General features: G+C 47.0%; 2 protein-coding genes and 1 long non-coding RNA gene across 3 annotated transcripts; all 3 read left to right on the forward strand.

Moving 5' to 3' along the window:
• Nucleotides 1-7,487: 7,487 nt before the first annotated feature.
• Nucleotides 7,488-60,196, forward strand: LOC144484611 (NACHT, LRR and PYD domains-containing protein 3-like). The gene is made up of 9 exons (XM_078203085.1): nucleotides 7,488-7,580; nucleotides 17,742-17,837; nucleotides 20,998-21,164; nucleotides 33,772-33,943; nucleotides 34,047-34,112; nucleotides 38,361-40,098; nucleotides 45,758-45,844; nucleotides 53,521-53,691; nucleotides 60,022-60,196. Exons 2-9 carry the CDS (start codon nucleotides 17,774-17,776, stop codon nucleotides 60,194-60,196), a joined length of 2,640 nt encoding a protein of 879 aa, XP_078059211.1. The 5' UTR covers nucleotides 7,488-7,580; nucleotides 17,742-17,773.
• Nucleotides 60,197-66,083: 5,887 nt separating this feature from the next.
• Nucleotides 66,084-70,948, forward strand: LOC144484617 (uncharacterized). Its single transcript, XR_013496097.1, has 2 exons — nucleotides 66,084-66,251; nucleotides 68,367-70,948. It is a non-coding gene; the product is annotated as an uncharacterized LOC144484617 (long non-coding RNA).
• An 8,309-nt stretch (nucleotides 70,949-79,257) lies between these two features.
• LOC144484612 (scavenger receptor cysteine-rich domain-containing protein DMBT1-like) lies at nucleotides 79,258-121,655 on the forward strand. The gene is made up of 12 exons (XM_078203086.1): nucleotides 79,258-79,366; nucleotides 107,669-107,731; nucleotides 108,507-108,821; nucleotides 109,224-109,475; nucleotides 113,107-113,421; nucleotides 116,230-116,544; nucleotides 118,134-118,448; nucleotides 119,535-119,852; nucleotides 119,938-119,994; nucleotides 120,092-120,403; nucleotides 120,544-120,582; nucleotides 120,773-121,655. Exons 1-12 carry the CDS (start codon nucleotides 79,258-79,260, stop codon nucleotides 120,922-120,924), a joined length of 2,562 nt encoding a protein of 853 aa, XP_078059212.1. The 3' UTR covers nucleotides 120,925-121,655.
• Nucleotides 121,656-144,179: the final 22,524 nt, after the last annotated feature.

The raw sequence follows: 144,179 nt of genomic DNA on the forward strand, positions 1-144,179 counted from the left end.
ATGAGACAGTGTGTAACCCGGGGAGGATGGAGTCAGTGAGACCAGACAGTGTGTAACCCGGGGAGGATGGAGTCAGTGAGATCAGACAGTGTGTAACCCGGGGAGGATGGAGTCAGTGAGATGAGACAGTGTGTAACCCGGGGAGGATGGAGTCAGTGTGATCAGGCAGTGTGTAACCCGGGGAGGATGGAGTCAGTGAGATGAGACAGTGTGTAACCCGGGGAGGATGGAGTCAGTGAGATCAGACAGTGTGTACCCGGGGAGGATGGAGTCAGTGAGATCAGACAGTGTGTAACCCGGGGAGGATGGAGTCAGTGAGATCAGACAGTGTGTAACCCGGGGAGGATGGAGTCAGTGAGATCAGACAGTGTGTAACCCGGGGAGGATGGAGTCAGTGAGATCAGACAGTGTGTAACCCGGGGAGGATGGAGTCAGTGAGATGAGACAGTGTGTAACCCGGGGAGGATGGAGTCAGTGAGATCAGACAGTGTGTAACCTGGGGAGGATGGAGTCAGTGAGATCAGACAGTGTGTAACCCGGGGAGGATGGAGTCAGTGAGATCAGACAGTGTGTAACCCGGGGAGGATGGAGTCAGTGAGATGAGACAGTGTGTAACCCGGGGAGGATGGAGTCAGTGAGATCAGACAGTGTGTAACCTGGGGAGGATGGAGTCAGTGAGATCAGATAGTTTGTGAACTTCGTTAATATGTCGAATGGTGATACTGTAATTGAAACATTTCCAACACTCCTGCTTCTCCTTCAGCATCTTTTGATGTCGGGTATGTGGCTAAATTGTCATTTTGATTCACACTGGCTCTATTTGACTCTCTTTCTCTTTTGGCATAATCAGATCTCCGGGGGATCGCTGGATTAATTGTGAAAATCCACAGTTGCAATTCAGCAGGGATTGTGGCCTGAAGAACTATAAGAGGTGAACCAGCACAGTATTATGAGAGCGCCAGCCAGAGAGAACCCTTCACATTCAAACAGCTGCCATATATTTTCTGGAGAGGAAGGTAAGAGGAAGTTCCATTTACTCTGGTCCTGTAGCAAGTACAAAAAGATGATAAGGTGAGGTTGGAAATGCTGAGTGAGATGTGGAGTGTGTGAGCACCAAGCACAATTATCCAGTGTAAGGCTGTGTGATGTACCATGAAGTTGGAGCAGTTTGTGTCTCGTGAAACACCGTGCCTGAATTTCACAAGCCCCCGACAGTGTCACGTTTTGGTCCGTAAAACACGCAATATTGGAATTGCAGTTTCATTATTAAACAGAACTGGTTGACTGTTCTGGCTTAATCTTCCTCTGAACTGAACTGAGGGTGTGTGATGGTGGTTTTGTTATTTCCGTTTTCAGTTATTTTTGCTGAGCGATTTCCTGTGTTGCCAGGATAACGATCTGACTGATCTCAGTACCAGAGACAGAGGTGTGGACACCAACCGGTGGAGAGAAAGCAGCTGGGTGGGGGGCCAGGCGAGGGGATCAGTCCATGTGAGGCAGATTCTGGAGATAGACAGAGGCGATGAGATATGTTAATCAGAAAGGAGAGAAAGACCAGGGCGAACCGACACTGAGACAGACGGGGGTCAGGGAGAAGAGGAAAAACAGTGAGCTGGAGAGAGACACACTAATACAGATGCAGGGAAGATAGAAATTGAGAGGCGAAGTGAGGAAACAGCAACGATAAAAAACAGGGAGCCAGTGGTGGGCAATTTGTGTATATCAGAGAGGGCATTAGTAGAGTAGTGAGAGATGACCCTTAGTTCTTGAAGACCAAAGTGTAAAATCAGTTGGGTGGCCCTGAGTAACAGCCAGGGACAGAAACCATTGGTGTGAATTGTTTGTGCGCCCAATTTCCTTCCAACAAGCGCACAGGTGAACTCATCCTATTGGCAAACCAAATACATTAAATCAGATAAACTGAGGGACAAAATAAAAGCAGTGGCGCCTTAAAAAGTCAGGAACTGCTCAAAGCAAAATAAAGCAATGTGTGAAGGAAACTTAAAATATCAAATCAGCACGTGATTCAAGGGATCGATAATGGACGCCAGCCCCTGCCGGGCCTCAATGGTGCTTGTGGACTCAGCATGCTCCCTCTCCAGGGACACCCTACCACGTATGTAGCTGCAGTCGAGGGGAAGACAGTCGTGTGGGACGATCATTTTGGTTGCCATCTGCCTGGGCCTAATTATGGCCAATCTAGCCAGGCCCAGGAGCAGGTTCACAGGGAGGTCCTCTGCCTTCCTCACCCCTACCCCTCCGTACCAGGTGCCCGTAGATCAGGAGCGTAGGACTGAAGTGCAAACAGATCATCAATGAAAGTTATTTGGGGGAACCAAAAGGGAGTGCAGCCGAAGACATTGAATGTAGACGTGGCCCACGGACTCCACAAGATCCCAAGAAGGGCAGGTTTCTTGTGAGCCAGTGAATCGGTACAATTTACAGTTGCGTGGTATCGCTGCGTGCACTAGCTTCCACCCCAGGTCCCCAATGTATTGGAAGAGGATCCCTTCAGAGGGGGACCTCCAGTGGGAACCTCCGCCGCCAGACAGCAACAAGGCGAACCAAGGCGTGTCTGGGTGATGGGTGAGGATACAGTAGTGGAAGGTGTGCAGCAGCAGCCCAGACAGGAAACCCTTTGTGCTGAGGCAAAAGGCATGGAGGGCATTTCTGCAAGGCAGCTCAAACTATGGGGTGCCTGATCCAGGAAGTGAGGTCTGGGTTTCGGGTCAATGTGAAGTTCCGCCCGAGCAGGTACGTTTAGACGGGATCTCATCACGCAGTTGTGTCTCCTCGAGACCACGTATGACATTGTGTCCGAGCACGACCCTTCTAAGGTCATAGATTCCATTGGCCATGAGCTGAAAGTCCTCCACCACATACTCAGCAAGCTCGTGGGGTGTCATCCAGTCCACTCCACCACCAGAACGTCCCTGACCCTGTCACACAGCAGTTACAGCCTTCCTCTCTGCCAGCCAACTGAAATGGTATTGGTGGAGGAGCAGATTCCACAGCAGCGGCTTCCGAACGACAGCTGCTACTCCAGACAGGGGAGAGATGTACCTTGAGGTGACCATGACCCAGACTTTCAGAAGGAGGGAGAGGAATTTCACACCTGGCGGAAGAAGTACATCGCCAGGGCACACCATTGAGGAGGGGATTCAACGAGGAGGTATCCCTGCAGGGTCTGAAGGTGGAAGGTCACCAGTGCCTGATCGCCCTCCCTCAGCAGGAGACTCTGAACCACAGCAGTGACCCAGTGCGGTCTTTTCTCTCAGAAGAACTCTACGAGTGTTCTCTGGATGTTTATGACAAAGGTGGGAAGGGGTCTAAGTGACCAGCCACTACCACAGCATGGAGGCAATCAGCTGGTTTATGATGAGAACTCGCGCCCTGTAAGATAGCACTCAGAGCAGTCCTGTCCAGCTATTCAGACGAGCGGAGACCTTGGCCTCCAGCTCTTGCTAATTCGCCAAAATGTTATTCAAATATGTGAAGCCGTGTTCCATCTTTGGATGTGACTTATCAGGTGTTAATATCAAGTGGGATCGTAATGCTGTGATCATGTTGAATTCCAGAACACTTCTGAATGGCCCACTTCTGTTTAAAGTTGATTTATTCGTGTCACAAGTAGGCTTACATTAACACTGCAATGAAGTTACTGTGAAAATCCCTGAGTTGCCACGCTCCAGTGCCTGTGCGGCTACACTGAGGGAGAATTTAGCATGGCCAATGCACTGAACCATCATGTCTTTCGGACCAGGGTAGGAAACTGGAGCATCCCGAGTAAACCCACACAGACATGGGAGAAAGTGTGGACCCCTCACGGACAGTCACCCAAGCCAGGAATCGAACCCGGGTCCCTGGCGCAGTGAGGCAGTAGTGCTAACCACTGTGCCACCCGATTTGCTCCCTCCCTGAGCCATTTGATTTATTATTGTGACGTGTATTAGTATACAGTGAGAAGTATTATTTCTTGCGTGCTGTACTGACAAAGCATACCATACACAGAGAAGGAAAGTAGAGAGTTGGGTGTTATAGTCAGAGTTCGGGTGCAGAGAAAAATCAACTTAATACAATGTAGGTTCATTCAAAAGTCTGGAGAGTTTAAAAGAGTTCGAATAGAGTTTTCGAACCATAGAATGAGAGTGAGAGGTAGAATTAGAGTGTAGGCTGCGCACAGCTCGCAAGGAGTCTGTGGCACCATCTTGGATTAATTTTCATTTGCTCTTTCTCCTCCCTACCTGAAGCATTTGCTCTCTCTCTCTCTCTCTCTCTCTCCTCCCTCCCTGAACCATTTTGTTCTCCCTCACTTCCCTGAACCAGTTGCTCTCTGTTGTTGAACCATTTGCGCTCTCTCTCTGTCTGTCCCTCTACTATTCCATCTCTTCTCCTTTCTCTAAAATAGCTATGACTGTCACACTACATTCTGAACTCTCTCGTTTCCTTCTCTATGAATGGTATGCTTTGTCTGTACCTTGTGCAAGAAACAATACTTTTCACTGTATGCTCATACATGCGACAGTAATACATCAAACTTACTGGGTTTCGTTCTATCAATCAGTGACCATAATGAGGCTGAGCTCTCTATTGGCCAGGGACAGCTGATTGACATCTAGCTCCATGGATACGAGGAGGGGGGCAGCGTAATTCCTCCCTTGGGCTTCTTGCATATGCAGGGACAGTCATGACCGGCAATGCGCATGTGCAGAATCAAACTGGAAACAGGGCGCGGGACCACTCAACACACATGCATCAGCATGCCGTCTGAGCGTGAGGAAATGGTGACCGAATAACGGTGAGAAAGTGTTTGAAAAGAAACAGCCTCAGCACTGAAAATCTGGGTGATTCCAGTATATACTCAGTATTGATGGTCTGAATACAGACCATCAACACTGAGAATATCTGGGAGATTCTAGTCTGAATAAACAGCATTATAACACTGAGAATATCTGGGAGATTCCAGTCTGAATACACACAGCATCAACACTGAGTATATCTGGGTGATTCTAGTCTGAAAACAGATCATCAATCATAGAAATCCTACAGTGCAGAAACAGACCATTCGGCCCATCAAGTCTGCACCGACCACAATCCCACCCAGGCCCTACTCCCACATCCCTACACATTTACCCGCTAATCCCTCTAACCTACGCATCTCAGGACACTAAGGATCAATTTTATCATGGCCAATCAACCTAACCCGCACATCTTTGGACTGTGGGAGGAAACTGGAGCACCCGGAGGAAACCCACGCAGACACGAAGAGAATGTGCAAATTCCGTACAGACAGCGACCCAAGCCGGGAATTGAACCCAGGTCCCTGGAGCTGTGGAGCAGCAGTGCTAACCACTGTGCTACCATGTCGCCCCATCCTGAGTATATGTCTCTCCACTTCCCTGAATTCTCATTCTATCTCTTCCTCTCTCTCCCTCTATATCTCCCTCCTCCTTCCCTGAACCAGTTGCGCCCTCCCTCTCTCTCCTCTTTTTCTCCCTCTCCCTCCTCCTTGAACCACTTGCTCTCTCTCTCTCTCTCTCTCTCTCCTCCCTCCCTGAACAATTTGCTCTCCCGCCTCCCTCGATTTGATGTGTCCCTCGGGTCAATTATGAGGTCTCCGTATCTCGATTTGCAGGTGTACGTTGATAATATATTTCAGACAAGTAGATAAAGTTCCGCTAACCAGGTATGGAAAGCCACCGGAATGATCCGGTTATGAGGCAGGGAGTGGAACTTGTCCAGAGAGGGAGGATGAGTAGAAAGCACCCGGAGTTACGGTGATAAGTGTGTGGAAGCTGGGAGTTGGCGGTGTTGCTGGATGTTTATTCTGGGCTATGAGAGCCTCATTCCCCCATCATTAAGAGGAAAGGTGCTGGAACGGGAGCACCAAGAGCACCCGGGGGTGCTGCCAATGGAAGAAACAACAAGAAGCTGTTTGTGGTGCTGCCCAAATGGAAGAGAAAGTGGGATGGTGCGAATGCTGCGCTTGGGGACGGAAGGTGCCGCCCTTGCTGCCTCTTGCTGGCTGGGATTGTCCCCAGTGGCAGTGAATCCACAGCGAGTCGCTGCTTCATCACAATCTGCCCGACTCCACCCACACTGGCTGTCAATCATTCTGCTGGAGCGGCTTCCTATTGGCTGTGTTCATCTGATGGACAGCAGAATGCACCAATGGAGAATGAGGGTGCAGTGATGGATTGTGCAATGAATCAATAAGGCTTTTGAAAAGGTACCACATGGTAGGTTGTTGCACAACCTACATCATGGGACCCAGGGTGAGGTAGTTAAATGGATACAAAATTGGCTTGATGACAGAAGCCAGTGGATGGTTGTTTTTCAAACTGGAGGCCTGTGACCAGCGGTGTCCTCTGGGATCAGTACTGGGTCCACTGTTGTTTGTCATTTATATTAATGATTTGGATGAGAATATAGGAGGCATGGTTGGTAAGTTTGCAGGTGACACCAAGATTGGTCGCATAGTGGACAGTGAAGAAGATTATCTCGGATTGCAACGGGATCTTGATCAATTGGGCCAATGGGCTGACGAATGGCAGATGGAGTTTAATTTGGACAAATGCAAGGTGATGCATTTTGGTAGAGTGATCCAGGGCAGGACTTACTCAGTAAATGGTAGGATGTTGGGGAGAGTTACAGAACAAAGAGATCTCGGGTACGGGTTCATGGCTCCTTGAAAGTGGGGTCACAGGTGGACAGAGTGGTGAAGAAAGCATTCGGCATGCTTGGTTTCATTGGTCAGAACATTGAATACAGGAGTTGGGACGTCTTGTTGAAGTTGTACAGGACATTGGTAAGGCCCCACTTGGAATACTGTGTACAGTTCCGGTCACCCTATTATAGAAAGGATATTATTAAACTAGAAAGAGTACAGAAAAGATTTATTAGGATGCTACCGGGACTTGATGGATTGAGTTCTGAGGAGGAGTTGGATAGACTGGGACTTGTTTCCTTTGGAGCGTAGGAGGCTGAGGGGTGACCTTATAGAGGTCTACAAAATAAAAAGGGGCACAGATCAGCTGGATTGTTCATGTCTTTTCCCAAAGGTCGGGGAGTCTAAACCTTAGAGGGCAGAGGTTGAAGGTGAGAGGGGCAATTATTTCACACAGAGGGTGGTGAGTGTCTGGAACGAGCTGTCAGAGGGAGTAGTAGAGGCGGGTACAATTTTGTCTTTTAAAAAGCATTTAGTTAGATGGGTATCGAGGGATATGGGCCAAATGTGGGCAATTGGGACGAGTTTAGGGGTTTAAAAACAGGGGCAGCCTGGGCAAGTTGGGCTGAAGGGCCTGTTTCCATGCTGTATGTAAATCTGAGTGATTACGCAATGAGGTGCCGCCCACTCAGTGACGTGGCTGGAAGCGGCCGTTAAACGGTTTCCGCGCGCGGCTGGAGGGGGCGTTCTGACGTCACTGCCGACGCACAGCACGTGACCTGGATCTGGCCAATCGGCGAGCGGAAAAACAGCCGCCGCCGCCGTCTCGAGTGCGGACTTCAGGCGCCGTGCCGTTTCTCACTGCGTGTGCGGGGCTTTCCCAGTGGCGTTCATACCGAATTTTTGAATAACGGTAAGGAATTAAATAAGAGAAAAAGTCTCCACTTCAACGGCGCCGACTCTCGCTGACTGGGATTGTCCCCAGTGGCAGCGAGTCGCTGCTTCATCACAAGCTGATGTGGAGATGCCGGCGTTGGACTGGGGTAAACACAGTAAGAAGTTTAACAACACCAGGTTAAAGTCCAACAGGTTTATTTGGTAGCAAAGGCCACACAAGCTTTCGAAGCTCTAAGCCCCTTCTTCAGGTGAGTGGGAATTTAGTTCACAAACAGAGCATATAAAGACACGGACTTAATTTACATGAACAATGGTTGGAACGCGAATACTTACAACTAATCAAGTCTTTAAGAAACAAAACAATGGGAGTGGAGAGAGCATCAAGACAGGCTAAAAAGATGTGTATTGTCTCCAGACAAGACAGCCAGTGAAACTCTGCAGGTCCACGCAACTGTGGGAGTTACAAATAGTGTGACATGAACCCAATATCCCGGTTGAGGCCAAGTTCCGCACACATGAGGAAGGCCTCAACCGGGATATTGGGTTCATGTCACACTATTTGTAACTCCCACAGTTGCGTGGACCTGCAGAGTTTCACTGGCTGTCTTGTCTGGAGACAATACACATCTTTTTAGCCTGTCTTGATGCTCTCTCCACTCCCATTGTTTTGTTTCTTAAAGACTTGATTAGTTGTAAGTATTCACATTCCAACCATTGTTCATGTAAATTGAGTCTGTGTCTTTATAAGCTCTGTTTGTGAACAGAATTCCCACTCACCTGAAGAAGGGGCTAAGAGCTCCGAAAGCTTGTGTGGCTTTTGCTACCAAATAAACCTGTTGGACTTTAACCTGGTGTTGTTAAACTTCTTACTGTCATCACAAGCTGCCCGAGTGCGCCCACACTGGCTGCCAATCATTCTGATAGAGCGGGTTCCTATTGGCTGTGTCCATTTGACGGACAGCAGAATGCACCAATGGAGAATGAGGGTGCAGTGAGGTCCCGCCCACTCAGTGAGAGCGGCTCGCGGTCACGTGGGAACGGCCGTTAACGGTTTCTGCTGGAGAGGGGGGGTCTGAAGTCACTGCCCGCTCACAGCACGTGACCGGGAGCTGACCAATCGGCGAGCCGTTTGTCGCTGCGTATCCGGGTATTTCCGGGGCCGGGTTTGTGAATCACGGTGAGGAATTAACGGCCCAGAAAAAGTTTCAACTTCAACAACATTCAGCTTGAAGATTAAAATGTCGGTTTCCTGTGTAAATACAGCCTGTCTTTGTATCATATTAACAGAGCGGGGACGGTCAGTTACATTGTGGGCGGCGCGGTGGCTCAGTGGTTGGTGCTGCAGTCTCCCAGCGCCAGGGAGCCGGCTTCAATTCCCGGCCTTGGCTCACTGTGTGGAGTCTGCACATTCTCCCCGTGTCTGCGGCCCTTTCCTCACACTCTCCAAACATCAGCAGCACAGGGGCACTGGCCAGGCTCAGTTGCTGCTCAGTGTCAGGGGGATTAGCAGGGTAAACACGGGGATAGGGTCTGGGTGGGATTGTGGGCGGTACAGACTGGATGGACCAAATGGCCTCCTCCTGCACTGCATAGAAAGATCAGTTATTACAATCTAGGCCGTGTCTGTGTAAACACCATCTAAATGGTATGAGTAAACACAGCAATGGATCTCTCTTAGTTAATTCAGTCTGGGCCCTGTGTGAACATTTGTGGAACATGAAACTAAATTGCTTTTACAGCCGCACAAGCAACAAATGCAAGGAAACTGAGAGCTTGATTGAATACGAGGATATGTGCACATTCACAGTGCAACACGTGTTTTGTCACAGTAGCCCCAAACTCTATCTCTAAAGAGAGAGAAGAACTGGTACCCACAATGTTTGTGCCTCATGAAAATCCCCTCTCCGCCCTTTTGCCCTTCTGGGCTTCTACTGAGCAACTTTCACCTCTCTGACTTTGCCTGCAGTCCGGACACACATGGCATGTCTTGTTGCCGTCTGCCAGGTATTGTCCCCAGTGGATGGCCATTCATGAGTGAGTCCTCCCCCTTATCATCAGGACTTAGGGTGGAGGGGTTTCCCTGCAGCAACACCATACAGTCACAGGTTGAATTGGTTCACAGACTAAAAATACGTCTGTGAATTTGCAGCCTTGTGGAGTCCATAGACCACATATATGTAAGTTGTCAAAGGCTGCACTTCATTTTTAGTTTCTTGAGAAATGTGTAACTTTCTTTTTTGGTGGGACTTCAGCCCCAAGCGTCGATCTTTGGGCACCCGTCATGGAGGGGGACGGGAATGGAGGAGAAGCTCCTCATGTGCCTGCTCCTGGACTTGGCCAAGCTGGCCATTAATAGGTCCAGGCAACGGGAAGTTGAGTGGGTCGTCTGTCCCAACTCTTTTCCCATCTACTGCAGCTATGTTCACTGCCAGGTGAAAGGGAGCATGTGATCTCTGCTGGCAACATAGAGGCTTTCCTTACCTGGAGGGCACTGAGGGCTGGAGTGTGTTTTTAACCCCTTTCATTATAGTTTGCTTTATTGTTTAAGTTTCCTTCGAGATTCTGTTCATTTTTAGGATGCTGCATTTTAATTCATCCCTCAATTTGTTGATTTGGTTTATTTGGTTAAGATACGAATTGCAAGATGCAGAATTTCACTGGCATCTCAATCTCTGGACTTTTCCCTCGGATGCCAACAGTCCACAGTCCGTCACCTTGCAGAAATGTCCCCCCTCATTTTAGCAAAGAGCAGAGGGCTTTCCTTGTCAGCAGCTGCTGCACCCCTGGGAGGGGGGAGGGATGGAGGGAGAAGGGACAGGGTTGTGGCGGGGAGGGGGGGAGGCAGAGATGGATGGGGAGGGGGGGGGGAGGCAGAGATGGATTGAGAGGGGGGGGAGGCAGAGATGGATTGAGAGGGGGGGGGAGGCAGAGATGGATTGAGAGGTGGAGGGGAACCAATTGCAGGTTGCAGTGGTTAGAACAAACTTTGTACAAATTTATGGTTTCTGAAATTTGTAATTATTTTGACAAATTGAGTAGTGGCTGTTCGGTGAATTGACACCCTGATAGATTCTGTTCACTAACAAATGAACAATAATCTCATTGAACGAAAGTGCAAACACACGGTAGTGTTCACTTACTCCTGTTCCTGTAAGTTTGTAAATACCTGCTGTGGTTCCTTGATGTGGTGAGGCTCCTCAATTAACTCCTGCTGATGTTGGAACAGAGTCTGATCAATGAAAAGTAATGTTGTCCCACACATGGGTCAGAGCAGTGGAGAATAGGAAAAGTGAATGGGGAAGATTGAAGAGATAGGGAGGGAGTCAGTCACAAGGTGTTTGGCAGGAAGGGAAGATCTCTCTCTCTGAAGCGTTTTCTCTGTTTTTCATTCTTTCTCCCTCTCTCTCCCTGAACCATAGAATCCCTACAGTGCAGAAGGAGGCCATTCGGCCCATTGAGTCTGCACCGACCACAATCCCACCCAGGCCCTACCCCCACATATTTACCCACTAATCCCACTAACCTACGCATCTCAGGACTCTAAGGGGCAATTTTTAACCTGGCCAATCAACCTAACCCGCACATCTTTGGACTGTGGGAGGAAACCGGAGCACCCGGAGGAAACCCACACAGACACGAGGAGAATGTGCAAACTCCACACAGACAGTGACCTGAGCCGGGAATCGAACCCGGGACCCTGGAGCGGTGAAGCAGCAGTGCTAACCACTGTGCTACCGTGCAAGACTCGGTGAAACCTAATTAGTAATGTTGTGGGGGATGAATTGTTTGAAAGTATCCTGAGCCATTTTCTAGAATATTATATTGAAGAACCAACTAGGGAATCGAAAAACAGTAGACTAAATGTGTTAATGAATGATCTTGTAAAGGAGTCTTTCGGAAAGTGTTATCATAACAATGAACAAAGAAAAGTACAGAACGGGACAGGGCCCTTCGGCTCTCCAAACCTGTGCTGATCCTGATGCCCGAACGAAACAAAAAAAAACCTCCAGCCCTTACTCGATCTGCCTGCTTCCACCACCTCCCTCAGGTCGTGCATTCCAGGCACCCACCACTCTCTGCGTGAAACAGTTTGCCTGCACATCTCACTTAAACTTTCCCCCCCTCACCTTGAACCTGTGTCCTCTTGTAATTGACACATCCACCGTCTATGCCCCTCATAATTTTGTAGACCTCTATCTGGTCTCTGCTCAGCCTCCATTTTTCCAGTGTAAACAATCCTAGTTCATTCAATCTCCTCATAATCAACACCCTCGTGCTGGTGAACTTTCTTTGCACTCTCTCAAAACTCCAGGTCCTGCTGGGAGTGTGGTGACCAGAACTGCACACAATACTCCAAATGCGGCCTAACCAAGGTTTTATATAGCTGCAACATGATTTCCCAGCTCTTCTACTCTGTGCCCTGGATGATGAAGACAAGCATGTTATTTGCTTTCTTAATCACCGTGGCCACCGTGTGTTGCCACTTTGTGAGAACTGTGGACCTGCACGCCCAGGTCCCGAGATATGTTAATGTTCCCAAGGGTTCTGCCATTCACAGTATAATTCATGATAGAATTTTACATTTAAGTTTGAAAGTGATTAAGTTGCATTAGAAACTAGGGCATTAAATTAAAACAAAAACTGAAGGTGTGAGGATCAAATTGGCTGTGGTGGACTGGAAAACTACGTTTAATGTTTGTCAGACAATGGCTAACATTTATAGAATTAATACATAGTTTACAATAGCAATACAATCTGAAACCCAGAAAGGAATGTGTTCCAATAATGACTAATGGAAACAAAGCAAGGATTGTGTCGGATCAAAGGAAGCAGCATATAAAGTTGATGTGGATTTATGGGTGTTGGAGTAGGTTGAGAATCCAAACAGGAATGTCTGTCATCCACTCCAAAAGCAGAGTTCACTGGCAGTCCTTGCCACAGCAGCATTTTCTTCCTGTGGTCGGCACATTGGTAAAGGAAGACTACATGTGTCTGTGTCTGCGTTTGCATTGTCCTTCCCTGCCAGCCTTGATCACGATGTTATACTGGTTTGGTGACAGTGTGAGAGCCCAGTGCTGTATTCTCACTGAGGCCTTGGGGGGAATGCGCTTGGATTCACTGAAAAGACTCATCAATGGCTTATGGTCTGTGCATATGGTGAATGAAAGACCATAAAGATACTGATGAAAATGTTTCACAGCGAAATCGATGGCTACACCTTCCTTGTCTGACTGAGAATAAATCCACGTCAACTTTATATGCTGCTTCCTTTGATCCGACACAATCCTTGCTTTGTTTCCATTAGTCATTATTGGACCTTGTCACAGATTATCCAATGTTCCCAGAACGGTTTGAAAACAGAAACTCCAGGCCTCCAGGTAATCATGTGTACGCATAGTATCATCATTTTTAATAACAGGGATATTTGATGCTCCCCAACTGAATGGACTCATCGAGTGGCTGCAAAGGCTTGGAATCAAACTCTTCCCTCACTTTACCTTTCATGGTGTAGGGCACTGTCCTGTACTTGAAAAAGCGAGGAGGATAGCCTGTGGATCAACAAACAACTTCATTATAGAGCCACGCAATGTGCCCAGTTCATCAGAATATTTCTGAATGGCATCCTCTGTCACCTTTGTGTGCTTTATTTCATCCCAGTTCGACAGAACTTCACTGAGCCAGCCATGCCCTATAGATAAGGCTCCTTCCCTTTTACCACACGGACATGTGTTCTTCTTTTCTGTTGTGTGCAATGTCCATTTCTAACACCGGAAGCAATGGTATGGACTCTCCGGTGTACATCTGCAGTTTGATCCCTGTCTGAGTAAGGGCTGGCGCCTTGTCAGAGTCCCAAGTTGTCTTGTTGGTCTTTTCACTGATCACAGATGCAGAGGCTCCCGTGTCCATCACTATCTTGGTTTGTTTTCCACAGACCTCTGTTATTGCATAGATAGGTTTCACATGCCCCTCACTCACATTAAACATGTTGTCAGAGTGCTCCTAGAGCAAAGAAAAGTACAACACAGGAACAGGCCCTTCGGCCCTCCAAGCCTGTGCCGATCATGATGCACTAACTGAACTAAAAAGCCCTTCTGCCCTTACTCAGTCTATATCCCTCTATTCCTTCCCTATTCATGTACCCATCCAGATGTCCTTAAATGTTGCGAATGCGCCTGCATCAACCACCACCTCTGGCAGCATGTTCCAGGCACCAACCATTCTCTGCGTGAAAAACTTCCCCTGCACATCTGTCTCAAACTTGCCCCCCCTCTCACCTTGAACCCTTTTATTGACACTTGCACCCTGGGGAAACGCTTATGAATTTGCATCATGTCTCTGCATCTCATAAGTTTCTAAACCTCTATCAGGTCTCCACTCAGCCACTGGCTGTCCAGTGAAAACAATCCTCGTTTATTCAACCTCTCACCACAGCCAACACCCTTGAGACCAGGCAACATCCTGGTGAACTTTATTTGTGCTCTGCAAAGCTTCCACATTCTTCTGGTAGTGTGGCGACCAGAACTGCATGCAATACTCCAAATGCGGCCGAACCAAGGTTTTATATAGCTGCAACATGATTTGCCAACGCTTGTACTCAATGCCCCAGCCATATGCCTTCTCAATAACTAAGGCCACCTATGTTGCCACTTTTAGGGAACTGTGGACCTGCACGCCCAGATCCCTCTGTGTCTTAATGTTCCATTAAGCAAATTTCATTTGCCATTTCTGTGCCCAAGACTCTAATCTATCTATATCCTGTTGTAAACTCAGCACTATTACCCTCTCCACCAATCTTCGTGTCACCCAAAAACTTACTAATCAGACTACTCACGTTTTCCTCCGAACACAATAGGTCCCAGCACTGATCCCTGCAGAACACTACTAGCATTCTGAAAAAAGTACCCTTTCCCTGCTGCTCTCTGGGGCGAATTGTCCCATTCCGCCCACCAGGGGAATCGGAAAGTCGAGGGGCGGACCATGGAAAGGTCCGTTGACCTCTGGTTGGATTTTACGGTTTTGTGACAAGCGCAGCCGTAACATTTTGCCCTCTGTCTTCTATCACCAAGCCAGTTCTGTTTCCATCCAGCCAGCCCACCCGATTCCTTGTGATTTCAGTTGTTGTACCAGTCTGCCATGTGGGATCTTGTCAAACGCCTTACTACAGTCCATATAAACTACATCCACAGCCCTTCCCTCATCAATTATCTTTGTCACTTCTTCAAAAACCTCAATCAAGTTGGTGAGACTTGACTTCCCCCTACAAAACCATGCTGCCTGACACAAGCTAGTCAATTTCTTCCAAATGTGCACAAATCCTCACCACAAGCTTCTCCACCACAGACGTTAGGCTCACCAACCCTTGATTTCCTGGATTATGCCTGCTTTCTTTCTGAAACAAGGGATCAACAATGGCTATTCTCCAGTCCTCTGGAACCTCGCCTGTGGTTAAAGAGGATGGGAAGAAATCCTTTTACTCCCCTGTTTCTTTCCTCCCACAGTAAACTGGGGTCGATCCCATCTGGCCCCGGGGACTTGTCTACGTGAAGGTAATTTAGGATACCTACCACTTCCTTATTCGATATATTGACATTCCCTAGAGTGTTCACACACCTATTCTTGGCCTCAACATCCTTCACGCCCATCTCCTTGATGAATACGGATACAAAATATTCATTAAGGATCTCGCCGCCTTCCTGTGACTCCACGCATAACTTCCCTCTATTGCCCATGAGTGGGCCTATTCTTTCTCGGGCTACCCTCTTACTCCGAATACATGCATAAAAGACTTGGGATCCTCCTTCTCCCTGTTTGCTAAAAATGTTTTATGGCCCCTTTTAGCCCTCTGAATTTGGTGTTTAAGTTCCTTCCTATTTTCTCCACATTCCTCGGGGGCTTTGTCAGTTTTTTAGTTGCCTAGACCTATTGTATGTTTTCTTTTTGACTAAGCTTACAATTTTCCTTGTCATCCATGGTTCCTGAATTCTGGCATTCCCATCCTTCATTTTTCCGGGTCAGGCATGCTCCGCATTTCAATCAATTGGCCTTTGAAAGCTTCCCACATGCCAGACGTGGATTTGCCCTCAAAGAGCCGCTCCCAGTCCGCATTCCCCTGTTCCTGTCTAAGTTGGATGTATTTGGCCCTCGTCCAATAGAACCGTGGGCCACTCTTGTCCTTATCCATTACTACCCGAAGTCTTATGGAATTATATGGAATCCTTTGCTCCTGTATCTGCTCTGAGCTCTCCAGGTGATGTGTAGCTGACTGATGCTTTTTCAAATTTGAATTCCCTTGTTCCGCCTTCGACTTGCTCTTAACATCTTTGCAGTTCTTCGTTAAACGCCCCTTTTTTGTTGCAGTGGTGACAAACAGCATCAAAACATTTGCAATGATCCACATAGTGTGTCCCTCAACACCTGGCACATTGCATTGCTTTCACCTTTCTTCTTGCTGCCTCTTTCTTTACTTGATGCAGTGCCCCCTCCTGCTCACCACCATTGGCCTTCTGGATATCTTTTGCATTGCAGCCATTTCGAGGCACTGAGAAATTTCTGGGGTCCTCTTGAAAGTCAGTGTGGCTTCACCCAATAACTGATGCTGGCTCGGTGTGGGCGAGGCCGGGTCATTGGTGTTGATGAGGAATAAATCCGGATCTGTTCAGATGACCAGATGTGTATTACAGAGCCTCGCTAGAATTATATTGTAAATTTAGTGTTAAATTGAAGAGACCCATCAGGGAGAATGAATTTGTGCTTTGGGATTTTTTTTCACAAAATCAGACACTCTGGAAATCTGAGTTGTTCTGAGATTAAGAGTGAAACGGGTAACTGCATTTTACATTGCTGGTTTTAAACCTTGGTTGTAAATTATTGCTGTTGATTAACTTCCAATTCTAATTTGAAGAAATTAAATGACTGAATCACTTTTCCATTTCCATATTGGAGAAAGGAGAGGACAATAGCTGAGTTTGATTAGGGATACAGGTATAGGGACACAGACACTGACACATCCACACGAGTGGAGAATATGGAGCCACGTGCATTTGTATAGCACCTTTAACGTAGCAAAACATCCCAAGACACTCAACAAGAGAACAATTCAGTGGGAAAACAAATACATAAAACATTCGAAGGGGTTGCTGGGCAGGTGACTAATTTTAGTCAGATTGTTAATCTTTTTAAGGTGAATCTGAGAAGGGGGAAAAGTAAAGCAGCTGAGAGGCTTCGGGAGGGAATTCCGGAGCTCAGGACTTGGCCTGGATTGTGGACAAATTATCCTCAAGATATACAACTTGTCAGATTGGGCAAGGTAGAGATGTCGCTGGCTTCTGGGGCTGCTGTAGGCTGCATGAATAGAAAGAGAGGGGCCATGGAGAGATTGAGAAGCTAGTTTGAGCATTTTAAAATTGAGGTGTTGTCAGGCTGTGAGACAGTGAGAGTTGGTGAACACGGGTGAATGAACTGAGACGTGGTGTGAGTTAGTCAGGATTCAGGAAGCAGAGTTTCAGAGCAGTGAGAATGTAGAGCTGGATATCAGCAGCTTGCATGTTGAACCTGTTGCCAGGTTACCGAGGGGCAGCATGTTGATGAGGAATAGAAGAGGGCCAATGATAGAGATAATGATGTGGGAGTGGCAAGAGAAAGCAATGTCACTGATTCTCTGGATGTAAAGTAATAGATAAGAATTGAACCAGGGGCCTTTGATGCATTTCCACTCAGCTGCACGACAAGAGGCAAGAGTTGGAGAAGGATGACATGGTCAAGCATGTTAAAGGTTGCAGACGGGTGAATGAAGATACTTCACTGACTTTTGTCAGAGTCGGACAGGATAGTAATTGTGATTTTAACAGCAGCGGCAGGGTGCAAACTTAACTGTATGGAGCTCCTGCAAAAATGGTGCCGGATTTGGGAGGTAACAACATGTTCAATGACTTTGGAGAGGAAAGTGGAAACTGGAAATGGGGCAGAGGATTGCATGGATAAAGGATGAAGGATGGATTTTTCAAGGGACCTGATGAGGGTGACTGGTATATTATGAAACAGCTGTCACTATATCGTGGTAACATGTGTGATTGTAATATTATGAAATATATTTTACATATCAGTGGAGATCTCTACGCTCTGTTTCTGATTTTAATATTTACATCTGATCCTGACATTAATATTATCCTCATTACAGAGTCTCAGAATCAGGGACCGTCTGTCAGTATCATGGCTGAAGGTTCAAACAGGGGAGAATGTTCAACATCTTCAAAAAGAATGGGAATGGACGCAGGTAGGATCACAAAACAATACAAATATAATTTCTGTCGTATCTGCCGCTCACACAGGAAGTGGGAACGGGACAGAGACGGAGTCGAAAGTTGGAGTGGGTGACCATCTAGAGCAGGTTTAACCAAGGCTCGGCCCGGGAGCCGGCTGTGACTTGTGAAGCTCCTCTCCGCAGCCCTAGAGGCAGTTTTCAAATTGTCAAACAGCTGGGTTCCAGTTCACTATTCTGCTTGGAGCTGCTCCTCTAATCAGAGGTTGTTTCTCTCTCCCATTGCTGCTGATTGACTGACCAGCGAGTGTGAATAGGAGAAACAATCCATGATTGGTGACGCAGTGAACAGCGTGCTGAAGGCTGCTGTGAAAAAGAAGCAAAGGTATCTCTGGGTGGGGCAAACTGCAGTGAGGCTGGAGCCCAGTGGGAGGGAACAGGCGTGGCAGGGCCAGGGTGGATGAAGTCTTGGCAGGTGAGTAGGGTAAAATCCAATTGGGGCCAAAGACAGAATGTTTGTCATTTTCGTAAGACCATGGAGATAACAGTGACTAAAGGGGCATGTGAATGAATGAGGGTGTGTGGGAAAGGGTGTGTGGGAGAAAGAGTGATCCTGTGTCTGTGTGGGGTGGTGGCTCCCACACACTCCATATCACTGGCGAAGGCACCGCCTCAGAGGGTGGGAGAGTGCGCGCCATGATTTCTGTGTCTATAAGTGAGTTTCATGAATGGAAAAGGGAGAAAATCTGTGGTGAGGGGCGGTATCGTCTGTGTCTCAGTGGAGGATAAGGGGTGGGGTATGCTCTGTGTCACAGTGGGGGTCGGGGTAGCTCTGTCTCTCAGGGAAGTGGTGGTTCTCTGTCTCAGTGGAGGGGGGCGGGGGGGAGGAGGTCACACTGTCTCAGTGGGGTGGGGTTCCGTGAGGTATTTTTCTTTCTTTTGTCATTTTTTTTTACATTGGGATGCCAATATTTTGAGAGTTGGTTCTCTAGGAGCCACCTCCTGTTTTTCTTTGCTAATTGTCAAAAACTCTGACATGAAAATCCGGCAGTGCAGCTAATGGTCTATATCCCACTTTCCAACCGAATTAGCAGTTAGACAAATAAAATCAGGACCTTCCACCCGTCACCTCTCCAAAATTCGGCCTCTTGGGTGATTTAAAAAATGCATATATGGTCCTCGAGGTGTAAAGATGAACAAGCCTGATCTCGAGTGAGATCACATTTACAGGTGGAGGGAGCCCTGACGTACTCAAACTGTCCAATCGACAAGTGGAAGTGGGCATTGTAAGGTTGACAAAGGGCGACTCAAGCAGAGTGTTCCTGAGCAACAGTTGACAAGTGGGCCATGGAAATAGCAGAGTGATGGTGGTCGGGGATTCTATTGTCAGGGTAACCGACAGATTTTTCTACAGCCCTCCAAATCACAAATGGTAAGTTAGCTCCCTCGTATCAGAGGAAAGAATATCCCGGAACTGGTGGCATCATCTTTGAGAAGGAGGAAAGACCAGAAAAGATCAATGTTTTGAAGTAGTGACACAGATGGAAAGATGTTCATAGAGGGGCTGTTAAAACTGAAGCACTGGAGTGAAAAACAAAGCATGAGTGAGTGATATCTGGATTGTTCTGTGCTGGGTCAGGTCAGGAGGGAAATAAGAGGCTGCTCAATGTGAAACAGCAAGGCTGGAACAGGAGTGGGGTTTCTCATCCTCGGCTTCAGAAGAAAGGGCCCTAACGTCTGTACCATGAACCCATCAAGGATAATGGAAAGATAAGTGGAAAAGTGAGAACAAGCAATTCATACGATCATATGAAATAGAAGCAGAAATAGGTCATTCGGCCCCTTCTGCCTCTGCTATTCAATAGGATCATCACTGATCTATTTGTGTTTTGAAATCAACGTTCCCATCTATCCCCAACAAACTTTGATTTGCTTACCTAACAAGAATCAATCTCCCTCCATCTTAAAATATTCAGTGACCATGCCTCCGATGGCTTCAGAGACAGAGCGTTCCAGAGGGGCACAGCCCTCTGAAAGAAAAACATAATCTCATAATCTCTGACCTAAAAAGACAACTGAGTTTTAAAATAGTGTCCCCTAGTTCTGTACTTACCCACAAGTGGGAACATCCTTTCCATGTCCTCGTTGTCAATACCAGATTTTATAGGCTTCAATCAAGTCACTGCTCACTTTTCTAGACTCTGGGGGAAACAAGCCCAGTCTGTCTAGTGTTTCCTCATAAGACAACCCGCTTCTTCATGGATATCAAACCAGTTAACTTCCTCTCAATAGCGTCTAATGCACTAATATCTTTATTAAATAATGAGCTCATTAACTGGGCACAATAGTCATTAAGTTATAGAGGTATACAGCATGGAAACAGGCCCTTCGGCCCAACTTGTCCATGCCGCCATTTGTTTTTTACCAGTAAGCTAGTCCCAATTGCCTGCGTTTGGGCCATAGCTTCTAGATTTGCTACTTGCTTGATGACTATGACTCCATGAACACTCAAAGCTCTATACGATCCAGGACAAGATAGCCCAATTGAATAGAGGCCCATCCAGCACCTCACTCCCTTAGCCACCAATGCACAGATATGGCAATATGCATCACTTACAGGATGCACAGCAGGAACTCACCAAGGCTCCTTCAATATTTCCAAATCCATGACCTCTGCCACCCTTGAAGGACAGGGGCAGCAGATATATGGGAAAACCACTTTGTGTAAGTTCCCCTCCAATCCACAACCCATCCTTGCTTGAAACTATACTTCCATCCCTTCACTGTCACTGGATAGCAGCCCTGGCATTACCTTCCTAGCAGTACTGAGTGTACAAGCACCAGGTACAGTGCAGCGGTTCAAGACAGTGCCTCATCAGCTTTCCAATGGCAATTAAGGACAGAAAACAAATTCAAGCCTTACCAGCAACCCCCATATCAAGTGAACAATTAAAAAAAAATGTTGATTTTATTTTTTAACAATGGATGTTCATAGATTTGGGGTAAGTTTGTTACAGGGGTAAGGTCAAATAAGCTTTCACTGAATGTTTCTGTGTTCCCAGAAGGTGTTTGATAATACGGTTCACGGGGCTGCCGTTGCTTCTTGTAAAGTGAAGTGTAACAACATGGGTAGAAACTCATTGACGTGTTTATTTTTCTCTATTTGTGTTCACAGATCCAAACTCCACAATCCCTCAGTTCCTGACAAACTGTGATGATTATCAATTGTTCCAATTGACAAAATTCTACCGGGACAGACTAGTGCAGGCGATGGAAGGAGGAGTGGATGGAGTCAGCTTAACATTAACATACGAGAGGATTTTCACTGGACAAGAACATGGGGTAAGTGGGAGGGACGTAGAACGCATTATTTTAATCAGTGCAGAAATTTCACAATCTATTAACAAATGATAAAAGAGCAGGTTCTGTTTAGAAAATCTTCCAGCACACAAGGAATCACACACTGCACTGATAATGGAGTTATTGACCAATAATATTCCTGTCTTTAGTCGACAGACTCAGGTATGAGGAGAGGGAAGCCTCAGGTTGGGAATTCTGGGATGTGTCTATCCTTTTGGATACTTCACAGCTAGCTGCACTCGCCATGCACGGGGACAGCAGCTTGGCTGCACTCACCACGCACGGGGACAACAGCATATTGGTATTTGCTGGATATGCAAACGTGAGATCTGGTCTCAAAATCCAGGAATCCTATAGAGCACATGTGTAAACCAGATGTTAAAGGACCCCTTGCGAGATCGGAGCTTTAAAACACCATGAAACATCCTTTGTCTCATTGTGGCACTTTGTACCTTAAATAATATCCGATTTTCGTCAAAACCAATTTATTTTGCGAAGTCGCTTTATAGAGTCAGATGTTTACAGCATGGCACCAGACCCTTCTGCCCAACTTGTCCATGCCACCCATTTATTAACCTCTAAGCTAGTCCCAGTTGCCCGCGTTTGGCCCATATCCGTCCATACCCACCTTACCCATGTAATGTCGAAACGCTTTTTGAAAAACAAAATTGTACCCGCCTCTTTTGTACGAGGGAGGTCATGCCTCACAAATTTGGTTGAGTTTTTTGAGGTGGTGACAAAAACGATTGACGAGGGAAGGGCCATGGATGTCGTCTATATGGATTTTAGTAAAGCGTTTGACAAGGTCCCTCGTGGCAGGCTGGTGCAAAAGGTTAAATCTCACGGGATAAAAGGTGAGCTAGCTGGATGGGTGGAGAACTGGCTTAGCCATAGAAGACAGAGGGTAGCAGTGGAGGGGTCTTTTTCCGGTTGGAGGTCTGTGACGAGTGGTGTTCATGACGTGGAGATGCCAGCGTTGGACTGGGGTAAACACAGTAAGAAGTTTAACAACGCCAGGTTAAAGTCCAACAGGTTTATTTGGTAGCAAAAGCCACACTTTTATAAGTGTGGCTTCTGCTACCAAATAAACCTGTTGGACTTTAACCTGGTGTTGTTAAAATTCTTACTAGTGGTGTTCTGCAGGTTTCTGTACTGGGACCTCTGCTGTTTGTGATATATATATAAATGATTTGGAGGAAGATGTAGCTGGTGTGATCAGTAAGTTTGCGGACGACACAAAGATTGCTGGAGTTGCGGATAGTGATGAACATTGTCAGAGAATACAGCAGGATATAGGCTGGAACTTTGGGCGGAGAAATGGCAGATGGAATTTAATCCAGATAAATGTGAAGTGATGCATTTCAGTAGATCTAATGCAAGGGGGAGCTGTACAATAAATGGCAGAACCATCAGGAGTATAGAGACACAGAGGGACCTGGGTGTCCAAGTCCACAGATCCTTAAAGGTGGCAGCACAGGTGGAGAGGATGGTGAAGAAGGCATATGGCATGCTTGCCTTTATTGGATGGGGCATAGAATATAAAAGTTGGCATATGATGTTGCAGCTGTATAGAACATTGGTTAGGCCACATTTGGAATACTGCGTCCAGTTCTGGTCGCCACACTACCAGAAGGACGTGGAGGCTTTGGAGAGAGTACAGAGAAGGTTTACCAGGATGTTGCCTGGTATGGAGGGTCTTAGCTATGTGGCGAGATTGGGTAAACTGGTGTTGTTCTCCCTGGAAAGACGGAGGGTGAGGGGCGACCTAATAGAGGTGTATAGAATTATGAAGGGCATAGATAGGGTGAACAGTGGGAAGCTTTTTCCCAGGTCGGAGGTGACGAACACAAGGGGTCACGGGTCCAAGGTGAGGGGGGCAAGGTTCAACACAGATGTCAGGAGGACGTATTTTACACAGAGGGTGGTGGGGGTCTGGAATGCACTGCCAAGCAAGGTGATTGAGGCAGACACGTTGGGATCGTTTAAGACTTATCGAGATAACCACATGAACAGACTGGGAATAGAGGGATACAAAAGAATAGTCTAGTTGGGCACATGAGCGGCACTGGCTTGGAGTGCCGAAGGGCCTGTTCCTGTGCTGTATTGTTCTTTGTCATTTGTTCTACTACTACCTCTGGCAGCTTGTTCCAGACACACTCTACCCTCTGTGTGAAAAAATACCCCTCTTGATCCGTTTGCATCTCTCTCCTCTCACCTTAAACCTATGCCCTCTAAGTTTAGGCTCCCCGACCTTTAGGGAAAGGTATTGACTATCTAGCTGATTTATTATTTTATAGTCCTCTATATGATCACCCCTAAACTTCCTACGCTCCAGAAAAAAAAAGTCTCTGTCTATCCAGACTCTCCTCATAACTCAAACCATCAAGTCCTGGTAGCATCCTATAAATCCTTTCTGCACTCTTTCTAGTTTAACAATATCCTTTCTATAACGGTGACCAGAACTATACACCGTATTCCAGGTGTGGCCTTGCCAACTTCTGATACAACTGCAACAAGACACCCCAACTCTTGTATTCAATGTTCTGACCAATGAAATCAAGCATGCCGAATGCCACCTTAACCACACTGTCCACCTGTGACTCCACTTTCAAGGAGCTAAGAACCTGTACCCCTAAATCGCTTTGTCCTATAACTCTCCCCAACACCCCACCATTAACTGAGTAAGTCCTGCCCTGGTTCGATCTACCAAACTGCATCACCTCGTATTTATCTCAATTAAATTTCATCTGCCATTCGTCAGCCCACTGGCCCAATTGACCAAGATCCTGTTGCAATCGTAGATGATCTTCTTCACTGTCCACTGTGCCAACAATCTTGGTGTCATCTGCAAACTTACTAACCATGCCTACTAAATTTTCATCCAAATCATTAATTTAAATAATAGCAGACCCAGCACTGATCCCTGAGGCACACCGCTGGTCACGGGCCTCCAGTTTGAAAAAAAACCTTCTACAACCACCCTCTCTGACTTCTGTCATTAAGCCAATTTTGTATCCATTCGGCTACCTTATTCTGGATCCTGTGAAATTTGACTTCATGCAACAACCTACCATGTGATACCTTGTCAAAGGTCTTGCTAAAGTCCATGCAGAAAACATCAACTGCACTGCCCTCATCTCCCTGCTTGCTACCTCTTCAAAAAAATTCAATTAAATTTGTGAAAAATGATTTTCCACTCTCAAATCCGTGGTGACTGTCCCTAATCAGTCCTTGCGTCTCTAAATGCCTGTAGATCCTGCTTCTCAAAACATCTTCTACCAACAGATGTGACGTTCACCAGCCTGTAGCTCCCAGGCTTTTCCCTGCAGCCCTTTTTAAAAAACGGCACAACATTTGCCCCCCTCCAATCTTCAGGCTGTGACTTTAGCTGAGGAAACCTGCTGTCCTCACTCAAGCTGGCCTGTATGTGCATCCAGACATACAGAAACGTGGTTGACCATTCACTGCCCTCTGAAATGGTCTGGAAAAAGAGGCAAAACAGTCTAATTTCTCCCAATCAAGAATGTCTTGGCAGCACAATTACCGACTCAACTTTCCAGTCTTGAAACACTGATCGTGGCTGATTCACTTGTTCATGACAGTTTTGGTAAGACTCAGCGCACAGCCTGTGTTGGAGATGAAGTACCTTCTTTAAACCGAGGAGTGGGTGTGGTGTGCGATGCTATGCCCTCGTCAAATGTGATACATTTATCAGGTGGAGCATTGCTTATCATCACAATCTATTCGATAATAGTGTGGCACATCCATCACTCCACCATTATAATCAAACCAGAGGCTTAGCCCTCGTTCAATGAGTTGTGTAGACGAGTGTTATGATGGCCATAAAGGACATGGGAGATGGTCATTAGATCTCCCGTCGGCTTTTTGAAGTAGAAACATCCTGATTGAGCGGAGGCTTTAACTGGATAACGTTTGCTGGTCCTGGGAGACAGACTTGCTTCCTGTCAGACGTGATTGCGGCTCTTCCTTTTGATTTTCAATAAACGGTTTCGGGGGATGCGAAAGTGGATTGGAGGCTTCCTGCATTGACGATGAGGAGTGAATAAAAAAATATTTTTTCCTCTCTGCGGCCGACCGCTTCTTCTGAAGTAGCTTCTTCAATAATGAAAAGCAAATATGTTTCTTCTTGGGAAACCTGAACCTTATGATAGCAGTGTACAGAGTGCATGCATTACTACTTTCATGTTAGCAACATTGAAGATCAAAAACAAATGTAATATTGTTGACAGCATGCGAGGCCCTGACATTCAGTATGATTTTAAAAGTTTGACCTTGCCGCATGTCCCTGACTTAAACTTTTGATGAGCTAGTAGATAAAAAGAACAAAGAACAATACAGCACAGGAACAGGCCCTTCGGCCCTCCAAGCCCGCGCCGCTCCCTTGTCCAAACTAGACCATTCTTTTGTATCCCTCCATTCCCACTCCGTTCATGTGGCTATCTAGATAAGTCTTAAATGTTCCCAGTGTGTCCGCCTCCACCACCTTGCCTGGCAGCGCATTCCAGGCCCCCACCACCCTCCTGTGTAAAATACGTCCTTCTGATATCCGTGTTAACCTCTCCCCGCCTCACCTTGAACCTATGACCCCTCGTGAATGTCACCACCGACCTGGGAAAAAGCTTCCCACCGTTCACCCTATCTATGCCTTTCATAATTTTATACACCTCTATTAGGTCACCCCTCATCCTCTGTCTTTCCAGGGAGAACAACCCCAGTTGACCCAATCTCTCTTCATAACTAAGCCCTTCCATACCAGGCAACATCCTGGTAAACCTCCTCTGTACTCTCTCTAAAGCCTCCACGTCCTTCTGGTAGTGTGGTGACCAGAACTGGGCGCAGTATCCCAAATGCGGCCGAACCAACGTTCTATACAACTGCAGCATCAGACCCCAACTTTTATACTCTGTGCCCCGTCCTATAAAGGCAAGCATGCCATATGCCTTCTTCCCTACCTTCTCCACCTGTGCCGTCACCTTCAAGGATCTGTGGACTTGCACACCCAGGTCCCTCTGCGTATCTACACCCTTTATGGTTCGGCCATTTATCGTAGAGCTCCCCCCTACGTTAGTTCTACCAAAATGCATCACTTTGCATTCATCTGGATTGAACTCCATCTGCCATTTCTTTGCCCAAATTTCCAGCCTATCTATATCCTTCTGTAGCCTGTGCCAATGTTCCTCACTATCTGCAAGTCCAGCCATTTTCGTGTCGTCCGCAAACTTACTGACCACCCCAGTTACACCTTCTTCCAGATCATTTATATAAATCACAAACAGCAGAGGTCTAGAGGAAAAAGTACTGTGACCCGAGTCCCTCTGTTATACTCCAGTGACACCGCTTCAACGTGGCCGAGAAACCTGTCGGGAACCTGTCACCCAATTCTTGTCTGGATTACGAAAATTAGCAGAACATTTGTGAATTCATGCTGCCTCTGGATGAATTGTGATATAGATTGATATGCGGCATCAATAACTTAACTCATCAAAAGAAGCTGTTGGCATAACTCAGTCTGGATGTACAACAAATAATTCCAATAATCTTATGTCAGAATAAAGCAGAAGAGGTGCTCAGGAGCTACAAGGGGCATCAGGCAGCAAAGTCATCCAACTGGGGAGAGTGTCATTGTGTGAACAGTCTTCAATAGAGAGTGCTTGTGTAAACCAGGTATTAAAGGACCCCTTGGGGGATCGGAGCTTTAAAACACCATGAAACAGTCAACGAAAGGCAATGATGACCTCAGAGTGTTAGGGAACATAGGCCAGAGAGTTGCGGATGCCAGACAAATTATTACAAGTACTGCCAAAGGGCACAGCCAAGGTGAAATTTTTGGAATAGGCGAAACTTGTGCTGCAGTGAAGACACCGTGGCCAATGCCTGACCGTACCATGCTGCTATTCCCTCTTCCAGAGTCAGGGATATACAACGGGATCACATCAACATAACAACGGTTGCTCTCATAGTTGCAGATTTATTGGTAAATGTCTAACCCTGAGCTGGTCTGCGTTATAGGAGAACAGACACACAAACACCTCGAACCTGGCATCCAATTCCGAAGTTTGGAAGACACAAAGGCCAGGCTCGCCACATGCACATTGGAATTTTTACAAATAGAAAACATCACATTCAACTCGCCCCCACACACACGGATCAAATTTCATGGGGAGGGATTGGCTCCAGAAATTCCGGCTGATGTGGTTGGAGATCTTGAGGCTAGGCGTTGGGTGACTGTACAAAGTCCAGTCGATGCCCTGGAAGTTTCCAAGAAGGCCTTGAAAAAATAAAAGGGGCCAAGGCCAAGATCTACATTGACCCCGATGCTAGGTCAAGACCAGTTCCATACACCATGTTGGAGAAGGTGGAAACTGAACTAGGGTTTCTTAAAAATTTAGATAGAATAAGGCCTGCACAATTCGCAGAATGGGGAGTGTCTGCAGTTTTTTAAGCCCAGCAAATCAGTTAGTTTATAATCCCTTTGACAAACAGTCAGCCGGTTTTCCAAACTCGATAGGCACACCTGCTCAGAATCAAAGACCTCAATGCTAACTCAATAGGTGGCCAGGTGTTCTCCAACTTGGACATGGGCCACGTCAATCTTCAGCTTGTATTGGATGAGACCTAAAAATATGCGATGAAAAATGCGAACAAGGGACAATACAAGTAAACTCGCTTGCCCTTCAGTCTCATCAGCGTGTCATTTTCCAATGAATCATGGAGAACATTCTTCAAGGGCAACCCAAGTAGCAGTGTAGATAGATGACGTCTTGGTCATGGGGGCTTCGGAACAGGAACACTTGGCATACTTTAAAAACGGTCTTGCTGAAATTTTCAAAAACGGGAATGTGTTTGATGAGGGAGAAATGCATCTTCCAAGCAGCTGAAGTAACCTACTTGGGCTACCAGGTAGCTGGCAACGGGTTAGATCCAGTAGAGGATAAGGTAAAAACAATCAAGGAGGCATCAGCTCCAAGGAACTCCACAGGGTTGAAATCTTTTCTGGGATTAGTTACTAATTATGGAAAAATTATCCTGAATTTGCCTTCCATGCACGCCCGACTATGAAAATACAGAGATGGTCCTGGGAGGTCCACAGGCAGAGGCTTTCACCCAAAGTCAAACGTTAGCTATTGTAATCTAACTCATTGGCCCATTTTGATGCCAACAAATAACTTGTGCTGACATGCAACGTTCTCTTGTACAGGGTTAGGCCAGTTTACAGAAAGATGGGACGGAGAAGCCCACCGTGCGTGCATCCAGGACCTTTCTGGATGTAGAGTGAAGGTATTCTCAGATTGAGGAAGAAGGGTTGGCGGTGTATTTGGTGTGGAAAAGTTCCATCAGTATGTCTACGGTAGACGTTTCCCAATCGTTACCAACCACAAATTCTTATTGGGACGTTTCAACCAGGACAAGGCATCCCGTTATTGTCTCCATCCAGATACAGCGTTGGGCCTTTTTACTGGCCGATTACAAATATCATACAGAGCACCAGTCTGGAATCCAGATTGCCAATACACTGAGTCGCCTCCCATTACCCACAAGTCTGTCTCCTTTACCAGCATTGCATCAGGTCGTGATGACACTAAATCATTTGGAGAGTTTGCCAGTCTCTGCAAGGCAGATTAGAGCCTGGACATAGCAAGATCAATCTACAGCATTTGATCCTCCACGGTGGATTCCAATGATGACCCTGCGAAGAAATGCAACCTTACCTCGCTAAGAAAGACTAGCAGTGTTGAGGATGGGATCATTGAGGGTCTCGAGTGTCATTCCATCCCCAGGACGATATCCAATATTAGTGGAACTACATAATGGCCACCTTGGAGTATCAGAGATGAAAATGCTGGCCAGGAGCTACGTCTGCCGGCTCGGCCTCGACTCAGTCATTACAGACTTGGAGAAGCAGTGTGACTTGTGCTAAGAAAATCAAAAGCTTCCTCCCTCAGCCTCTCTACACCCATGGGAATGATCTGGCAGGCCATGGGCACAAGTACATGTTGACTTTGCAGGGCCCTTCATGGGTTCCATGTTTTTAATCATGGTACATACACACTTCAAATGGTTGGAGATGCACTGCATGAGTTCCACGACTTATCCCAGGCTGCGATCAATAAATTGCGATAAAGCTGTTGTACGCATGGGACAGCAGAAGCCCTGGTTTCCAATAGTGTTATGGCCATTACCTGCAGTGATTTTCAGAATGTCGGCTATCTAATAGTGTCCAAATCACCCGACCCAGCACCTACCAGCCCGTCGTCAAACAGATTGGCGGAACAGGCAGTGCAAACCTTTAGAAATGGCATGAGAAAAACAACTGATGGCAACCATGGAGAGCAAACTGGCATGATATTTGTTTGACTATCGGACCACACCACATATAACAAATGGAGTTGCCTCTGTGGAACTGTTACTGGGATGGCAGCTTCATACAAGACAGAGTCTACTGTTTCCAAACCTGGCAGGGAGGGTGGAGACACAACGAGAAAATCAGAAGAGAAATCAAGATTCTACAACGACAGAAAGAACATTTGAAACAGGTCACCTGATTCACACAATCAACTTCAGCGATAGTCCCAGCTAGGACCCTGTGCTTGTTATGGAGAAAACGGGGCCTGTATCTTAAGCTTAAAGCCTTAAAGAAACAGCTGGAGCATCTCAGACGCAGGTTGTCCACTTCTGAACAGGTCCCACTACCCATGGAGACAGCCGCTTCCAATGTTGGCCCTCAACGCGAAGCTGAGTCCGCATTAGCCTCTCCAGATAAAGAAGGCATGGACTTGGAGATGAAAGCTGAGGAAGCGGGTGTCCAGGCTACAAAAAAAACCAAAAGAGGAGACCGCATCAATGAACCTAGGATGCTCCCTCGAAACAGAGATCCCTATTCACTTCACTGCCTGACCCAGGCCCGCCTTCAATGCACAGCAGTCCAAACGCTAAGTGACAGAAAGTATCTCCTCATGGTGGGGGTGTTGGGGGAGAAACGGACTCTAGGTGGGGGGAGGGATGGGGCGAGTGTTATGAAGGACACGGGGGATCGTTGATAGATCTGCCCAGGGGCTTTGTGGAGTACAAAGTCACTTATTAAGCAAAGAGAGCCTTGCCCAATGGGAAGATAGCGATTGGAGTTTAAAACCTGTTGCTTTTAGCCACACTTGTTGGTCCCAAGTTTACAGACTTGTTTACTCCAACGGACGCAACTCATCTTGTTAGTCCCACTAAAGGGTTTCTGGTGAGAGGAAACTGTCTTTTTCTGAATTACTACAGAGAGCATTGCAGGAACAGCAGCAGGGATACATAAAAATGATGTGCTAACCTGGTGAATCTACAACTCCTCACATGCTATAGATAGACAGGCAAGTTGAGCCATAACTGACACAGCATAAAGCTTTTCTATCCTGCCACGCCAGGCATATGATTTTGGATAATTAAACAGCAAACGTGTGGAGGGGATTTCGCAAAGTTCCACATCAAAAACATCAGAGTCCAGCTCATGAGTGCAAAAGACACGGCTGAAGCATTCGCAATAATATTCAGTCCGACATGTTACTGAGTTATTCATTTCAGCCTCTTCATGGGATCCCCATCATCACAGAAAAACCAATTCCATTCCCTCCACATGATGTAAAGGAATAACTTAGTTCTTGGTGTGCAGGAACACTGACAACATCCTGGCTGTGATACTGAAGCTTTGTGCTCCAGCACAGGCTGCACTGTGGGCCATGCTGTTCAGTGCAGCTACAACACTGGCATCTACCCGACAATATGGGAATATTGCCAGCAACAGCCTGTCCATGATAAACAGGACAAACCCACTCCAGGAATTACCATTCTATTAGTCTATTCACAGTCATCAAAATGACGGAAGAGATCATCAACAGTTCTTGCAGTGGTCCTTGCTCAGCAATAACCTGCTCACAGATACTTAGTTTGTGTTCTGCCAGGACCACTCTGCTGCAGAGCTCCTTTGGTTCAGACATGGCTAAAAGAATTACAGGGGAGAGGTGAAAGGGTCTGTTATTCACATCAAGACAGCATTTTAACTCAATTAGCATCAAAACCTTCCGGCAAAACTGGAGTCAATGGAAATCCGTAATCATATCGCCTCTGAAACTTGTTTTCAGTGAAGACAGATCCACTTTCCACAATGGGTCCTCGTCCAACCACACAACCATCTCAACCATTCCAGTTGTTTTCAGAAGCTGCAATAATTTTGTTGCACTGAGGGAACCACAACTGGATACAATATTCTAAATGTAGTCTCATCAATGATTTTAGGAATGAGCTGGATTATCTCACTTTGAGTCAATATTACCCTCATAATCCACCACAACGCTTAGTTTACTGCAACTGACACTGACTCGTATCAATTTTCGATCCTTATAGTCCCAGAATCTTACAGAATAGAAGCTGGAATCGTGTTAAAAAGAATGCTGTCCCTATTTTTTTCATTGTGGAAAGTCAGTCTTCACGGGGGAATATAACATAATTGAATTCATTCACTTTGTGATTTTCTGCCCCTGTGCTCTGGGAAAGTAATTTACTCCCTCTCTTAAACATTGAAAAAAATAACTCCATTGTCTGCTACCCCCGACACAAACTCCATCTCCTCACCACCTGATTGTGTTCCATTCCCAGCCGCTGACTGAGACCTGGCCAGACTATCTGTGACTTCAGTGTTCAGAATCAAGCTGAACTCCATTTCCTGCATAATTGTCAGTGCAGAAATATCCTTATTCTCTGAATGTGACACTGCAAATTTCTACTCCCACCTCAGGACAGCTCCTGCTGAATCCAAATCTATATTTTTGTTCCCCCCAGATTTGTCTGTTCCAATGTTCTCCTGCTGGGCCTCCCACATTGCCCTTTATCTTCAGCTGCTCAGATTCTGCTGCCTTTACTGTGTTCCCCGTCAGACTCCAGATATCACTTTGTGCTCACAATGGCCCCCAGTCCTCTGATGTCTTCGATTTAAAATTCCCATTCTTCTAGTTTACGAGTCAATGAGTTTGAACCATTCCTGTAAACTCCAGTCTGAAATTCTCCATTAGCATGTCTCTGACATCTTGCACAGCCCCTCCTTCACACCCCACTTGTAACTGTGTTAATATCTCTCAAATCCTATCTCACTCCCCTCTCTTCTTTACCCAGATTTCATACTAGTAATTTGAAAACGAAAAATGTTTTGTTTCTGGAATTTGAGTTACTGAGCGGTAAAGTTTACATTAGATTTTTCACCATTGTCAATGGCTCATTCTCCTGACCTAAATTAGCAGTCGGTATTTGGATTAGTCAATGGTAATTTGTCAGTCAAATTTCATTTTAACATTGCTTCATTTAAATAACTTAAGGATCAGATTCATTATTTCCCTGCCATCTGAGTTCTGATTCGCTGCTGTTCAGATTACTTACACATGGAGAGCAGGAATCCCTACAGTCCATGAGGAGGCCCATCATTCTGCACCAACTCTTTGAAAGAGCAGCTTACCCAGGCCCATCTTTAGACAATGCAGGAAACCCACACAGACATGGGAAGAATGTGCCAACTATACACAGACAGTCACCCAACACCGGGATCAAACCTGTGCGACTGCAATGGTAACCACTATGCGGCCAAGAGTAGGCCGTTCAGCCCCTCGAGTCTGCCCCGCTCTTCAATAACATCATGTCTGATTTGATTGTAGCCTCCAATCTGCAGACTGCCTATCCATGATGCCCATAACTCCTTGCTTACCAAGACGCCATCCACCTCTCCGTTCCTTCCGCCGTTTCAGGAAGAGCGTTTCAAAGACACACTACCCTTTCGGAGAAAAAACACATAGCCACATCTCATCAGGATTTCCTGGTAAATCACAGCGTGATTTAAGTGTGTGGAAAAAGTGCATCATGTTGTCAATCAGTAATCGAATGTCATAGAATCATAGAAACCCCACAGTGCAGAAAGAGGCCATCTGGCCCATCGAGTCTGCACTGACCACAGTCCCACCCAGGCCCTACCCCCTTATCCCTAAACATTTACCTGCTAATCCCTCTAACCTATGCATCTCAGGACACTAAGGGGCAATTTTAGCATGGCCAATCCACCTAACCCGCACATCTTTAGACTGTGGGAGGAAACCGGAGCACCTGGAGGAAACCCACGCAAACGCAGGAAGAATGTGCAAACTCCACACAGACAGTGACCCAAGCCGAGAACCGAATCCAGGTCCCTGACGCTGTGAAGTAGCAGTCCTAACTACTGTGCTACCGTGCCGCCCCATCATGTTGGACACTGAAGGACAGACAACTAATCACACAAAAATATTGCAGATTCTCAGTGATTCCTCACACTAGTTGAAATGTGTTTTTGATTTCTAGTTCAGTTGATTCAATTTTGTTTATTGTTAGTGATTGGATCGAGATTTCAGGAGCATTTTCAGTCCATGTTTATTATGGATCAGGACCCGGTCCAGTGACTGATTTCTGAGCTGAAAACAACTGGGAAATCCCATCACTGAGCAGATCCTTTCCTTCTCATTCTCAGTGTTTATCTTTCACTCTGCGTCTCATTATTCTTCATCACTATTCTTCATAGAAAGTCACTGAGCTCGTGGATAAGGGAAACCGGGCGGACAGTTCCAAACTTCTCCTCAATCTGGTGATGGAAAAAGGATCTCGGGCTCGAAGGGTGATGTGGGAATCCTTTGTGAGAATGCGTCACGGAGTCCCAAAACTGGATAAAATACTGAAAGAAATACAGGAGCTTGGTACGGTAAAATCACAGTGAATTCAATTTCCCATTTAAACACTGTCGATATCACTGTAATATTACACTGAGCTGATTTCATGGAAGTTTATTTATTTAAACAGGTGCTGATTCGTTTGATTATATCAACATCGCACAGGGTTTATCTGAATTATCCACTAACCTGAAAGGTAAGAGAGGAAATGGAGATTATAAACTATTTCACTTCTGAGAATCTGAATGATTGGTTGGAGCCTTTGTTTAAGAGATTGTGAAAATCTGGGATACTGAAAATTAAAGACTGTGGAAATTGGGTCGAGCATGATTCGGTTTTGTCATTAATGCTCGACCATACATAGCTTCAAATTACAATTCATATGATCTGTCGTTTTTTTCCAAAAATGTGTGACCATTGCATCTTTTCACTTAACCTAGCTGTTAATTGCTATTACTTCTGAAGTCTTATACACACCTGTCCGAAACCCGGTACCATGTGAATTCAGTACAGAGCTCCTGCGTGCCTGGGTGTTCTAACAGAAAGCAAAGAGTGGGGTAAATGGTTGTTTTGGTTGGCGATCAGTGACGAGTGGTGTGCCTCAGGGATCAGTGTTGGGACCGCAATTGTTTACGATTTACACAGATGAGTTGGAGACCAAGTGTAGTGTGTCAAAATTAGCAGATGACACTAAGATGAGTGGCAGAGCAAAGTGTGTAGAGGATGCTGAAAGTCTACAAAGGGATATAGATAGTCTGTGAGTGGGCGAGAGTCTGGAAGATGGAGTACAATGTTGGTAAATGTGAGGTCATCCATTTTGGTACGAGTAACAGCAAATGGACTATTAAATGGCAAAAAATTGCAGCATGCTGCTGTGCAGAGGGACCTGGGTGTCCTTGTGCAAGAATCACAAGGTGTTTGTAGGTGTAGCAGGGAATTAAGAAGGCAAATGGAATTTTGTCCTTCATTGATAGGCGGATGGAGTTTAAAAACAGCGAGGTTATGTTGCAGCTGTATTGGGTGCTGGTTAGGCCACACCTGGAGTACTGTGTACAGATTTGGTTTCCTTACTTGAGAAAGGATATACTGGCACTGGAGGGGGTGCAGAGGAGATTTGCTCGGTTGATTCCGGAGTTGAGAGGGTTGGCTTTTGAGGAGAGACTGAGTGGACTGTGAAGATACTTATTGGAATTCAGAAGAATGAGGGGAGATCTTATAGAAACATAGAAGATTATGAAGGGAATAGATAAGATAGAAGCAGGGAAGTTGTTTCCACTGGCAGGTGAAATTAGAACTTGGGGGCATGGCCTCAAAATAAGAGGGAGCAGATTTAGGACTGAGTTGAGGAGGAACTTCTGCCGAGTGAAGCAGTTGAGGCTACCTCATTAAATGTTTTTAAAGCAATGATAGATACATTTTTGAACAGTAAAGGAATTAAGTGTTACGGTGAGCAGGTGGGTAAGTGGAGCTGAGTCCACAAAAAAATCAGCCATGATCTTATTGAATGGTCGAGCAGGCTTGAGGGGCCATATGGCCTATTCCTGTCCCTAGTTCTTATGTTCTGGGCTCACAGCAAAGAGTCGGGCCTTGAGCCAGATGTAAAGGGTTCGCTGCACCTGAGAAATCATTCCGACCGTAAACATATCAAATTAGTGAGTAGCAAAATCCAGATGGCCCATCAAGCCAAACCCGGACCACCAGGGCTCAGTGTTCAGAAGCGGAGATGTCCACTGATGACTGTGCAATGTTCCGTAATATTCATGATGACTCAGATACTGAAGCAATTCCTGTCCAAATGCAGCAAGTTCTGGACGGAATCTAGGCTTGATCTGACAAGGTTGCATGTAAATTTCACACTACACACGTACCAAGCTATAACTATCTCCAACAAGAGTGGATTCAACCATCACCCCTTGACAATCGATGGCATCACTGTTTGCTGTATCCCCCACTATCAACAACCTGAGGGTTACCATTGACCAGAAACTGAACTGGACTCGATATATAAATAGTGTGACTACAAGAACAGGTCAGCTGCTCAGAATTCTACAGCGTGAAAGTCATCTCTTACTCCCTGTAAACTTTCCACCATCCACAAGGCACAAGTCAGAAGTGTGATGGAATTCTCTGCCCTCACCTGGGTAAGTGCAGCTCAACGACATGCATGGAATTCCTCACATACCAGTTTAAAGTAGACTGTTTGATTAATACCCGCCCACAAAACTTATCCCCTCCACCACCGACAAAAAATGGCAGCAGTATTTACCATCTACAAGATGCACTGCTGAACACAGCAAGGCTGCTTAGATAGCACTTTCCAAACTCATGGCTGCTGCCATCCAGAAGATCAAGGGCAGCAGTCACAGGGGCACACCACTGTTTTCCACCAACTCACTGACCACCCTGACTTGGAAATATCTCTGTCCGTTCAAAAACAAAGAACAAAGTAAAGTCCAGCGCAGGAACCGGCATCTTTGGCACTCCAAGCCTGCGCAGACCATGATGCCTGCCTAAACTGAAACCGTATGCACATACAGAGTCCGTATCCTTCCATTCCCATCCTATTCATGTATTCGTCCAGTTAACCCCTTAAATGCTGCTGTCGTACCTGTTCCCGCCACCTCCCCAGACAGCACGTCCCAGACATTCACCATCCTCTGTGTAAAAGAAACTTGTCTCACACATCTGCTCTAAACTTCTCCCCACGCACCTTAAACCTATGTTCCCTAGTACTTGACTTGAAACACTATAAAAGGGGAAGTTTATTTTTTTGAGTTCTCTGTCTAAAGGCAGGTTATATCTCCACCACGGGCAGGGCAACGAGTGAGGTCCTGAATTCACCTTGGAACAGGGATCGATTGCCAGGCTGTTGTTATAACATAAACCACATAAAGCGCCCACCCAACTGATCCAAACGGCTCTGCAATAACTTGCTTAATGTGGTAACAGACTGATAGAGTAGCAGAACTTTCCATGTTCAAAACTGTTGCTTTTCCAATGCACACAATATGACAGAGAACCTACTGAAGTTTACGCACAGTAACAGTGAGACTCCTGAACAATTACAGTCTCTCCGGCTCCTACGCAGTGTCTAATATCCCACTTACCATTTCTGCAGCAGATTGGGAGCTCTGACCAGTTCACAAACTATGTGGACTGCTATATAATCAAGATCTACCAATGAGATGTCGAAAATAAGGGCAGGGAGGAAAGTATTAACCATCAGAGTTAAAACATAACCTTTGTAAAATCAATGGGGGCGATTCTCCCAGGCTGGCTGTGCTGCTTTGGTAGTGCAGCAGACCAGGAGACTGGTGCAGAGCCATTTCACAGGCTTCCCGCTGGGGGCCATAGCCTGCATGCGTCTCCGGCAGCTGGATTTTGGGCACCAGAGATCCGCGCAGAGCTGTATAAATTATTACAATGCACATTTGAATCTGCTTAAAAGTCATTAGCGGGCCCCGCACTGAAATGTCCGGGCCCACGAGCCTCTCGCCCCGCCACTCCCTCACGTCAGGAGTGGTTCACTCCAACGGGCTTTTGTACAACTTCCCATTTGCTGGGAGCTGGCGACCAGACCTCGCTGGAGTGAAGGGGATGTCATCGAGGCCCCCAGGAGGTTGGAGGTGGCTGGGGTACCCTGGGCATTGCCAGCCTGGGCCCCTGGAACTTCCAAAGGGGCAAAGTGCTAATGTCCAGGACACCTTGGCACTGCCTACTGGGCATTGAGCAGTGCCAAGAGTACAGGGCCTAATGGGGATCGGGCCTGTGCGGGTGGGGAATCCCGCTTCCACTCTGCATTCGGGCTGAGTGACGGAGGGAGGGAGGACAGCGATTGGGGCTGGCCATCAGGGTGGGGGGAGGCGATCAGCCTGCTGCGGGGGGGGGGGGGGGGGGGTGTCAAGATTATGGCGGGGTCAGTCCGTTGGGGTGGGGGGGAGGGGGCGTTGGGACTGTGTAGGAGGGGGAGAAGTGCTGGCCGCCGGCATTGTGGGGTCACTACGCATGCGCCGATCTCTGCGCTGACAGATCATCGCACGCACAGTGGCCGCTCAGCGCGATGCTGCCGGCCCCTCCAGCCGGAATAGGCCCCACCCACTGATTTTCAACCTGATTCACGCTCGTGCAATCTGCTCTGCAGAGATTGTGGGAGATTCATTTTGAAACTCCCACAGAAAAGTCCAGCACGATTTACTCCAGTTTTTACACACATTCGACACCGAGATTCCTTTTCGGGAGAATCGCCCCCAACATGTGATGGAAATATTGGAAATAAGTGACGACCTGAAACTTTAAGTGGAAATTAATCATTGTCAAATGAGGTTTTCAATAATTCAATTTTATATCCTACTCAAACCTTGACTGACACTGTAAAATAAATCTCTCAAATCAGCAAAGACAGTGTCTTAATGCAACTAACATTTTCTCTCTGTTCTAATTGAAGATCTCCAACAGAAACACAAGGAGACCCTCCGGGAACAAACTAAAACACTGAGAGTGAACACTATCCTCATAAAGGAGAAGGTTAAGATTTTCCAGCTGGTTGATCGATATGCTGAGCTAACGGTTATTTCTACTGTTCGAGATCGGACACTTGTCGAACATGAACTGCTGGCAAGGGGCCGAGACCATGAAGAATGGAGAGAGAAAGATCTCCGGAGAGAACTGGAAAAAATTCGAACTGATCAATTGTTTCAGAGCAGCTTTTCCCAGAGAAAATCCAAATCTGGGAATTCAGAAGCAGTGAGCGGAGTGCCGGGGATTGGAAAAACAACAATGGTACAAAAGATTGTTCATGACTGGGCCAGTGGGAAAATATACCCACACTTTCAATTTGTTTTCAGTTTTAAATTCCGGGATTTGAATACGATGAACTGTAGAATAAACCTGAGGAATCTGATACTGGATCAGTATCCTTACTTTGGGAATATTCTGGGAGAGCTCTGGAGGAACCCAGAGGGATTGCTGTTTATATTCGATGGTTTGGATGAATTCAAGGACAGGATTGATTTTGCCGACAATCGGAGAAATACAGAACCCCAGTCCATGTGCACAGATCCTGAATGCTGGTGTGAAGTGTCTGACATTGTGTACAGTTTAATACAACACAAGCTGCTCCCAGGATGTTCAGTGCTCGTGACCAGCCGCCCCACTGCATTACATTTATTGGAAAAGGCTGAGATCAGTGTCTGGGCTGAAATCCTGGGATTTGTTGGTGATGAACGGAAGGAATATTTCAACAAGTTTTTTGAAGATCAGACGGTGGCAGCAGCCGTTTTCAAACACGTGGAGGAGAACGAGATCCTGTACACCATGTGTTACAACCCTTCCTACTGCTGGATCCTCGGTCTGTCACTGGGTCCCTTCTTTACACAAAGAGACAGGAAACGGCAGCAAGTTCCCAAGACCATCACCCAACTATATTCCTACTATATTTACAACATTCTGAAAAACCATGGCCGAGAGATTGAAAACCCCCGTGATGTGTTACTGAAGCTCGGTGAGATGGCCTTCACAGGAGTCTCCAAGAAGAAGATTGTGTTTAGAAATGGAGATTTGATTGAGTACAATCTACAACCTTCCCAGTTCCTGTCTGGGTTCCTGATGGAGCTTTTGGAGAGAGATGTTTCTGCCCAGAGTGTGGTTTACACATTCCCACACCTCACCATCCAAGAGTTTGTAGCTGCACTCACACCATTCCTGACTCCAGATCCCGGGGAGATCGGGAAACTCCTCAGTGAAGCCCACAGTGAGGAAGATGGGCGATTTGAGATATTTCTCCGTTTTGTTGCTGGTCTCTCCTCCCCACAGTCAGCTCGACCCCTGGAGAAGTTTCTGGGTCCATTTCTTCATCAAACAACCTGCCGAGTGATTGACTGGGCGAAGGAGAAGGTTGAAGGGCAGATTGGAGACTCACAGACTGCACCTGGGAAGAGGAAGCTCCTGAACACATTCCACTACCTGTTTGAGTCTCAGAATAAAGCACTGGCTCGGAACACAGTGGGATCTATGGGAAAACTTTCATTTAGTGAACTGCGACTGACCCCGATTGACTGTGCGGTCCTGTCTCATGTCATTGGACTCTGTGATACAATAAAACACCTCGATCTAGAGGAATGCTACATTCAGTGTGAAGGGCTCCAGCGGCTGGGACCCGTTCTGCACAAATGTCAGAAGTTGAGGTAACTGTTTGGTCTCAGAGCGGATATTTTCATTGTTGAGAAGCCATTTCCTTTGTTCTAATAAAACAGAGGCATGTTCATTCGAGGACGTCAAGAGAGAAACAAAGTCCAATGGTCACGAAGTGTGGGAGAATGGCACAAAGTAATAATGCTCATTTCAGAGCAGATGCAGATATGATGGGCCGATTGGCCTCCTTCTGAACCTGTAATAAATCTATGATTCTCTGATAAAACTACATCGTTTCAAGAAGGCAGATTCTCGTGGAATAGGCGTGGGCAATAAATGTTGGCATAACCAGCGATGCCCACGTTCCTTGAATGAATAAAAACATTATTGGGATGAATTTTAAATGATTAGAGCTGTAAAGGCCTCCCTCCAAAATCTGAAAAAGGATCATTCCCTCTCCCAACAGAAACCATCTGATTCTGTACGATGCTATTCAGAAATTAGTTTCTCTTGTTCGGTACAGCTTACAGTTTGTGTTTAATTATGATCAGGATTATTTTACTGCGCTCTACCTCTGTTATGTATTACAGTCGGTGTGTGTTATATTGGGACAATGTCCCTTTATAAGTCACGTGATCACTGGTGACATCATCAGTTCAGGTTGCTTTCTGAATGCCTGCGTTGCGCTGCCTCTACTGGCAGCCTCTGTGAACTCCGTCTTGCTTCTTGGATTAACTGGTTGTAACTGAAACTCAGTGCTTCTATCATTCATTGTGGGCCTCTGAATAGAAGCAACCATTTCTTTAACCTCTATAACTCTTACAACGTCGTAAACCTTAAATTAAAATGTAGGGACAGTTTAAATTGAAACCAAAAACCCGCAGGCAGGCAGCTTTGTTTAACATGAAGTGAAATTAAAGTTTTGGCCCTTTCTGAGCTCACAAGCACAGAAACACAAATTAAACTTAAACTCATGAATTACTGTGTAATGCCCACAAACACAAATTATTACATAACAGTAAAGCCCAAGATGCTGTATTCTTTATTAATTGCTACCTACACTTGCCCTGCCAACAGCAATGATCGATGCACATATGTGTTCAGTCCCTCTGATCCTGCAATCCGTTAACAATTCTACCGATTATTTTATATTGCTTCCTCATGTACATGTTTCCTGAAAGTATCACCTCACACGTCTCTGTATTGAACTTAATCTGCCACCTATCTGTACGCTCCACCATAGTCTGTTTTTCAGTTCCAAGCTCTTCTCCTCACAGTTTACAATGCCTCAAATTGTTCTGTGATCAACAAACTTTGAAATTTTCCCTCGAGACTGCAAACCATAGAAACCCTACAGTGCAGGAAGAGGCCATTCGGCCCATCGAGTCTGCACTGACCAGAATCCCACCCAGGCCCTATCCCCATATCCCTACATATTTTACCCTCTAATCCCTCAAAGCTACACATCTCAGGACACTAACGAGCAATTTTAGCATGGCCAATCAACCTAACCCACACATCTTTAGACTGGGAGGAAACCGGAGCACCCGGAGGAAACCCACGCAGACACGAGGAGAATGTGCAAACTGCACACAGTGACCCAAGCCGGGAATCGAACCCAAGTCCCTGGAGCTGTGAAGCAGCAGTGCTAACCACTGTGCTACCGTGCCGCCCAAACACCTAGATCATTCATATATATCAGGGAAAAGCAAGGATCCCAATACCAACTGCTTGGGTTCTCCACGACAGACATCCTCCAGCCTTAAAAATATCCATTACTCTTTGTTCATCCAATTTTGTATCCACGTTGCTACTTTCCCATTTATTTTATGAGCTTATACCACAAGTCTGTTGTGTCACTGCTTCAGATGATTTTTGAATATCCATGTACACCACATCAACAGCAGAACCATCATTGACCCTTTCTGTTGCTTCCTCCAATTCACAGCAATATAAAGCCAGTCGAAAACGGCATTTTTTTTACCAACCAATGAATTTAGTTTCCTCTGTGTCGCTATTAGATTCACCATTTCCCTTTTGAACTCAGCGTGGGCCGGCTCCGAGTAGCTGAATGATCAACTGACCCTCCAACCCTCAGCTATGTTTAACACTACTGCTCCAGGCTGGAGCCGCAGACTTGACTAAATTGGATTGACCCACTCTTTTCGGTTGTGGTTACTACCTCCTGGCCCTCTCTTCATCCACTCCAACAAACTGAGATAGCTGGGAATTAAACCCGTAGCAACTGCTTGGAAAGCAACTATGCTCACTATTATATCATCATCATTGCATTTAGGGACTCCTGTGGTGTAGGTGCACCCACTGTGCTGTGAAAAAGAGAATCCCAGGACTTTGACCCAGTCACTGTGAAGGAACAGTGATATCTTTCCAAGCCAGGATGATGTGTATCTTGAAGGGAACTTCCAGGTGGAGATGTTTCCATTTATCTGCTTGTCCTTCTAGGGATAGAAATCACAAGATTGGAAGGTGCTGTGTAACGGGCCATTGGGAGTTGTTGCACTGCATCTTGTAGATGGTACACACTGCTAGCTCTGTGCCTCTGTGGTGGATGGAATGAATGTTGAAGGTGATGGGTGGAGAACCAGTCAACAAGCAGAGTTATCCTGGATGGTGGCGAGCTTCCTGAACCTTGAGCTGTGCTCATGCAGACAAGTGGATGGTATTCAATCAAATTCCTGACACGTGTCTTGTAATTGGTGGAAATGTTTTAGGAAGTGAGGAGGTGAGTTACTCTGTGCAGAAATCCTGGCCTTTAACCTTCTCTTACAGCCACAGTATTGATCTGACTCATCTGTTTCTGATCAATGGTAACACCCAGGGTGTTGATAGTTGGGGATTCATGGGGATGATAATCCCATTGAATGTAAAGGAAAATGACTGTATTCTCTCTTGGTGGAAATAGTCATCGCCTGGGACTTCTCAGCCCTTCCCTTGTTCAAGCCTTGCTAAATATGGACAGGTCCTGCATCACTGTCTTGCGGAGTTGAGAATGGTGCTGAATGTTGTGCAGACATTAGCAAACATCTCCACTTCTGACCTGATGATGGAGGAAGTGTAATTGATGAAGTAGCTGAAGATGGTTGGGCCGAGGACATTCCCCTGAGAAATTCCTGCTTTGATTTCCTGGAGATGAGATGACCCTCTCTTCACCCACTCCGACAAACTGAAATAGCTGAGAATTAAACCTGTATCAACTGCTTGGAAAGCAACTATGCTCACAATTATATCACTATCATTGCATTTCGGGACTCCTGTGGTGTAGGTGCACCCACAGTGCTGTGAGAAAGAGAGTTCCAGGATTTTGACCCAGTCACTGTGAAGGAACGGTGATATGTTTCCAAGTCAGGATGGTGTGTATCTTGGAAGGGAACTTCCAGGTGGTGATGTTTCCATTCATCTGCTGCCCTTGTCCTTCCAGGGATAGAAATCATCACAAGACTGGACAGTGCTGTGTAACGAGCCATGGTGAGTTGTTGCACTGCATCTTGTAGATGGTCCAACAACCATAACTAACTTCCTTTGTGCTGGTATTACTCTATTTGGCAGATAGTTTTCATAGAAAGAAATCATAGGAACCCTACAGTGCAGAAAGAGGCCACTCGGCCCATCGAGTCTGTACTGACCACAATCCCAACCAGGCCCGACCTCCATATCCCTACATATTTTACCCACTAATCCCTCTAATCTACGCATCTCGGGACACTAAGGGACAATTTTTTTAGCATAGCCAATCAAACTAACCCGCACATCTTTGGACTGTGGGAGGAAACCGGAGTACCTGGAGGAAACCCACGCAGACATGAGGAGAATGTGCAAACTCCACACAGACAGTGACCCGAGCCGGGAATCGAACCCAGGTCCCTGGAGCTGTGAAGCAGCAGTGCTAACCACTATGCTACCGTGCTGCCCATTTCTCATTTCCATTGACTTCAGTTTTCCTCTGGCTCCTTTTTGCTACATGTAGCCATATGCTGCCTTGATGTCAAGGGCAGACACTCTCCTCTCTCATCCTGAGTTCAACTCTGTTGTCAGTGTTTGCATCAAGGCTGTAATGAGGTAGGGAGCTGAGTGACCCTGAGTAAGCACAAGCTTCAAGTCAGATAGCAGGTCATTGCTAATTAAGTGTCACTTGTTAGTCTTGTTAGCCTTCCATTACTGTGCTGATGATCGAGAGTAGACTGATGGGGTGGGAAATGGACAGATTGGATTTGTTCTCTCCTTTTTGTGTACGGTCAGATCTGGACAATTTCCCACTATTTTAGGTAAACATCAGTGTTGTAGCTCTACTGGAACAGCTTGGCGAGGAACAGAACAACTTCTGGAGCAGTAATCTTCAGTACAGTTACTGGAATATTGTCAAGATCTGTGGTCTTTGCAGTATCCATTATCTTTAACTATTTCTTGACGTGGAGTGAATGGAATGAGCTGATATCTGTGATGTTGTGGCCCTTTGGATGGTTCAGTCACTGAAGTTAGTTACTCATATTTGAACCATATCTTTTGCACTGATGTGCGAGTCTCCTCCACCATGAGGATGGGATATTTGTGGAGCCTCCTCCTTCTGTTGTTTCATCGTCCACTATCATTCACAACTAAATGTGGCAGGACTGCAGAGCTTACATCTGAGCCGAGGAAACCAGAATTTCCTGAATGAGGAAACCTGTTGCTGGAAAATCTCCAGTCAACCCGTCAGTGATATGAAACAGGATTTTCGGATAATCCTTTTCCTATGTGAGGATCTACTGGGAAGAGGGAACTCCCGATATTTCCCGGAGATAGAACACTAGCCATACCTGCAGAAAATGTAGAGCCTGTTTACTGTGGAATGTAGCGGGAGACACCCCTCCCCTATAAACTAATCAAACAGAAACATTTCAACTTTCAAATGGGAGAATAATCTTTCCTGGTTGTATCAAATCTAGGGGATGGATCTTAAAGCAACAGTTAGCACAGTTTCACACTTTAACTCACCCTGAGATATTACACAGATGTTATAATGTCAATAGTTAAGAAGTACAGGGAATCCCGAGGGATCCACTCTCACAGCTTTATCATTTAACCCTCAGTAAAATGTACAATTCTCATTAAATCCTGGATTTATGTAACAGCAGATATGATTTGAATCTTTGGAAATTTGGCAGGGTCAGTGAGATTCAGGAGGGTAATTCTGATGATCAGGAAATGAGACCAGAATGTGGGACATGTTTAAAAATGACTTGCTTGTTCACAGGATGTGGGCATCACCTCCTCCAGGGCCCATTAGCAGTGGGAAATAAATGCTGGTCTAGCCAGCGACACCCATATCCCATGGACAATTAAACAAAATATACATTTTGAGAGGTATAAAAGTGGTTTCCCCCAGTAGGCAAACCAGTGAGAATTAATTGTTCAATTGTTTCAATGCTGACTATTGCCTTTTCCATTCAACAGAAAGGATTTGATATCATTTGATTTATTATTGTCACATTTATTACTGACAAAGCATAACGTACATAGGGAAGGAAAGCGTCCAGAATGCGGTGTTACAGTCACAGCTGGGGTGTAGAGAAAGATCACCTTGGGTGAGGTATAGCATCGTAACTTGAATCAGTTCACCACTCATGTTAAGTTTCTGACACAAAAATAGATCCAGCTAGTTTTCCTGCTGAACATTAGTCTGAATTTAATGTGTTTCTCACTTCCTCCGTTTAGTCTGGGTCGCAATAAAGTGGGAGATTCAGGAGTGAAACTATTGTCTGCGGCTCTGAGGAATCCAGAATGTAAAATATGGAAACTGGAGTAAGTATCAGACTGTGAGAGATTGTGTTGATAATCAGTGGATGTCTGACACTGTAAATTATTATCAGTGTCAGTAATAGTGTCATTAATAATCATTCCGCGTCATTCCTGTCCGTATTCGTGTTAAACACCACGGATTCGCTCTGATTCCTGAAATCTTTCTCTGATCTCCAGTTTGGAGAGTAACAGCCTCAGATATTCTCACCTCTGCTCTCAGTACAAACCAGTCAGTGATGTGTCTGAACCTGAGTTACAATGAACTGCGAGATTCAGGAGTGAAAGAATTATCTAATCATTTATAATTATTTTCAAAACCATTCATGAGAATAAAAAAGATGGACAAAACAATTAAATGTTTATAGAATTCCCAGATATGGCTGGTCGCATCTTCAATTTAGTTTAATTTGTCACTCAGGTTATAGATGTTTATGTCTGTCGGCTTCTCAGTTTGATTAAACATAGAAAACTGCTGTATATCGGTGAGGCAGATTACAAACGACATTGAATTCTGATGAGTTTTATCCTGAGGGATCCACTCTCAAATTTATGTTAAACGGAGCTTAAGGAGCATCTGAAAAGAGAATGCAGAGATGGAGATGGGGAGGTTTATGAAGAGAATTCCAGAACTTACAACCCAGCAGTTCAAGGCACAGCTCAGCTGGCAATGGCAATAATCACAGTGTAGAATAGTCTGAATGATGTCCCTATCAATAATGGACATTGTTTTTAAGAACACAAATAATGATACTAAATATACCATTGCTGTCAGTATTTGTGTTATTAAAAACATTACCCGCTATTAGTCGACACAAAATAAGCTTGGCAGCAAAGTTGCAGACCATGAAATAAAAGAGGCAAAGGCAGCCTGGATATGAAGTTATCTGAGTGACAGGAAACAGGCAGGAGAGGTGAACTGTACCTTTTCATTTAAAGGAAGCTGACAGTGGCTTTCCCCAGCAACCAGTACTGTGTTACTACGACTAATTTTCTTTACATGTACTACCAAATGAGACTTGGGTTTATCTAAAGATGAGATGTGAAGCTCCAGCACACGGCCATCAGACCACAGAGCGGACGCAGCATATGATAGACCGAGCTCAATCACACCAAAACCAATGGATCAGATCAGAGATCTGCTGTCTTGCCATATCTCGTCATAAATAGTGTTAGACATGCCACAAAATGTTGGACATGCCGGTTACATTAGGCGACAAGGTGGCACAGTGGTCAGCACTGCTGCTTCACAGCGCCAGGGACCAGGGTTCAATTCCGGCCTTGGGTGACTTTATGTGTAGAGTTTGCACGTTCTCCCAGTGTATGTGTGGGTTTCCCCTGGGTACTCCAATTTTCTCCCACAGTCCAAAGATGTGCAGGTTCAGTTGATTGGCTATGCTAAGTTGTCCCTTGGTATCTCAGGGTGTGTAGGTTACGGGGATTAATGGGCCATATATGTGGAGTTACAGAGATAGGCCTGGATATGATATTCTTTCAAAGAATTGGTGAAGACTCGATGGGCCAAAGGGCCTCCTTCTGCACTGTGGGAATTCTATGATTCTATAAACATGCCACAAGAATCCCCTCATTACTGATGAGGGAGGCCAGAGCATCAGTGCCATCTTCAGCCAGAAGTGCTGAGTAGAATGATTAATCTCGGCCTCCTCCTGAGGTCCCCAACATTACAGATGACAATTTGATTCACTGCATGTGAGGTAAAGAAATGACTGAAGGCGCTGCATACTGCAAAATCTGTCAGCCTGGCAGTAGCCCAGCAATGGTACTGAAGAATTGTGCTCCATAACTAACCAATCCCCTAGCCAAGCTGTTCCAGTACAGCTACAACACTGGATCTACCGGACAATGTGGAACAAAGCAGGGCAAATCCAATCTGATGAATTGCTGCTCCATCAGTCTGCTCTTGGAACGTCAGAAAAGTGTCATCCTTCCAGTGCCTCATGAACATCACTGCAGGAGTTCCTGAAGGTGATGTCCAAAGCCCAACCACCTTCAATTGCTTTATCAATGTCCTGCCTTCCATTATAATGTCAGAAGTGAGGATGCTCACAAATGATTGCACAATGCTCAGTACTGTTCACAATTCCTCAGAGACTGAAGCAGTCCATGTCCATAAACAGCAAGACCTGAACAAAACAGAAAATGGTGGAAAGGCTCAGCATGTTTGACAGCTTCTGTGGAGAGAGAACAGCTAACCCTTCGAATCTGGATGACTCTTCGACAGAGCTAGCGTCAAGGTCTGAAGAACGTTCAGGCTTAACCTGATAAATGGCAAGTAATGTTTCACTGCACAAATGCCAGGCAAGGACCATCTCCAACAGACGGGAATCTAACCATATTCCCTTTACATTGAATGGCAGCACCATCGCTGAATCCTCGACCATCAACATCCCGAGTGGTGGGGGCGCACTGGGACCATTGAACAGACACAGCTGTAAACACTATGGCTCCAAGGGTAGATCACAGTCTGGGAATTCGGAGATGAGGAACTCGCCTCCTGTCTCCCAAATTTTTGCCCACCATCTCCAAGGCACAAGTCAGCAGTGTGATGGAATCCGCTCATCTTGCTGGATTGACTGCAGCTTCAAAAACACTGAAGAAGCTCATCCATGGAAAAGGAGCCCACTGGATCAGCAGGCCATTCACCAAATTAAACATTGACTGTCTCAACCACTGACGCACAGTGGCAGTATTTTACCACATACAAGGCGGAATGTAGCAGCTCACCGAGGTTCCTGAGCCAGCATCATCCAAACAGGCACTATCCATCACCGAGATGGCCAAGGATATCAGAAGGATGGGACACCAACCAGCTTCAGATTTCTTTCCAAACCACACACCATTCTGACTTGGAATATATTGCTTTTCCATCACTGATGCGGGATCATAATCCCGGATGTCCCTTCCTCGCGGTTTTGTACCAGATGCTCTGCAGAATTTAAGAAGATGGCTCACCACCTCCTTCTCAAAGGCAATTGGGGATGGGCTGCAAGTGTTTGTATTGCCAGTGATACCATCACCCCTTGAAAGAATTAATAAAGACAAGCGTTACCCACTGTAGGGATGGGTAATTGTGCCTGTGTGTAACCCAAACTCAGTCACAGAAGAGAGAAAAAACAGCTGCAACAGGACAGATTGTGTGACCATTGCACAGGCCAGAGGAATTCTCAAGATAGATCTGGTGGAACTATTCAATATACTCAGCGAGGGTCTCAAATGTCCTGGTGTTGTGCTGTGTTCCATACAACCTGGATCTAGAGTGGAGAAGCTTTGAAGAAAGTGTGATGCAATACAATGTTGACCAGATGCTTCATGATGAGGAACCCCATGGACCACAGGCCAGGGACATGGGATATGTGTCAGGGAGGATGGAGATTCAGTAATGCAGACATGTTTTCCAAGAACCTTAACTCACACAACCATTCAGTGTAATAAATCTTCACCATCTCCAGCACTGTTGCTGTTTCTGTGAATGTTTTATAATTTCCCTGGAGCCGTCACTACATGAAACAAAGGCATTGGAATTGTATTGACCTCATTCAGTGCTGTATTTCCTATCTCACATTCCCAGTGAACTGTTAAAGACCCAGTAATATGGTGAAGGATTTTTTTAGTGGTGCTCCATCTCTGAATTTACTGAAAATACATACGTAACAAAGTGACCAGTAACCCTGTGAAACCCAAGGAAGCAACCCCACCATGACAACCACCGCCATCCCCGCACTTTCCGCTGAGCTGCAGGCAGCATCTTACCTCTCTCCTCTCCTCTGGGAATTTCGATGACCGTGGCCTTTGTCCTCGGATTTCCTGAGTCCTGGAAGGATCCGGCCAACTGCGGGTCCTCTGCACAGATGCTGGAGTTGTCTCTGTCATCATAGCTTCGTGAGGTGCTTGTGTCACAGTCGGAGCAGAAGGGGACCCACTGCCCACACCAGGGGCATCCTGAGAGGAGCTCCCAAATGCTGCAGGCAGCCGCTCCTCTATCCATTCAGGACAAACTGGACCGTCCCTGCTCAGCTGGGGAGGTCCTGGCAGTTACTCCAGGCACATTTTCCCACCCCTCCCGCAGCCCGTGTTCCACAGAGCTCATGGAGATGGTGAGAACCTGCAGGCTCATGTGTATTTCCTGTGGGTGATAGGCTGGATGTGACTCTCCATGAAGGTCACCAATCTCTCTGTGGAGGATGCTATTTGTGCTCATACCTGAGACATGGTAACACTGCTGGCCTGGATTGTATCCTCCATCCTTTGTGTGTGGATACACAGAGCCTTTGGAAACTCCACCGAATGTTAAAATATCTTACACTGCAGCTCCAGTATCTGCTGCATTGTTAAAGACTCCAGTCACATTTCATCGACCTGAAGCTGGCAATGACCTGTCCTCTCGAGTGTGAGTGAACTCAGCTATTCCTGCCTTCATCAGCTGCTCGGGTTTGTGTGTGCTGTCCTGTGCTGCCAGATTGTAACCCCTTTGCTACTCGTGTGAGACAGAATCAGCTCTGGTGGAGGTTATGGGGAATAATGTGACAGAGCACCCTCTGTGAACACCTCCTCTTCTTCCAAGGTGGACACTTGTCTCCCTCTCGCAGCAGCTGTTGATTTGTGAGAGAGTGAGGGATGTGAGAGGGTAATGCACATTCCAACATGTCCTGGAGACTGTTCCTCATCCAGAGCTCCATGTGACCAATGGAAGACACACAAGCACCAGGTTTTGGACTCAGCAGCAGAGCCTCTTCTGTGCCCATCCATTCACTCACTCACTCTCTCTCTGGATCCACAACCCATCTCACCATCAGCGATTGCCCACCCAGCCTCCAGGTCTCCCAGCTCCAGCACTGCATCTTCCATTGGCATAAGGATGACACAATCCAGCCACTGTCACTCTTGGCTCCTTCTCTGACATTGTCTGCCCCCTTCTACAAGCACATAAATTTCCATTGTTACTCACCCATCAAAGACACACACAAGCCTATGGTGCTGCCAGACTGCCCATCATGGGACCACCAGGATGGTCACTCCATGTCGGCAGTGCAGCAGTCATCTCTGACTGACCGGAACCCTTCACAGAGAGGCTGACATGTTCCTGAAGATTGATGCTGCTGTCTGGACATTGCCAGTGTCTGGGTGGAGATGTTCTTTCCACAATTTCTCTTTCATCCTTATTCACATATCAGCCTGTAAGTTTAACGCTCTCCTTGTCAGAACATATCAGGTTATTGATCCTTCTGCCTCACTGCAGCCATGTGCTGCCTGCTCTGGCCCTCGGCAGTTTCTATCCAGCCTTGTTTCGGTTGATGTGACAAGTCTCGTCCTCCAGTCCTGAGGGAACAGAACCTCCCTCCAAACCGATATAGCCTTGAGAATTTCCAGGGAAGTGTCAGCGAATTGAGTTTAATCTGCCTTCTGCCATTTCAGCCCTTTGTTCATTAACCAGGGCTCCCTCACTGCTCCCTTCAGAGCCTTTAAAAGTGCTGCTGGCTGCCTTTAAATCTGGTGCCAGCATTGCCTGAATGGGGTCTTCCCCTGCAGTCAGTGATTAAGCTCTGGAATACACAGGGTTTTGGGGGAAGGTGGGGGAATGACACTTAGTGCTTTTCTCAATCGGAGAGTCAGTGCAGACACTGTGGGCCGAATGGCCTCCTACTGCTCTGTAACAATTCAGTAATTCTGCCTGTGCTGCTTCAGTGCACGGATTTCCCGAACCTGTCAGATATTTACGTGCCAGTTCTGGCAATAGTGTGGAGTTGGTTAGTTCAGTTGGTTCATGTCTCGAGTGTGATGTAGAATGACGCTAATGTTGAGGGTTTGGTCTTCGCACCGGCTGTGGGGTTCATGGAGTCCCACCTCCTCCCATTGCCTCACGTTTACTAAGTTGTGTCCCTGAAGCTACATGTAACTAATTGTCCCTCTCTATTGGAGAGGAATACAAAGAACGAAGAAAATTACAGCACAGGAACAGGCCCTTCGGTCCTCCAAGAGTGCACCGACCATGCTGCCCGACTTAACTGATACCCCCTCCCTTCCGGGGACCATATCCCTCTATTCCCATCCTAATTCATGTCCTTGTCAAGACGCCCCTTAAACGTCACCACCATATCCGCTTCTACTACCTCCCCCGGCAACGAGTTCCAGGCGCTCACTACTCTGTGTAAAAAATCTGCCATGTACATCTCCTTTAAACCTTGCCCCTCGCACCTTAAACCTATGCCCCCTAGCAATTGACTCTTCCACCCTGTGAAAAAGCTTCTGACTATCCACTCTGTCCATGCCCCTCATAATCTTGTAGACCTATATCAGGTCTCCCCTCAACCTCCGTCGCTTCAGTGAGAACAAACCAAGTTTCTCCAACCTCTCCTCATAGCTAATGCCCTCCATACCAGGCAACATCCTGGTAAATCTTCTGTACCCTCTCCAAAGCCTCCACATCCTTCTGGTAGTGTGGCGACCAGAATTGAACACTATATTCTAAGTGCGGCCGATCGAAGGTTCTATAAAGCTGCAACGTGACTTGCCAATTTTTAAACTCAATACCCCGGCCGATGAAGGCAAGCATGCCGTATGCCTTCTTGACTACCTTCTCCACCTGCATTGCCACTTTCAGTGACCTGTGTACCTGTACACCCAGATCCCTTTGCCTATCAGTATTAACATTTTATTGAGGACTATGGCTACTAACACTGTCCACATTGCAACATCACCAACTTCCAGTTGAAATATCGATACATTTCCAACCATTATCTTCACAGAATTCTTACGGTGCACAATGAGGCCATTTGGCCATCGTGTCTGCACCAGCTCATCAAATTAGCATGAGGAATTTGAGTCATTCTCCAGCATTTTTCTCGTATCCTCGCTCACTCTTTATATTCAAATAATCATCTGATTCCTTTTTGACTACTTCGATTCAGCCTCCTTCCACCACACTTCCCGGCTGTGAATTCCAGACCCGAACCACTGGCAGTGTGAAAAAGGTTTATCTCTCATCATCATCAACCCCACCACACACTCCATTCCTGAGCCACTGACCATCCCATGTCCCTCCATGTGACTCAGGGTAAGTTTCTTAAAGACTTGATTAGTTGTAAGTATTCGCATTCCAACCATTATTCATGTAAATTAAGTCTGTGTCTTTATAAGCTCTGTTTGTGAACAGAATTCCCACTCACCTGAAGAAGGGGCTTGCAGCTCCGAAAGCTTGTGTGGCTTTTGCTACCAAATAAACCTGTTGGACTTTAACCTGGTGTTGTTAAACTTCTTACTCAGGGTAAGGACATGGGAATCCTGTGCTCTTCCCTTGCACCATCATCTTTTTTGTCATTTAATCAGCCTGGCACTTCCATTTTGTTCTTTCCTTGTCACCCGCCCATCCCCAGCTCCCTGTCACTTAAAACAATTTAATTCACTGCTACTCCCAAGTTTTAAGTTTAGCTAATTGAACTGAAACTCAATCTGTTTCTCTCTTCACAGATATTGCCTGACCTGATGAGAGTCTCCAACATATTCATATTTCAGATTTACAGCATCAATAGAATTTTGCCTTCTGTATCAACTGAAGTTGTGTTTCTTGAATGTCCCGCGCTGTACATTATTATTGTTAATGATCTTATTCTTAAAAACACTGGATTTACCCTGATTCCTGTTATTTTTCTCTCTCTGATCTCCAGTCTCCATCGTAACGATCTCTCAGATTCTTGTGCCGAGGACCTGGCCTCTGCTCTCAGTACAAACCGCTCACTGATACATCTGAATCTGGGTTTCAATAAACTGGGAGATTCAGGAGTGAAACAGCTGTCTGTGGCTCTGAGGAATCCGGACTGTAAAATACAGAAACTGCAGTAAGTAGCAGACTGTGTGAGATTGTGTTTATAATAACTGAATATTCAACAATATAATTTCACCACTGGTATTTGTATAAAAAACACTGCCCATTACTATTGGCGTCAGTTATGAATAAGGAAAACTGCTTTTCCTCTGACTCCTGTTGCTTCTCTCTCTGATCCCTGAGCAATGGGATGTCAGTCCCACAGATCCTTATGTTGAGGGAGTGGGGGAATAATGTTATGGTTCACCCTCTGAGGTCCTCTCCTCCTCCTCAGATGTGCACGGCTCTCCCCGGGCACAGCATCCATTGATTTGTGAAAAGGGGGAGAGTGAGTGGATGACAGTAAATGGAGGACAGGACATGGTGGTGGAGTCACTCTGTTAGTAACAGATGTCAGTACAATAGCGAGAGGTGAACTTAGTTCCAATGATCAAGATGCAGAATCAGTTTGGGTAGAGATAAGAATTAACAAAGTTAAAAGATCACTTGTGGGAATCATTTATAGGCCCCGAACAATATTCAGAATCTTCGACACAATACACAGGAATATGAATGGGGTCTTGTAAAAACATTCTGCAATAATCACAGGTGATTTTAACATTCATGTACAAAGAAGAACAAAGAGCCATGCAGCACAGTGACAGGCCCTTCGGCCCACCAAGCCTGCGGCGACTCCTCATTCTTATTCAGACCCAGTACTTATTGCTCATACGCAGTTTCTATTCCTCTGTTCATCTTCCGTTCATGTTTCTGTCAAGATAAACCTTGAACATTGGGAACGTGCCTGCTTCCGTCAACTTCACTGGCTGCGCATTCGAGGCACCCACCACTCTCTATGTGAAAACTTTCCCCGCATGTCTCCTCTAAACTTTCCCCCTCTTGCCTTCAAACTGTCCCGTCTTGTAGTTGATTTTTCCACCCTGGGGAAAAGACTCCAACTATCAACCATATATCTGCCTCTATCAGGTCACCCCTCAGCCTCCGTCTTTCCAGTGAAAACAATCCGAGTTTATTCAACTTCTCTTCATACCTTAACCAGACCAGGCAACATCCTTGTAAACCTTCTTTGTACCTTCTCCAAAGCAGCCACATCCTTCTGGTTGTCTGGCGATCAGCACTGCACGCAATATTCCATGTTGGGCCCAACTAAAGTTTAATACAGCTGTAACATAACTTGCCAACTTTTATACTTGATGCCCTGGCCAATGAAGCAAGCATGCTGCATGCCTTGTTGACCAAGTTATCCACCTGTGTTACCGCTTTCAGGGATCAATGGACAAGTACGCACAGATCCATCTGTATGTCAATGCTCCTGTTATTGTTTTCAGACAGGGAAGGCAGGGGGACGACCATGTGGAGTTGTATCAAATTATAGAAATAAACCTTTCCCTTTTGTTTTAGGAGACAATAACCAGGGGCATAGATTTAAGGCATTGGGGAGGAGTTTCAGAGGAGAATTGAAGATGGCACAGTGGTTAGCATTGCTGCCTCACAACGTCAGGGACCTTTGTTTAATTCTGGCCTCGGGTGACTGCCTGTGTGGAGCTTGCATGGTCCCCCCGTGTGTGCGTGTTTCCGTCAGGTACTCTGGTTTCCTCACACAGTCCAAAGATGTGTAGGTTAGGTGGATCGACCATGCGAAATTATCATTCCGTGTCCTAAGGTATGTAGTTTCAGTGGATTTTCCAAGGTAAATGTCCAGGGATAAGCAGGTGTGTGGGCCTGGCTTTTTCGGACAGTCAGTGCAGAGTCAATGAGGCGATTGGGCACCTTCTGCACAGTGGGGATTCTATGGTTGTGGGAAAGGTTTATTCACCCAGAGGGTGGTGGGAATCTGGACCTCACTGTCTGAAAGGGTGGTGGAGTCAGGAACACTCGCAACATTTAAGAAGCATTCAGACAAGCACTTGAAATGCCACAGCAGACAAGGCTATGGAGCAAGTGGTGGAAATGGATTAGAATAGATTGGTGCTTGATGGCTGACACAGACACGATGGGCCGAAGGGCCTCTTTCTGTGCTGAAAAACTCTTTGTTATGAACCAGAACCTGAATTTTCACTGATTCCTGTGATTTCTCTCTCTCTGATCCCAATGCAGTGGAATGTCAATCACACTGATTTTTGTGCCCTGGGTGTAGGGGAATAATGTGATGGTGACTCTATGAGGACCCGTTCACATGCTTACGGGGGACACACGTCACCCAGTCACACAACCCTTGATTTGTGAGGAAGAGTAAAGAATGAATGGAGGCAATTGTTAAGATGCAGACCAGAAACTCCAAGGTGTTTTGTGAAGTTAGCCTGGGCCCTTGGTTTTACATTTGATTTTGGCATTGATGAGCATGAGGTGTTTCACTCCAGGTATGAATGAAGTGACCCACTAGGATGCTATTATCAAACACGGTTTATTTAAGAATGCAGTTAGAATATAACAACAAGAATTAGCATAACATTTACCAATTGCAAGACTTAAACATGACACAGTATAACTCTTAACAGCTAGCTATCTCTGTTGTTCCAATATAAAGCAATACCCACAGACATACACCCTTCTCCAACATTAGTTAGCACAAAAACAAGTATGCTCACGTGATGCCGATTTCCAGCTTTTTACCACTTTCGGACAGCCAACAGACAATTGTTTTCAGAGAAGGATGTCGCCTCCGAACAGCCCAACCGCAGAGAGGTAACCCCAGTCTCTGACAGCTTCCAACACAGCAACACTTAAACAGCAAAAACTCCAACTTCAGAGAGGGAAACAGCACTGCTGTTTGTCTTAACTTCAAGCAGCTTCTGAAAGCAGAATTAAAACTAGAATGTTCTGTGAAAAATAGCTGTCCCTCAGTCACATGACATAACCTGTCAATCACCCGCAATCAAGCTCTACTCTGCCATCCCAGGGGAAACACTGAAACAACAGAACACTGCATTAGTTCAGATTAAAATCAACATGATGTCAATTATACTGCTTCAGTAACAATAAAGGAAACCAGCTACAGATAGCACGGTGCCGACAACATAACCTGCATAGAAACATGATTAAAATAGAAACTAGAAGCAGGAGTCGGCCATTCGGCCCTTCGAGCCTGCTCCGCCATTCATTTTGTTCATGGCTGATCATCAAATTCAATATCCTTCAATATTCAGTATATTTCTTCAAGACATAGTTTGTAACAAAATGTACATTCCAACACGTCCCTCAGCCGGTTCCATGTGACTGGTGATGGGCACACAAGCCCTGTGTGTTGCAGGCACCAGAGAGTCTCCTGTGTCCATCCATTCGACCGCACACTCTCAGCTCCACAACCAGTATCACAATCAGCGATTTCCCACACTATCTGCTGTTCTCCCAGCTCCAGGGCTGCTAATTCTACGTGTAAGGATTAAAAGATCTGGACGCTGTCATCGTTTTTACTTCATTCCCTGACCTTTCGTGCTCTCTTCTACAAGCGCATAAAGTTCCATTGTTACTCTCCCATCAAAGACACAAGCCTATACTGGTGAGAACCTGACTGACCATCATGTCTACACAGGGAAAGCCTCTTGCCTGTGACCATCCCATTCTCACAGTGCGAGAGTTATCTGACTAACTAGAACCCTGCAGAGAGAGGCTGACATGTCTCTGACAGTCGATGCTGCTGTCTGGGCATTGCCTGTGTCTGTGTGGGGAATGACCTTTCTACCATTTCACTTTCATTCTCATTCGACCCCATATGCCCCAGATTATATGCTATAAAATGCTTCACCACCTTGTCAGAATTTGGCAAGTTATTCATCCTTTTGCCTCATGCAACCATATAACCCACGCCTACTCAGGTCTCCAGTAATCTCCATCCCGATATACTTGGATTGATGTGGCAGATACTCTCCAGTCCTGAGAGAACAGAAATTTGCTCCAGACTCACGTAGCCTTGGGGAAGAGTACCAAGTGTTGCCAAGTGCATCATTGAATTGAGTTTAACCTTTCTCCTCCCATTTCAGCCCTGTGTTCAGTAACCAGGCGTTCCTCACTGGTCTCTCCAGAGCTGCTGTCTATCAAAGTGCTGCACGTGCCAGCATTGCCTGAACCGGGACTTCCCCTGCAGCGAGTGGTTAAGGGCTGGAGTTCATTGTCTGGGAGTGTGGTGGAGACACGTTCAGTTGAACATTTCCAAAGGGAATTGGATTATGATCTGAAAAGGAAGATTGTGCAGGGTTACGGGGAGAATTTGGGGGAATGACACTTAGTAAATTGCTCAGTCAGAGAGTCAGTGCAGAGAGCATGGGCCGAATGGTCTCCTTCTGCTCTGTAACAATTCTCTGATTCTACCTGAGAGAGATACCAATGGCCCTTTGTGGACACTGGCTAAATTACCTAACCCTGTTGACACTGCAACATCACCAGCTTCCAGTTAAAATCTCGATACATTTCCAACCATTATCTTCACAGAATTATTGCGGAGCACCACGAGGCGAAATGTGTCTGCACCGGCTCACCAAACTAGGATTAGGAATTTGTCTCATTCGACTGCCTTCTCCTCGTATCTTTGCACATTGTTTCATTCGATTGTTCATCGACTGCCCTCTGTGATGCCTCGATTCAGCCTGCCTCCAACACACTTCCAGGCTGTACATTCCAGATCCGTACCACTGGCATCGTGAAAAAGGTTTCTCTCTCATCATCTTCAACCCCACCACACACTCCATTCCTGAGCCACTGACCATCCCATGTCCCTCCCTGTGACTCAGGGTAAGTCATGATGTGACAAGCCCACGGATAACCTCACGATGCTCCACTTCTCCAGCTTCCACCCTAAACACGTTAAAGAAGCCATCCCCTACGGACAAGCCCTCCGTATACACAGGATCTGCTCGGATGAGGAGGATCACAACAGACACCTCCAGACGCTGAAAGATGCCCTCATAAGAACAGGATATGGCGCTCGACTCATTGATCAACAGTTCCAACGCGCCACAGTGAAAAACCGCACCGACCTCCTCAGAAGACAAACACGGGACACAGTGGACAGAGTACCCTTCGTCGTCCAGTACTTCCCCGGAGCGGAGAAGCTACGGCATCTCCTCCGGAGCCTTCAACATGTCATTGATGAAGACGAACATCTCGCCAAGGCCATCCCCACACCCCCACTTCTTGCCTTCAAACAACCACGCAACCTCAAACAGACCATTGTCCGCAGCAAACTACCCAGCCTTCAGGAGAACAGTGACCATGACACCACACAACCCTGCCACAGCAACCTCTGCAAGACGTGCCGGATCATCGACACAGATGCCATCATCTCACGTGAGAACACCATTCGCCAGGTACACGGTACATACTCTTGCAACTCGGCCAACGTTGTCTACCTGATACGCTGCAAGAAAGGATGTCCTGAGGCATGGTACATTGGGGAAACTATGCAGACGCTGCGACAACGGATGAATGAACACCGCTCGACAATCACCAGGCAAGACTGTTCTCTTCCTGTTGGGGAGCACTTCAGCGGTCACGGGCATTCGGCCTCTGATATTCGGGTAAGCGTTCTCCAAGGCGGCCTTCGCGACACACGACAGCGCAGAGTCGCTGAGCAGAAACTGATAGCCAAGTTCCGCACACACGAGGACGGCCTCAACCGGGATATTGGGTTCATGGCACACTATTTGTAACCCCCACAGAGTTTCACTGGCTGTCTTGTCTGGAGACAATACACATCTTTTTAGCCTGTCTTGATGCTCTCTCCACTCACATTGTTTTGTTTCTTAAAGACTTGATTAGTTGTAAGTATTCGCATTCCAACCATTATTCATGTAAATTGAGTTTGTGTCTTTATATGCTCTGTTTGTGAACAGAATTCCCACTCACCTGAAGAAGGGGCTTGCAGCTCCGAAAGCTTGTGTGGCTTTTGCTACCAAATAAACCTGTTGAACTTTAACCTGGTGTTGTTAAACTTCTTACTCAGGGTAAGGACATGGGAATCCTGTGCTCTTCCCTTTCACCATCATCCTTTTTGTCATTTAATCACTCCGGCACTTCCATTTTGTTCTTTCCTTGTCACCCGCCCATCCCCAGCTGCCTGTCACTTAAAACAATTTAATTCACTGCTACTTCCAAGTTTTAATTTTAGCTCATTGAATTGAAACTAAATCTGTTTCTCTCTTCACAGATACTGCCTGTCCTGCTGAGATTTTCCACATATTTTATTCATATTTCAGATTTACAGCATCAATATAATTTTGCCTTCTGTATGAACTGAAGTTGTGTTTCTTGAATGTCCCGCGCTGTACATTATTATTGTTAATGATCTTATTCTTAAAAACACTGGATTTACCCTGATTTCTGATATTTTTCTCTCTCTGATCTCCAGTCTCTACGGTAACGATCTCACTGATTCTTGTGCCAAGGACCTGGCCTCTGCTCTCAGTACAAACCGCTCACTGATAGATCTGGATCTGGGTTACAATAAACTGGGAGATTCCGGAGTGAAACTGCTGTCTGTGGCTCTGAGGAATCCGGACTGTAAAATACAGAAACTGCAGTAAGTAGCAGACTGTGAGAGATTGTGTTTATAATAACTGAATATTCAACAATATAATTTCACCACTGGTATTTGTATAAAAACACTGCCCATTACTATTGGCATCAGTTATGAATAAGGAAAACTGCTTTTCCTCTGACTCCTGTTGCTTCTCTCTCTGATCCCTGAGCAATGGGATGTCAGTCCCACAAATCCTTATGTTGAGGGTGTGGGGGAATAATGTTATGGTTCACCCTCTGAGGTCCTCTCCTCCTCCTCAGATGTGCACAGCTCTCCCAGGACACAGCATCCATTGATTAGTGAAAGGGGGAGAGTGAATAGATGACAGTAAATGGAGGACAGGACATGGTGGTGGAGTCTCACTGTTAGTAACAGATGTCAGTACAGTCGCGAGAGGTGAACTTAGTTCCAATGATCAAGATGCAGAATCAGTTTGGGGAGAGATACGAATTAACAAAATTTAAAAAGTCACTTGTGGGAATCATTTATAGGCTCCTAAAAAGTCACAATCTCCGACACAGTACACAGGAAAAATAATGGGGTCTCGTAAAAACATACTGCAATGATCATGGGTGATTTAAATCTTCTTATACAAAGAAGAACAAAGAACCATACAACAGGCCCTTCAGCCCACCAAGCCTCTGGTGACTCCTAGTCCTTATTCAGACCCAGTACTTACTGCCCACTTGCGGTTTCTATTCCTATGTTCATCTCCTGTTCATGTATCTATAAAGATGCATGTTGGACATTGGTAACGTGCCGACTTCCACCACCTACATTGGCAGTGCATTCAAGGCACCCACCACCCTCTGTGAAAACTTTCCCATAATTGTGTATACCTCCATCAGGTCATCACTCAGCCTCCCTTTTGTTTTGAAAACAATCGTGTTTATACAACCTCTCCTCATAACTTAACCCTCCTTGACCAGGCAACATTCAGGTAAACCTTCTTTGCACCCTCTCCAAGCATCCGCATCTTTCGAGTAGTGAACTGCAAGCAATATTCAAATGTGCCCAACTAAAGTTTCATACAGCTATAACATAACTTGCCAACTTTTATACTCGATGCCCTGGTCGATGAACACAAGCATGCTCTCTGCCTTCTTGACCACCTCATCCACCTGTGTTGCCACTTTCAGGGATCTGTAGACTTGTACACACAGATCCCTCTGTAGGTCAATGCTCCTATGGCTTCTTCCATTTACTGTATAAATCGCTCAGATTGTCAAAAGTTGAATAGAAGATTCGTTCACAGAATCTATTCAAGCGATTTCTCGGAGAAGCGCGTTCCAGTGCCAATCACACAACAAGCTGTTTTAGACATGGTGATGTGCAAATGTGTGGCGTTTCCAACAAAAATAGATTCCTTTCATTTGAAAAACAGCAACAGAAGTGTTCCAACTGTTGCTAATTCAAGGAGTGTATTAGATTAAGCGAAGATGTGGCACCGGGGTTGGCACTGCTGCCTCACAGCGTCAGATTCCCAGATTCATTCCAGCCTTGGACGACTGTCTGTGGAGTTTTCACGTTCTCCCCGTGTCTGTGTGGGTTTCCTCCGGCTGCTCCTGTTTCCTCCCACAGTCCAAAAACTGCAGGTTGGGTGGATTGGCCATGCTAAATTGCCCGTTAGTGTCCAAGATGTGTAGGTTAGGTGGATTAGCGGCGTAAATATGTGGGGTTACGGGAAGCTGGGCAACTGCAGATCTATTAGTCTGACATTGATGGTATGGAAATCCTATAATAATCTATAATAAAGGAAGTGATAACAGAACACTTCGAAATTAATGGCAGGATTAGACAGGGCCAACATGTATTTATGAAAGGCTGGCACGGTGACACAGTGGTTAACATTGTTGCGTCACAGCCAGGGGCCCGGGTTCAATTCCAGCCTTGGGTGACTGTGTGGAGTTTCTACATTCTCCCCGTGTCTGTGTGTGTTTCCTCTGGGTGCTCCGGTTTCCCCCCACACTCCAAAGAGATGCATGGTAGCTGGATTGGCCATGGTAAAATTGCCCTTAGTGTCCCAAGATGTGTAGGTTAGGTGGATTAGCCCTAGTAAATTTGTGATGTCACGGGGAGCGGACCTTGGTAAGATACTCCGTCAGAGTGTCTCGATGGGCCGAATGCTGGCCTCCTACACTAGGGATTCTATAATTGCATGATTCACACACAAGAGGTTATTGAAGAAAATTGGAGCACGTGGGATTGGGAGGAATATACCAGCATGGATTGAGAACTGATTAATGGACAGAAACAAGGAGTTGGAATAAATGGGTTATTTTCGGGTTGACAGCCTCTAACTAGTGGAGTACGGCAGGGATCAGTGTTTGGGTCTCAGCTATTCAGAATCTATATCAATGATATGGATGTGGGGATCAAATATAATATTTCCAAATTTGCGAATAATAGAAAACTAGGTGGAAATCTGAATTGTGAGGAGGATGCAAAGATGTTTCAAGGGGATGTGGAGAGGCTCAGGGAGCGGCCAAAGGATTGCCAGTTGGACGACAAGGTGGAAAAATGTGAGGTTAGCTAATTTTGTAGGAAAAACAGAAATTAAGACAACTCCAAGGATATTTTGATATCCTTGTTCATGAGGCACTGAAAGCTAAGATGAGAGCAGTTAAGATAACAAATGGTATGTTAGCCATTATTGTAAGAGGATTTGAGTTGAGGGAAAAGATGTCTTCCTGCAATTATATGCAGCCTTGCTGAGACCAACCTGGAGTATTGTGTACAGTTTTGGTCTCCTGACCGAAGCAAAGATGTACTTGGCCTGTAAAGAAGGTTCACTAAAATAGGTCCAGGGACAGATGGGTTGTCCTATGAGGAACAAAAATCCTTTATTCTCAGGCCTTTAGAAGAATGATAGCTGAACTTATTCAAACCTACACTATTTTACGGGGTTCAATCGGCCAGATGCAGAACGGATGTTTCCCCTTGCTGGAGGGTCTGAAACCTGGGACCCAGTCTGAGAATAAGGGGCAGTTATTTAGGCTGAGATGAGGGGGTATTTGTTTTCCATTAGAATGCTGGTGAATCAAGGAATGCAGGGATAATGCTGGAAATGGTGTTGAAGCAGAGGATCAGCCATGGTCACATTGAATGATGGAGTGGATTTGAAGGACAGAATGGATGACTCCTGCTCCTGTTTCTTAACGTTCTTATTGCAATAGGAATAGAAGGTAAGAGTAAGAAGGTTTTGCTGCAGTTTTACACGACCTTCATTAGATCACAACTGGAGTAATGTGTATAATGTTGAGCTCTTTACTTAAAAAAGGATAGAATTGTACTGGAACCAGTTCAGAGAAAGTTCACTCGGCTGATTCCTGGGATGGAGAGGTTTATTTTACGAGGGAAATGTGAGCAGATTGGAGCAATATCTATGAAAGTTCAGAAGATTAAAAGGTGATCACATTGAGGGGATGAGACAGGGTGGTTGCTGAGAGGCTGTTTCTTCTTGTAAGAGAGACCAGAACAAGGGGACAGATTTTAAAATGTAATTGTCAGTCCCTTAAGACTGAGATGAGGAGAAATTTATTTTTTAAATGGTGGCTGGTCAGTGGAATTCTCTTCCCTGGAGACTAGTGGCGGCAGAGTCATTGAATATATTCAAGGCTGAGTTCAGAATGATTTTGGATTGAGAAGCGAATCAAGGGGAAGCGACAGAGAAAAGAGTTGAGACTATAATTAGATCAGCCGTGATGGAGTATGCTCGAGGGGCTGAATGGCCTTCTGCTGCTCCTAGTTATTTTGTTCTTATCCCAATACGTCCTTCAGACTGCTCTCTCTGACCAGTGATGGATACACAAGCTCTATGTTTGTCTTCACCAGACGCTCTCCTGTGCCCATTCATTAGGCCACCCACTCAACCCATCTCACCAGCAGTAATTACCCACTCTGCCCCCAGGCCTTCCTGATCCAGCACTTCATCGTCCATTGGTGTAAGGATGGCAAGACCTGGATGTCTCCACTCTTCTTCACTCATTCCCTGATGATGTTTGCTCTCTTTCCAAACACATAAATTGTTACTCACTCATCAAACACATGCAGTAGCCCAGGGTTGTCCAACGTGTGGACCAAGGGGGGAATGTGACCCTCGAAGCCCCTCAATGCGGCCCCCGGAGCGAGTTTCCAGAATCTCAGTCACACAGTTCAGTTTGAATGGAAGAATCTGCATGGAGCTGCTCCTCCAATCACATCCCGTTTCTTTCCCATGTTTGCTGCTGATAGGTTTTTGAGCCAATCTGCAGCAAATGTGGGAGAGAAACAATTTGTGATTGATGAGGATTAAACTCTAATAATCATCTTTATTTATTACTCATTATTGTGCTCAGCAAGTTGTTTCCTTTCATATCTCAGTTTAGTTTTTAATTGAAATTTCTGCTGTGCCAAACTTTATCATTCTGAAATTTACTCATCGGCCCCTTGAGTGAGAAAAACATTGACGTGTGTTTGCCCAGTGTATATGTTGGTCAACCCTGCTCGAGCCTATGCTGGTGATAGTCTAACGGACATGTCTCTGACAGTCAATGCTGCTGCCTTTGCATTGTAAGAGTTTTAACAACACCAGGTTAAAGTCCAACAGGTTTATTTGGTAGCAAATACCATTAGCTTTCAGAGCGCTGCTCCTTCGTCAGATGGAATGGAAATCTGCTCTCAAACAGTGCACAGAGACACAAAATCAAGTTACAGAATACTGATTATTCTAAATCCCTACAGCCAACCAGGTCTTAAAGAGACAGATAATGTGAGAGAAGGGAGCATTAAGCACAGGTTACAGAGATGTGTATTGTCTCCAGACAGGACAGCCAGTGACATTTTGCAAATCCTTTGCATTGCCAGTGTCTGGGTGGAGATGTTCTTTCCACAATTTCCCTCTCATCCTTATTCACATATCAGGCTGTGCTGCACTCACCGTGACAGAACACAACAGGACATTGATCCTTTTCCACTCTGTAACCACGTGTCTGAAACCTGCTCACCTCCCAGCAATCTCCATCCAGACTGGCTTGTACCGATGGGATAATCTCCTCCCATCCTGTGGGAACAGGACCTCCCTCTGAGCCTGAGCAGCCGGGAGGAGCCCCTCCAGGGAGGCGGGGGGAGGGGGTATGGCAAGCCTTGCTCTGCTTTCTGACATTTCTGTCCTTCATTCAATAAGCAGAACTCCCTCGCTGCTCCCTCCAGAGCTGCTGTGTTTGAAAGTCCTGCTGGCTGCCTTTGGAAATGGTGCCAGCATTGCCTGAACCGGGACTGCCCCCTGCCCAGGCTGCCTGAGTCGGCACCTCCCCCTGCCTGCCAGCCGTTAATTGTCCCCCTCTGACAATATCACCTTCATAACTCTGCCTATCCTGCCCACACGGGCACACCACCCATTTCCAATCCCCATGTTGGCACTTCAGAGCTTCTGGTAAAATCACAGCATTATCTTCAACCTCACCACAAACTGCATTCCCAAACCACTGACCATCCCATGTCCCTCCCGAACCACTCCGAGTAAGGACATGAGGATCCTGTGATTGTGGTCCTGTCCCATCATCACTTTTATCATTTAATCTCTCCTGTAATTCCAGTTTGTCCTTTCTTTGTTTCTTCCCCAGCCACCCACCGCTGTCACTTCAAACCTGTCAATTCACTGCCTGTTCCCAGTTCCAATGGAAGCTCAAACTTTACCCCTGTTTCTCTCTTCACAAACACTTAGCTAACCTGCTGAGCATTTCCAGTTTATTTATATTTCATTTTCAGCATTGAGTATTTCCTCATTCTACAGAAATGCAGGTTGTGTTTTTGGAATGTCTGATACAATACATTATTATTGTTATTAACCGTATTATTTAAAACACTGGGGATTGAGCGTGATTTCTGTTATTCCTCTCTCTGGTCTCCAGTCTGTATAATAACGCTCTCACGGATTCTTGTGCTGAGGATCTCGCCTCCGCTCTCTGCACAAAACAGTCACTGAGGATTCTGAACTTGGTAACAAACTCCTTCACAGATCAATCTGTCCCTGCTCTCCGCCGCCTCATACTGACCTGCAGGAGTCTGGAGGAGATCGAGTGAGTGTTTGTGTTAATTTTCAGTGTGACAGTTAAAATATAAATGGATTTAAAATATAAATGTGCCTGAATCTTCCAAGCAGCAGCAATGGTAAGCAGATTGTCGGTATGTTTAAAAATTCTCCCAACCTGAAACTGCTGCATATTTAGAACATAGAACATAGAAAGCCACAGCACAAACAGGCCCTTCGGCCCACAAGTTGCGCTGATCATATCCCTACCTCTAGGCCTATCTATAGCCCTCAATCTCATTAAATCCCATGTACTCATCCAGAAGTCTCTTAAAAGACCCCAACGAGTTTGCCTCCACCACCACCGACGTCAGCCGATTCCACTCACCCACCACCCTCTGAGTGAAAAACTTACCCCTGACATCTCCTCTGTACCTACCCCCCAGCACCTTAAACCTGTGTCCTCTCGTAGCAACCATTTCAGCCCTTGGAAATAGCCTCTGAGAGTCTACCCTATCCAGACCTCTCAACATCTTGTAAACCTCTATCAGGTCACCTCTCATCCTTCGTCTCTCCAGGGAGAAGAGACCAAGCTCCCTCAACCTATCCTCATAAGGCATGCCCCCCAATCCAGGCAACATCCTTGTAAATCTCCTCTGCACCCTTTCAATGGCTTCAACATCTTTCCTGTAATGAGGTGACCAGAACTGCGCGCAGTACTCCAAGTGGGGTCTAACCAGGGTCCTATAAAGCTGCAGCATTATCTCCCGACTCCTAAACTCAATCCCTCGATTAATGAAGGCTAGTACGCTGCATAATGAAGATTTCTCCCAGGATCTTCGGCACTGCGACCCTGGGAGCTCCATCAGAGCAGACAAGAGTCGGGGAAGAGAGAGCACACACCCTATTTACAGCACAGTGACCCTGGGGAGCTCCATCAGAGTAGAGTCGGGAAGAGAGCACACACCCTATTTACAGCACAGTGACCCCGGGGAGCTCCATCAGAGTAGAGTTGGGGAAGAGAGAACACACACTATTTACAGCACAGTGACCCCGGGGAGCTCCATCAGAGTAGAGTTGGGAAGAGAGAACACACCCTATTTACAGCACAGTGGCCCCGGGGAGCTCCAGCAGAGCAGAGTGGAGTCAGGGTAGAGAGAACACACACCCTACTTACAGCATAGTGACCCCGGGGAGCTCCATACGTGTTAGTTGATTGGGGGAGTGAATGGGTTGGTGTGTCGCTGGATGAATCGTCAGGGAGCTGGGGAGAGGTTCAAGGATTAGTTCTGGGTGTGGGAGGATTGGACGAGTTGCATTGTGTTGGGTTGGAGGGTTAATCGGGAGTTTAGATAGTGGCTGGGAGTTGGTCATGTTGTTAAGGTCTAAACAGATGTAGTTGTGTGGTGGGGGGTTGGTTACTAGCTTTGAAGAGAGTAGTGGGGTGGGGTTGGTTCTGGAGTAATCAGTTTAAGTCAGAAGCTTAGTCAAGAATGTATTCGAGGCAGCTATAAATAGCACTTGGGGCGAACGGGATCAAAGCTTACGGGGAGAAAGCAGGATTAGGCTGTTGAGTTCGACGATCTGCCATGATGATGATGAATGGCGGAGCAGGTTCGAAGGGCGAAATGGCCTCCTCCTGCTCATATCTTCTATGTTTCTATGTCAGGTGAGGAGAGGTTGGGTCAGGGTGTGTTCAAATTAGGAGGGTTAGTCCGATTAGTTTAAGGGCTCATGGGAGGTCGCCAGGTTGGAGGGGAGGGAGGGATGGGTTGGGGGGAGTGGGTCTAGTCAGATTGTGGGAGGTGTAATATGGGGATCAGTGGGAAGTGATTGGGGGACTCGGTTGTGCTATTCAGGTATTAGCCCAGGTGGTGAGCTGTCTAACATTACCTGAGTAACTATCCAGGTAAACTTTGTGGATCTGTCCCAAGTATCTGACTCTAACTGCAGCAGGGGAGTTCCCCAATAGTAGTTAATACCTCTGGGACAATTCCCAGGTAGATCAGTGCGTCAGGACATCCACAGGATGCTCATCTTTGGATGTGTGTCTGGTCTCTGGCGATCCAGAGACCAGAAGATTTGTCCCATTAACTCCAGTCTCCTGTTATTTACCCTGTTGTTCAATCTGTTTATTTCCTGTTTCATCTTTAATCTGTTCCAGGCTGTTCAATAATCAGTTCAGTCCAAATGGGAAGAGACATCTGGAGTCGCTGCAGGGATCCAGACGGGGACTGAGAGTGACAGTGTGAACATTTCAATCTATAAACATTGCTGCTCCACCGGTTACAGTGAAATCCTGAATTGTGAAGATCTTCGACAGCTCCTTCCAAACCCTTCATTCCTGCCCCTCTCCCTCCCTAATCCATCAGCCCCTCCAGCCTGGCAGTGATTTCCCTGCTTACCTGGTTTCCCAGCTGGAAAACTGTTGTAGTTTTAGTCTCCACATTGAAGGAAAGATTGCTGCAAACCATTGTTTAAGCAGCAATGTGTTGTCAGTGTTCTCAGCAACAGAGTCTTCAACCTCCTTTCAAAATGGAGCAGCAGAGATAATTCTCCAGAGAGAGAACAGTGTGTGTGTGATTCTGACAGTACCCAGCAGAGGGCAGATTGGTCAATCTTGTCAGAGTTTCCTCTCTGTCTCTGTGAATGAATTAAAGGCTCCACCAGCCTCTCCTCAAAGCCTCTTTCACTATCTGGTGATTAAAGTGACACAATGCCACCATCTGCTGGCGGCTCCCAGCTACTGCAGGTGCTGCTCTCTGTGAGCCTCAGACAAGTTCAGTAAGTCCCATGTCTGCATCTGGGAACCGGTTACTGCAGTGTGAACATTGAACAATATTGACAGGGATTGGAGTTTGCAGCAGGAACCCCGGCTGGTGAATTAACCCTTTTATCACCAGTCACTGTACATGAACTCTGTTCCCTCATTCCCTATGGGAGATATTGTCTGGAGATTGTAGTTGGGGATGATCTCAGACTGTAATGTGTACATTTGGTGCAGTTATCAGACACTAATCCCATTCAGAATGGGAGTGGGTAAACTCTGCTGCACTCTAATTCCTGTGTCAGACATTGTCAGTGTTTAATCTTCCACAGTGGATCTTGCTAACGGTTCTTTTAATGTTTCCAAGATAATTGTCTCAATCTCACAGACTGATTCTCTGAAAATTGGAAACACAAACATTTTGAGACACAATTACAACCTTTAATCACATTTTGTCCGTGTTCAAACAAAATAATTTCCAAACAAACTATTCCCCTTTTACAGCTCTTGCTTTCCAATTCCACAGGTTTCGGTGATACAGAGAGCAGCTCCATTGGAATCCAAATGCTCTCATTCCACTCTCGCCCCCCGTTTACCCTGCCAATTATCAACCTCAACAAAAGTTCCCACATATTTATCTGGGAAAGTTTCAGTGTTGACACTGGTGAAGCAGGGTTTCCATTCCTTAACCCACAACAAACACACAAACACGGTAAATGTTACTTCAATTATGTCTGGAACTGTTAAAATCCCGAATGCACAAGTTGATCAAAGTGATTCCAATCCAAAGGAATGTGTTTCTGATTTATAATCTCAATCACACAGAGGCACTGACATTCCCACACAAAAACACACAATCATAAGCACAATCTCACACACACGCTCACAGAGAGAGACACACAGAGAGGCACAATCATGGAAACCGACACACAGACATACAGACACACAATCATACACATACACACATCTGTGCATCCTACACACATCCCTCCAGACGCACACACAGACAAACTGACACCCCCACACTCATTCACACACTGACAAACTCACACACATGCTCACGGGCACAGATACACACACAAACACACGCATACAAACCCAGACACTTCCACACTCTTACCCACGTACTGACACACAGAGAGAAACACAGAATCTCTCTTAAATACACACCCATACACCCACAGAAACACACATCACAAACCCATGCATTACAGCGGTGAATGAATTCTCAGCACCCCATAACCAAATGATTTAAGTTGGACAAAAGTGATAACATTTCCTCTGAAACCGACATCCCGAGAACGAAAGCAACAAAGGAACACTGGCGCAGCATTGCACAGGATCAGAGCCTCGGAAATGCAGTTTCCTCTTTCCTTGTTCCTTACATCTCACTGAGCAGATGCAGAGCGAGAGCATAGAAAGCTGGAATTCACAATTTCACTCTGTTCCTGCACACTCACCTCAGCCTTATTTAATTTCTGAATGTATGATATATTTTGGATTATCCCAAGGGTCTCAGGACAGATAGATGCATGATGTCAGATATTACCATTATTTATAAAACTGTTTATTTTACCATAACAGATATTACCTGGTGTTTGTCAGATTGTTGCTTTTCATCCATCTACAGTTGCAGATGCCGGCGCTGAAAAGTGGGTAGATATTCTACACCATTAAAAGCTTCACATTGAATCGGGGAAATTCTTCAAAGACTATGAATTAATCACTTTCAAATTAGTGTCATTTCTTCAGAACCAACTATTCATATAATCTATTATTGCAATTTAAACTAACTTTATTGTGTTGTCTGGTCTGTGCTAGTTTTAACTGAATACTGCTCAGTATGTGACATGATCTGTGTTATTGAGTCTTGGAAGAGAAAGGGTTAATGTTGCTGCTCTGTAATTGTAATGGATATTCCTAATTTTATCATCTGTATAACTGTAGTTATTTGCAATTAAATGCTTATTGGTTAATTAGTTAAATGCTAATTGTGAATCATGGGAATGCTGAAACTAATACGTACACAAGCTAATAAAGAGCGGGGGACAAGTGTAAATACTATAGCTAACAGTGAGCGTGAAACTGAAAAGACCATAAGATACAGGAGCAGAATTCAGCTATTCTGCTCATCGAGCCGACTCCACTATTTAATCGCGGCTGATAAGTTTCCAAACCCATTCTCCCACCTTTCCCCCATAACATTTGATCCCTTACCAATCAAGAACATGACTATCTCTGTCTTAAATACACTCAATGAGAGAGAGTGAGCAGAAAGAGTGAGGGGGAGAGTAGGTGAAGAGCGAGTGAGGGGGAGTGTGGGTGAGGAGAGTGGAGAATGTGTGAGGGGAGAGTGCAATGGGAGATAGTGTGGGGGAGAGGGAGTGAGGGGGCAATAGGTGAAGACGAGTGAGGGACAGAGAAGGAAAGAGAGTGATGGGGAGAGTGAGAGGAGAGAGTGTAAGGGGACAGGGTGAGGGCTGAGAGCATGATGGGGAGACAGTGTCGGGGAGAGAGCGAGCTGGAGTGAGGAGGCGAGAGTGAGGGAAGAAAGTGAGGGGGTGAGAGGCTGAGGGAGAAGAGAATGAGAGGTAGGGAGAGGGGGAGAGAGTGAGCGTGAGAGGGAAGAGATTTAGGGGACGAGTGAGATGCAGAGATTGAACGGGAGTTACCGTGAGGGGTAGAGAGGGTGAGGGGAGGAGTGATTGTGAGGGGGAGAATGTGAGGTCGATAGGGTAGAGATAGTGAGGGGGAGAGTAGGTGAAGAGCGAGTGAGGGGGAGAGTGAAGGGAGAAATAGGGAGGGGAGAGAGTGAGGGGAGAACGTGTTGGAAGATCAATTAAGTGAAGAGAGGTGGGGAGACGAGGTGAGGAATGAGCGAGGGAGAGAGTATGGGGAGAGGGACTGATGGGGAGAGAGTGAGAGGAGATAGAGTAAGGGGGGGAGAATAAGTCAAGAGTGAGTGAGGGGGAGAGGGAGAGAAAGTGAGGGGAAGAGAGTGAGGAGAGTGTAAGTGACGGTAAGAGCGTGAGCGGGAGAGAGGCTGAGGGGATGGAGTGTCTGAGGTGGGATAGTGTGATAGCAGACTGAGGGGGAAGACAGTGAGGGGAGAGAATGGGGGAGTGAGTGAAGGCGAACAGGGGGGAGAGGATGAGGGGAGAGTGAGGGGGACTAAGACGGAAAGTAAAGGGGAGAGTGTGAGGGCAGAGACTGAGGGGGAAGAGAGTGAAGGGGAAGGGATTGAGGAGGATAGAGTGAGGGCGAAGAAAGTGATGTGGAGAGAGGCTGAAGGGAGAGAATGAGGGGAGACTGGAGGGGTGAGGGGGAGGGACTAAGCAGGAAGAAAGTAAGGAGGAGAGAGGTTGTGCGGAGATAGGGGAGAGAGTGAGGGGGAAATTGGGGGGGAGGGAGTGTGAGAAAAAATTGAGGGGGAGGAAAGTGAGGGAGAAAGTGGGGGGAGGGAGTGAGGGGGCAAAAGGCTGAGGGGGGAGATAATGAGGGGAAAGGGTGAGGGGAAGAGAGTGAAGGTGAACCGAGTGAGTGGGAGACAGTATGAGAGAGTGAGGGCAAAGATTTAGGGGAATAGAGTGCGGTGAAGAGATTGAACAGGAGTTATTGTGAGGGGAGGGGGAGTGAGGGAGAGAGAGTCAGAGGAGGGAGAGAGTAAGGGGAGAGGGACTGACGGGGAGAGAGAGGAGATAGAGTGAGGGGGGGAATAAGTGAAGAGCGAGGGGGAGAGAGTGAGTGAGGGTAGAGAGCAAAGGGAGATGGAGTGAGGGGAGAGAGAGTGATGAGCGAGTGAGGGGACAGTGGAGGGAGAGTGAGGGGAACAGAATGACGGGGAGATAGATTGAAGACAGAGTGAGGGTGAGATAGATTGAGGGGAGAGAGGCTGAGGGGATGGAAAGTAAAGGAGAGTGTCTGAGGCGGGATAGTGTGATGGGAAAGACAGTGAACGGGAGAGAATGAGGGAAAGTGTGAGGGGGAAAGTGTGAGGGGAGAGAGACTAAGTAAAGGGGAGAGTGAGTCAGGAGAGCATGGGGGGAGGGGGCGAGAGGGGGGAGGGGGCGAGAGGGGGGAGGGGTGGGGGGGGAAGAGTGTGAAGGGGAGAGAGTGGGAGGGAGAAAGGTGTGGGTTTTGTTTTCCACTCACTTTCCTGCAGTCCTTCCCCGCTGCTCCATCCATTTGTTTTGATGTTGCATCTTGTATAAATGTCAGAGAAAATACCAATGTGATTTGTTGTTTTAATGGTGGGGGGAGGCTGGAAGGGGCAGGGTATGGGGATCACTGGCTCCCTTTTCCCCCTCACTCCTTCCAGTCGTGTCTGGGACAGTTTTGGGGCTGGGGAGGATTGTCCTCATTCACTGTGGGAGGGGGGAGAAAACTGTTCTCTGTCCCCGAGGTTTAATGCAGCCTCTTTGACTAGGCCTCAATTCAAGGCCTAATCTCAGAGGGCCCTCAGAATGTCCTTTTGTATTTGCTTCATCCCCGAACACTGCCAGTGCTGAAGTGGGAGAACTCGATGGTTAAAAACAAAATAATCCATTTAATTCAGGATGTGATTGTGGGTTTTCCTGCTCTCTCTCTCTCTCTGTCTCCCATCATTCTCCTTTGATTGTGAGTTATCAGGGAGAGAAATGGGAAATGGAGGGTAACAGTGAGGGGCGGGGGGATGGGGGGGGGGGGGAAACAGGAGGGTAAGAGAGCAGTTGCTTGTGGGATCTTGCTTTGTGTATTTTCCCTGCAGCCTATCCTGCTGGGAGACCGTGGTTCCGCTCCCCAAATTCAGTGTACTGACAACTGACTGATTGCTTCCATCTCCCACCACTGTCCCCAGCCTCATTTCTCAATGTGAATCAGTGATCAACACAAACAGTGGTCACAGGGTGACATGATTTAAAATGGTCAGACAGAAACCTTTCAGGGAGCATTTCAATCCAGATTCATCGTCAGAGCGAGAGAGAGATTATCCAGAGCAGGCGAGAGAGAGATTATCCAGAGCAGGCGAGAGAGAGAGAGGAGGGTGATGGGTACGTACAGAGATGGGGGAGATAAACAGGCAGAGAGAGAGAGAACAGAGGTAGGTCATCAAGTGCAGGAGAGAGAGAGAGAGAGGTGGATAGGGACAGAGATGGTGGAGGTAAAAGAGAGAGGGAATCAGAGAGAGAGAAACAGAGAGGAGTGACTGTGCTCGAAGTGGAAGGTTCCCTGTTCATGTCAAATGTACAAACAGCACCAAACCTGGAGTGATGTCCCCTTATTGTAACTGGGGAGGGGTGGAAGTAAGAGGGGCGGAGTGAGGGAGAGGTGAGGTCCCTCATTGCCCACTGACTTCACCTCAATCCTCACTTCAATATCACATTGTATCTGGCCATGTTCAGACTGTGTGTGTGTGTGTGGGATCTTGCTGTGCACTCATGCTCTGTGCCTCCTCCCTGCCCCATATTCCTCACACGATCAGTGTCCACATTTTAAACATAAAAGATTGAGGGAAAGGAGGGTGGGATATCGAGAGGAACAGGGTGATACAGAGCTGTAGAGAGGATGTTTGATCGAGTTCTCACAGGGGCTTGGAATGAAAAAGGCTGCGATTGGGACCCGGTTTAATTGGCCAATTGGACAGTGCCTGTGCTTTACACTCAGTAATGTCACGGTGCTGTGTGAGAGCTCAGGGCAGCGCTTCAATCTACTTTTACTGAGTTTCTCTTTATAACATTCTCAGTCTGCCTCTCTCACTGCGAAGCACTCGGGAGCGAGAGGGAGCTGAAATTCACATTCCTGAGCCTGGGGGAAAGGCGTGTTCTCAATCCAAGAGTCCTACTTGCGTTTTCAGACAGGGCACTGGGATTTGTGGATGGAAAGGATTGTTGTGTTTCACTGGGCCTCAATTCAAGGCCTGTGTGACTAGGCCTCAATTCAAGGCCTGTGTGACTAAGCCTCAATTCAAGGCCTGTGTGAGTAGGCCTCAATTCAAGGCCTGTGTGAGTAGGCCTCAATTCAAGGCCTGTGTGAGTAGGCCTCAATTCAAGGCCTGTGTGAGTAGGCCTCAATTCAAGGCCTGTGTGAGTAGGCCTCAATTCAAGGCCTGTGTGAATAGGCCTCAGTTCAAGGCCTGTGTGAGTAGGCCTCAATTCAAAGGCCTGTGTGACTGGGCCTCAATTCAAGGCCTGTGTGAGTAGGCCTGAATTCAAGGCCTGTGTGAGTAGGCCTGAATTCAAGGCCTGTGTGAGTAGGCCTCAATTCAAGGTCTGTGTGACTGGGCCTCAATTCAAGGCCTGTGTGAGTAGGCCTCAATTCAAGGCCTGTGTGAGTAGGCCTCAATTCAAGGCCTGTGTGACTGGGCCTCAATTCAAGGCCTGTGTGGTTCGGCCCCAATTCAAGGCCTGTGTGAGTAGGCCTCAATTCAAGGCCTGTGTGACTGGGCCTCAATTCAAGGCCTGTGTGGTTCGGCCTCAATTCAAGGCCTAATCTCAGGGGCACCTTTGCATTTCTTTAATTCCCGAACAGGGTTGAAGTGGCTGAATTCAATGGTTCAATAAAATGGGCAGCAGCCACTTCAGGGTGGGATTGTGGATTTTCCTGCTCCCGCCTCCCACTGTTCTCTTCTCATTCTGAGCTTTAAAACATGATGCACAGCGTACATCATTATTTTAAACGGTCAGACAGAAACTTATCAGAGAGAGCACTTCATCCAGATTCACGCTGAGATAGAGAAACAGCAGAGATCAGGACAGATTATCCAGAGCAGAAGAGAGAGAGGGGTGCAGAGATTGTGTTTCGATTAGGTCTAGATCTGGGGGGAGAGTGAAAGAGACAGAGCGAGGGGGGGGGGTGGTGGATTGACAGGGATTGGAGTTTGCAGCAGGAACCCCGGCTGGTGAATTAACCCTTTTATCACCAGTCACTGTACATGAACTCTGTTCCCTCATTCCCTATGGGAGATATTGTCTGGAGATTGTAGTTGGGGATGATCTCAGACTGTAATGTGTACATTTGGTGCAGTTATCAGACACTAATCCCATTCAGAATGGGAGTGGGTAAACTCTGCTGCACTCTGTAATTCCTGTTTCCAAGATAACACACCTGCACCTATTTCCAGACACACAGGCCCAAACTGACACCCACACACTCACAAACACACACACACATACTCACAGGCACAGAGAAACACACTCTCACAAACACACACACCCAGACACTTGCACATTCTTACCCATGTACTGATACACAGAGAGACTTACAGAGAGAGAAACACAGAATCTCTCTTAAATACACACAACACGCAGCCATACACCCACAGAAACACACATCACAAACTACAAGCAACAAACTCATGCACGACAGCGGTTAATGACTTCTCAGCGCCCTGTAACCAAATTAAATTTAAGTTGGACAAAAGTGATAGCATTTCCTCTGAAACAGACATCCCGAGAACGAAAGCAACACAGGAACACTGGCGCACCATTGCACATAATCGGAGCTTTGGAAATGCAGTTTCCTCTTTCCTTGTTTCTCATATCCCACTGAGCAGATGCAGAGCGAGAGCATAGAAAGGTAGAATTCACAATTGCAGTCTGTCCCTCCACACTCACCTCAGCTTTATTTAATTTCTGAATGTATGATTTATTTTGGATTATCCCAAAGATCTCAGGACAGATGCATGATGTCAGATATTACCATTATTTATCAAACTGTTTATTTTACCATGACAGATATTACCTGGTGTTTGTCAGATTGTTGCTTTTCATCCATCTACAGTTGCAGATGCCGGCGCTGAAAAGTGGGTAGATATTCTATACCATTAAAAGCTTCACATTGAATCGGGGAAATTCTTCAAAGACTATGAATTGATCACTTTCAAATTCGTATCATTTCTTCAGAACAAACTATTCATATCATCTATTATGTCAATTTAAACTAACTTTATTGTGTTGTCTGGTCTGTGCTAGTTTGAACTGAATACTGCTCAGTTGGAATGCTGAAACTAAAGCATACACTGAAGCTAATAAAGAGCGGGGGACTAGTGTAAATACTGTAGCTAACAGTGAGCGTGAAACTAATAAGACCATATGATATAGGAGCCGAATTTAAGGTATTCTGCTCATTGAGTCTAGTCCGCCATTTAATCATGGCCGATAAGTTTCTCAACCCCATTCTCCCGTCTTTTCCCCATAACATTTGATCCCCTTACCAATCAAGAACATATCTATCTCTGTCTTAAATACACTCAATGAACTGGCCATGCACAGCCTTCTATGGCAATGAATTGCACAGATTCACGAACCTCTGGCTGAAGAAAGTCTTCCTCATCTTGGTGCAAAAGGGTCGTCCTTTTATTCTGAGGCTGTGCCCTCGGATCCGAGTCTCTCCTACAAATGGAAGCATCTTCCTCACGTCCACTCTATCCAGGCCTTTCAGTATTCTGTAAGTTTCAATGAGGACCCGCTCATCTTTCTAAACTCCGAGAACAGACCCAGAGTCCTCAAACGCTCCTCCAACGTCCAGCTTTTCATTCCCGGGATCATTCTTGTGAACCTCTTCTGGACTTTCTCCAGGGCCAGCACATTCTTTAATACAGGTCCAAATTTGCTCACAATACTCCAAAGCTAGTCTGACCAGAGCCTTATAAAGCTTCAGCAGTACATCCCTGGTTTTGGTGGCACAAATTATTTTAATTTCTAAATGTGGCAAAGACCTTGAAGTTAACAAATAAAACTCAGCTGATAAAGTCATTTATTACATGTCAATGTCCCAGATTGGTCTGTCATGGTTGACCGAACAACAGGAGATTCAGATGCAGCTTCCAGTCGCTTTCTCATCTGCTGGGATTTTAATTGATGATTTATCTTTGGATTTGATTTATTACTGTCACATGTATTAACATAGAGTGTAAAGTATTGTTTCTTGCACGCAAGACAGGGAGAGCATAACATTCATAGAGAAGGAAAGGAGAGAATGCAAAATGTAGTGTTACAGTGATAGCTCGGGTGTAGCAATGCACGAGGGTGTACTAATGCAAGATAGGTCCATTCAAAAGTCTGATGGCAGCTGGGAAGAAGCTGTTCTTGAGTCGGTTGGAACGCGACCTCAGACGTAGAGCAGGAGCCATAAAAAAAATGAGACAACCAGAAAGAATGCTTTCTATGGTGCATTTGTAAAAGTTGCTGAGAGTCGTAGTGGGCATGCCAAATGTCCTTTGTCTGTGATCGCCTTGGACAAATATTAAATTGGAGAGATGATAATGTTTGAATTGTAATATCTAACGGTGTAAAGTATCTGGGAGCTGAGTGGATTTGATAAAGGCTGGAATACAGACTGGGGGAATGAGCGGGAAGATGCTGTGCTGAATGAATGGTTCTTGTTGTAGGAGAGGGATGGATGGAGAGAGGGAAGGAGGGTGAGATGGATGCAGGGAGGGTGAGGTGGATAGAGGGAGGGTGAGATGGATGCAGGGAGGGTGAGATGGATGCAGGGAGGGTGAGATGGATGCAGGGAGGGTGAAATGGATGCAGGGAGGGTGAGATGGATGCAGGGAGGGTGAGATGGATGCAGGGAGGGTGAGATAGATGGATGGAGAATTTGAGAAGCTGCAGTTTACATTTGAAGAGGTTCCCAGTGCCTCTGAGCAGCTGAACTGGGGAAGCCTTTTGGGCAGAGACCGTGCTGTTGCTGTTTCCCTCCCTGGTCACCAGGGGTCGCTGTTACCCTCCCGGCTGCTGCTGCTGCCGCTCCTCCCAGTGTCACCTCCTGCCGTAACCGGCCGAGCCGCTGCTCGTTGGCGGAACATCCGGGGCCTGTGGAGGGGCGGGACCGCCGCCATGTTGACCCGACGTCACGGCGAGCCCCTCCCTCGCCGCCGTTTATTTTTAAATAAAAAGGAAGAAGTGAGTGTTCAGCAATGGGGAAAGTGCGAGAAATTCCCAGCCGGAAACCCCGCCAGGAACCCAATCAACATTAAATCAAATCCGTATTTATGGCCAGAGGCCGGGGCGGGACCGCGCATGCGCGATGTGTTCTCCCAGACTGCACCGCGCGGGACAGATTTTTAAACGCACAATTTTTAAAAATGCGACGATCCCGAATCGAGCAGGAACCGAAATTCTGCCGGGAGCGGATTAGGAACAAAAACCATCAATATTTAGTCATAATTAACATCTACCTACCGGTGCGCATGTGCGGGAGGGGAACTCTCCCAGAGGGCCGTGCGCGGGACGCCGCCGCCGCATTGAAGCCGTCTCCCCTGGCAACCGCAAGATGGCCGCCTTCCGTCTCCCCTGGCAACCGCAAGATGGCCGCCGGCGATGAGGGCTGGTGGCGCAGCCACAAACCGGGAATGGAAGTCGGGCCCCCGGCGCAGAAAGAGGCCATTCAGCCCATCAGAGCGGCAGCAGCTTGGGGTTGCAGATGGTTTTTTGTGCGGCAATTCTGTGGCGCGAAGGTTACTTGCCGCATGTCAGACCAAAACTCACGGTAAAGGAGGTCTTGCTGCATCTGGACAGCTTCAGTGTGTGAGGAGTTGTGAATGATGCTGAACATCCCCTCCTCTGACCTTATGATGGGAGGGTGGCCATTGGAGTTGCAGTTGAAGGTGATTGGGGCCATTGGAGTTGCAGTTGAAGGTGATTGGGGTGAACACACCAGAGGAACTCCTGTAGTGATGTTGTGGGAAGCCTATCACTGCCCTGAGACTCACTGCTCTGGACATCCCCGGCTCATCTCAGCAATGGGGAAAGTGAGAGAGATTCCCAGCCCCAAACCCCCGCGAGGAACACAATCAAAATTCAATCAAATCCATATTTATATCCAGAGGCCGGGAGAGGAAAAGGAATAAAAAACATCAACATTGACAACAGATTCACATCTTCCCACCGGTGCGCATGTGCGGGAGGGGGATTCTCCCAGAGGGCCGCGCGCGGGACGCCGCCGCATTGAAGCCGTCTCCTCTGGTAACGCAAGATGGCGGCGGGCCGTCTCCCCTGGCAACCGCAAGATGGCCGCCGGCGGTGAGTGCTGGTGGCGCAGCCGCAAACCGGGAATGGAAGCCGGGCCCCCGGCGCAGAAAGAGGCCATTCAGCCCATCAGAGCGGCAGCAGCTTGGGGAATGGAAACTAGCCGCCCATTGTAACCGCAGCTTCCAGTCAGGCAGCCCCCAGCCCCCTGTTTCCAGCCGGCAGCATTTCAGCTCCAGATGCGGCTGCTGATGGAGTGAAGCCCAGGGCTTTGTGTCTGAAGCTCCAGTTTAGGCAGCGAATTGCAGACAGGCAGCAGCCTCTGAGTGAAAAGCTTCTTCCTAATGTCCCCTCTAATGCTGCCAGCAATCCCCTTCAATCTGTGGCAGCCCCCCCACTGCCCCCCCCCCCCCCCCCCCGGGTAAGTCACCTCTCTCTGCTCGGGTGAGCTGCCCTTTCCTCTCCACCCTGTCTAGGGTCGGGATGGCGACCTCCTCGTGAACCTGCTCCTGGGCCTGGCGAAACGCGCCATTTACCGGTCCAGGCTGCGGGCGATCGAGGGGGCCGTCCATCCTGACTGTCTTCCCCTCTACCGCGGCTACGTTCGTGGCCAGGTGTCCCTGGAGAGGGAGCATGCGGTGTCCACGGGCGAGGTTGACGCTTTCCGCGCCCGCTGGGCACCGCAGGGGTTGGGGTGCATTATTGACCCTAATAACCACATTTTAATTTGATGTTTTTAAGTTTCCTTTGCATTTTGATTTCTGTTCGGGCTGTTCCCCCTCCTTTTTGGGGAGCTGCCCCTTTTACTTTGTCCTGATTTAATTTGAGTTTGTTTACTTGGTTTGACCTAAAAAGAGGTCTCCACCCTGTCTAGGGTCGGGATGGCGACCTCCTCGTGAACCTGCTCCTGGGCCTGGCGAAACGCGCCATTTACCAGTCCAGGCTGCGGGCGATCGAGGGGGCCGTCCATCCTGACTGTCTTCCCCTCTACCGCGGCTACGTTCGTGGCCAGGTGTCCCTGGAGAGGGAGCATGCGGTGTCCACGGGCGAGGTTGACGCTTTCCGCGCCCGCTGGGCACCGCAGGGGTTGGGGTGCATTATTGACCCTAATAATCACATTTTAATTTGATGTTTTTAAGTTTCCTTTGTATTTTGACTTCTGTTCGGGCTGTTCCCCCTCCTTTTTGGGGAGCTGCCCCTTTTACTTTGTCCTGATTTAATCTGAGTTTGTTTACTTGGTTTGGTTTGACCTAAAAAGAGGTCTCCACCCTGTCTCCCACCCTCACCATTCTGGACACCTCAGTTCACTCACCCCTCAGCCTCCTGTGTTCCCAGCAACACAACCCTGGCCAATCCAATCTTTCCCCATCGCCGCCATTCCCCAGCCCCGGGCAACACTTTTATAAATCCAAATGGTGATCCAATCCCATTAAACTGTCCATTTAACATTGCCCCATCGCCAACTGTGAACAACCAACACAGACACAAACCAGAGGCAGAGACGCTGCAAATGTCGCAATCTTTATTTACAAAACAATGGAACATTTATTGACATGTTCAGGTCAATCTCAGTGATGGTCGGTGATCAGGTCCACATTAAAACAATGGCTCAGTCCAAGGTTAAACATCATTGGAACAAAGTTGAAGTTTATTCTGAAATTGGACATTGCCGGTGACTCCCAATATGATGGAGAGATCCAAACTCACACCACACCCTGATGTGGCAAAGGGGACACCAGGCTGAGCTACAGAGTTGGATGTAAAGTACAGCGGCGTGTGTTTGATTCTGGTGATGCACACACTCCGAGCTGGTATTGAATAATTCTGAGGCAGAGAGACAGCAGATTGAGGCCATATGACACATTGGGCCTTTAAATCTCCCATAACAATCCCCCCCTCTCTCTCTAATACGATCTCCCTGTGTGTGTGAATAGAGGGATCTTAGAGTGAGTGTCCACTGATTCCTGAGGGTAACAGGACAGCTCGATAAGGTGGTTTCGACCGGCAGATGGAATACTTTCCTTTACTGGCTGATGTATAGACTACCAGAGCAGGGCAGGTTCTGCTTGAGCTATACAAAACACTATTTAGATCACAGTTAGGATTGAGTGTACAGCTGTGGTCACCACTGGTGAGGGTCCAGAGAGAATTATCCCCGTGTCTGTGTGGGTTTACTCCGGGTGCTCTGGTTTCCTCCCACAGTCCAAAGATGTGCAGGTTAGGTTGACTCACCATGGTAAATTGCCCCTTAGTGTCAGAGGGATTAGCAGGGTAAATATGTGGGGTTACAGGAATAGGGCCAGGGTGGGATTGTTGTCGGTGCAGGCACAATGGGCCGAATGGCCTCCTTCAGCACTGTAGGGTTTCTAAATTTGCAGAGGAAGTTATCAATTGTGGCACAGATTTCAAAAGCAGGGAAGTCATTTCAGGGAAGTTATTTCCATTTCTTCAGTTTTATCAACATTAACTTTGTAACCTGAGTAATAGCCAAACTGTATAATATTCTTTTTTTAGAAAGAATATAGATGTTGTAGGATCTGATAAATATAGCAGGATGTCATCAGAATATGTCAATTTGTGCTCTTCTTCTCCAGCTGGAACACCTTTTATGTCCTGACTGTCTCTCACCATTTGTGCTCAGGATTCTATGCATATAGTGAACAGAAGGGGGGACAGAGGACAATCCTGTCTTGTCCTCCTCTTGAGTCCAAAGACTTCAGAAATGTGACCATTCTCTCTGACAGAGGCCTGTGGATTTGAATAAAGGATCTGGACCCATCTTACAAAGTTGGGTCCAAAACCCAGGCCGTCTGAAGTCTGAAATAGGTACACCCATGATTCCTGGTCAAAGGCCTTTTCAGTGTCGAAAGATAAGACCATGGTCTCAACCCCACGACCTTGGGCATGAGTCATGATGTTAAGGAGCTTGTGGAGATTGTCCCCAGAGTAAGGCCCTGTTCTACTAGTTTGGTCTGGGTTTATGATCTCAGTTATTATCCTACAGATAATATAGATATTATTATCCATATAGATAACATAGTACAGATATTAGATATTGAAAATTGAGTACAGCAACACAAAAAGCAGCACTCATCAGCTTTTGATGGACTTCCTCACAATGGCCTTTGAGTTGTTCTGAAGCAAACTATCAAGAGCTCTACGCACCGCTGTGAGGGAGGCCATCAAAAGCTGACGAGTGCTGCTTATTGTGTGGCTGTACTCAATTTTCAATTTAATTCAATCCATTTTAATTTATTTTTCTTCCTTTTGGAACAGTGAATGAGATGACGCAACCTCTTAAACACACCATCACTCAGCCCAGTAATGTCAGGGGTGAGGGATCTCTTGCTGCATTGAGTTGTTGATAGTGTTGAGATTGTTGAAGGGTCCAGTGCCTGGAGCTGGGAGCGAACGCAAACTCCCCGTCCATTCAAAGTGGCCACTGCAGCCGCTTGGGGACATCATTGCAGGCCGCCGTGTGATTGGCTGCTAGCTGCTTTGTGATGTCACCTGGAGACAGGTCATCACCCCTGGTCACGGCCAATCAGTTTGGGGGTCACTGTGGGAGGTTGGGTTTCAGTGCTGGTCTGATGCCAGCTACAGAGGATGCTGCCATGTAAGGCATGGCACACATCAGTTAGAATACGGATCTTATTCAGTATGGACATTGCACAGAGAAACTGTCAAAATGTTAGGTTAGAAAGGAGGTCACTGCGTTCACAAAACTGCCTCTGACCCTCAGGTGACACTGCTGTGTGGATCCCAGAACCCAGTCAGGGAACTGACTCACTGCCTCACAAAGAGAAGGGATTGTGACTGTCGGTGACAGCAGCCCGAGCGAAGCAGCAGATTCTGGAGAAATCTGAGCACAACCACTGTTGGTTTGAGGTTAGTTATTGGTTTGAGTAAAAACAATTCAACTCATTCTGACTACAGCCAGGGAAGAGATCCAGACACGACACATCAGGAAAAACATTAAACTGCTTTTCTAGCCACAGTCTCTGAAGCCTCAGGACACGACAAGAAGAATCCGTCCATTCTGGTGACAAACCAAGGAGCAGACGAATCTCTCCCTGAACCTCAACCCACACAGGAACTGACTGTTCATCGATTGAAGAAACGACCAGAAACCAACTTCATCCTTTCAAGGGGATCCCAACAAACACCTTCTACCCCGGCTGTCAAAACCCCTTCACTGATCCTTCACTAAAGGAGATCTCTCATCAGGACTGCAACTTCGATCATCAGATTACATCAGAGAAGTGGTGTATGAACATTTCCTTTTTTACTCCTGTAACCTTTCTAGAGTGAGTTAGTGAGTGAATGTGAGACTGTGGAGTAGCATCAGTTTCTTGGTTATTTAGCTTTTTGTTTTTTTTTAACTGTTTCTGGGGAAGCTGGGGAAGCAGTATTAGAATGACTGTGCAACTATTAAGGCGTTAAGTAAACTGTTCCTTGTTTTAAATATACTGACCTAAATCGTTGTCTTTTTATTGTTTATAATTAGATGCAAACATAATAGTTGGGCCTGGGACACGACCCTGAGGAACTCCTGCAGTGATGTCTTGGAGCTGAGATGACTGAGCCCCACAACCACAACCATCTTCCCATGTGTCAGGTATGACTCCAACCAGTACAGAGTCCCTTTAAGAAGCGCTGTCTGTGATCTTTCCCCATCATTCTGTAACTCTCACCAGAAATTAGTTTACAACAAGATTCTGAACTTTTACTTCAATCCTAAACCCAAATCTATCCAATACAGCACGGTGATAGTGATAGCACTCACTGTGAAGATGGGACTTTATCTTCACAAGGAGTGTGCAATGGTCACTCCTACCACTGCTGTCATGGAGAGATGTATTTGTGGCAGGCAGGTTGGTGAGGAAGAGCTCTTGTATGTTTTCCCTCTTGTTGTTTCCTTCACTTGCCACAGACACTCTGTGTCCTTTAGCGCTCGGCCAGCCCAATCTGTGCATGTGTGTGTGAGAGAGAAGAGGAGGCTGTTTGTGTGTGAGAGAGAGAAAGAGGAGGCTGTGTGTGTGTGAGAGAGAAAGAGGAGGCTGTGTGTGTGTGAGAGAGAGAAAGAGGAGGCTGTGTGTGTGTGTGAGAGAGAAAGAGGATGCTATGTGTGTGTGAGAGAGCTGGTATGTTTGTGCGTGTGAGAGAGAGGTGAGGCACTGGAGTCAGTGTGTGTGAAATAGAGAAATTGTCAGAGTGTGTGTGTCTGTGAGATAGAGTGGAGTCAGTGTGAATGTCTGTGTGTGTGAGAGAGACAAGAGTTGCAATGTGTGTGAGTGAGAGTGTGAATGTGTGTGAGATAGAGGAGAGCTGGTATCTTTATGTGTGTGTGTGTGGGAGAGAGGAGTGAGATTGGGATCAGTTTGTGAGCATACATGTGTGAAAGAAACACTGTGTGTGTGTGGAATAGAGAGGTGAGCTCATGTATGTGTCAGAATGAGGGATGCGAGTGAGAGGGATTCAGTGTGTATGGCTGTGTGTGTGTGTGGAATGAAGAAAGAGGTGTGTCTGTGTGAGAGATAGATGACAGAGTGAGTGTGGGGGGGCCAGTCCGTGCTGTGCGCCGGGTTGGGTAGGGACACTGGGGATCAGCTTGTTAGTGTGTGTCTGTTTGTGTGTGAGCAAGGAGGAGAGTCTTTCTTTATATCACACACACACCCCTATACACAGAATCTCTCCCCCTCTCTCACTCACACCCATCATTCTGACTCACACATGGAAGCACTCAACTCTCTATCACACACACACAAACACACACACACACACTTTGTTTCTCTCACACATGTACGCTCACACACTGATTCCAATCACTCTCTCACACACAAACACACAGAGATATCAGCTCTACTCTGCCTCTCTCACACACACACACACTCTCCTTTCACACTCTCCCTCACAAAAATTACAACTCTTGTGTCTCTCTCACACACACACATTCACAGTTTGTGTGTGTGAGAGAGAGAGAAAGAGGAGAGTGTGGTGTGTGAGGGATAGTATGGAGCGGTGTGTCTGTGAGTGAGAGAGAGGAGTCTGTGTGTGAGCCTGTATGTGTGAGCCTGTGTGTGTGTGTGTGAGAGAGAGAGAGAGGAATGTGTGTCTGTGAGATAACGTTTCAATGTTTGTTGTGTGTGTAAAATGTAAGACAGGGAAACGAGTTAGTGTGTGTGTGTGTTTGTGTGTAAGAAAGATGTATATGTCTGTGTGACAGAGATAGACAGGTGTGTGTATATCTATGTGTGTGTGTGAGAGAGAGGAGTGAGTCAGTGAGAGGAGGAGTATGTTTGTGCATGTCTATGAGATAGTGTGTCTGTGTGAGAGAGACACAGGATAGGAATGTGTGGGTGTCTGTGTTGGAGGGATTACAGAGTGTATGTGTGTGTGTGAGACAGAGTGAGTGTGAGAAAGAGGAGTGTATGTGTGTGAGTGTGTGTGTGTGTGAGAAAGAGTAGCGTGTCAATTTTTGGCATGTGTGTGTAAATGTAAGATAGGGAGGGAAGTGTGTGTGTGTGCCTGTGTCTGCGCATGCGTGCATATTTCTGTGAGAGAGAAAGAGGAGGGTGTGTGTGTGAGAGAGCTGGTATGTTTGCATCAGAGAGAGAGATTTGAGGGACTGGAGTCAGTGTGAGAGAGAGTGTGTGTCTGAGAGAGAGTGTGCGAGTGAGAGAGAGTGTGAGTGAGTGTGAGTTTGTCTGAGAGATTGTGTGGGAGAGAGAGAGAGTGTGTGTGCATCAGTGTGTGCGTGAGAGTGTGTGCGTGAGAGTGTGTGCGTGAGAGTGTGTGAGAGAGAGAGCATGTGAGAGAGAGAGATCGTGTGTGAGGGAAAGCCTGTGTGTGAGAGAGAGAGAGCGTTTGTGAGAGAGAGCGTGTGTGAGAGAGAGTGTGTGTGAGGGAGAGCATGTGTGAGAGACAGCATGTGTGTGTGAGAGAGATCTGTGTGCATATGACGGAGTGTGTGTGTGCATGTCTGACAATGTGTCCGTGTGAGATAGAGTGTGATAGAGAGTGTGTGCGTGTGTGAGAGAGTGTGTGCGTGTGAGAGAGAGTGTGCGTGTGAGAGTGTGCATGTATGAGAGAGAGAGTGTGCGTGTGAGAGAGAGAGTGTGCGTGTGAGAGAGAGAGTGTGCGTGTGAGAGAGTGTGCGTGTGAGAGAGAGAGTGTGCGTGTGAGAGAGTGTGTGTGTGAGAGAGTGTGTGTGTGTGAGAGTGTGTGTGTGTGAGAGTGTGTGTGTGTGAGAGTGTGTGTGTGTGAGAGTGTGTGTGTGTGAGAGTGTGTGTGTGTGAGAGTGTGTGTGTGTGAGAGTGTGTGTGTGTGAGAGTGTGTGTGTGAGAGAGTGTGTGCGTGTGAGAGAGAGAGTGTGTGCGTGTGAGAGAGAGAGTGTGTGCGTGTGAGAGAGAGAGAGTGTGAGTGTGTGTGTGAGAGAGAGTGTGTGCGTGAGAGAGAGAGTGTGCGTGAGAGAGAGAGTGCGTGTGAGAGAGAGTGTGTGTGAGAGCATGAGTTTGTTTGAAAGAATGTGTGGGAGAGAGTGAGTGTGTGCGTGTGACAGTGTGGGTGTGAGAGAGTGTGTGCGTGTGAGAGTTTGTGTATGTGTGAGAGTGTGTGTGTGTGAGGGAGTCAGTGTGTGTGAGTTAAAAAAAGTTTGTGAGGGAGAGCGTGTGTGAGGGTGAGCATGTGTGAGAGAGAGCGTGTGTGAGAGAGAGAGCGTGTGTGTGAGAGAGATGTGTGTGCATGCCTGACAGTGTGTCCATTTGTGAGAGAGTGTGTGCGTGTGTGAGTGTGTGCGTGAGTGTGTACATGAGAGAATGTGTGCATGAGAGCATGTGTGCGTGAGTGTTTGCGAGAGAGTGTGTGCAAGAGTGTGTGCGAGAGAGAGTGTGTGCGAGAGAGAGTGTGTGCGAGAGAGAGTGTGTGCGAGAGAGAGTGTGCGAGAGAGAGTGTGTGCGAGAGAGAGTGTGTGCGAGAGAGAGTGTGTGCGAGAGAGAGTGTGTGCGAGAGAGAGTGTGTGCGAGAGAGAGTGTGTGCGAGAGAGAGTGTGTGCGAGAGAGAGTGTGTGCGAGAGAGAGTGTTTGTGCGTGTGAGAGAGAGTGTGTGCGTGTGAAAGAGAGTGTGTGCGTGTGAAAGAGAGTGTGCATTTGAGAGAGAGAGTCTGTGAGAGTGTGAGTTTGTCTGAAAGAGTGTGTGGGAGAGCGTGTGTGGGTGTGCATGTGACAGTGTGGGCGTAAGAGAGTGTGTGTGAGAGAGTGTGTGTGTGTGAGAGAGTGTGTGTGTGTGAGAGAGTGTGTGTGTGTGAGAGAGTGTGTGTGTGTGAGAGAGTGTGTGTGTGAGAGAGTGTGTGTGTGTGAGGGAGAGTGTGTGTCAGGGAGAATGTGTGAGAGAGCGTGTGTGTGTGTGAGAGAGAGAGTGTGTGTGTGAGAGTGTGTGTGTTTGTGAGGGAGCGTGTGTGTGAGGGAGAGTGTGTGTGAGGGAGAGTGTGTGTGAGGGAGTGTGTGTGTGATAGAGTGTGTGTGTGTGATAGAGTGTGTGTGTGTGATAGAGAGTGTGTGTGTGATAGAGTGTGTGTGTGATAGAGTGTGTGTGTGAGAGAGTGTGTGTGTGAGAGAGAGTGTGTGTGAGAGAGTGTGTGTGAGAGAGAGTGTGTGTGAGAGAGAGCGTGTGTGTGAGAGAGATGGGTGTGCTTGTGACAGGGTGTGTGCATGTCTGAGTGTGTCCATGTGTGCGTGAGAGAGTGTGCGGGTGAGAGAGTGTGCGCGTGAGTGTGTGTGCGCGAGAGAGTGTGCGAGAGAGCATGTGTGTGAGAGAGAGCACATGTGTGAGAGTGCATGAGCGTATGTGGGCGTGAGAGAGTGTGTGTAAGAGAGAATGTGTGAGAGTGTGTGGGAGAGCGCGTGTGTATGTGTGTGTGAGAGAGTTTGTGTGTGAGGGAGAGTGTGTGTTAGAAAGAGGAGTGTGTGTGCGTGTGTGTGTATGTAAGAGAGCGAAGTATGTTTGTGTGTGTATCTCTTTATATGTGGAAATGTCAGAGTGTGTTTGTGTGTGTTTACATGTGAGGAAGTTGGAGGTGTTTGTGAGTGAGTGATAATGTTTTGGATAACTCTCACTCTGAGGGTTCACATCCACCCTCATTGCCACACACCAACACACACTCACACCCGCTGATATTGGGAGTGAGACGGACAGACACACACTCTCCCCCGAATGGTCATCATTATTTATTACTCATGTTTTACCATTATTAATTCATTGCTTCAAAATTGTTTGTTCATTGCCCAGCAAGATGTTTCTGTTTATATCTGAGCTTTATTTTTGAACTCCTGTTTAATGTTGTGCCAATCTTTTTCTTTCCAATCTCTGTTCATCGGCCCCTTGAGTGAAAATAACTGAACCTGGCTCTACACAAGAAGGTTGGAGCAGCCGGTAACCACTGGTCCAGAGGAGGAGATTGCAGGTCTCTCACCTTCCTTTCTCAGACGGGCTGGAACAGAGATAATGAAGGCACAGAAACATACGCTGACCATCCACCAGAGGAGCTGCTAGATCTTGGCTGGCTCTTTGCTGACAGAGTTTATGAGAAGAAAGTTGTTGCAGAAACAAGTGATCCGCTGGAAGAGGAGCTCCTGGTTCTTTGTCTCCACTGTCAACGCAGACGCAATCTCTCTGGTCTTGAGGAGTTTGCTCCAATTGCTGAAGGAGTCATGAGAAAGATCACAGGCCAGATGGCAGCAGTGGTCCGAAGCTGCTGTCCCGCTCCACCAAGGTGTTTGTGCCCCAGGAAAAGGACAAGTGAAGGCAAATGTCCACAACTGGCGGCAAGAGAGCAAGAGCACTGTTGGAGATTGAAGACTCGGGGGACAGTGACCCCCGGGGGGTGGTGGAGGGGGTGGAGGGGAGAGGAGCTGGACACAAACTACAAAATACAGGAGGGAGAGGAGTGACATTCATATTAGCTGTGATTTTCATTTACAATTAGCTTGATTATGCTGTCTGGTCTGCGCTCGTTTTAAGTTAAATCTGTTCCACATGTGACGTGTTTTATATGCTCTTGAGTGTTGTAAATAAAAGGTTAATCCTGCTGCTCAGTAATTGGTGCGAATATTCCTCATTTTACAACCTGTATAACTGTATTTATTCACAATTAAGTGCTGTTAAAGCCAGTTAATAATCGGATTCATGTGTGTTTTCTCGTGAAGTTTTATTAAATCAGTCTATATTTCAACAATTGCCGACCTAAATTCTCAATGGAATTTCACAATTCACTCCCTTTCATTTGAGTTGTTAGATTCACTCAACCTGTGATGTGAGACATGCAACTACGCCTGGGAGTTCACTCCCTCCCGCTGCAGCTTGACACACATGTTCATCGTTATGGTGGGGAATGCGGAATAGTCTGTATTTTGTCGAGTGTTAGCCGAGGTTCATGACACCAGACGGCAGTTTCATGGTCACGTTACACAACGTAGGTTCCGGAATAATGACCATGAAATCGCCGTCTCGTGTCAAAAGCAAACTATTTGGTCCATTGTTGTAATAATGACCACTTCCATCGAGGAGGACAAGGGCAGCACAGACATGGGAACCCCAGCACCTGCAAGTTCCCCTCCAAGCCACTCATCGTCCTGACTTGGAAATCAATGGCCCTTCCTTCGCAATTTCTGAGTGAAAATCAGTGACCCAGGAAGGCAGCACAACACCTCCCTGGCAAGTGCAACATACATGGGAAATAAATACTGGGCAATTCTGGAATTGCTTCCCTAACGACATTAATCCCACAACACAGACTGCAGCGGTTCAAGAAGGCGGCTCACTGCCACCTTTTAAAGTGCAACTAGGGATGGGCAATAAATTCTGGCCAGCCAGCGACGCCCATGTCCCACCAATGATTCAAAAAGAAACAGACTGAACATTTTATGAATTGAATTTAAATTTCACTATTTGCGGAGGTTTAATTTGAGCCTCCATCCCGGCAGATTTCTCGATTATGAGTCTATTGGTATTGGACCTACTCCACCATATCATGCAGATATACATCATTAATATAACTACATTCAGATTGAAAAATAGATCTGAACAATTCTCCCAACAAATTGTGCGATCGCACAACATGTTTATACTGAGTCACCGAAATAGCGCACATCTCATTCCATCAAGTCAGCAAATGTGGAATATATCTTCATATTCACTGACAGTTAAACTTGCAGTGGTTGCACTGGGAACAAACTCAGACAAATAACACGCTGCACTTAGCACTGCACTTGCTCAATGATAGAGTTACCGGCAGAATTTTGTTCTGTAGCTGCGTTGGAACAGCGATTAGGAGATAATTTGATGGTGTCTTATGACATACATATTATGTGGTCAACTTACATTGGCGGGTATAGGCGAAGAACAAGTTCAAACTGTATCCAATTTTGTGTTATAACTTGTTAGGAATTGATCAATGTGACAGTGCAGAGGGAATTTTAGCTCTGTATTTAAACCATTCCTCTCCCTGCACCATTAGTGCTTCTAGGTGCAGGAAAAATAGGGTTGTTGTAGTGGGAGACTTCAATTTCCCTGGTATAGACTGGAAATCGCTGAGGGCAGGGACTCTGGATGGGGAGGAATTTGTAAAATGTGTACAGGAGGGTTCGTTGGAACAATATATAGACAGCCCGACTAGAGAGGGGGCTATACTGGACCTGGTACTGGGGAATGAGCCCGGTCAGGTCTTCAAAGTTTTGGTAGGGGAACATGTGGCAAATAGTGACCACAATTCTGTTAGCTTTAGGATAGTGATGGAAAAGGATGAGTGGTGTCCCAAGGGTAAGGTGTTGGATTGGTGGAAGGCTAACTTTAGTGGGATCAGGCAGAAATTGGCAGCTGTTGATTGGGAGAGGCTGTTTGAGGGTAAATCCACATCTGGTATGTGGCAGTCTTTTAAGGAACAGTTGTTAGGGCTACAGGACAAGCATGTGCCTGTAAAAAAGAAGGATAGGAAGGGTAGGATTAGAGAACCGTGGATAACCAGGGAAATTGAGGGACTGGTCAAAAAGAAAAGAGAGGTGTATGTTAAGTCCAAGCAGCTAAAAACGGAGGGAGCTCTGGAGGAGTACAAAGAAAGTAGGAAAGTACTCAAACGGGGAATTAGAAGAGCAAAAAGGGGTCACGAAATGTTCTTGGCAGACAGGATTAAGGAGAATCCCAAGGCATTTTATTCATACGTTCGGAACAACAGGGTTGTTAGGGAAAAAATCGGACCTCTCAGGGACAAAAGTGGGGACTTATGCTTGGAGCCCAAAGAAGTAGTGGAGATCCTAAATGAATACTTTGTGTCGGTATTCACAAAGGAGAGGGATGTGTTGACTGGGAGTGTCTCGGAGGGGAGTGTTGAACCGTTGGAGAAAATCTCCATTACAAAGGAGGAAGTGTTAGGTTTGTTAGAGAATATAAAGACTGACAAATCCCCAGGGCCTGATGGAATCTATCCAAGGCTGCTCAGGGAGACGAGAGGTGAAATCGTTGGGCCTCTGACGCAAATCTTTGTCTCGTCACTGGACGCAGGTGAGGTCCCAGAGGATTGAAGGATAGCTAATATGGTCCCGTTATTTAAGAAGGGTAGGAAGGATAACCCGGATAATTATAGGCCGGTGAGCTTGAGGTCCGTGGTGGGGAAGTTGTTGGAGAAGATTCTTAGAGATAGGATGTATGCGCATTTAGAAAGGAATAAACTCATTAACGATAGTCAGCATGGTTTTGTGAGAGGGAGGTCATGCCTCACTAACCTGGTGGTGTTTTTTGAAGAAGTGACCAGAATGGTTGACGAAGGAAGGGCCGTGGATGTTGTCTATATGGACTTTAGTAAAGCGTTTGACAAAGTCCCTCATGGTAGGCTAGTGAAAAAGGTTGGATCTCATGGGATAAAGGGGGAGGTGGCTAGATGGGTGGAGAACTGGCTTGGTCATAGAAGACAGAGGGTGGTAGTGGAAGGGTCTTTTTCCAGCTGGAGGCCTGTGACTAGTGGTGTTCCGCAGGGCTCTCTATTGGGACCTCTGTTGTTTGTGATTTATATAAATGATCTGGAAGAAGGAGTAACTGGGGTGATCAGTAAGTTTGCGGACGACACAAAATTGGCAGGACTTGCAGATAGTGAGGAACATTGTCAGAGGCTACAGAAGGATATAGATAGGCTGGAAATTTGGGCAAAGAAATGGCAGATGGAGTTCAATCCTGATAAATGCGAAGTGATGCATTTTGGTGGGAATAATGTAGGGAGGAGCTAGACGATAAATGGAAGAACCATAAAGGGTGTAGAGACGCAGAGGGACCTGGGTGTGCAAGTCCACAGATCTTTGAAGGTGACGTCACAGGTGGAGAAGGTGGTGAAGAAGGCATATGGCATGCTTGCCTTTACAGGACGGGGCATAGAGTATAAAAGTTGGGGTCTGATGTTGCAGATGTATAGAACGTTGGTTCGGCCGCATTTGGAATACTGCGTCCAGTTCTGGTCGCCACACTACCAGAAGGACGTGGAGGCTTTGGAGAGAGTACAGAGGTTTACCAGGATGTTGCCTGGTATGGAGGGGCTTAGTTATGAGGAGAGATTGGGGAAACTGGGGTTGTTCTCCTTGGAAAGACGGAGGATGAGGGGAGACTTAATAGAGGTGTATAAAATTATGAAAGGCATAGATAGGGTGAACGGTGGGAAGCTTTTCCCCGGGTCGGTGGTGACGTTCACGAGGGGTCATAGGTTCAAGGTGAAGGGGGGGAGGTTTAACACACATATCAGAAGGACATATTTTACACAGAGGGTCGTGGGGGCCTGGAATGTGTTGCCGGGCAAGGTGGTGGAGACGGACACACTGGGAACGTTTAAGACTTATCTAGACAGCTATATGAATGGAGTGGGAATGGAGGGATACAAAAGAGTGGTCTAGTTTGGACCAGGGAGCGGCGCGGGCTAATTGTTCTTTGTTTCTCGTTTCAAGGCTTCATTCTATGATCATCTTGCTGGTGCCAGTGCAGAGCGAGACTGCGGTTAGTTGGGAACCTGTCTCGGGGGCAAGGAATTCAGATGGTGTTCGTAAAGCAGAAGTGGAAATGAATAGGGTTGGGAAGCATTTTCTGATCAGGGCCAGTGTGATCTCCTGGACTCGTTTCGATCGCCTCAGGGGGTCGGAGAGGAATTTCCCAGATTTTTTTTTCCCCATATTGGCCCTGGGGTTTTCACTCTGGGTTTTCGCCTCTCCCTGGAGATCACATGGTCTGGAATGGGGGGGTGGGGGTGAGTCAATAAGTTGTGATGAACAAAGCATTGTAGCTGTGAGGGACAGCTCGGTGGATAGGATATTAGGATGTAGATAGGCTGGAAAATTGGGCGGGGATCCTGGATTCAGGATTCAATCCTGGACCGGGGAGCGGCGTGGGCTTGGAGGGCCGAAGGGCCTGTTCCTGTGCTGTATTGTTCTTTGTTCTTTGTTGCAGGCACGATCGCGCAGTTTCTCAGAGCCGCTGAGTAGTGTTGGTTCGGTGGCTGTACTTGCCACGACGTTCCCACGTGGTCGGTGGGGTAAGTTTCTCGGCTTCTGGAGGCCGTTTCCATCGTGTCAGCCAATTCCACCGTTTTAGTTAGGTCTAGGTTGCCTTGCTCTAGCAGCCGCAGGCAAATGTAGGATGAGCTGATTCCCGCCACGAACGCATCTCGGATCAAATCGTTAGTATACTGGGCCACCGACACAGGCTTGCAATTGCAGGCTCTGGCTAGCTGCTGAAGTTCGCACAGGTACTGCCCCGTCATTTCACCGGGCTGCCGCCGTCGAGTGGCTCGAAGGTGTCGAGCATGAATCTCGTTTGGCGGTTTGTTGTACAGTTTCCGAAGTAGTTCGATGGCCGCTTTGTAGTCAGGGGCATCGCGGATTGATGAGTATACAGTGTCGCTTACCCTTGCGTGGAGGACCCGCAGTCGATCGGCGCCGCTTTGAATGGCTGTTGAGGCCTCGACATAATCTTGGAAACACTTGAGCCAATGATTGAACGTGTTCAACGCACCCGCCGCACGTGGATCTAACGTCAGTCGATCAGGTTTCAACAGTTGCTCCATGGTTCTTTTTTTTTCTTGTTAACCAAATTTGTTACTAATAAAATTGATGCGTGATTAAATCACTCGGGATGCTGTACGTACCCGGGAAATAAAGGCTTTTATTAGTAACAAGAATGGAGCATACTATATAACAATACAATCCCAGACTAAAGGGTCACCCGGCAGTGCAGTGACCTTTATACTGCTACAGGTAGGCGGAGCCAACTGGAGTGTACCACAAAACAATACCAACAGGTAGAACACCCCAACCCTAACCCCAACAGTGTCAACAGTAGTATATACACGAGATACCCATAGTGCTAACCACCTATGGTTCAGTACCCATAGTGGTAACCATCTATGGTTCACCACACGCAGCCAGGCCTGTGACATTGAATCTGAAAGGACACAGTGAACCTAGAAAGGCCTGTGACACTGGATCTCAAATAACAGTTCGAACCCAGCCAGTCCTGTGACATTGAATATGAAAGGAGAGGGTGGATCCAGCCGGGCCTGTGACACTGAATCGCAAATAACAGTTCAAACACATCCAGGCCTGTTTCACTGAATCTCAAAAGGACAGAGTGAACACAGCCAGGCCTGTGACACATAATTTCAAAGGACACAGTGAACACAGCCAGGCCTGTGACTCTGAATCTCAAAGGACAGAGTCAATCAGCCAGGCCTGTGACACATAATTTCAAAGGACACAGTGAACCCAGCCAGGTCTGTGACACTGAATCTCAATGGGCAGAGTGAACCAGCCAGGCATTTGACACTGAATCTCAAGGGACACGCTGAATCAAACCAGGACTGTGACACTGAATCTGAAAGGACAGAGTGAACTCAGCCAGGCCGATAACACTCAAACTGAAAGGGCAGAGAGAACCCAGCCAGGCCCGTGACACTGAATCTCAAATAACAGTTTGAAAACCGCTAGGCCTGTGACACTGAATTTCAAAGGACAGAGTGACCCCGGCCAGGCCTGTGACACTGAATCTCAAAGGAATGAGTGAACCCTGCCAGGCCTGAGACCTCAAATCTCAAATAACAGTTCGAACACAGCCAGGCCTGTGACACTGAATCTCAAATGACAGAGTGAACCCAGTGACACCTGAGACATTGAATCTCAAGGGACAGAGTGAATCTAGCCAGGCCTATGGCACTCAATCTCAAATAGCAGTGGGAACACAGCCGGGCCTGTGACACTGAAGCTCAAAGGACAGATTAAACCCGGACAGGCCTGTGACACTGAATCTCAAAGGACACAGTGTATCCAGCCTGGTCTGTGACACTGAATCTAAGGAACAGAGTGAATCTAGCCAGGCCTATGGCACTCAATCTCAACTAGCAGTTCAAACACAGCCAGGCCTGTGACACTGAATCTCAAAGGACACAGTGTATTCAGCCAGCTCCCTACATAAGCTTCCCTCTTCCTTTTCACAAGACATTCCACCTCTTTCATGATCCATGGTTCCCTCACTCGGCCATTTCCTCCCTGCCTGACAGGGACATACCTATCAAGGACACCCAGTATTTGTTCCTTGAAAAAGTTCCACTTTTCATTAGTGCCTTTCCCTGACAGTTTCTGTTCCCAACTTATGCCCCCTAATTCTTGCCTAATCGCATCATAATTATCTCTCCCCCAATTGTAAACCTTGCTCTGCCGTACGGCCCTATCCCTCTCCATTGCAATAACAAAAGACACCGAATTGTGGTCAGTATCTCCAAAGTGCTCTCCCACAACCAAATCTAACACTTGGCCCGATTAATTTCCCAGTACCAAATCCAATGTGGCCTCACCTCTTGTCGGCCTATCCACATATTGTGTCAGGAAACCCTCCTGCACACACTGCACAAAAACTGCTCCATCCAAACTATTTGACCGACCAAGGTTCCAATCAATATTTGGAAAGTTAAAGTCCCCCATGACAACTACCCTGTGACCCCCACACATATCCATAATCTGCTTTGCAATTTCTTCCTCCACATCTCTATTACTATTTGGGGGCCTATAGTAAACTCCTAACAACGTGACCGCTCCTTTCCTATTTCTAACTTCAGCCCATATTACCTCAGTGTGCAGATCCCCCTCGAAATGCCTTTCCGCAGCCGTTAAACAATCCTTGATTCACAGTGCCGCTCCTCCACCTCTTTTACCAGCTTCCCTACACTTACTGAAACATCTATACCCCGGAACGTCCAACAACCATTCCTGTCCTTGTTCTACCCACGTCCCCGTAATGGCCATAACATCGTAGTCCCAAGTACCAATCCACGCTCCAAGTTCATCTACTTTGTTCTGGATGCTCCTTGCATTGAAGTAGACACACTTCAACCCACCTTCCTGTCTACCGATACCCACCCTTGACCTTGATACCTTCCCCACTACCTCACCACCCTCAACACTGACTTCTGGACTACAACTCCTTTTCCCACTCCCCTGACAAATTAGTTTAAACCCCCCTGAAGAGCTGTAGCAAATTTCCCTCCCAGGATATTGGTGCCCCTCTGGTTCAGGTGCACCCCGTCCTGTTTGTACAGGTCCCACCTTCCCCAGAATGTGTTCCAATTATTCACGTATCTGAAACCCTCCCTCCTCCACCATCCCTGCAACCACCTGTTTAACTGCACTCTCTCCCTGTTCCTCAACTCACTATCACATGGCACCGGTAACATACCAGAGTTGACCACATGATTTGTCTTGGCTCTCAGCTTCCAGCCCAGCTCCCGAAATTCCTGTTCTAAATCCCCGTCCCTTCTCTTACCTATGTCGTTGGTACCAATGTGTACCACGACTTGTGACTGTTTCCCCTCCCCCTTAAGAATCCGGAAGACACGGTCCGAGACGTCACAGACCCTGGCATCCGGTAGGCAACATACCATCCTCGAGTCTCTTTTGCTGCCACAGAACCTCCTATCTATCCCTCTAACTAACGAGTCCCCAATAACTATTGCCCTCCCGTTCTTCCCCTTACCCTCCCAAGCCACAGAGACGGACACAGTGCTGGAGATCCTCTCACTGCGGCTCACCACTGGTATGTCGTCCCCCTCAACCGTATCCAAAGCGGAATACTTGTTGCTAAGGGGAACGACCACAGGGGATCCCTGCAGTGACTGCTTCCTCGCAGCCCCTCTCACGGTCACCCATCTATTTTCATTCCTCAGAGTAACTGTATCCCTAAAGCTTCTGTCTCTGGCCACCTCTGCGTCCCTCATGATCCTAAGTTCATCGAACTCCAGCTCCAGTTCCCTAACACGGTTTTGGAGGAGCTGCAGATGGGTGCACTTCCCACAGGTGTAATCAGCAGGGACACTGACGTCGTCCCTCACCTCAAACATACTGCAAGAGGAACATAGCACTGCCTGCACACCCATCCCCTCTAGATACCTTGCCAGTACCAGGTAGAAACAGCAAAAATGAGTTAAACTCACCCCTGCCTCGCCCTTTCCCCCGAAACCCTGTGAGCCAAAGCCCTCACAGCTTTCACTCAGCTTCCCACTCACTCCCCTGCCCGCTCCCGACGTTGCCCGCTGTATAGAGTGACTTTTATACTAAAAGACACAATCTGCCAGAATCCCCTGCCGCCTACTCCCACTTCCTCAGAGTTTAAACCCTTGAAAAAAGCCCGCGAAAAAACGGATTAAATAAATCAATAAATAAATCACAGCACTTTACTCACCCTCAGTACTCCTGCTGAGAATCTCTCCCTCTGTCCTGCACCACTTCGAACAAATGGGCAGGATATCGTCAGAAGTCTCACAACACCAGGTTAAAGTCCAACAGGTGTATTTGGTATCACGAGCTTTCAGAGCACTGCTCCTTCATCAGGTGAGTGATGAAAGAGCAGCGCTCCTCGTGCTCGTGATGCGAAATGAACCTGTTGGATTTAACGTGTTGTTGTGAGACTTCTTACTGCGCCCACCCCAGTCCAACGCCGACATCTCCACATCGTGGTCAGGATGTAGATAGCAGAGAGAGACATTGAATGTTCCTTTGTACAAAGGAATTGAACCATTCCAAAACAGTGCAAAGGTGGGCAAGTGAGTTCGATTACTAATTGCCCCCTAGTGTCCCAAGATGTATAAATTCGGTGTTTAGCGGGATAAATATGTGGCGTTACAGGGATAAAGCATGAGTAAGATGCTCTGTTGGAGAGCCAGTTCAGGCTCGGTACGTCGAATGACCTCCTGCTGCAAAATAGGGATCCTATGGTTCAATCACTGAGTGTTAACCTGTGAGTTCCGGTATTGGGGTTAATGCATATATGATGCGATCTTAGTTGATGCTGAGGTAAATAAAATTCTTCCCCAAGACATTTAGACACTGATTAAACAAACAGTCAAATAACCGACATATTTTTGCGAGGAGATGTGAGACGTGAGAAATTTTAGCTGGAAAATTATGTTCGGCAGACAGGTGCTGCCAAATGGAAAGATGAATGCTAATGATATCAAAGAGCAACCAATGCTTGCTAATTCAACCTCCATAAACTGAATCGATACGCACAGTATTTCCTAAATAACCAGTACGTGGGAGAATAATGAGTCTCCACCCTAATAATGAGTCTCCACCCTATATCAATATCCGAAGCTCTAATTTCCATGGCACCCAGGACCTGCCTAAGACTTTCTCTCTTCACAAAGTGACTGCAGTGCTTAAGCCGCCCTCTCAGTAATAAAGGAAGTCAGGGATGCCAACGTCACAAAATGACCCATATGGAAATCATCCTGTGTTTGTAGTTAATCATTTCATAGATTGGATACATTTTTGAGAACTGAAACACATTGAAATTGACCAAAAACTGTAAAGATATTTTGCAACTAAAGGAGGAGCTGTACCCATTATCCAAAGTTCTTATCTGCTCTCATCTCAACACTATAAGTGAACTTGTGCACCCGGTCTGCTGTGTTAACGGGGGAAGCACTGAGGGATAATAGATATGGGGCTGAATGGTGGACCCACAGCATCTACGCGTGGCGAGGTCTATGTGTTATCGATTGATTTATGCAGCCCAGGCAATCGTTTTAATCTCACACCACTGATTTCAATGTTGTTGAACACAAGTGAAATTTTATAAGGTTTCGCGACACACTATTCCTGGAGTCCCCGATAGCCCTGTAGGAATATTTGTAGATGCCATTCTGTCATATGCTGCTCGTGAATTCATGAAGGTACTTGAAGTTTTACATGTCCCAGTGCACTGCCCGACACAAGTTCGAAAGTCCTATTGCAATCCGTCAATGTTAAAGGGCAGCAGCGACTAACATGCGAGCAGAGACATGGCCACAAGGCCAGGTGCTTCCTGTCTGTTCAGCAAACAGGAAAACGCGCAGCGAGTGTTCTGAGGCTGCGCAGACAGTGAGCTGCTTCGGGATGACACAAAGTATAACTCAATACCAATTGTTCAGCTTCTCAGGAATCATTTCTTCCTGTATGGCACAAATATGTTTGTGGGCTTCCCTTCTCTCAACGCGGCTCTGTGAAGACATTCACTCAAATTACTGTCAAGTTGATCATGAAAATAAAGTTACATTTGTCCAGCAGATAAGAAATATTTCTGAGCCGCATCGTCCCGCCGAACTCTGTCACTCTAAACTGGGCGGAGGCAGCAAAATCGCTCATAGATGGAATGGTGGCCTCGACAGTATGCTCAAAACTTAATTATGTTCAAATAGAGAATAACAGTCTTTTAACAGAAGCATTTCATCCAAGATTTCCGTACTGAGCTGCTACAGATAAGTAGACATGCATAAATTGGGCTCTCTGTCCTTCGAGAATATTGTTCTCCAAATAGTAAAAACTTCGGAAGTTGTTCTTAGAACAAATAGGAAAAGGCTGATTTTCACTCGGACAAAGATTTATTTTTTATTCCAGATGTTACAGATTTGAACTTCTTGCTTGAGTTGCTGCTGGAGTGAAGTCTATTCACTTTTCCCTTGTGAAGATGTTAAAATCAGGTTGTGAATACATGCTGTATTCGGACTCCACTGGATTCTTGAACTGCCGATCAGACTGGACTTGTCACTGATAGATTTCTTGAGGAACGTGAATGGATCTGACATGCAATTTATGCATTTTCTCCACATCGCACCAATCCATTTCCCCTGGATTTAACCTGAAAATTTTAACCCTTATCCTGTCCACGGCCTTCAACTGTTTCTCGGAAATGGTTCGTTGAAGTAAGCGGTTAAACAGTGCAAAAACAATGTACATAATCCAGTGCAGGCCGAATATGATTTGCAAACATTTTCCACATGCATTTCCTTCACTCGCCTGTGTCTCTGCTGTAAGATATGATGATTCGATGATCCGATGCTGGGTTGGTGACTCGTTTCCTTTTCAAAAATGTAGGCCTCATTAGCTGCACAGGACAAGGAGGTGGATATAACTGTCATTGGTATCTTTTATCAAACGGCAATTGACATTTGACACATCAATTCGGAGCATCAATTAGTCAGACGCGAGGAAACATTATTTTCTGAACACAGCTTTCTCAAAGAATTCATTCCTGGAGCGTTTGGTATTTCAGAAAGTGTTGGAAGGACAGCCCGGTACCGATGGACAAAACTCGGTGAACAGTCAAGTCTGATCGCAGTAACCGACAGTCGGGACGATGCTGCGCTCCTTCCTGACTCTAATTACATTGCAGCTTCTCAACTGTGAGTTATTATTGATTGAAAGTATCCCGATGTCTATTGAGAATTCCCGAACATAAAATTTTAACAAATATATAGATACATTGAGCTTTCGTAATAAAAATGTTGGTGACCTATGTAAGGGAAAGTTGATAATTTGAATAATAATTGTCATCTGGAGGTAATGGGATATTAATGTACATCAATTTAACAATGAGAGGAGGCGAGTTCAGTGTCTGAAAAGCTGGAGGATGAAGAAGTGCTCAGCACATTGAAAACCTGCTTGCTTCTGCGTTTGAAGTATTGTAACGCACAAAGGAGCCAAGAACAGGCTAGTGGGGTTAGACTGAATTGATTTTATTCCACCCGGCACAGTCCCTTTGGACCGAGGGGCCTAACACCTTTGCCGAGTATTGCTCCGAGTCCACGAGTGTCCAACGAAAAGTGTATTTAATCGCCGTCTACCTTACATTCGTGAGCAGATTAAATTAATTGGAGTTGAGAAGCAAAATGGACTGTCAAATCTAAATCTGGAAAATTATATATTTTTTCCAGCAGTGTTTTGAATTCCCCGCTCTACTTAGGAAGACGGCTCTGATATATTCAAATTCGTCCTTCGTTGTTATGAAGTGCGCATTGAAATTGGAAATTTAAGTTGCAGAACTTTCAGTTGGTGAATAATTTAGATCCCCAGTTTGTTTTTAACGTATTTCCTTCCAAATATATTTAGAATATAGAACATCTGATTAATGCATGTTTTAATTTCTCGGCCGGGACTTAGGGCAACCTGAGATTTAAATACAAAATTGAATGGAAATGCCGCGCTTGCGCATGGACGACATCTTACTGTAAAACCTCTATTCGGACCACTTGATTTGTGCTGGTACAAATTAGAGCAGTCGCTGTTAGAATCTGCTGAAAAGGAGTTTGAGTGGAAGCCAACTCACTGCGTTTAAAAATGCAGGAATTTTGGCGAGGACCGTCCAGACATATTTCTCTTGATATTTCTCAGTATATTTTCCGTCTGAACCCCGTGTAGAGAGAAAACAAACAAATCATTTAAAATAGCTGCCTCCGCCTCAGACTGTTGGGCTAGGTCTGTGAATAATGCATTTCAACACATTGACTTGAATCGCAATTAATAATGTCATTTATTAATTTCATTAATATGAAGAAAAAACGCATCTTATGTTGATAATGTAATTTGCTAAATATGCGTGATTTGCTTTCTGACGTTTGCTGCTCAATTGCCTCATATCTCCTACCCGTATTTTACCAGAATGTGTTAAATTAATATTTCTATGCAGAGATTTTTTCACGTTCCAATTATTTTTCATTCTCAAAACTATTCCACGCTTTCATTTTCTCTCTGTCTCATGCCGTTTTCTGTGGGAGATCGAGACCTGATCTTTCATCTCCTTCCACAGGCCCACTAGTTTTGTTGAGATTTCAGCCGTTGACTTGGTTCAGTTTCCCTTGGTTCCCAACGTGCCTCTTCTGTTATATTTATTCTTCCCAATGTCACTGCAAATGCTGTTTTACTGATAGGAAAACGCTCCATTACTGTTATCAAACACTTCACGCAGTAAAGAACATACAGTCCGCGAAATAAATTTTAAAAAATACTGATTGGACTTTGCAGTTGCTTATAAGAACATGCTTTGTAAAAGAAAGAAGAACACATTTTATATTGTTTTACCATTAATCCTGTGCTCAAGAGACTCACCTCATTAAACATTGATTTTTTTTGTTGCTACTGAATCGCTAGTTGGGGTTTTATGAAGTGAATGTTGAAATGGTTTACTTAACTTGTAGAATCTTATCATAATACATTTTGCGCAAAGTTACATTTTCAGTTCATTAGTTTTCAAAAACATCAGCAAATGAATAAGAAACTTAGATTTACCACGGAATCCAACTCAGATACGGCAGGTAGGATTAAATATTCTACTGGGTCTGCTGGACAGACGGAATTGAAATTCTAGTTAAACAGCGCAGTCTGGGTGTAGACCGTCGCCACAGGTGGAATAGCATACATTGCAGAATGGAATCTAAGTCAATGAACTGCTTGTGGAATAACAGTAAAAGTTATAATTACTGCCGATGGAATGCGTGCACACATTTGGGATTGATGCTTCTCAGCGGAAGAGCTGTCTGCTCGTCGTGTGGTTCAGTGAGCTGCCTTTTGTTAAACAGATTATTTTGAGTTGGAGAAGTGGACACGGCTGTAAATAGTGAAAAGTTAAATAGTAAATCGAGGTGGGACCAACATTGCTTTAACCGGTTTATTGAGCAATATACTTGATATCAGTGGTACTAGTGAAATAATAGGGAAGTGAAAAATCTGACTTCTTCCGCGAATTTGCTGCATGGGCATTTCTGATTCCTCTTGGGGACAATGAACTTCAGAAATCACAACAAAGCTTCCTAACCAAACATTAACATCAGTATTCTGTACCAGTCACTGGATATTTGTCAACCTCTTCCCAGATACTCTCAATATCCATTAAGCACTCTGTTGCATTTAATGAGATGTGAAAACCTGTTACTCATTCTAGATTGTAGAGATGTGAAAACCTGTTACTGATTCTAGATTGCAGGGAAGCAAAAGCTGTAGAGAAGGAGTATACTGTGGAGGGATTGTCTACAGAGTCTCTGTGGGTGGAAGTTCGGAGTGGGAAGGGGTCGATCACTTTGCTGGGAGTTTTCTATAGGCCGCCCAATTGTAACTGGGAGGTGGAGGAGCAGATAGGGAAACAGATCCTGGAGGGTTGCAATAATAGCAGAGTTGTTGTGATGGGAAACTTTAATTTCCCAAACATAGATTGGAATATCCCTAGGGTAAGGGGATTGGATGGGGCGGAGTTGGTTAGGTGTGTTCAGGAGGGTTTCCTGACACAGCATGTGGACAAGCCTACAAGAGGAGAGGTTTTACTTGATCTGATACTGACCAATGAACCTGGAGAGGTGTCAGATCTCTCAGTGGGAGAGCATCTTGGGGATAGCGATCATAACTCTATCTCCTTTATGCTTGCATTCGAAAAAGAGAGGATCAGGCAAGCTAGGAAAGCATTTATATGGAGTAAGGGGAAATATGAAGGCAGAAGGCAGCAAATTAGAGGAGTAAATTGGAAGGAGATATTCTTGGGGAAATGTACTGAAGAGAGGTGGCAGTTTTTCAAGGAATGTCTGTCTCGAGTTCTACAGGACAACGTTCCGAGCAGACAGGGAGGAATTGGTAGGTTAAAGGAACCGTGGTGCAGAAAGCTGTGCGGGACCGAGTCGAGAAGAAAAGGAAAGCGTCCAAAATGTTCCGAGAGCTTGGCGAAGATAGGGATCTAGATGAGTATACAGCTTGTAGGAAGGGACTAAAGAAGGAAATTAGGAGAGCCAGAAAGTCACGAGAAGGCCATGGCAGGTAGGATTAAGGAAAACCCTAAGGCGATCTATAAATATGTGAAGAGTAAAAGGATGAGATGTGAAGGAATAGGGCCTATAAAAGGTGAAGGCGGGAAAGTCTGTACAGAACCAGTAGAAATGGCAGAGGTGCTTAATGAGTATCTTCCCTCGGTTTTCACAGAGGAGTAGGACCTGGGTGGATTTACTGCGGGCTCAGTTCTGGTCGCCTCATTACAGGAAGGATGTGGAAAAGATTGAAAGGGTGTAGAGGAGATTTACAAGGATGTTGCCTGGATTGAGTGGCATGCCTTATGAGGGTAGGCTGAGGGAGCTCGGTTTTTTCTCCTTGGAGAGACGTAGGATGAGAGGAGACCTAACAGAGGTATATAAGATGTTGAGAGGCATAGATCGGGTGGACTCTCAGAGGCTTTTTCCCAGGGTGGAAATGGCTGCTCCGAGAGGACACAGGTTTAAGGTGCTGGGGGGTAGGTACAGGGGAAATTTTAGGGGGAAGTTTTTCACACAGAGGGTGGTGGGTGAGTGGAATCGGCTGTCGTCGGTGGTGGTGGAGGCAAATTCAATAGGGTTTTTTAAGAGACTCCTGGATGAGTACATGGGACTTAATAGGATGGAGGGTTATTTGTAGGCCTCAAATGTAGGGATATTTTCGGCACAACTTGTGTGGCTGAAGGGCCTGTTTTGTGCTGTAGTTTTTCTATTTTTCTATGTTTCTATTGGCGAATTCCACTGTTTCCTTGTAAAATGTTTTGAACGATTTTGTACAGTTGGCTTCGGCCTCCAGACCTCAGAAATATATCACCTTCTCTCGCAAAGATTGGACACGTGCATGCTTATATTCTAAATGCGATTTCTTCTCTCCAGGCAAGAGTTAATTTGGTATGGCCATACGTTTGGAAATTATGGTTCCACCAGCGACTCATAATCTGTCTATTATGCTGTGAGCTAAATGGTACCAGAGTTTAACGGTGGTTTTCAACAACAAATACAATGTTACGTAATTAATTCCACACGTAAAGCTGATATTTATTTGTTATGTGTTAGGTCCCATAGGTTAACACGTCGATCGACTCAGTCATGAGGAGATATATTTGTTCCCTGACTGTTTTGTACCAATGGCGTTTTATGATCTTAAATGGGCCTACATTTTACAGTACCAAACTTTCCATGTCTCTGTATCTCTTTCAAACAAAGTTAACATCCCACATTCCGACACGGCTTTTGCACTCTTATTATTATACTATTTTTTGTGAGGGCAGTGTCCCTGACAATGCAGCATTTGTTGCCTGTCCCCAGATGTATTCAGGAATATGTCTCTGAGCCTTTTTTTCCCTGACTGGCTGCAGTATATGATACACTGATGCAAGCATAGTGGCGTTACGGATTGAGCTCACAAGAGAATGAAGCAACCCCAATATAGTCCCAACTCAGCATGGTGTCCGACTTAGAAGGGAATGCGAAATTCAAGGTACCGCTGTATGTCTGTCCTTGTGCTTTTAGGTGGTAGAGATTGCGGTTTTAGAATGAACTGTGGAATGGGTTTTGGTCATTTGCTGCTGTGTATCATCTACACGGTACACAGATAATTCAGGTGATGGCTGGCATGTCCAGAAAATCAGGCGGCTTGTATGGTGGCCAGCAACTTCTACTTTATTGCTTGTTAATGTCATTAGTGACCTGATGCAGGAGGAAAGGGGGAACAGGCTCAAGGTGAGAGGGGGAAAGTTTGAGATGTGTGTGGGAAGTTCTTCACAGAGAGTAGTGGGTGCCTGGGACGTGCTGCCAGAGGAGGTGGTGGAAGTAGGCATATTCGCAACATTTAAGAGGCATCTGGATGGGTACATGAACAGGCAAGAAATACAAAGATATGGACGGAGTGAGGGCAGCAGGTTTTTTTTTAGTTCGATCATCCTAATCGACATGAAGGACCGAAGTACCTGTGCTGTACTTTTCTTTGTTCTTTGATCTTGAAATGGGTCAAAGATTCAGTGGGAGAATAACTGAAAGCTGAAAAGTGGAGTTAGACACGGATAGAAAGACGGAATGGATGAAGAGGGTCCAGAGATTCTAGTTGGACCATCGAGAGTTTGAAAAATTTGAGTAAATATTGAAATGTTTTCCCACAATTCTGGCAACGAGGAGCAAATAAGTGAAAGGTGTTTGATATTGTCTATTGATAGTGAAGAGTTAAGAAGGATGACTGAGTATTGTCTGCATTGGAAATAAATGACGCACTCTCCGTATTGTGGACGGCGGTGCAGAGATATTCGAGTAACTTTATCATTGTTACTCTGGGTATCAAGTCATACATTTCATCAACCCAACTGGAGACAAGAATCACTGTCCTGTTGATTCTATTATGTAAACTGGGGACTCAAATGGATTGGGAGATTTAACTGACACAAAATCTCCCAGTTTGGGAATACGGTAACACGTGGTTAAAAGATTTTTTAAAAGATGGAATGAGACCAGGATATTCATAGGCCATAATATCACGGGTGTGGTAATTTGAATAAAACTTTTTAACATCAAGTCCTTGCAAATCATATCATGAAGAAATAACACAGATCCTCGGTGTTGACATTGTGATGTATGGTTTTGACAGTTTCATTCATCTCGTGTTGCAGCGAAGATTAATTTTCAAAATTTCATTTCAGGCAGACCAGGGAACAGTCAGGCTGATCCATCAGGTAATCGCCCTGCAAGTTCATATCTGACATTTTACTGCACTAATCCATCCAACTGAATGTTAAATCCTGAGACAATTTCAGTGTCTTTGTGTTCAATGTTTCCATTCTGGGTCTGCCTGTCAGTTGTGAAGGAAAATGGTCTTGCAATGCTTTTCTGACAATCTTTAATTGCTGCACCCCGATTCAGTACGACATTAAATTAGGTCCCTGAGGAGCAGGGTGAGAAGCAACGCGGCCCCGCTACCGTTTGGAGATAATTTTTCACTTCCCGAGTTACCAGCCAGCGCTGACATGCAGCGCAATTGCTATTGCCCCTCCCCCCACCGACATATTAGGGTTCCGCCGAAAACCCGCCGCATCTTTCCGCCCCTGGAAGGGCTGGAGACTACCTGACTGTCTAATTCAGCTCGGTGCAGCAGGGCGGCCCTGTTTCGACAGTGATGGCAACATCGAATCGATACTAGGATTGACATTTCACGATGTTAGTCCAGGCAGTATGATAGACCGTGGAACATGACAGTCCTGACTGGCACTGATTCAATCAATTATGCGCCTATCGACACTCCCGCCTGATGCAGCAGACTGATGCTTCAAATTTCCAACTGAATCACGGATTGTTCCCACTGTCTATTTATATTCCCGCTTCCACTTGCAATCTCGAATATTCTGTCAGGGTTTGTTGAGGTTCTGGACACACTCGATGTTTCAAATTATTCCGATCGGACCTGCCGTATCAGCCGGCCAATAACTGTTGGTTTATTTCTGTATTTTACAGAGGCGGTGAAGCTGAGACTGGTGAATGGGCAGAGTCGGTGCGCTGGGAGAGTGGAGATTCACTACAAGGGACAGTGGGGGACCGTGGATCATGATCTCTGGGACGAGCCGGACGCCGGTGTTGTGTGTGGGGAGCTGGGCTGCGGGACCGCGCTCTCTGCACTGGGCGGGGCTCACTTTGGGAAAGGATCCGGACCCATTGTGACGTCAGATGTTGAGTGCAAAGGGAGCGAGACCGCTCTGCGGGACTGTGACTCTGGGACATGGCGTCACTATGGCTTTTCGCACTCCAGTGATGCCGGTGTGATTTGCTCAGGTAAAAAAAAACAAATCTGTCCATCATCTACAGCCTGCTCTCCGGGAAGGGGCGGATAAAGTTTTCTGAGACTGTACGCAGTCGTAAAGAGAGTGGTCAATAATTTCAATATTCTGAAAATAGAAGTGTTCTTACATTGACACCAGGATTTAAGTTTATAATAAAGTAACAGCAATGAGAGTGATTAACAATGACCACAACCGTGCACAGGCCAGCTGTGTCCTTGAGCTGAGCGCTTGTTGTTAGCTCTGTTCAGGAGAGGAGCTGTTCGCTCCTGGTTCCTCACTGATCAGTTCCGATCACCATTCAACAAATAATGAAGCATTCCAGGACCACACGGAGCAAATCCTGTTCAACAATCGGGCTTCTGCTGAGCAATCGTTTATATTCATCTGTCCGCAGCGTTTGGGTTATTCTGCTATTTTAACTTAACTCCAAATCGCTCCATTCTTAATGCCTATTTTTTGCATCAGTGTCCAGAAATTGTCCCCTCAGATGAAAATGTGGTCCGAACCCCAGAGAAAGGGTCGGAGGCATCCCGATCCCCCAACCCTTCGAGCTCTCCAGCAGCACCCCTCTCCCAGTGCCTCAACCGACACAGCCACACGCCTGGAGACATAGACGGACCTCTCAGCAACTACGTGGGGGAGGGGGGTGGGTGGGGAAGACCTGCGGGAGAGAGGGTGAGGGGGTGGTTGAGGGAAGCCCAGGCATGCTAATATGTCCCGATCTTGCCTGTGCAGAGTCCAAAAGTCGGGCATGCTTTGATCGGCTGGCTGTGCACGTAATTATACTTATGGGGAGTCCGGATCATGCAGCACTCCGTCGCTGACTTAAATCTGGGTGTCTCGGTCCATGTGTTTGACATTTACTGACTATTGATTGTGGAGGCCATAGAGCGCTTCTCCAATCACTGCGGCTACTTTCAGAGCAGCAATCACTGGTCAAACTGAACGTGTTCCAAGAGCGGAGTGAGGATGAGAAGGGTCTGGAGGAGATTCATGCGTGCTGGAAACTTCCCTCTATTCTTCCTTCGCCACAAATTCTGCCACAGCTACTGAATTGTTCCAACATTTTCTGATTTTGTGTGAGAGGGGACTGTCTGGATATCTCCTGCCTCTCCAGGCGTTTTAATAGCTGTCAAGTAAAGCCTCTTCCTCAAATGTTTGATACTATTTGGGAACTTACCTCCCTCTCACACCCCGAATCTGGTGAATACCAACTGTTCCTATATGATTTCCCCTCGTGTTATTTTTTTCGGACGAGTTTACCTTTAGAGTCTGTCAGGGAGAGAAATCAGAAATGTTATTGGGAGAGTGTTCCAATGAATAAATTGTGCTGGATCTATTTCTTCAGTAGGTTGTATTTCAAACAAATATGCGGCAGTCGATACTTTCTCCAGAATAAAGTGAAGGAAGATGAGTTGTTTTAACATTTACAGCTGCTGCAGCTTCAGGCAGATTTCACACAGTGTAAACTGACAGAAGGAGATGTTGTCCAGACTCAGGAACCAGGAGCCTGCGACACTCTCACTGGACTATTTTCCAGAACAGGAGATCCTTGCAAGGGTGCACTTCCCTGAATTGTCGATTCCATTCCAGATATGGACTGAACAAAGTTACTGAAACTTGAAGCAGAAACTCTTCCCTTTCCTATTCTAACCGTCGAAATAGAAATGCTAAATTTCCTGAGGATTTTTGATTACGTTTTGCATCTGGCCTTTACATTTCAGTGACCTGTGTTAATATACCCTCAATAAAGCTCGAGTGCAGTTTGCTAATCACCATTTAGACATTCTGGGATCCATCGTTTCATTTCTGGTTGAAGTCCTTTCAGAACGTTCATTCTCAACACGTTTCAGCGCCAAAAGAAAAAAAAATCAAGATGATCATTTTGGTTTCTATCAGTTAGAAAATCCCTGGGCAAATTAAACCAAATGTCCTTCCATTCCTGCCCGCCTGCTGCGCAGGGGATAGTTCCCATTATCAGGCGGTAGGGGGCAGTTATACCCAGATATTTCGAGATAAGCCAGCAGTCGGTTGGCGAACAGTGTTCCAGATGAATCGCTGTAAGATGATCACGGCTCTTGAAGTGAATGATAGTGGACACATATTGAACTTGAGGAAAAAGCTTTAATTATTAAATTCCTACAATGCAGAAGGAGACCATTCAGCCCATCGAGTCTCACCGACAGGGCATCCAACATCGGCCATACTAAATGTACTTACCTCGCTAGTCCCCCTAACCTGCACATCTTTGGACCCTAAGGGCCAGCTCAGGTGAGCCAGTTTCAGAATCAATCATGACAGAATCTCATTAAGCAGATTTGAATACTTTTATTAATAATTAGTATGAGTCTGATTCGTTGTTGCTCAGCACAGTGGTTTCCCAGAATAGTATCTGGAGCTTTCCCATGCTCCGGCAGATTGAGATCCATAACAATACAACCTCGGGCACAGAGTTGGGCGGCACGGTGGCACAATGATTAGCAACGCTGCCTCTCAGCGCCAGGGACCCGGGTTTGATTCCGGTCTTGGATCACTGTTTGTGTGGAGTTTGCACATTCTCCCCGTGTCTGCGTGGGTTTCCTCCGGATGCTCCGGTTTCCTTCCACAGTCCAAAGATATGCAGGTGTGGTGAATTAGCCAAGCTAATTTGCCCCTTATTGTCGGGGGGACTAGCCAGGGTAAATGCATGGGCTATGGGGATGGGGCTTGGGTGGGATAGTGGTTGGTGCGGACTCGATGGGCTGAATAGCCTCCTTCTGCACTGTATGATTCTTTCAGTGTACCCCGGATTGGGACTGGAATGACGCTAGAGTTGTCTGTGCTGAGCTTCAGTGTGGAGTCGCCTTTTTGGGGAGGGCGCTGGACTTATATGGAGCAATAGATGTGACTGTAAAGACAGCGAGACCGGCCTGACGGACTGCCCCCTTGTTCCAGTAAATCGGTCCCAGTACACCCACAGGAACGATGTCAATGTGATCTGTTCCAGTGAGTGCAGACTTGCCATACATGAAAACTCCCGTATTAATATTTCAGCCAACCAATAACTGGCAATGTTATTTCTCTCTGACATGAACATATCTTAACAGACCGATATGTTCCACTGTCATTTGTTGTAGTTCTGGAATAACATTTCAAAGTACTCGAAATTTATTTGTAAATTAGAAACGTCTCCGATTTTACTGATGTTCTGAAATTAGCAGATAATTATTGCTGATTTAGTGCCTAGGCCAGACATCGATTTCTCTTAAACATTTCATATCGCATTCCCTTTGGAGCTATTAAGTATTCATGTTCTGCCTCCCAAGCCATGAATGACACAGATGTATTGTCACTGGACGAGTAATCCAGAGACCCAGGGCCAGATCTGGGGACCTGGCTTCGAATCTCACCAAGGCAGATGGTGAAATCTGAATTCAATAAACGAACTGGAATTAAAAGCCCATGACACACTTGTCCATTGCCGTGAAAACCAACCTGGTTCACTAATGTCAGTTAGGTCATAAAATCTGTGATCCTTACATGGTCTGGCATGCAAGTATCTGGATGCAGAGCAATGTGGTTGACTCTCAAGTGGCCATTATAGTTCACGGAAGGATGTTTAGGGATGGATAATAAATGCTGGCCCAGTCAGCGGCACCGACCTCTCTTAAATGAATACAGAATAAATGAACATAATCATATTTCAATCATCCTGCAGCGTTCAGAGTAACAGCGTTGCAAATGCACGTTTTACAAACGGCCACGAACAGTTCAAGTGGAAAAATTGTAGAGATGAATATGTTTTCAAAACATGGAGAATGTGCCAATAATCCATACATTCACTGGAATGATGCGATATCTTTTTTTCGAATCACATGTATTTTCTAAATTATCCATTCCGAGATTCTTTCTAATATTTGAAGAGCGTTCAATATTTTCAGCTCAACTGTGTTGCTCTCGAATGTTGTCCAGATAATATCGTTTATAACACGGCATCATAATACAATGCTTATCCAGCTTGTGCACTTTTAATCTACACTGCAGCTTCGCCAAATAATGTCGATTCTTCCAATCTCCCATTAGTTTTTTTTCAGGATGAACTGCCCGCTTTGCGTTGAAGCGCCTTCCTAAAAGTGTCATGTATCACGTTAATTCGTTTTTACGTAATCATTTGTCACTTTTGGGCAATGGATGCAGATATGGATGTAATCCTTTCCATCGTTTACAAAATAAAACAATTTATTTTGACTGCAGTGAACAAATTAATTGGGCCCGTGTTTTTTTAATATCTGAAATAGGAAGCCATGAACCCCGATTGGTTGGTGGAAAGGACAGGTGCTCTGGCCGGGTGGAAGTGCTGCGTGGAGAACACTGGGGGACGCTCTGCGATGTTTACTTTAGATTCGAAGACGCCAGTGTGATCTGTGAGCATCTTCAGTGTGGAGTGGTAGAGAAAATCCCGAGAGGAGCAGCCTTTGGGAAGGGAAATGGCCCAGTGTGGAAGGAGAACTACAGATGCCACGGGAGTGAGTCCCGGTTGTGGGAGTGTCCGGTTTCATCCGTGGAAGAGTTTAACTGCTCACATGAAAATGACGCCAGTGTCATCTGCTCGGGTGAGTCCTCTCAATGCAGACACTCACAGAACAACAAAACTAGGGTGTAGTAAGGAAAAAAGCCATTCGGCCCGCGAGCCTGTGCAGACTTGTTGGCATTGTGCCTCAGCCAGTCACAATCCACGCAAATCCCACAGACCTGTATTATTTTTCCCTTCACATAATTGTTCAATTCTCTGAAAAGTTCTAATTGTCCTTCACCCACTATACACTCGTGCAATTCGTTTCAAACCTAACCACTTGCTGCAGCTGATTGCAATTCGGTCACGATTGGCATTTTGTGAATGATCTTAAATCTGACCCGCTCCCTTCCCAGGACTTTCCCGCTCTCTATACTCCCACCAATGAGAACCGTTTCTCCCATCAAGACTTTTTTTTGGCAGAACCCTCGAGATTTTGAAGTCGCCGTCAAATCTGGAGGTTAAAAAATGCTCACCGAATTCCATTAAGTACTGAGGAGATGGTTCCCCGTGTCCAGACTAGTATGATCCCTTTCTCAGCATCACATCAGACACTATATTGTTCCTGATATAAGCCTATTTATGACACTAATAAATATAGTTCGAACTTATCACAGTGTTGTTTGCGGGTGCTCTGTATGTGCAAACTCGCTGTTGTGATTCTTACATTTCAGAAGTAACTGTAATTCGCAGTGTTCATTGATGACTGTTCAAGGCTTTGGGACATCCTGCGGCTGTGAAAAACTTCGTGGAAAATAAACGCTGTCTCCCTTCCCACCAGGATGATTCAATTCCGATTTTCCGACATCGGATGACGCTGCCATTTCTCTGTGCATACCACCAGTGCGGCATTTGAAAATTTTAATCCTACTCATCACACCACTGTCAATGTCTTTGACATATCTCACGTACAGCAGGTCATAACAGATTCCCCGAAGGAAGCCACATAGTTTCCCATCCACCAGAAAGGAATTGAGATGTGTATATAACTGTTCAGCCCGAAATATTATTACCTGACGAAAGGTCAATTTCATACTCGAGTTGCCCTTTCACTTCATAGACGCTAACTTAGCAGTGAAGCCTCTAACTTGGCCTTTCAGTGTGTTTTTTTTGAAAACCATGTATGCAACAGCACCCTTCCTACCATTATTAACTTTCCCCTTTCCTTTTCTCCGAATATAAAACACCAGCAATGTTTTTAAATATATTTCCCTTAAAAGATGTCCACTGGGTGTTCTTAATAGTTAACATCTTTAAAAATTATTTTTGTGTGTCAAATTATCATTTCGAACAAATAATCCCACAGCCAGAATAACCTCTGTCCTTGTTTTATTGTGTTGCAACATATCCCAGCAGGCCCAGATCAGACTTTCACAGAAGCGTTGCCCATATTGCTGGAAATGAATGTCCAACCACTTGCACCATCTCCTCAGCTGGATAATCATCCATGATATCCTTTTCAAATCACTCACTAACACGTGTTGATGGGATTATTGAGGATGTTTCTACATTAGCAAGGACTTTAGCAAGGCCTTTTACAAGGTAGCAAGGTTGTTGCATGAGGTTAAATCTCACGGGTTCCAGGGTGAGGTAGCTAAATGGATACACAAACTGGAGACCTGTGACCAGCGGTGTAAGAAGTCTCAGAACACCAGGTTAAAGTCCAACAGGTTAAACCTGTTGGACTTTAACCTGTGTTGTGAGACTTCTTACTGTGCTTACCCCAGTCCACCGCCGGCATCTCCACATCATGACCAGCGGTGTGCCTCAGGGATCGGTGCTGGTTCCACTGTTATTTATAATTTATATTAATGATTTGGATGGGAATATAGGAGGCATGGTTAGTAACTTTGCAGATCACACCACGATTGATGGCATAGTCGATAGTGAAGAAGATTATCTCGCATTGCAACGGGATTTTCATCAATTGGACCAGCGGGCTGACAAATGGCAGATGGAGTTTCATTTAGATAAATGTGAGGTGATGCATGTTGGTAGATTGAATCAGAGCAGGACCTACTCAGTTAATGGTAGGGCGTTGGGGAAAGTTACAGAACAAATAAATCTAGGGGTACAGGTTCATAGCTCATTGATAGTGGAGTCACAGGTGGACAGAGTGGGGAAGAAGGCATTCAGCAAACATGGTTTCATTGGTCAAAACATTGAATACAGGAGCAGGGATGTCTTTTTCAAGTTGCACAAGACATTGGTAAGGTCACACTTAGAATACTGTGTACAGTTCTGGTCACCCTATTATAGGAAGGATATTAGTAAACTAGAAAGTTTGCAGAAGAGATTTACTAGAATGCTACCGGGACTTGATGGTTTGAGTTATAAGGAGAAGCCGGATAGACTGGGCTTTTTTTTTTCACACAGAAGGTGGTGAGTGTCTGGAACAAGCTGCCAGAGGAAATATTAGAGGCGGGTACAATTTTGTCTTTTAAAATGCGTTTAGACAGTTACATGGGTAAGATGGGTATAAAGGGATATGGGCCAAATGCGGGCAATTGTGACTAGCTAAGGGGTTTTAAAAAACCGGGCGGCTTGGACAAGATGGGCCGAAGGGCCTGTTTCCATGATGTAAACCTCGATGATTCTTTGACTCTATTTGTCCGCCCACATGCCAGCCCATCCCTGCGTTCCGCAAGTATATATTATCTCTCTGTTAATCAATTTATTTGCTTTGGACACAGAGCAGGAGTGCTGGTTGTTCAGCCTCCCGCCTGACAGTGCGAAACAGTCTCAATGACATGCTTCAACTTTTCACAAACGGAGCTGTCCTGGTGAAATTAATTTGAGTTAATTTGCTGCACTGTAACCACTGGTCTCCATGTCTTTCTTCGCCCAGATGAAAACTGGTCACTGAGATTGATGAATGGGGGAAGTCGGTGTGATGGGCGAGTGGAGATTTACTACAACCACAGCTGGGGCAGAGTGCAGGACAGCCTCTGGGATCTGAATGACGGGAACGTGGCCTGCAGACAGCTGGGCTGCGGCGAAGCCGAAGCCGCCTATAACAGTTCAAAGTACGGAGAGGGTGAAGGGTCTGTGTGGGTGAAAGATGTCCGTTGTGAAGGAAACGAATCGCAACTCCGGACGTGCAGTAAATTCACATTGAATCCGAATCGCAGTGACGGCATCGGCGTAGGGGTTCTGTGCTCAGGTGAATAAACAGGTCACTTTTCCAGAAACATAAAGGGAAACATGTAATCTTGGTCAACTGGGGAATATACTTTACTTCTTCCTCGGGAACACGTAGCTGAGATATTTCACACTGGTGCTTGGATGCAGGACAGGACGCCCCGGAAAGAAAAATCAAACATAATAGTTTGGAATATGATGACAATATCAATTTAATAAAATCATTTAACAACTTTTCAAATCTCCAGGTAACTTCCCTCTGTAAATTGAGACTAACACAACTAAAGACAAATCGGCAATGGGGACGAATGTGCTGATCAGTGGGGTGGGTTTCAACAGCACAACGAAGAGAGAGAGGGGGCCACGTTTAAGAAGGGGATTGCAACCTTGTGTCCCAGTCACTCACATAATGGCTGTTAAATAAGTATGAAGAAAGGATTGCTGCATGAAGCGTCAGATGGGAAGGAAAGCCAAAATCTTAGTTAAAGGTAATTTATTGGTAACAAGTAAGGCTGACATGAACACTGGAATGAAGTTACAGTGAAATTCCCCGAGTCGCCACAGTCCACCGCCTGCTTGGGTCAATGCACGTCTTTCAGAATATGGGCGGAAACCGGAGCAAACCCACGCAGACACGGGGAGAATGTACAAATTCCACACAGACAGTGATCCAAGCCAGGAATCAAACCCAGGTCCCTGGTGTTGCGAACACAGCAGTGCTAACCACTGTCTACCGTGTGGATTGGATCCATGAGCGGTGATTTTCATGATCGCTCGGGGTAGTGGGGCTGGCTATGGCAGAGCGGTGAGCAGGAGTGGAGAGCATCGATATCTCTGAACATGACCATGATATTTTGAAGCCAATTTGTATTGACGGAAGAGAGTCCAATGCAGATCAAATAGCCAGGGCTGGTGGTGCTGTTGGTCAGTATGGGGGCAGGGGTAGGGATTGGGGAGGGAGGGGGTGCGAGTGCGGGTTAATGCGTGCGCTGGTCGCGGCTGGTGAGTTGAAATGTGCACTGTTCGTTTCGAAAAGTTCTGATTGCATTCACGTGTTTTGGAGGGGCGTCCATCAGAGTAGTTTTGAAATCTGCATTCTTGAGATAACAAGGAACTGATGAACCTTTTGGGTGAGTTCGCAAGAAAGGACACTGTCTGAAAGGTCAAGTCGCTGCCAGCCGACTTGCATATTTGCAGTACCTCTGATATGTTCCGATATATATGTGTGAACTGGTGAAGTATCTGATGAAGTTTGCATGGCAAAATGAGGCAGTGAAAAACAAAGAAGCAAATGTCTGCTTAAAACATTCTGTGTGGAACAACTAATTACCACAATTACATAATTGATGATAAAGCAAAACAAGCTGCAATGAGTGGGTCAGATCCAAACCGAAAACGGAAATGTTAATATGTAGAAGATTTGTAAACTCTCCATCATTTATTTTCCCTCCGAACAGAAACTGTTTTTTTCTGGAGCATAGATTATTGTCCCTGTCAACGGCAGTTAAAATGCAGGTTTTAATTGAGCTGGAATTTATACAATAGTTTGAATTTAGCAACGAGATGAATATGTTTAAGAAACATAATATGAAACTTTCATTATTCTATTAGAACACAAGCAGTTAAGGCTCTCTGGCGGTGGAAGCCGATGTGCGGGCCGACTGGAGATTTATCACAATGGGACCTGGGGCTCAGTTTGTGATGATTCCTGGGATCTGACAGACGCTGACGTGGTTTGCAAGCAGCTGGATTGTGGACACGCATTGCGGCTTCCTCTTCATACATCGGCTGGACCTGACGCAGACCCAATTTGGTTGGATGAGCTGGAATGCTCCGGGAGTGAATCATTTCTCTGGGAATGTCCCCATGCATTGTGGGGGAACCACGACTGTAATCATAAAGAAGATGTGAAGATCATGTGCTCTGGTAACTGTCCTAACTTCAGTTACATTAGAACTTTCATACATGAGATATGTTCCTGATATACCTAAGGACGGCGCTTACCCTTCTGTCAAATCCCTCTCTGACTTTTTTTATTCTGGGCGTAATTATTGCTAAAGTATTTCGACAGCCGACTTCTAATGTGTTGCCTTATGTTTCTTTATCCCTCATTTCCTGACATAAATGCATCTTCCACTTAATATCACTGACTATTCTGATCACGAGCCTTAAGTTTCATCAGGTTATGTGTAAAATGTTCCGGATAACGACATTATTTTGCAAAGATATTTGATTTAATCACTTATTTCTCAAGAAGCATGCTGTCACTTTATTCTTCGCATCAAAATTCGCTCCATTCCACTTAGCAGGACGAAAACTAAGTTGTCATTGGCATGTGTATCCTGCCTGGTATTAACATTTTGATACATACTTTGCAGTCCTCTTCAGTATTAACTATACAAACCAGTTTGCTGCCACAAAAGACGTTCATTTTTACTGCCGATTACAAAGTCCCAAGGAGCAGCGACCGCAGCGCCAATCCATGTGAATCTCACACCGGAACTTTTGCTACTTAAGTAACGAGAAACTTTACAAACTTTTTAAATTTACTTTTATACTGAATGCCTAGTTTCCCATTGTCTTTCATGGGCTTTCACTATGGGAACTTTTTGAACCTCTTCTGGTAGTCTGCGCACAGAGCATAAAGCATTGGCCCTCTCACCATTCCGGCAAGGAATCAATCTTCCCCCTCCTTTTTGGGGAGCTGCCCCTTTTACTTTGTCCTGCTTTAATCTGAGTTTGTTTATTTGGTTTGACCTAAAAAGAGGGCAAGCAATCAATCGGGTCCATCATTCAAATATTTCGATTGAAATTCAATGTTGCTTATTCTTGATTATATCTGTATTTCTGTGACCTTTGTGAAATAATTATGGCAAACCGTGAACTCAACTTAGACATATATATATATATACATATATATATATATATATATGTACATATATATACCCACAGTGCACTGTGGATACAGAATTGTTAATTGAACCATGTGGTTATTTATTACTTGCTTGACAGAGCACAAAGAGCTGCGTTTGGTGAAGGGAAAGCATCGCTGTGAGGGCAGAGTGGAAGTGTTCTATAATGGGACCTGGGGAACAGTTTGCTCTGAAAACCTGTATCAAGATGCTGGAACAGTGATCTGTAAACAGTTAGGTTGTGGCACATTCGTTTCCATCGACTATGACGCTCGCTCATTCGGAGAAGGATCCGGACCTATTTGGTTGGATGAGGTCGAGTGCCTTTCACACGAGTCGACCCTTTGGCAATGCCAGGCAGACCCGTGGGGTCAACACAACTGTCATCATCGGGAAGATGCAGGTGTCGTTTGTTCAGGTAACACAATCAATCATTTTGCTTGCAGGTGTGATTTGAAATATTGATGTAGCTCATGGAGTCAGCATGTTTATCTTATCAACAGGGGGAGACACACCGAAGCAAGAGCAGGACAGTGCAAACGGCTGCAAGCGAGAATCAGGTTCTTTCTCAACTTTAATAAAACAGCTACCTGATTGTATTCCTCTCTTGTGCTACATCAAGGTTAATAATTTGTTGATTATCTTTGACAAATTTAGGGCAAAGTTTGCGCTTGGCTGGAGGTAACAACAACTGCTCCGGGAGATTGGAGGCATTGTGTAATAGAGCCTGGGGCACGGTTTGTGATGATTCTTGGGATATGAACGATGCCAGTGTTGTCTGCAGACAGCTGGGCTGTGGCTCTGCTCTCGAGGCCACAGGAGGGGCCGCTTTTGGGCAGGGTAACGGTCCTGTCTGGCTGGATGAGGTGAAGTGCACCGGAAGCGAAGCCTTTCTGTTTGACTGCCCTTCTTCGTCATTAGCTCAAGCTGACTGTGATCACAAGGAAGATGCCAGTGTGATTTGCTCCGGTAAGTGTTCCACTGATCGGTTCCGTTTGGGACTGTGCGACGTTGTCCGACCCATTTTTGATGAATATAATCCATGTTTTCAGATGTCTTTCTGACCAACAATGCAAATAATTGTGCTCTTTTTACCATGTCTTCATCAGGTCCGGAATTATCTCCGACTTCTCCGTCCACACCTTCAGGTATATCTCTGTAATAAATATCAATCACTATTCCAACTAATTTTACATTGGGATAAATAATTGTCACACATTGGCATTGCCTTAATTTTGTCAATTTCTAACGACATTCTGAGTGTTTGCTGATCATATAAGTATTTAAAAACATTGTGGACATTTTATCTCACAAAACTTCCTTGAATCTTTCATCAAGGACATGAAGATGAAAGCGCCTCCATCCCTCTGGTGATCTGCATCTCACTCGGTGTCCTGTTAATCTGTGAGTTAATCGCCCTTTTGGCAGTAATGCAGAGGAGATCATCAATAAATGGTAAGGCTCGAATCATATCCCTGAACCCACGCTGAGTCATGGATGTTGCTTCATACATCAGAGGGGATTCTCTGCCGTTTTGCAAAGAATGACTTGGGTACAATTCAGAAACAACTTAACTGAGTATTGGCCAGCAAGTTATTTCAAGCCACATGAGAAACAGTAAAATATTACATATAAATGAGGGAGTTATCTACATTCATATTCCTCCTCCACCCACCAGTCCATGAGACATGGAATGGGATTTATTTTTGTTGCAATACATTAAAACGTTGATTGCAAGAAATTGAACTCTGATGGCCGGCACTCTCTGGTATTAAAGGCGATGGCAGCAGAGATAGTGGGTGCATTAGTTATGATATTCCAATTTTTCATAGATTCTGGAAAGATACCAGTGGATTGGACACACGCTGATCTGACACCCTTATTCACAAAAGGAGAGACGCAAAAAGTCGCAAACTGTAGACCACTTATTTTGACCTTTGTGGTGGGAAGTTGTTGCAGTCAGTCATTAAGCAGGAGATAACTGATCAATGGAAAACAAAGCGGAATTCACCAGGGTCAGCTCGATTTTATGAAGGGCAAGTTGTGTTTGACAAACTTGCTACAGTTTTTTGAGGATTTAAACAGAGAGATGGATGATGGGAATCACGTGGATGTGGCATATCTGGATTATAGAAGGCATTGGACAAGAGTGTTAGATCCCAGGGGTTGGGCACAGAACATTGGCTTAGATAGAGGATTGATTGAGTGAGAGAAAGCATAGGGTCGGGATAAATGGGTCCTTCTCTGGAGTGAAATTGACTGTAACACGACGGATGACGCAGTTTTCAGTTTTCATCTGTTTACAACCGATATAACTGACCTGCGATTAGGGCCAGAGTGCAACATACCAAGATTCGCGGAGGATCCGAAGATGAGTGGGAAAGCAGGCTCTGTTCAGATTATAGAGGTTACAGTTGGATATTGACAGGCTAGGAGAATGGGCCAGAATGTGACAAATGGAGGTTAATGTTGATACGTGTATGGTCATCCATTTTCACGACAAAACATTAAAAGGGTAAATTATTATTTATATGGGAAGCGCATTCAAAGTCTGTCAGTGCAGAGGGATCTGGGTGTCCTTGTGCATGAATGACAGAACATGAATTTGCAGGTGCAGCATTTCATAAGAAAGGCAAATTGAATATTGGAATTTATTACAAAAGGACCCGGTTTTAAATGTAAAGAAATGTTGTTAACACTGGATAAGGGCCTTCGTGAGACTACACCTGGAGTATTGTGTCCATATTTAGTCTCCGTACCTGATGAAGGAAGTGCTGATACTGGAGGTCGTTTAGAAGATGTCCACCAGCTTGATTCCAGGGATGAAAGGGCTACCAACGAGGAGTGTTTGAATACTTGGGCTTATACTGGGTGGAGATCAAAAGAATAAGGGGGGATCTGATTGAGGTATATAAAATGCTAAAGGGATTGATGAGGTGGATGTTGAACAGATATTCCGCTTTGTTGGAGAGTCGACAACAAAGGCTCATAGATTAAGAGTGAGCCAAAGTAGTTCCAAATCTGGGGTGAGGGACAAATTCCCTCAGAGTTTTGTGAACCTGTTGAACGATTGCCCAAAGTGCAGGGGAGACAGAATCAGTCAGCAGATTCAAGAACGAAATAAATATGTGTCTCAATGAAAGCTGGACAAAGCTCAAATGAGGCAGGCAGGTTTGTGGATTTGAAAGCAGGATAAGATCAGCCATGATCATATAGCATGGTGGAGCGGGCTCAAATGGCTGAATTGCCCAATCTCGCTCCTATTTCCTATGTTCCACTGTGTTCATTAATTATTTGGCAACTGGCATTTTGTTTCCACTTACAATTGGTTGCAAACCAACACTGAGTTTTTTGCCGTGTCAAGTTCTCTAACAGTACTCGACCCATTTTGAGACGTGATGGTATGAATTTACACAATTATCAATGCCAACACTGCATCCCAGCAAACTATTCCACTAATATTACAGGATCAATGCCGGTGGTATTGTGAGTAGCCTCCCTCTCTCTGAGTCAGATGTTTCACGTTCGGTCCCAAGACTTTATACGAAAAAAGTGTCAGAACTTCCTGTAACACCCTTCCAAGGCAACAATGTCATGCGGTGAGAGTGGGAGATAATCCTGTTCGGCCACGCTTGGTCTGGAATGGCGCTCCTCTGGTGACAGGTCACCGACCAGCTCCATGCTAAAACATGGCCATGGAATTTGTTGAATGTCTGCCTTTTGCACCACTAGTTTTGAACAGATAAACAAAAATATTGCATGTCTCTGAACTCGCAGCGTGTTCTCTTGATTCATATCTTATGCGCTGACCTTCATTGGTCTCTAAATGTCTCAGTGTTCCTTGTGATGGAGGCAGTGGTATCATCACTGGATTGATGATGCAGAGAAACAAAATAAATTCCACCGGACCCTGGTTTGAATCTCACCTCGACATAGAGTGAGATATGAAATCAATAAGAATCCTGAACTGAAATATAGTTCCAGAATGTAACAACATGCTAATTGCCCCGATCTTCCTCCAACAGAACCTGCTGCTGCTAGCTGGGATCCACCTTCTGTTTTATACCAAGCCATTTATGAAGAAATAGATAATATTCCTCCCGCCAAGCTATACTTTTCAGACTGGAAACTTTAACCTGCTGTTTCACTTTGATTTAGGAGCAGATCCCAGTTTTACACCAATCTCTGATTCATGTATCCAGCATTCACCATCATTCTAAAAACAGAAGTTGCTGCAAAATCTCAGTAAGTCTGACAGAATCTGTAAAGACAGGAACAGTTAATGTTTCCAGTTGAATGTGACTCTTCTTCAGAGTCAAAACATTAGCTCTGTTTCTCTCTCCAGAGATGCTGTCAGACCTGCTGAGTTTTTACAGCACTTCTTGTTTTTATTTACGAGTTCAGGACTCAGACAAGACAATCCACAATACAAATCTTACAACTGGGCCAGGGTTTATTAACATCAGCAGAAACAGACACCAATGAAAATGGTTGGGACCTCGATGTGATTAACAGCAAAATTCAGTCCTTGCAATCACTCGTGAACATGCTGGTGTTTCAGCAGGTGAGGTGACTGCGTGAATCCCTTCCCACACACGGAGCAGGTGAATGGCCTGTCCCCAGTGTGAATTCGCTGGTGCTTTACCAGGTTGGATGATTGACTGAATCTCTTACCACAATCAGAGCAGGTGAATGGTCTCTCCCCAGTGTGAACTCGCTGGTGTCTCAGCAAGGTGGATGAATCAATAAATCCCTTCCCACAACTGGAGCAAGTGAATGGCCTCTCTCCAGTGTGACTTGGCTGGTGTTTTAGCAGGTTGAATGACTGAGTAAATCCCTTCCCACACTCGGAGCAGATAAATGGCCTCTCCCCATTATGAATTCTCTGGTGTTTCAGCAGGTCGGATGAATCAGTGAATCCCTTCCCACAATCAGAGCATTCTCCCCATTGACCAACTGTGAGAATGAACAAAATGCAGTTCTGGATGGAATTGAGAGCAGAAACAATAACAGCAGAATCCAACCCCTGGAATCACTCGTGAACTCGCTGGTGTCTCAGCAGCAAGAATGAAACTCTGAATCCCTTCCCACAGTGAGGGCAGGTGAATGGACTCTCCCAGTGTGAACTCGCTGGTGTGCCCGCAGGTTGGTTGAAGAAGTGAATCCCTTCCCACGCTGAGAACACGTAAATGGTCTCTCCCCCGTGTGAACTCGCTGGTGCCTCCGCAGGTGGGATGAACAAGTGAATCCCTCCCCACACTGAGAGCAGGTGAATGGTTTCTCCCCAGTGTGAACTCGCTGGTGTATCCGCAGGTCAGATAACTGAGTGAATCCCCTCGCACACTGACAGCAGGTGAACGGTCTCTCCCCCGTGTGAACTCGCTGGTGCCTCCGCAGGTCGGTTGAACAAGTGAATCCCTTCCCACACTGAGAGCAGGTGAATGGCCTCTCCCCAGTGTGAACTCGCTGGTGCCTCTGCAGGTGGGTTGAACAAGTGAATCCCTTCCCACACTGAGAACACGTGAACGGTCTCTCCCCAGTGTGAACTCGCTGGTGTCTCTGCAGGCTGGATGACTGAGTGAATCCCTCCCCACACTGAGAGCAGGTGAACGGCCTCTCCCCAGTGTGGTTGCGCCGATGAACTTCCAGCTCAGACGGGTATCTGTATCTCTTCCCACAGTCCACACATTTCCATGGTTTCTCCATGGTGCAGGTGTCCTTGCCTCTGTCTTGGGTGGACAATCAGTTGAAGCCTCGTCCACACACAGAACACGTGTACAGTCTCTCTCTGCTGTGAATGGTGTGATATTTATTCAGGCTGTGTAACTGGTTAAAGCTCTTTAGTCAGTGCACTGGAACACTCTCACTCGAGTGTGGCAGTGTGTTGGTGCTTTTCCAGTCACACTGATGTTTGAAATCTTTTCAAATCAACAGACCAGACAATCATTTCTCCTTCTAGATTCAAAGGCCGATGATATTCAGCTCCCAAGGAATATGACTCTGTCAGGTCTGACGTGACATTTGAGATTTCGGCCTGTGATTCCTCTTTCAATATCCTGTAAAATTAGTTTACAAAAGTCATCAGTGTCAGTACAGGATCGAAATTCAGAACAGACAATTCTAGTTTCCATGGAACATTCTTTCCTATTTCAGTCCCAAAAAGCTGTGAATCTCCATCCCACACACTCTCCCTCGATTCTCACTCTGCTGTATCTAATATTCACCCTCCCAATTCTCCTGAAGGTGCTGATTGAGGCTGATTAACAGATCCATGCTCACTGCTTCCTGTCCTGGACACAGAGACCATAACAAATAGGAGCTGCAGTCGGCCATTTGGCCCATCGAGCCTTTTAAACTATTCAATGAGATAATTCGTTCATCTACCTCAGCATCATTCTCCCCACACTAAACCCATATCCCTTGATATCTTCAATATCTAGAAACCAATCAATCTCTCTCTTGAAAATAGTTGATGACTGGGGCTTCACTGTCCTCAGGGGTTGAGAATTCCAAATCTTTACCACATCCTTGAGTGAAGAAATCCCCCCACGTCTTAGCTTTTGCTCCATCTTCTTGTCTGTTCCCCATAACCCTTGACACCCTTGTCAGTCAAAGATCTGTCTAACTGGAATATATTCAATGATCCTCAGCCTCCACTGGTGCCTGTGGAAGAGAAATCCAAAAGACTAACAACCCTCTGAGGGAAGAGATGTCTGGAAATATATAATGTAGCTACACTTCCATATTACAAGATATTCAGATCCCAAGGAATATGACTCTGTCGAGGGGTGACAGTTGAGATTTTTGCCTGTGATTCCTCATTCAAAATCCTGTGAAATGAGTTTGCAAAAGTCATCACAGTCAGAATAGGATAGAAATTCAGAGCAGACAATTCTAGTTTCTATGGAACATTCGTTCCTATTTCATTCCCAAAAAGTTGTAAATCTCCATCCATATCTATGGATTCTATTTACAAATGAAAGTGGATGGGCACTTGAAGGAAATAAACTTTCAGGAGAATGGGGATATAGAGTGGGAATGGGACTGGAATGTTATACAGAGAGTCAGCATGGACTCGAGTTACCGAATGGATTCCTTCTGTGCTGTAATGACTTTATGACTGGAAATATATAACATCGTTGCAGCATTATATTACGATGCAAGAAATAAAAATAAATGTATTTTTTTACGGAAACATAAATAATATATCTAATCTGGGTACCATATAACACTAGACATATCTCTGTCCTATATTAACATACTGTCCCCTTAAATGTCAGCCATCTCCTGGGGAAAGCTGCCCTTTAATGTGAACATGAGGAAAAAGACCATCCTTTTAGACAGACAAATAAATGTGTCAAGCTGAGGGAGCAAAGGATGTTCACCAGGCTGATTCAGGGAATCGCGGGACTGATGTATGAGGAGAGATTGACGAGGTTAGGATTGTTTTCGTTGGAGTTCAGATGAATGAGGGGGGAATCTCATAGAGACTGATAAAATTCTAACAGGTCGAGGCAGGATCGATGCAGGGAGGATGTTCCCGATGGAGTCCAGAACAGGGGGTCACAGTCTGAGGATTCAGGGTAGACCATTTAGGACAGAGGTGAGGAGACATTTCTTCACCCAAAGAGTGGTGAGTCTGTGGAATTTATTACCACAGGAAGTAGTCGATGCCAAAACATTGAATGTATTCAAGAGGCGGCTGGATAAAGCACTTGGGGCGAATGGGATCACAGGTAATGGGGAAAAAGCGGGATTAGGCGACTGAGTTGGATGATCAGCCATGATCGTAATGAATGGCGGAGGAGGCTCGAAGGGCCAAATGGCCTCCTCCTGCTCCTATCTTCTATGTTTCTATATCAATGTCTTTAAGAGAAAGAGAGAGACAGACCTGGGCTAATCTTTCCAGAGTCTGCATCCTCCCTGGATTCACTTCCTTTCCCTTCAGTTTCTACAAGTCCCCAATTTCCCCCAGAATGAGAAAAGAAACTCACAGATGTTGGCCTCTTTTAGGTCAAACTCACAGATGTGGCTTCTTTTTGTTTATTACAAATACGTTAATACAAAACAATTACAAATACACAAAGAACAAATGTGAAAAAAATACATTACCAATGGCTAACGCCATCCATTTATCAGTTACTACCTTCCATTTCGGAAGGGTTCATCGTCAATTACAGTTTTCCAGGGCATTGCCCTCAAAATACACCTCCATTTACAAATCATAATCTACAAATCTACAAACATTAACACAACACTACAACTGTACACAACAAAAAATAAACACTGAAGCATAAGGGCACCGTCCCCTGGGTTTGTCCACCTGCCGGGGGATGCAACCCTCCAGTGGTACTCATATCCGGGGGTTACACCTTACGGATGTTCAGCCGGAGGGGGGAAATGGGGGAAACCACCCTGCCGACTCAATCCGGAATCCCTTCCGGAATTTCAGCCGGGGCGGTGGGAGAGTCTCTCCAGGGTACTCAGTTCGGGCCTGCCTTCCCAATTTTTCTCCCGGAGAATAAAAATCCCTCTGGTGTTACTATGTCCGGGGCTTCACCACCCAGAACTTTCCCCAAGTGGATGTCACACCCCCCGGGGGTGACTTTATCCAGGGGGGGATGCCCCCCAGGCCACAAATAACGCAAGAAAATAGACGGGGGCCAGAACAAACCACCAACTACCATAACAGGATAACCACATATTACAATAACAAAGAATCCATGAAAAATACATTACCGATGGCTAACACCATCCATTTATCAATTACTACCTTCCATTTCGGAAGGGTTCATCGTCAATTACAGTTTTCCAGGGCATTGCCCTCAAAATACACCTCCATTTACAAATCATAATCTACAAACATTAACAACACTACAACTGTACACAACAAAAAAATAAACACTGAAGCATAAGGGCACCGTCCCCTGGATTTGTCCACCTGCCGGGGGATGCAACCCTCCAGTGGTACTCATATCCGGGGGTTACACCTTACGGATGTTCAGCCGGAGGGGGGAAATGGGGGAAACCACCCCGCCTACTCAATCCGGACTGCCTTCTGGAATTTCAGCCGGGGCGGTGGGAGAGTCTCTCCAGGGTACTCAGTTCGGGCCTGCCTTCCCAATTTTTCTCCCGGAGAATAAAAATCCCTCTGGTGTTACTATGTCCGGGGCTTCACCACCCAGAACTTTCCCCAAGTGGATGTCACACCCCCCGGGGGTGACTTTATCCAGGGGGGGATGCCCCCCAGGCCACAAATAACGCAAGAAAATAGACGGGGGCCGGAACAAACCACCAACTATCATAACAGGAAAACCACATATTACAATAACAAACAATCCATGAACAACCATACAATTGTGAAACATTTCGGAGGCATCGCCTTCCAGAGCTTCGCCCATCAACATTCCACCGTCCGAAGTCGACAACGCTCAACTGCAGTCCTCCAAAGTCCACCACTCCGGGCCAGAACTTCCAAAATCACACCCACTGGGGCTGCACCGTCTGGGGTCACACCTTCCGCGGCTGAACCTTCCGAAACCATAGTTCCCAAATGGCTCCTCCCTGGCTTGGGTCTTCCGAGATTGCATCTACCTGGGCCACGCCTTTCAAGGCACAGGAATCCCAGCGAGAGCAGCATTCAACAAGCCCCAGCCGAAACAAAAAGTTCTTGCACAAGTCACGAACCCAAGCACTTGAAACAGAAACTTCACGCCGACCAAGGCGTTCCTCCCAGCGGCCACATTTCCAAAAGCTCACCGCAAGGCGCGCATTAAGCCCGCCTTGAACTCCTTATCCTCTGCCCGCCCCCTGCCTGGAGCACACCATACTGGCCAACACGCAAAGCGAACGGCCAATATGGTGGACTGGCTGGACAATCCAATCTTTCCCACTCACAGATGTTGGTTTCTTTTTGTTTATTACAAATACGTTAATACAAAACAATTACAAATACACAAAGAACAAATGTGAAAAAATACATTACCAATGGCTAACGCCATCCATTTATCAGTTACTACCTTCCATTTCGGAAGGGTTCATCGTCAATTACAGTTTTCCAGGGCATTGCCCTCAAAATACACCTCCATTTACAAATCATAATCTACAAACCTACAAATATTAACACAACACTACAACTGTACACAACAAAGAATAAACACTGAAGCATAAGGGCACCGTCCCCTGGGTTTGTCCACCTGCCGGGGGATGCAACCCTCCAGTGGTACTCATATCCGGGGGTTACACCTTACGGATGTTCAGCCGGAGGGGGGAAATGGGGGAAACCACCCCGCCTACTCAATCCGGAATCCCTTCCGGAATTTCAGCCGGGGCGGTGGGAGAGTCTCTCCAGGGTACTCAGTTCAGGCCTGCCTTCCCAATTTTTCTCCCGGAGAATAAAAATCCCTCTGGTGTTACTATATCCGGGGCTTCACCACCCAGAACTTTCCCCAAGTGGATGTCACACCCCCCGGGGGTGACTCTATCCAGGGGGGGATGCCCCCCCAGGCCACAAATAACGCAAGAAAATAGACGGGGGCCGGAACAAACCACCAACTACCATAACAGGAAAACCACATATTACAATAACAAACAATCCATGAAAAATACATTACCGATGGCTAACACCATCCATTTATCAATTACTACCTTCCATTTCGGAAGGGTTCATCGTCAATTACAGTTTTCCAGGGCATTGCCCTCAAAATACACCTCCATTTACAAATCATAATCTACAAATCTACAAACATTAACACAACACTACAACTGTACACAAACAAAAAATAAACACTGAAGCATAAGGGCACCGTTCCCTGGGTTTGTCCACCTGCCGGGGGATGCAACCCTCCAGTGGTACTCATATCCGGGGGTTACACCTTACGGATGTTCAGCCCGAGGGGGGAAATGGGGAAACCACCCCGCCTACTCAATCCGGAATCCCTTCCGGAATTTCAGCCGGGGCGGTGGGAGAGTCTCTCCAGGGTACTCAGTTCGGGCCTGCCTTCCCAATTTTTCTCCCGGAGAATAAAATCCCTCTGGTGTTACTATGTCCGGGGCTTCACCACCCGGAACGTTCCCCAAGTGGATGTCACACCCCCCGGGGGTGACTTTATCCAGGGGGGGATGCCCCCCAGGCCACAATAACGCAAGAAAATAGACGGGGGCCGGAACCACCAACTATCATAACAGGAAAACCACATATTACAATAACAAACAATCCATGAACAACCATACAATTGTGAAACATTTCGGAGGCATCGCCTTCCAGAGCTTCGCCCATCAACATTCCACCGTCCGAAGTCGACAAAGCTCAACTACAGTCCTCCAAAGTCCACCACTCCGGGCCAGAACTTCCAAAATCACACCCACTGGGGCTGCACCGTCTGGGGTCACACCCTCCGCGGCTGAACCTTCCGAAACCATAGTTCCCAAATGGCTCCTCCCTGGCTTGGGTCTTCCGAGACTGCATCCACCCGGGCCACGCCTTTCAAGGCACAGGAATCCCAGCGAGGGCAGCATTCAACAAGCCCCAGCCGAAACAAAAAGTTCTTGCACAAGTCACGAACCCAAGCACTTGAAACAGAAACTTCACGCCGACAAAGGCGTTCCTCCCAGCGGCCACATTTCCAAAAGCTCACCGCAAGGCGCGCATTAAGCCCGCCTTGAACTCCTTATCCTCTGCCCGCCCCCTGCCTGGAGCACACTATACTGGCCAACACGCAAAGCGAACGGCCAATGTGGTGGACTGGCTGGACAATCCAATCTTTCCCACTCACAGATGTTGGCGACAGGAGGACGTTTCAGGCTGTCTGAAACTCCATCTTCATTCACACAAAGCCCGCGCTCTCCATGGTGGGAGGACCAGAGTCCTTCCGGTCCTCCAACTCTTCCTATTGGCCAGAGCTAGTAAGGGGCCGTGAATCAAAGGTGCGCATGTGCAGATTTTGGGGGGAATGCGCATGTGCCATTGTGGGGCGGGGCCCGGGACAGAGCCGGCGCACTGACCATTGTCTGTCCGGGTCTTCCAGCCTTTCCCATTGGACAACAGCTCAGCGCGGCTGGAGGACAAAGTCCCGCCCACCCCCACGTGGGACTCCGCCCCTCATTGTCTGTCAGCGGGGGATTGACCAATGGAAACTTTGGAGGACCAGAAGTTCTTTGGCCCTCCAGCCAATCAGAGCTCCCCCATTGTCTGAATGCGGAAGTGGACAATGAACTTGTTCAGCTGCTCATTCCTGCCCAGCAAAGCTGCTGCTCTCGGTCTGAGTGAGAATTGAGCTTCAGACGGCCTGAAACGTGCCTCCTCTGGGGCAGCGCCTGCACTTTGTTTCCGGGGTGGGTTTGTTTAAGAACACGCCCGGTTCTGTTTGTTTTTGTTTTGTTTGTTTGTTCTTGGCTCCCTGCGGGGAGGAAGGAGGGAGGTGAGCTGCTGCCTGCCTTGCCCGGCCTGCCTGTTGCCTGCCTGCCTGCCGTCTGGCCTGCCTGTTGCCTGCCTGCCTGCCGTCTGGCCTGCTTACCTGCCTGCCTGCCGTCTGGCCGCCTGCCGTCTGGCCTGCTTACCTGCCTGCCTGCCGTCTGGCCTGCTTACCTGCCTGCCTGCCGTCTGGCCTGCTTACCTGCCTGCCTGTCGTCTGGCCTGCTTACCTGCCTGCCTGCCGTCTGGCCTGCTTACCTACCTGCCTGCCTGCCGTCTGGACTGCCTGCCTGCCTGCCGTCTGGGCTGCCTGCCGTCTGGACTACCTGCCTGCCTGCTTGCCGTCTGGCCTGCCTGCCGTCTGGACTGCCTGACTGCCTGCTTGCCTGCCATCCGGCCTCTGGAGGGTGCGCTCTCCCCGGGGGGAGGGAGGAAGAGAGGACAGGGAGTGACTGGAGGAGAAGGGGGGGGGGGCGAAGGCATTTGGACTGTCTCTTTTCCATCTGCAGTGGGGGGGGTGAAGACCTTTTCCTAATTCCCCTACCCACTGCTGCTGCCCCCGGGACCGGCACCCCCTCCCCTTTTTCCCTCCTGACTGGGGCACCGGCCTTGTGCCTCGTCTCCCTCCTGCACCTCCAACCTCCTCTACACCCCTACCCACCTACCCCACCCTGCCTTATCTTCCCCATCCCACATACGCCCTGCCGTACGTCTGGGCAGTCTCGGGGTGGGCGTAGCACTTCCCTTGATACCATGGCGACATCACCAGCGTCGCCGGTGGCAGGGCCTTCTCGGCCCACCTATGCGGGCGTGGCGGCTGCCAGAGCCCCCGCCGCTCCCAAGGCCCTGCCGCCATTCTCCCTAATCACGCGGCAGCTCGGGGTGAAGTGCTACGCCCACCCCGACATGTCTATCGAGGCCTGCGTCAAGGCAATGGCTGGGGTTGTCGGCCCCTCAGCCATTGTCGCGGCCTCAAAGATGTACGGCCGGGCCGTATTCTTCCTGAAGGCCGAGCGGGCGGTTCGCCTCGCCCTGGAAAAGGGGCTCACGGTGGGCGGGACGTTCCTGGCGGTGGACCCTTTGGAGGCCACCGCCCACAAGATAGTAATATCGAACGTCCCGCCCTTCCTACCGAGTGAGCTCCTCCTCCCCCACCTCCATCTACTGGGGGAGGTCAGGTCCGGGGTGCAGCCGATCCCGCTCGGCCTTCGGGACCCCTCCCTCCGCCACATATACTCCTTCCGGCGCCAGGTTTTTGTCCGCCTGGCCCGGGAGGAGGAACTGGAGGGAGGTTTCCCCCCCCCCCCCTGGGCTTTGTCCCCCCCCCCCTGGGCTTTGTCCCCCCCCCCCCCCCCCCCCCGGGCTTTGTCCCCCCCCCCCCCCCTGGGCTTTGTCGTCCCCCCCCCCCCTGGGCTTTGTCGTTCCCCCCCCCCGGGCTTTGTCCCCCCCCCCCCCCCGGCATTGCCCCCCCCCCCGGCATTGCCCCCCCCCCCCGGCATTGCCCCCCCCCCCGGCATTGCCCCCCCCCCCCGGCATTGCCCCCCCCCCCCGGCATTGCCCCCCCCCCCCCGGCATTGCCCCCGGCCCCCCCCGGCATTGCCCCCCCCCCGGCATTGCCCCCCCCCCCCGGCATTGCCCCCCCCCGGCATTGCCCCCCCCCCGGCATTGCCCCCCCCCCGGCATTGCCCCCCCCGGCATTGCCCCCCCCGGGCATTGCCCCCCCCGGGCATTGCCCCCCCCCCCGGCATTGCCCCCCCCCCGGGCATTCCCCCCCCCCCGGGCATTCCCCCCCCCCCGGGCATTGCCCCCCCCCGGGCATTGCCCCCCCCCCCCGGGCATTGCCCCCCCCCGAATTGCGCCCCCCCCGAATTGCGCCCCCCCCGAATTGCGCCCCCCCCCGAATTGCCCCCCCCCGAATTGCCCCCCCCGAATTGCCCCCCCCCGAATTGCCCCCCCCGAATTGCCCCCCCCCGAATTGCCCCCCCCCGAATTGCCCCCCCCGAATTGCCCCCCCCGAATTGCCCCCCCCGAATTGCCCCCCCCGAATTGCCCCCCCCCGAATTGCCCCCCCCCGAATTGCCCCCCCCCGAATTGCCCCCCCCCGAATTGCCCCCCCCCGAATTGCCCCCCCCGAATTGCACCCCCCCCGAATTGCACCCCCCCCGAATTGCCCCCCCCCCGAATTGCCCCCCCCCCGAATTGCCCCCCCCCGAATTGCCCCCCCAACCGAATTGCCCCCCTCCCGAATTGCGCCCCCCCCGAATTGCGCCCCCCCCGAATTGCGCCCCCCCCCGAATTGCGCCCCCCCCCGAATTGCCCCCTCCCCGAATTGCCCCCCTCCCGAATTGCCCCCCCCGAATTGCCCCCCTCCCGAATTGCCCCCCTCCCGAATTGCCCCCCCCGAATTGCCCCCCCCCGAATTGCCCCCCTCCCGAATTGCCCCCCCCGAATTGCCCCCCTCCCGAATTGCGCCCCCCCCCGAATTGCACCCCCCCCCGAATTGCCCCCCCCGAATTGCCCCCCTCCCGAATTGCCCCCCTCCCGAATTGCCCCCCCCCGAATTGCACCCCCCCCGAATTGCACCCCCCCCCCGAATTGCCCCCCCGAATTGCCCCCCCCCCGAATTGCCCCCCCCCCGAATTGCCCCCCCCCGAATTGCCCCCCCAACCGAATTGCCCCCCCCCAAATTGGGCCCCCCCCGAATTGCGCCCCCCCCCGAATTGCGCCCCCCCCCGAATTGCGCCCCCCCCCCGAATTGCCCCCCCCCGAATTGCCCCCCTCCCGAATTGCCCCCCCCCCGAATTGCGCCCCCCCCCCCGAATTGCGCCCCCCCCCCCGAATTGCGCCCCCCCCCCCGAATTGCGCCCCCCCCCCCGAATTGCGCCCCCCCCCGAATTGCGCCCCCCCCCCCCCGAATTGCGCCCCCCCCCCGAATTGCGCCCCCCCCCGAATTGCGCCCCCCCCGACTTGCGCCCCCCCCCGCTTCCCGTCTCCAGCTGTTCCCACCAGACACAAAAACCGCTGCTGAATCTCCCCCCCCCTCCCCTTCCTGCCAATGCCCTATAGATTCCTCTCTCAGCTCAATCCCCCCCGAACCCTTCTCCTGAACCCACTCCCAATCCTTTTAAACCCGCCACCCTCAGTCTCTCACCCCCAAATTCCCCTCCCCCCAAACCCCTCCTTAATTCCCCACTCCAGAAACCCACTCTAAATCCCTCCACTTCAACGCCTCTAACCCTCCCTGCTGCCCAATCTCTCTCGGCCCCTCCCCCCGATCCTCTCTGCCCAATCTTCTCCAATCCCACTCTAATCACCCCCCCACTCACTCTCTCTCAGGAACTCACCGCCAAAGCCCTCTGAGCCACTCCCAATCCTTCTCAACCCGCTGCCCTCAATCTCCACTAATTCCCCCCCAAAACTCCTCTTTCCCCCACCCGATTCCCTGTCCCTCTGCCCGATCTCCTTTAATCCGACTCTGTAAGCACCCCCTCCCCCCGCTCAATCTCTCTGACACCCACTGCCAATCTGACTCTCAGCCCCCTGAATCCTCCAAGTTCCTGCCCCAAATCCTCAGCCCCCCCCCCAAAGGCTCCCTTTGCCCCCCCCCCTGCCAAAATCAAGCCACCCAATCCTTCCTCAGTCCTCCCCACCCCTGAATCCCTCTGAGTCACCCCCCCACTCCGAATCGCTCAACACCCCCCCAATTCTAACCCTGATGCAAGGCCCCACCCTAAATCCCTCTCTGAATTTCCCCCCTCCCAAATCCCTATAAATCCACCCCGCCCTCAATCCCTTTCCCTCCACCCCGACTCGCCCCCCCTGCTAACTCCCTCTGACTCCCTACCCCATCCAGACCCTCCCCAGATTCTAAGCCCCTGAGATTCCTCTGGAATCCCCCCTGAATGTCTCCCGAGATCGCACCCACCCTCGCCACATTCCTCTGCCCCCGAATCCTGCTCCCTCTCCAATCCCACCCCTTCTATCTGTCTGAGCACCAAACCATGTCTTTTAATCCCCGTAAACCCCCCAATCCCTCCTGTATCCCTCAGAACCCCAGAAATCCCCCTCTGAGCCCCCTCTTCCCGAATTCCCCCCGATTCCCTCCCTCTCAGCCCCACTAAATCCCAAAGTCCCCATGAGACCCTTAAATCCCCCTGAATCCCTCTAATTCCCGACCACAATCCCTGAGTCTCCCCCTACATCCCTCTCCACTCTCCCCCTTTAATCCTCCTCAATCCCCCCCCCACTCCAGCCAAATCTGTCGTCCCTCCTCACAATCCCTCTAAATCTCCCGATCCTTCCCTCTGAGCCCCGTATCCCTCTAAGTTCCCCTCTTTCCCCCCCCCCGCCCCTCTCAACCTGGCAAATTCCCACTCCCTCCCTGTGAACAGCCTCTGGACTGACAGATCCCCCCCTTTCTAATTAGTACCCCCCCCCCCCCTCCGCGCGTCCATCCCCGTCCACCACCCCCCTGTAAACAGCTCCTGGTGGAGTTGGATGTGGAAACTCTGCCCATTTTAAACATTAACGTTCAAATGACTAATTCCCTTGACACTGAGCAGCCTGTGTTATAACATCCCCCACCCCCATCCTGTACAACAGACCCCCTGTCTGATTCCCCCTCCCCTCCTCCATTGCCCCCTTTCTCTGATAACCCCTGACTCTGGTCAGCCTGTGTTATAATTTTTCCCGCTCTTGTACAACAGCCTCCCCCACCAGCCCCTTCCCTCTCTGTCTAATAGCCCCGGCTCTGAACAAGCCCCTGTATTACACACTCCCCCCCTTTCAGCAGTGCTGGATCCCTCTGAATTGCCCCTGATTCCCTCCCTCTGCGTTCCTGGGCCTTTGCTGCTTGTGAACAGCAAACCCGTGATCTGGCCCGTCCCCCACGAGAGAGCAGAGAGAGAGATATAAGAGACAGAGAAGCAGAGATATAGAGATGGAGATAGAGAGAATGCTGCTGTAATTCAGACAGAATGATTCACAGAGAGGGGGAAGCAGAGATCAGGGAGATGGGGAGGATGCGACTGTAATTCAGACTGATTCACAGAGGGGGAAGCAGAGATCAGAGAGAGGGGGAAGCAGATAGAGAGAGGGAAGCGATAGAGAGAGAGATAAGAGACAAAAGTAGAGTTAAAGTTAAAATTTTATTTGTTAATCACAAGTAGGCTTACATTAACACTGCAATGAAGTTATTGTGAAAAGATATAGAGATGGGGAGTGAGAGAGAATGCTGCTGTACTTCAGACAGAATGAGTCACAGAGAGGGAGCAGAGATAGACAGAGGGGGGAGCAGAGATAGAGAGAGAGACGGAGAGGAGGCTGCTGTGATTGAGATAAAATGATCCACAAAGAGAGAGAGGGAGATGTCCAGAGAGGCTGAGATACAAAGTGAGATGTGGAGATAAGTAGAAAGTGGGGCTTTGGCAAGACAGAGTGACAACGTTTCAGAGAGAGTGAAAGACAGGGGAAAGATGCTGCCATTGTGAGAGGCTGAGGTATAAAGGATGAGGAGAGACAGGGATTGGAAAGATGTGGAGAAACAGTTCTGAGGATGGGGGAGTTGCACAGACAGAGCTTCAGGGAGAGGGATTGAAATCTGTGGGATTACATTGGAGCAGGGATCACTGGGAATACCCCCTCCCCCTGACACACAGACCACTAACCCTCAGTGTAAAAGCCCCACCAGTCTATCTGTGTATAAAAATGAACGACAAAGACACGGGGACTTTTATTAATATTTTTCTCTCTGGTTATAGCTCTTGTCCGAGGATTCCTCACGGCAAAACTATTCGCTCTCTGCATCGCCAAAGTTTCCAAAGGAATTCTCCTTGGAAGAGAGAAAGAGAAAATAAAGTGAAATTTGATTAAACACAAAACAAAAGCTGATTAAAAACAATAAAAGGCACAGCAAGATCCCAGGACTTGCTGAAATTCACAATCTCACTGGGGGGGGTGGGGGAAACATTCATTTTCACATCCTCATTATTAAACCCTGACAAAATGGGAACACGTTTCAAATGCAATGAACTTCCAACTGCCTCCTGACTGTCCCGATATTGAATTTATTAAACACATCAAAGCATTCTGGGGGCTTTACTCCAGAGACAGGCCAGTGAATAAACACAGGAGGCCCCAATGAAGTTCCCACTTCTATCAGTCACCTCTTCCCCCCCCCCCCCCCCCCCCCCTCTGTTTCTCCCTCTCCGTCTCCTACACACTTCCCCCAGATCTATATCTGTCCAATACCCCGTCTCTGGATAACCTGTCCTGATCTCTGCTCTGTTTCTCTACCTCGAGGTGAATCTGGATTGAAATGCTCTCTCTAAGTTTCTGTCTGACCGTTTAAAATAAAACTCACAATCAAAAGGGAAATGAGAGGGGGCAAGTCGGGCAGGAAAATCCACAATCCCACCCTGAAGCGGCTGCTTCACATTTTATTGAACCATTGAATTCAGCCACTTAAACCCTGTTGGGGAATTAAGCGAATGCAAAAGTGCTGCTGAGATTTAGGCCATGAAGTGCGGTCTCGTCACAGAGGCTGCATTATTCCTCAGGTAGAAAGAACAAACCCCCCTCTCTCCCACCCCCCAGTTAAACAGAACAATCTTCTCCATCGACACCCACAAATCCCAGCGCCCTGTCTAAAAACACAAGCAGGACTGTGGGATTGAGAACAAGCCTTTCCCCCAGGCTCAGGAATTTGAATTTCAGCTCCCTCTCCCTCCCGAGTGCTTCACAGTGAAAGGGAGAGAGAGAGACTGGGAATGCTGCAATCAGGATCCACAGGGAGTCCCACACTGCAGGAGGACACCCACCTCCCCCTCCACCCCCAGAGCCTCTGTCTCTATCCCCCTACCCCCCTCCACTGAGCCCCCGACACTCCCCACCCATTCTCTGTTCCTCTCTCTCTACCCCACCCTCCTTCCTCTCCATCTTTTCATGTTTAAAGTGTGGGGCGCTGTCACAGTGCAGAGAATATGGGGTGGGGAGGAGGGCACAGCAAGATCCCACACACAGTCTGAGCAGGGCCAGATACAAAGTGATATTTTAAGTGAGGATTGGGCTAAAGTGAGTGGGCAATGAGGGAACCACACTTCTTCCTCTCTCTCCCTCGCTCCCCCCCCCCTCCATCTCTCCCCCACCCCAAATAAAAATAATGAGTCACTCCAGGATTGGGGCTGTTTGTACATTCGATATGAACAGGGAACCTTCCACTCCGAGCACAGTCACACCTCTCTCTCCCATTCCCTCTGTCTCTCGCTGTTTCTTTCTCTCTGCCCGTTTCTCTGCCTCTATCTCTGAACCTGTCCAGCCCCCTCTGTGTCTCTTTTTCTTTCCCCCCAGATCTATATATATATATCCAATACCCCATCTCTGCCCCGGTCTCTCCTACTCTGGATAATCTGTCCTGATCTCTGCTCTGTTTCTCCATCTGGGGATGAATGGGGATTAAAATGCTCTCTCTGATAAGTTTCTGTCTGACCGTTTCAAATAATGACGTGTTGTGGGCCACGTCTGCTATTTCTCAGTGATTTCCATGGGGAAATGGGGAGGGAAGCTCCTTCTGCAAAGCTACATCTCTCTCTCACTGCAATGTGGTAGCAGCCACATTCCAATATCTTTACAACACATCAAATATGAGGAAAATATATTTTCAAACACAACAGCACAGATTCAGCCTCAGTTACACAGTCGCTGTTTATAAATCCCACCTTCTGGGAGGCTGTGAGTGAGGGTCTTTATCTCAGAGTAAAGTATAAAGTAAAGTTTATTTCTTAGTCACAAGTAAGGCTTACATTAACACTGCAATGAAGTTACTGTGAAATTCTCCTAGTCGCCACACTCTGGCGCCTGTTAATGCGCCAGAGTGGGTTAATGCACCTAACCAGAGACTGGGGAGCTGGCTGGGCTGTGAGTGCACAGCGGAGGCTCCCCCTCCCCCACCCGCTAACCCACTCCCCTCCAATCTCTCTCCTCTCCCTGCCCCTCTGCCTTTGCTCTCTCTCTGTCTCTCTCTCTGTTACCATCCCTTTCTCTCTCTCTCTCTCTCTCTGTTACCATCCCTTTCTCTCTCTCTCCCTCCCTGATAACTCTCAATCACGGGAGAAAGATTGAAGAGAAAGAGATATAGCAGGAAAACCCACAATCACATCCCAAATCCAATGAAAGTGTTGACCAGGATGTTGCCTGGTATGGAGGGTATTGGTTGTGAGGAGTGATTGAATAAACTGGGATTGTTCTCCCTGGAAAGACGGAGGCTGAGGGACGACCAGCTGGAAGTTTATAAAATTATGAGGGGTGTGGCGAGGATGAACAGTTGGGAGCTTTTTCCCAGGGCAGAAATGATAATTACAAGGGGAACAAGTTCAAGATAAGGGGGAAAGGTTGAGTGGAGCTGTGCGGGGAAGGTTTTTACACAGAGGGTGGTGGGGGCCTGGAATGCGCTGCCAAGTGAGGTGGTTGAGGCAGATACATTAGCGACATTTAAGATTTATCTGGATAGACACATGAACAAACGGGGTATAGAGGGATACAGGCCATTGGTCTCGATAGGGAAACATGATCGGCGCAGGCTTGGAGGGCCAAAGGACCTGTTCCTGTGCTGTGCTGTTCTTTGTATTAAAGTGTCTGCTGCAGGTTTTATTCGACCGTCGAGTCCCATCGATTTAAACACAGGCACTGTTTGGAAAAGGAGCAAAATGCAAAAGCCTTCCTGAGGTTAGGCCTGGGATTGAGGCCTGGTCACAGAGGCTGCATTATACATCCTGGACAAAGAACAGGTTCCCCAGGCCCCGGCCAGTTCACCAGAACAATCCCCTCCAGCCCCGAAACCTCCCGGACAGGGCCTGGGAGGAGGGAGGGGGGGGAAAGGGAACCAGTGCTGCCCCCACCCCCTGTCCCCTTCCACCCTCCCCTCACACCGCACGCAGCCCCCATTACAGAATAATAGGACCCTACAGTACAGAAGGAGGCCATTCGGCCCATCAGGTCTACACCGACCACATTCACATCCAGGCCCCATCCTCATTACTCCATGTGACTTTCTCTCTCTCTCTGTCTCTCTCTCCCTCTCTCTTTGTGTGACTGTCTCTCTGTCTCTCCCGATCTCTCTCTCCCTGTCCAATATTGTTATGAAGTTGCACATATAAGGTTAAAGATGTGGTGTTTGACAAATGTAAATATTGAAAAGAAATGCTGAGAAAACCAAACCGAACCATCCAGCGTTGTGTCTTTAGAAAGCCTGTGTCTTTGTGCTGGGGATTTTAACCTGCAGAAAGCAGGGCTGCAGAACACAACTTTACAACATTTGTGTCCAAAGCAGCAGCCAGAGTCCCAGCAGAGCAAAACAGGCTTTGAATTGGGTCAATGATTTTAAAACAAGCTCTCAAACACACACAACCAATTGCATTCAAATTGGGGCGTTGGTGACAGCCTCAAGCCACTCAAATTGCAGGAATACTGTGAGGAAATTCTGGGTATTTAAACCCGGGACAGGGGGAAATAACGGGGAGGGAGCGACCTTGCTGCCTCTTTAGATTGAAGGAGGGAGAGTCTGATACTGAATCCTGCAGTAATATATACAGCTTCATCACATCACCATCTAAATAGAAGCAGAAACCAACTCAGAAAGTATTCCAGACCCAAGCAGCAGAAGCAAGTTCACACTTCCAACAGACGCCTGGTATTATATTATTTGAGGGTGACTCTATTCTGTAATGATTTATTTCATTATTCCTGAGTGAGTCTTGTCATTGGAACAGCATTCTACTGGGGAGTTTATTCAATTTGTTCATTGTTTTAATAAGGTTGTCACCCAGTCTAAATTAAAGACCTGTTAGTTGTTCCTGATACAGAGAGTGTCAGATCTTGCTTTAATTTACCAATTCCTCCCACAGCACAAAGCTGTGCGGGTTGGGTGGATTGGCCGTGTTAAATTGACCCCAGTGTCAGGGGGATTAGCAGGTTAAAAGTGTGGGGTCATGGGAATAGGGCCTGGTTGGGATTGTGGTCGGTACAGACTAGATGGGCCGAATGGCCTCCTTCTGCACATCTGTCTAAAACCAGTAGCTTCCTCCTGTCTCACACACACTTACTTAAGATTACGAGGCGAGGTGTATCCCTTTGGGGGGGTTACAAAATAGCGCAGAGGGAAACATCACCTCAGAGTGGTAACAATATTTATAATCCCACAATCACACCCCCACCCTCCCTTAGTCAATGAATGAATGATTCAAATGACAATGAAGGTAATTCTGCACAGCAAGATCCCACTGCCAGTCCCACGATGGAGGAGGGCAGCCCCAGACTCTGTGTCTCTTTCCCCCTGCCCCTGCTGAGACCCTCTCACACCCCCCCCACACCCTCTCTGTTTAGCTCTCCCTCCATTTCTCTATCTCTCTCTCTGCCTCCTCCGCCTCCCCAACCCTTCTCCTTCCCCTCAATCTTTCCTGTTTAAAGTTCTGCTCACGGTCACAGTGCGAGGAATAGGGAGCCAGACCCACCTGTGTGCATAGCCAGATCCCACACACACAACCTGGTGAGGGCCAGATTAAATAAATGTTGTGGGTGAGGACTGCAGGAGAGTGTGTGGGAAATGGGATCCACTCTCTCTCTCTTCCCAAATTAAATTGGCAACAATTCACATTGGTGTTTTCTTAAACATTTTATTGAAAGATGAAATATAGACAGGAATGTCTGGGGAGAGAGAGAGGGGAGGGGTGCTGGGATTGGTAAGAATACTGGAGAGACAGAGACAGGGAAATTCTATACCCACCCCCCCATCCAAATAGAAATTCCTGGGAAAAGAGAGAGAGAAAAGAATCTGGAGTCACACAGCACAGAAACAGGCCCTTCGGCCCACCAGCTCCATGTTGGCCATCAAATCCCAATCTATCCTCCTCCCATTCCCCAGCACTTGCTCCAGAGCCTACGATGCCTTGGCGATTAAAGTGCTTGAATTTACCCGACCCCTTTTCAAGCTTTTTCCTTGAACCCACTTTGCGGTCCCTGAGCCAGATTTTGTTTGAAAATAAAAAGTGTGGTCACTGTTGCAGTGCAGGCAAAGGCCACAGGCCCAGTGTGTGCACAGCAAGATCCCACAGCAGCAGCAGCAATGTGAACCTGAATCAGATGGGACACAGTCCTCCCCCCCTCCCCCCCACTCTCTCGCCTGCTGTGACCCCCCTTCCCCACTCACTACCCTGTGTGTGTGTGTCTGCATCATCCCAAATGTCCAGAAAGGCTGGAACTCCCTCTTAAAAGTAACCCTTTTTAAAACTAAAATCCCTGTGGTGCACAGCAAGATCCCACAAAGTGCAGTCAGCTGTGTTGAGCGTTTTTTAAATTTGGGAATTGTTTATACAGAGTGAGGGAGCCAAAGAGGGGCTGAGACAGTGAAATCCCTCTCTCAGGACCCTCAGAATTAAACTGGAGACCCTGTCCCTCACTGAAACCCCCCCCCCTCCCTCTAACAGCCTGTGTCTCTCCCCCTGCATCTAACCCACAACTCCAGCTGTTTCCATCCCTCCCTCTTCCTCTCTCTCCCTGCCTCTCTGTTCGAGAAGAGACAGGGAGAGAGAGAACAGGGAGAGAGAGAGACGGGAGAGACAGAGATAAAGCGAGAGAGACAGATATTTGATAAGTAATTGTGTATGGTCGCATGATTGAGTGTGGTTTAATTTGGTGATTTTTTTATACAGAGAGGCAGAGAGAGAGGTGAAGTCAGTGACATTCTCTCCCTGGCACCCTCGCAAGTTCAAAGACACAAAAGCTGCAGACACTCACACACACAAACTGGGTTTGGTAAGTTTCCCAATCTCTGCAGCTTCCCATGTGGCCCAGGGTTTGAATTGAAATTTAAAAGCAGCTTGGAGAGACTGCAGGATTTTTGAGTTGAGTTTCTCCCCCCCTCACCCTGTAAATATAAAATAGAAATTCCTGGATTAAAATATTCCCTTGGACAGAGCAGAGGGAATGTGTGAGTGGTGTGTGTGTGTGTCTGAGACCTAGGCTGGATTTGGGAATATCTGCCTGCTGAAGAGGGTCAGTGAAACCATCGTGGCTGAATATCTCATCGCTAAAGAGTCACAGAGAGAGATATCTGATAAATAAATGTGTTACTGAACCCACTCTGGATGCTCCCTCTATCTCTGTCTTTCTCACTAACTTCATTGCAGTGTTAATGTAAGCCTTGTGACACTAATAAATAAACTTTAAATCTTTCAACTTTAAAAACTCTCTCTTTCTGTCTCTCTCAGTAACTGCAGCTTAATGTGAGCCTGACTTGTGACAGGAATAAACACACTTTAAAACTTTAAACATCCTCTCTGT

This window comes from Mustelus asterias, unplaced genomic scaffold, assembly GCF_964213995.1.
Source record: "Mustelus asterias unplaced genomic scaffold, sMusAst1.hap1.1 HAP1_SCAFFOLD_120, whole genome shotgun sequence".
Lineage (NCBI taxonomy): Eukaryota > Metazoa > Chordata > Chondrichthyes > Carcharhiniformes > Triakidae > Mustelus > Mustelus asterias.

Coding starts and splice junctions, on each gene's coding strand:
- LOC144484612 (XM_078203086.1), top strand. CDS start 79,258: ATGGCCGCCGGCGATGAGGGCTGGTGGCGCAGCCACAAACCGGGAATG. Junction 79,367..107,668: donor CAGAGCGGCAGCAGCTTGGG/GTTGCAGATGGT, acceptor CTCGTGTTGCAG/CGAAGATTAATTTTCAAAAT. Junction 119,853..119,937: donor TGCAGGTGTCGTTTGTTCAG/GTAACACAATCA, acceptor TCTTATCAACAG/GGGGAGACACACCGAAGCAA.
- LOC144484611 (XM_078203085.1), top strand. CDS start 17,774: ATGGCTGAAGGTTCAAACAGGGGAGAATGTTCAACATCTTCAAAAAGA. Junction 45,845..53,520: donor TGTAAAATATGGAAACTGGA/GTAAGTATCAGA, acceptor TCTGATCTCCAG/TCTCCATCGTAACGATCTCT. Junction 53,692..60,021: donor TGTAAAATACAGAAACTGCA/GTAAGTAGCAGA, acceptor TCTGATCTCCAG/TCTCTACGGTAACGATCTCA.